At 34.3% G+C, this 144,179-nt stretch overlaps 1 protein-coding gene across 2 annotated transcripts; it reads right to left on the reverse strand.

Moving 5' to 3' along the window:
* Window positions 1–29,550: 29,550 nt before the first annotated feature.
* On the reverse strand, window positions 29,551–110,095 carry RAD23B (RAD23 homolog B, nucleotide excision repair protein). 2 transcript variants are annotated; one of them, XM_031961352.1, is made up of 10 exons: window positions 109,693–110,095; window positions 75,039–75,120; window positions 68,639–68,718; window positions 64,765–65,039; window positions 46,691–46,746; window positions 41,441–41,568; window positions 38,308–38,446; window positions 35,049–35,176; window positions 34,503–34,688; window positions 29,551–31,277 (listed from the first exon to the last, which is right to left on the reverse strand). In XM_031961352.1, the coding sequence occupies exons 1-10, from the start codon at window positions 109,783–109,785 to the stop codon at window positions 31,164–31,166; spliced, it is 1,281 nt and encodes a 426-aa protein (XP_031817212.1). In that variant the 5' UTR covers window positions 109,786–110,095; the 3' UTR covers window positions 29,551–31,163. The 2 variants fall into 2 exon arrangements, with proteins under 2 accessions (XP_031817212.1, XP_031817213.1); XM_031961353.1 differs by having other exon boundaries at window positions 34,503–34,670; window positions 109,693–110,094.
* Window positions 110,096–144,179: the final 34,084 nt, after the last annotated feature.

Here is a 144,179-nt window from a genome sequence, read left to right on the forward strand (position 1 = left end):
TATTAGTGACAAAGGACTTTAATTATATATCTCTTGGAGTTGTCTCCTGGAAAAAAAAAAAGAGGAGCTAATTATTTTTTGAATTGTCTTGGTAATTTCATCCTACAGAAGGTGAAAGAAGCAACTAGGGAAACTTGTATCCTGAATCTGATTTTAATCAACAAGGAGAAGCTAGTTACTACATGGAAATTATGAGAAACATTTTTATCTTCTCTTTGATGGAGCTTAATAAGATGCTTTTAACATAAATCTCTTAGGTTCTCTTGAAGCCCGAGTGAGAAACCCCACCAATTTTCTTTTTTCTTTTCTTTTCTTTCTTTCTTTTTTTTTTTTTTTTTTTTTTTGAGGCAATTGGGGTTATGTGACTTGCCCAGGGTCACACAGCTAGGAAGTGTTAACTGTCTGAGGTCACATTTGAACTCAGGTCCTCCTGACTTCAGGACTGGTGCTCTATTCACTGTTCCACTTAGCTATCCCATCCCACAGATTTATAAACATAATTTCCTGTTCTGTGTAGTTGAGTATATCCTTCCTATCAACTATCTTTGAGCAAATGAAATTTTTTTTGAGTTAACTACAATTTCATCTTAATATTAGTTTTTAGAAACTAAGCAAACTATGTTAAAAATAAATAAAATTTAAAGAAACAGAGATAAGCTTTGGAATGTATATAGTGGGACTCTGTATCTTCCTTTATTAAAGCAAAAGAATAGAGACAGAAAAATCAAGTCTGAAATTTCATATCTGGGTGCTGGAAAGTGTCTTTTAAAGAAAGAGGGAAGTTTGGGAGAGAGTATGGGAGTTTTCTTTTGAATATGATGAGTTGGAGAAATTGATAGGACATTCAGTGGAGATGTTCAGCAATCAAAATTAAGATTGGATATATAGAATTGGGAGTCACTAGCATAAAGATTCAATTATTATTGAACCCAAGAGAGTTTGAGACTATCAGCTATCAACTATATAAAGAGAGTGCAGAGTCCAAGACATAGCCTTAGAGAATACCTATATTTAGTATACAAAGAGAATGATGAGCCAGAAAAGGAGACTAAGTAACCAGTTCTTTAACCAACAGGATCTGGCTACTTTTATTATTGTTCAGTCATTTCAGACATGCCTACATTAACCATATGTGTTTCCTATATATGCTCAGCACTTCTGCTGATTCTGAATAGATTTAGGAGAGCATATATCCTAAATTTTGGGGGAAAACATTTTACTGTTATTACTTTCTAAACTATTTCATTAAATGTCTTTAAACAGATAAAAAACAGCAACCCTGGAGTCAGGAAAATCTGAATTCAAATCTGACCTCAGACAATTATTAGCTATGTGACCCTGGGGTAGTCACTTAACCACAACTGCTTCCTCCAAATCCACCCTCTCCCCCTTGCCAAAAAATATACTTCAATTAGAAGTAGCCAGTCCTTTGGCTAACTGATAAATCACATTAGTTAAGGGATTACATATTATGCTTTTGAATGGATAAAGAACTACAGGTTGTCCAGAATGTAATTATAATTTAGTCTAGGTGAAACACTGTGTGAGTTAAGAGATGCCTCTAGGTGTCACGTATGAACAATACTTTGAAAACTTTACTTTTTAAGTTTTTTTTTTTCCTCAAAGGTATTTTATTTTTCCAAATACATGTAAAGATAGTTTTTAACATTCATTTTTGTAAGATTTTGCATTTCAAATTTTTCTTTCTCCCTTCTTTACCTCCTCCCCTCTCCAAGACAACAAGCAATCTGATATAGGCTATACATGCACACTCCTTTTAAACATATTTCCATATATGTAATGTTGGGTAAGAAAAATCAAACTGAAAGGGAAAAAAAACACAAGGAAAAAAAGCAAACAAAAAGGTGCTTCAGTCCATATTTAGTCTCCATAGTTCTCTCATTGGATGCAGATGGCATTTTCCATTCCAAGTCTACTGGAATAGTCTTGAATCACTGCATTGTTGAGAAAAGCCAAGTCTACCACAGTTGATAATTACACAATCTTGCTGTTACTGTGTACAATGTTCTCCTGGTTCTGCTAACTTCACCCATTATCCGTTCATCTAAGTCTTTTCAGGCTTTTTGGACATTAGTTTGCTCATTGTTTCTTATAGAACAATAACATTCCATTATATTCATATACCATAACTTATTCAGACATTCCCCAATTGATGGATATCCACTCAATTTTCAATCCTTTGCCACTACTAAGAACTACCACAAGCATTTTTTGCACATGTGAATCATTTTCTCTTTATGATCTCTTTTATGATCTACAGACCAAGTAGTGATATTGCTGAATCAATGGGCATGCACAGTTTGATAGCCCCTTAGACATTGTTGCAAATTGCTCTTCAGAATAGCTGAGTTATTAGACAACTCCATCAACAATGCATTAATGTCCCAGTTTTCCCACATCCCCTCCAACATTCATCATTCTTTTCCTGTGTGATCTTAAAAAGTCTTATAAGTGTGAAGTGATCCCTTAGAGTTGTCTTAAATTTTCATTTTTCTAATCAATAGTGATTTAGAGCATTTTTTCATATGACTATAAATAATTTCTTCATCTGGAAATTGTCTCTCCATATTCTTTGACATTTGTCAATTGGGGGATGACTTGTATTCTTATAAATTTGATTCAGTTTTCTCCATATATTTTAGAAATGAAATCTTTGTCAGAAATACTGGCTGTAAAAGTTGTTTTCCAGATTTCTGTTTCCTTTCTAATATTGGCTGCATTGATTTTGTTTGTGCAAAACATTCATTTTACATTTCACAATGTTCTCTAGTTCTTCTTTAGCCACAATTTTCTTCCTTCTTCAAAAACCTATCCCTTGTTCTTCTAATTTGCTTATAGCATCACCCTTTTGTCTATATCATGAACCCATCTTAACCTTATCTTGGTATGGGATGTAAGAGGGGATGTCTATTCCTAGTTTCTGCCATATAACTTTCTAATGTTCTCAACATTTTTTGTTAAATAATGAGTTCTTATTCCTGAAGCTAGAGTCTTTGAATGTATCAAATATTAATCACTTTTCTTATATACCTTCTTTCTTATGTACCTAACTTATTCCACTCATCCACTACTCTATTTCTTAGCCAGTATCAAATAGTTTTGATGATAGTTGGTACCAAATAGTTTTGATTATAAAGCAGCTTTATAATATAATTTTAGGTCTAGGATGGATAGGTCACCTTCTTTTGCATTTTTTTCATTAATTCCCTTGATATTCTCGACCTTTCCTTCTTCCAAGTAAATTTTGGTTTTTTTTTCAGCTCTATAAAGCAAAATTTTAATAGTTTGGTATGATATTGAATAAGTACATTAATTTAGGCAGAATTATCTTTTTTATTATATTAGTTTGACCTACCCATGAGCAATTTCTTATTTAGATCTGACTTTATTTTATATGAAAAGTGTTTTGTAATTGTGTTCATATAATTCCTGGCTTTGTTTTGGCAGGTTGATTCCCAAATATTTTATATATCCTACAATTATTTTAAATGAGATTTCTCTTTCTATCTCTTGCTGGGAGCTTTGTTGATAACCTATAGAAATGCTGATTAATTATGTGGGTTTATTTTATATTTTGCAACTTTGGCAAAGTTGTTGTTTCAAGTAGTTTTTTAGTTGATTCTTTAGGATTCTCTATATATACCATATATACTCTTCTGCAAAGAGTGATAGTTTTGTTTCCTCATTGCCTACTCTTATTCTTTCAATTTCTTTTTCTTCTCTTATTGCTAAAGCTAACATTTCTAGTACAATATTGAATAATAGTGTGATAATAGTATGAAACATCTTTGTTTCACCTCTGATTTTATTGGGAATGCTTCTAGCTTATTCCCATTACATGTAATGTTTGCTGATAGCTTTAGATAGATTCTCCTTTTTTTAAGGAAAACTCCATTTATTACTATATTTTCTAATGTTTTTATTAGGAATGGTTGTATTTTGTCAAATGATTTTTCTGTATCTATTAAAATAATCATATGATTTCTGTTAGTTTTATTACTGATATGGTCAATTAGGCTGATAGTTTTCCTTATATTGAACTAGCCCTGCATTCCTTGGTCACAGTGTATTGTCCTGGTGATAAATTTCTGTACTCTCTTTGCTAATATTTTATTAAAGATTTTTGCATCATGAGGAAACCAAATTATCACTCTTTGCCGATGACATGATGGTATACTTAGAGAACCCCAGAGATTCTGCTAAAAAGTTATTAGAAATAATCCACAACTTTAGCAAAGTTGCTGGTTATAAAATAAACCCACATAAGTCATCAGCATTCTTATATATCACTAACAAAATCCAACAGTCAGAGTTACAAAGAGAAATTTCATTTAAAGTAACTACTGATAATATAAAATATTTAGGAATCTATCTGCCAAGGGAAAATCAGAAACTTTATAAGCAAAATTACAGACCACTTTTCACACAAATTAAGTCTGATCTAACCAATTGGAAAAATATTAAATGCTCTTAGATAGGGCGAACAAATATAATAAAGATGACAATATTACCTAAACTAATCTATTTATTTAGCGCTATACCAATCAGAGTCCCAAAAAACTATTTTAATGACCTAGAAAAAATAACAACAAAGTTCATATGGAAAAACAAAAGGTCAAGAATTTCAAGGGAATTAATGAAAAAAAAATCAAATGATGGTGGCTTAGCTGTACCAGATCTAAAATTATATTATAGAGCAGCAGTTACCAAAACTATTTGGTATTGGCTAAGGAATAGATTAGTTGATCAGTGGAATAGATTAGGTTCAAGGGATAAAACAGTCAACAAATATAGCAACCTAGTCTTTGACAAACCCAAAGATCCCAGCTTTTGGGATAAGAACTTACTGTTTGATAAAAATTGCTGGGAAAATTGGAAACTAATATGGCAGAAACTAGGCATTGATCCATACTTAACGCCGTACACCAAGATAAGGTCAAAATGGGTTCATGACCTAGGCATAAAGAATGAAATTATTAATAAATTAGAGGAACATAGGATAGTTTACCTCTCAGACCTGTGGAAGGGGAAGGTCTTTATGACCAAAGCAGAACTAGAGATCATTACTGATCACAAAATAGAAAATTTCGATTATACCAAACTGAAAAGTTTTTGTACAAACAAAACTAATGCAGACAAGATTAGAAGGGAAGCAATAAACTGGGAAAATATTTTTACAGTCAAAGGTTCTGATAAAGGCCTCATTTCCAAAATATATAGAGAATTAACTCTAATTTATAAAAAATCAAGCCATTCTCCAATTGAAAAATGGTCAAAGGATATGAACAGACAATTCTCAGATGAAGAAATTGAAACTATTTCTAGTCATATGAAAAGATGCTCCAAGTCATTATTAATCAGAGAAATGCAAATTAAGACAACTCTAAGATACCACTACACACCTGTCAGATTGGCTAAGATGACAGGAAAAAATAATGATGATTGTTGGAGGGGATGTGGGAAAACTGGGACATTGATTCATTGTTGGTGGAGTTGTGAACGAATCCAACCATTTTGGAGAGTAGTTTGGAACTATGCTCAAAAAGTTATCAAACTGTGCATACCCTTTGATCCAGCAGTGTTACTACTGGGATTATATCCCAAAGAGATTATAAAGAAGGGAAAGGGACCTGTATGTGCACGAATGTTTGTGGCAGCCCTTTTTGTAGTGGCTAGAAACTGGAAACTGAATGGATGTCCATCAGTTGGAGAATGGCTGAATAAATTGTGGTATATGAATATTATGGAATATTACTGTTCTGTAAGAAATGACCAACAGGATGATTTCAGAAAGGCCTGGAGAGACTTACACGAACTGATGCTGAGTGAAATGAGCAGGACTAGGAGATCATTATATACTTCAACAACAATACTATATGATGACCAGTTCTGATGGACCAGGCCATCCTCAGCAACGAGATCAACCAAATCATTTCTAATGGAGCAGTAATGAACTGAACCAGATATGCCCAGAAAAAGAACTCTGGGAGATGACTAAAAACCATTACATTGAATTCCCAATCCCTATATTTATGCCCACCTGCATTTTTGATTTCCTTCACAAGCTAATTGTACAATATTTCAGAGTCTGATTCTTTTTGTACAGCAAAATAACGTTTTGGTCATGTATACTTATTGTGTATCTAATTTATATTTTAATATATTTAACATCTACTGGTCATCCTGCCATCTAGGGGGGGGGGGGGGGGGGGAAGAGGTGAAAAATTGGAACAAGAGGTTTGGCAATTGTTAATGCTGTAAAGTTACCCATGTATATATCCTGTAAATAAAAGGCTATTAAATAAAAATATATATATATATATATATATATATATATATATATATATATAAAATCAAGCCATTCTCCAATTGAAAAATGGTCAAAGGATATGAACAGACAATTCTCAGATGAAGAAATTGAAACTATTTCTAGTCATATGAAAAGATGCTCCAAGTCATTATTAATCAGAGAAATGCAAATTAAGACAACTCTAAGATACCACTACACACCTGTCAGATTGGCTAAGATGACAGGAAAAAATAATGATGATTGTTGGAGGGGATGTGGGAAAACTGGGACATTGATTCATTGTTGGTGGAGTTGTGAACGAATCCAACCATTTTGGAGAGTAGTTTGGAACTATGCTCAAAAAGTTATCAAACTGTGCATACCCTTTGATCCAGCAGTGTTACTACTGGGATTATATCCCAAAGAGATTATAAAGAAGGGAAAGGGACCTGTATGTGCACGAATGTTTGTGGCAGCCCTTTTTGTAGTGGCTAGAAACTGGAAACTGAATGGATGTCCATCAGTTGGAGAATGGCTGAATAAATTGTGGTATATGAATATTATGGAATATTACTGTTCTGTAAGAAATGACCAACAGGATGATTTCAGAAAGGCCTGGAGAGACTTACACGAACTGATGCTGAGTGAAATGAGCAGGACCAGGAGATCATTATATACTTCAACAACAATACTATATGATGACCAGTTCTGATGGACCAGGCCATCCTCAGCAACGAGATCAACCAAATCATTTCTAATGGAGCAGTAATGAACTGAACTAGATATGCCCAGAAAAAGAACTCTGGGAGATGACTAAAAACCATTACATTGAATTCCCAATCCCTATATTTATGCCCACCTGCATTTTTGATTTCCTTCACAAGCTAATTGTACAATATTTCAGAGTCTGATTCTTTTTGTACAGCAAAATAACGTTTTGGTCATGTATACTTATTGTGTATCTAATTTATATTTTAATATATTTAACATCTACTGGTCATCCTGCCATCTAGGGGAGGGGGTGGGGGGGTAAGAGGTGAAAAATTGGAACAAGAGGTTTGGCAATTGTTAATGCTGTAAAGTTACCCATGCATATATCCTATAAATAAAAGGCTATTAAATAAAAAAAAATTAAAAAAAAAAAAGATTTTTGCATCAATATTCATTACGGAAATTGGCCCATAATTTTCTTTCTCTGTTTAGGTCCTTTCTGGTTTAGGTATCAGCCCCATATCTGGGTCATAAAAGGAATTTGTTAGAATTCCTTCTTCACCTATTTTCCCAAATAATTTATATAGCATTGGAATTAATTGTTCTTTAAATGTTTTAAATCCATCTGATCCTGGAGATCTTTTTCTTTTAAAGTTCATTGATGGCTTGTTAAATTTAAAGTATTTTATTTCCTCTTCTCTTAATCTGTGACTTTGAAAACTTTAAGATATTATGTAATTATAAGAAATTATTGTTGTAATCATTATTGTTGCTTGTGAGATCTAAAATATGACTATCCCTTTCTGTGACTGAAGTGGAATTACCTATAATAGGACATGAGGATGGCATGACATGGAAAGTGGATAACATGGCAAGTCAGGGTGTTTTTTATCAGTGTATATTATTGAAGTGGCTGAGTATGAGAGCAGGGGTTGTAGTGGACAAGAAAACCCCACACACATACTCCTTTAGAAATGAGATAGAACGATTAGAGACCAGTAGGTAACTACTACACAAGATCTCAACAAGGTGATATAGACAAACTGAAGAAGTTGCGAGGTGATGGTGACAGAAAATATGGAAATGGTAATGAGGAATAAGTGCTTCTTCATAGTCCTCACAGCCATTTTCTTACCTTCTTTCTAGCGTGAGAGCATGGGAGATACATTCAATACTGGACAGAGTGATTAGGGATAAAGTATCTTCTAATTAGAAGGTTTTAGAAGGTGAAAAGATTCTAAGAATAAGAAATATAGATTGAAGGAAGCTTGGGAGCAAGATGGAAGGGAAAGGAAGAGTTTGGTAGGATAAAGTTGAGGTGGATAGCAAAAGAGAATGAATAGTCAAAGCAAAGGAAGAGAATTTCCCCCTCAACAAATGATAAGTAAATCACATAAGGGGAGAAAGTTGGGAGAATTGACTGGGATGCTTATTCTCTAGAGCCATGTGATGACAGAGGATGGAATCAGTCTGAAAAATCAATAAAGAAAGAATTGAGCAAAAGGTCAGTTATCAAATTGATAGTCATCAAATGCCTAGGTACCTGACTGATCTCACACTCAGTGCTAGTTGTTCTGCTTCACTCCCAAGTGAGCAACATTTTCAGTTCAATTAAACAAAAATGTATTAAGTTTCCAAATGTAAGGCACTGGGCTAGGACACAAACAAAAAGTTGGATTTTCTTTGTTTAGGTTTCCCCCCTTTTTTATTAAAGCTTTTTATTTACAAAACCTATCCATGGGTAATTTTTCAACATTAACTCTTGCAAAACCTTTTGTTCCAAATTTTCCTCTCCTTCTCTTTACACTCTCTCCTAGCTGCAGATAGTCCATACATGTTAAATATATTAGAATATATGTTAAATCCAATATATGTATACATATTTATATAGTTATCTTGTTGCACAAGAAAAATCAGATCAAGAAGGAAGAAAAAAAAACTAAGAAAGAAAACAAAATGTAAGCAAACAACAGAAAGAGTGAGAATACTATGTTGTGTTCCACCCTCTGTTTCCATGGTTCTCTCTCTGAGTGTAGATGGTTCTCTTCACTGAACAAGTGGAACTGGTTTGAATCCTCTCATTATTGAAGAAAGCCATGTCCATCAGAATTGATCAGGTATAGTATTGTTGTTGATGCATATAATGATCTCCTGGTTCTGCTTATTTCACTTAGCATCAGTTCCTGTAAGTCTCTCCAGGCCTTTCTGAAATCATCCTGCTGGTCGTTTCTTACAGAACAATAATATTCCATAACATTCATATACTATAACTTATTTAGCCATTCTCCAACTAATGGGCATCCATTCTGTTTCCAGTTTCTTGCCACTACAAAAAGTTGGATTTTTAAAAGACTGTTGAGCATAAGCAGTGATAACTGAGGATGAGGACAAAAACATAACATTACCATGAATGAAGAGTATCAGAAGTGTTCAAGTTTAGAATGACCTCAATTATACATTCGCAGACATTAGGCACCCACTATGTGCCAGACAGATGCTAAGCACTGGGGATACAAAGAAATTCAAAAAAAATAGTCCCTTCTTCAAAGAGCTTACAATCTAACTGCACTGAAGCTCTTGAGGAAGGCTAAGAAAAGCAAAAGGATAGTTTATAGCTATATTGAAGAAAGAGGAGGTCACAGAAGGGACCTACTTAGGAGGGAAAGGCAGAAATACTGCTCTCTAATTTAGCTTCTGTTTTCTCTGTCAAATATAATAACCTTTAGAGTGGGGAGGGAGGATTTACAATAGGGGAGAGGAACAGGACAAAAATGGATAATAGAGATATGAAATCCGAGATGGTAGGAGAACATGTAACTGGCTGCCTTGATGAGTTCAATCTACCTGGTCCAGACAAACCACATTCCAGAGTATTTAAAGAAGTGATGGATGTTGTTGCTGAGCCACTGTTAATGATCAAGGAGAACAGGAGAAATATTGCAAGATATAAGAAGAGTACAACTGGAGAAATGCAAACTAAGCAATTCTCTCTGGCCCTAACCCTTAATTATAAGTCTGGAAAATTGAAAAGGTGCACAAGGAAAGTTAAGAGTTGACTGCCTAGTAACATCAAATGAAAAATTCTTTTTTGGGGATTCTTACACCTTAGGATAGCATTATAAATCCAGAGGATTAAATAGACCCCTAAGAGAAATTAGTGCTCACTGGAAGAGGCCTCTTATCCTCAAATCCAGATGACTTCCAGAGACCCCCTCAGTTATAGAAGGATGCTATCAATACTGTATTAAGGATTGGACATATTTTTCAGGAGAGATGGAATCTCCTAAAGAAAAAAAACCTCCTAGAGTGTTGTCTTGACTTTATAGGCTCTTATGAGTCCTGTAATATATAAACACATACATATTTATATACATACATATGATTATATATTATGGCATAAAACAAGAGTCCTCAAACTTTTTAAATAGGGGGCCAGTTCACTGTCCCTCAGACTGCTGGAGGGCCGGACTATAGTAAAAACAAAACCTTTGTTTTGTGGGCCTTTAAATAAATACGCTTCATAGTCCTGGGTGAGGGGGTAAAATGTCCTCAGCTGCCACATCTGGCCTGAGGGCCGTAGTTTGAGGACCCCTGGTAAATATATATAATATTACATATATAAACATATAACTATACACACACAAAGTTACATATATAAAATGTGTTGTGTACATATTATATGTATGTATACACATATATGTAGTTCGCTTGAATACCTACACAGCACATAAGGCCCTCACATAATTAGAAAGTGAAACACAAGTTATTTTTTGAAGTTATGAAGGAAAACCCTCTATAGGGGCATAAGCCAAAGAATGATTTGTGAATGTCAAACATTATTTGTGTACATCCAGACCTGTCTTGGAGATAAATGAATAAATGAATCAACAGTAGGGTATTTTGATGATCTGGGATCTTATCAATAGAGACATTTCTTTCAATAATGCCAATTATCAACAATCCATGCCTTCTCATCACATCTATTTTCTCCTGAAAATTTTCTAGAGAATCCAACCAACAAGATGACCACTACCCACTAGATCTTTCAAGGAATCTTTCTTTGATTTTAGCATATGCTTAGGAGGCTATTTATTGTTGGAGAACAGCCTTTAGAGAGACATATTGCTCTGCTAAGTCAATTCTTTAGTCAATAACATTAAGTCATTAAGTTCTTGCATTTGGGGCACACCAGTTAATTGTATGATTGTTAAGATATGGCCTACTATAGGATGTCATATGTGGGAGACATTCTGGTAAGATTTCAAAGTATACCAGAAACCTCCAGATAATTGCCATAAAATGAATGGTAAAGCAGCAAAAAATTAGGGCTAAAACAACTATCCTCCAAAAATAACTTGAAAAGGCCTCAGAAAAAAACAGGACCTCCAGAGACTGACTCCACCAAATCAACAAAGAGTAGGCCCTCTGTCTGGAGGCAATCAACGTCTCAACTTTCACCTTAATTTTCCCCTCATAGTTTCAGGAATTTTCACTTCATAAAATTTTACTTCCCCAAGAACTGGAGGACCCTTACTTTTTCTGGAAACTAGGACTCACAGTGATGACCAGACATGATTCCAGGTTGTGGTTTTGGGTGAAGAGAAGTGAGCACATGCCTGATAAGTGTGGTACTGCAGGGAGAAAAACATTTTTGGGATAATGTGTCTGGGGGCCCAAACACTGGCTTTGGGGAGAAAGGAAGTCCCTGAAGTTGAGCTGTTGGACAGAATTCAGAAAATAGCAGTAAGTAGTACTTGGGATTAAAACCTGATTACAACAAGAAGCTGCTAAAAAAATAAAACAAAAGAAAAAAAATTTAAATGAGTAAGTAAAGGAAAAAGACCCAACCAAAGATTTTGGTGTAAAAGATCTGGGTTCATATTTAGAGGAAAACTGTGAGATAAAAAAACCATTTCTTTGCCAGAGTAATGTTGAATGGTCACAAGCTCCACAAGAATTCTTAGAAGAACTTCAAAAGGAATTAAAAAAATCAAGTTAGAGAAATTGAAGGAAAATTAGGGGAAAAAGCCAAAAACAAGTCAAGAAAACTATGAAAGGAAAGTTAACCAATTAGAAAGAGGTCCAGAATCTTAAGGAAAAAACTAACTCCTTGAAAACTAGAATTGAATAAGATGAATTGAATGATATAAGAAACCCAGAAATAAAACTAGAAAAAATAGAAGAGAATCTGACACATCTGATTAGAAAAACAACTGATAGGGATAACAATAGAGAATAGACAACATAAGAATTATCAGACTATCTGAAAATTATGATAAAAAAGAATCTGGATATAATAATACAAGAAATTAGGGAAGTAGTCAGTAAGCTCTAGAACAAGAAGATAGAGTAAAACAGAAAAAAAAAAAAAAAATCTACCATTCACCACCTGAGAGCCTAGGAGGAAAACATACAGAAATGGGATAACTAAGTTTCAAAACTTCCAGGTTAAAGAGAAAATATTGCAAGCAACAAGAAATATAAATTTAAACTGCAGAAATACAGTCAGAATTTCATAAGACCTAGTAATTTCTATTCTAAAAGACTTTGGAACATTATATTTCAAAGAGCAATAATATTGGAGTTGTATCCAAGAATAATTTACTCAGCAAAGTTGAATATAATCCTGAATGGAAAAAAATGGTCATTTGATAAAATTTTGCATTTGTAACTAAAAGACCAGAACTCCTTGGAATTATAGGCAGGTTAAAAAAGAGAGGCTGAGAAAGAAAATAGTGAGTAAAAATAAGACAAAGGGAAATTCACAAATAAAAATTAATTATAAATTTGAATGTGAATAAAATATATTCTTTGTGGTGGCAAAGAACTAGAAATTACAGGGATTTCCAACAACTGGTGGTTGTGATGTATGGTTTTGATGAAATACAATTGTGGTATAGGAAATGATGAGCTCAATGATCTTATAAAAGTATGGAAAGACTTGCATCAAATGATAAAGAGCAAATTGAGGAAAACCAAGAAAACATTGTATACGGTAACCATAATATTTTTTTAAAAGAACAACTGACTAATTTTTAACTATTATAAATGCATAAATTAAAAGTAAATGACATATATAGGAAGATGCTATTTGTATCCAGAGAATAATTTTATACATATTTGTGTGTGTGCATTTTTTTTTTGAAGGAGTTGGGTCAAGGTTTGAGTAAGCAACTTAATGATGAGATTAGAAGTGATGAATTTAATACTAGGAGGGGCATTTTGTTCAAACCAAGAAGATACTAAAAGAAGCATAAATAAAAGACTATTTTTTTTCAGTTAATTTTGTGTTCGGTGGATAAGGTTTATAGTTTTTTTTATTGTTGTCAAGTTATCCATGCATATGTTTTGAAAATAAAGAGCTTTATAATTTATTTCTTTTAAGCTGATATTGATTTTTATTTTTATCATAAGTTCATAGTCTAACTTTAATGTTGCCAGCTTATCTTCTACTCCATTAGAAACTTGTCTTGACATCTTGGGTGCAATAATGGATAGCATCATTCTATCAATGAAGGGTTCATTTTGAGGCTTCCTCATCTCAGCCTTCCCTGGTAGTATCCCAATTAATAACTTACATCTTCTAGGTCACAGGTAAGACTGAAGCACACTAAATGATGAACAGGTGGCTTTCTCTAATAAATAAGACAGAAGCCCCTCAATCAAAAACTGATTCTTGAAGAGTCATCCGAATGGTATTGAGAATTCAGGTTTATCAATGGAGCCAGAGCTCCTTTACTTCAAAAATTCTTGAAAAAGGGTCATATCCTCCATTGATCTAATAGAGTTCAGAACACAGGAAATAAAATATTGTTTTTTTTTTTATTTTTTATTTAATAGCCTTTTATTTACAGGTTATATGCATGGGTAACTTTACAGCATTAAAAATTGCCAAACCTCTTGTTCCAATTTTTCACCTCTTAGCCCCCACCCCCTCCCCCAGATGGCAGGATGACCAGTAGATGTTAAATATATTAAAATATAAATTAGATACACAATAAGTATACATGACCAAACCATTATTTTGCTGTACAAAAGGAATCAGACTAAGATATTGTTTTAAGCTTCAGATGTAATGAATGGACATTCTAGCTGGTAGAACATGATTAAGGGGATGTGACCTCACTATTTATCACAGTGTATGTATGGGTTAGGGATGAGGGAGAGGGTGGATTTCAAGTCCAAGGTCTTCCTCTTGATCTTGTTTTTTCTTTTGAGCTGGCTGGTGAGATCTGTCTCTGTCTCTCTCAGTAGGTACAGGATCTTAGAATCTTAATCATCTTAAGCTCTCTCTGTCTCTGCCTGTTTTTCTCTATCCTATTCCCTTCTCCTTTTGTCTGTCTCTGTCTGTTCATCTCTCTCTTTCTCTCCTAGCAGATATAGTATCTTAGTATTTTATAATAGTCTGAAAAGAGCAGTAGTTTGATAATCAGAAAATTTGGGTTTGAATCCTGGATCTGGTATTTATTACCAAACAACCCTATAAAGTATTGCAGAATTACCGAAATTTAGAGTTGGAAGGAAGCTTGGTCTAGTCCAAACTTTACTGAAAAAATCTCAATACAAAATATATAAGTAGTCATTTAGCTTTTGCTTGAAACCCTCTAATGGGAAGCTCACTACCTCCTGAAATGACCTGTTCTATTTTTTGGATTTCTCAAATTATCAGGGAGTTGGTTGTGTTTTTTATTTTGCATCAAAGTAGATGAAAGCATTGCTATCCTTATTTAATACATGAGAACAGAAAGGCTCAGAAATTTTAAGTAAATTGCCTTTGATCATATGATAAATGTGTCAAAATTGTGACTTAAATGGATATCTTTGGACTCCAGTTCCAACATTCTTCATTATATTACACTGTCTCTCTGTTCATTTCATATAGTCTCCACAATATCTAACAGAGTTCTGAAGATACAGGAAACATTAATAATTGTTTACTTGACTTCATAGGATTGTTCTTAAAGTCAAATGACTCGTACATCTTACACTGGAAGAAGTATAATTTCCCCCCTTTCAAATTGTCTTTAAATTTAATTTAATTTCCAATAACAAATTCTCTCCCTCCTCCATCATTTTCTCCATCCACTAAGAAAGTAGAAAAACAAAGCCCTTTATAAATATGTGTAGTTGTGTCTTAAAAAAAAAAAAAAAAAAAAAAAAAGGAAAAAAAAAGTATACTTCCATCTGTGCTTCAAGTCTATCACTTCTCTATCTGGAGCTGGATAGCATGTCTCATCAGGAGTCCTTTGGAATTGTGGCTAGTCAGTATATTGATCAGAATTCCTAAAATTTTCAGTTGTTTGTCTTTACAATGCTGATGTTATTTTGTAAATTGCTCTCCTGATCCTGATGACTTTGCTCTGCATCAGTTTTTACATGTTTTTCCAGGGTTTTCTGAAATTATCCCCTTCATCATTTCTTACAGCACTCATTCATTTTCTCAATGGGAGTTCTCATTTCCAATTCTTTGTTGCCACAAAAAGAGATGCCATAAATGTTTTTTATACATACAGTATTTTCTTCTTTCTTTCATCTCTTTAAGGGTACAGACCTAGTAGCAACATTGCTAAGTCAAAGAGAATGCCTAGTTTAATAGCTTGGGAGTAGTTACAAGTTGGTTTTTTGTTTTGTTTTGTTTTTAAAGAATTGTTGGACTGGGGCAGCTAGATGACACAGTGGATAGAGCACCAGCCCTGAAGTCAGGAGGATATGAATTCAAATCTGATCTCAGACACTTATCATTTTCTGGCTGTATGACCTTGGGCAAATCACTTAACCCCAATTGCTTCAACAAAAAAGAAGAAAGAAAAGAAAAACTCCTATTCCTATCCTATGAAAATTTTGTTCTTATAAATTTGGTTCAGTGTTCTAAATATCCTAGAAATGTGACTACTATCAGAAAAAAAATTTGTTGTAAAGATTTTTTTCCCATCTTTTAATTTTAAATGTATTGGGGGTTTTTTTTGCACAAAAAATTCTTAATTTTATGTAATCATAATTGTCCATTTTCCCTCCTGTGACTATCTCTTGTTTGGACATGAACTTTTCCCCTATCTATAGGTAATTTCTTCCATGCTTATGATGTCGCTGTTTATATCTTAAATCACATTGACTCATTTGGAATCTATCTCAGTATAAGGCATGAAATGTTGATCTACACCTGCCAAACTGTTTTCTAGTTTTCCCAATTGTTTTTGTCAAAGAGAAAGTTCTTGTCTGGATTTATCAAACATTAGGTTTTTGTGCTGATTTATTTCTGTATTTTTGTTCATTTGTTTTTAAGCCATATCCAACTCTTCATGACCCCCTTTCCTGGGAAAGATGCTGGAAGGTTGCCATTTCCTTCTTTTATAGCTGAGAAAATGGAGGGAAACAGGATTAAGTGACTTGATCAGTCACACAGCTAATAAGTATCTAAGGCCAGATTTGAACTCAGGAAGATGACTACAGGTCTAGTGCTCTATTCACTAGACACTTAACTATCTATTCCACTAATCAATCTCTTTATTTTTTAATCTAATCTCAAATTGCTTTGACAATTATGGCTTTGTAGTATCGTTTGAGATCAGGTACCACTAAGCATGGAAGGGATCTTAAGAAGTTATCCAGGTTTTCTTCAGATATGTGATGTATTAATATCCTCATTTCACAGATGATACTTTGAAAGAGAAAGAAGTGGCTCACAACATATTATTGCCACTAACTATTAGGAAGAAAGGAAAGTGCCTTGAGAGACCTCTGATTTAAATGTGGCTACAAGGTCCTCCCTTTCCCTCTTGGCTTGTTGAAAGCCAACATCCAACAAGCCTCATCCAACAGTCACAGAATCTTTGATTTGGGAAGGGCTGTCAAAGGACATCAAGTTCAGTCCATATCTGGCTAATCAACTCCTGCGTCGTTGTTCAGTCCTGTCCAATTTTTTGTGACCCCATTTGGGGTTTTCTTGGCAAAGATACTGGAGTGATTCAACCTTTCCTTCTCCAGGTCAGTTTACAGATAATAAGTCCAAAGGAAATAGGGTTAAGTGACTTGCCTAAGTCACATAGCTAGTAAGTGTCTGAGGCCAGATTGCTACTCAGACCTTCCCCACTCCAGCCCAATGCTCTATTCCCAGGGCCGTCTAGCTGCCCCATTACCTCATGTAGACACCTGATTAAGACCTCCAGAGAAGAAAAAAATGTACTAGATACCAAGGCAATTCATTCAATTTTCACACAATTCTAATTGATAGAAATTTTATCTTTATTATCAAACTGAATGCTGCTTTCATTCAACTTCCACTCACGGATCCTACTTCTGCCTTCTGGGACAAGCAGACTGACTCCTCTCTTCTACATAAGGAAGCCACAGAACTTTATCACTCATTATTTCTACTTCAAGTAATGCCTAAATCATTTCTTCTCAATGTAATTAAACATTTTTCATCCTTCATCCAGACCTTGCAAAGCATGTCCTTCAATCCTTCTATTCTCTTAGTTACCATCTTGTAGGTGTCTTTTAGCTGATCAATGCCCAACCTAAAATGTGGATCTTAAACCACACCAAATGAAGTCTGACCAGGGAGGAGGACAAAGAGATGATTGGTTTCTGTATTCTGGGCTCTCTTAATGGGATCTAGGATAATATCAGCTTTTTTGACTTTTATGTTACATTGTTGACTGGACTTGAGCTTGGATTAAAATTAAACTACATTAAATTAATGTACATTTACATTAAAATTTCCTGATTTTCTTACCCAAGGAGAAAAAATATTGTCCAGCCGTCTCTCCCTAATGTTATATTTATGAAGTCATTGTTTTGAATCAAAGTATAAAATATTTTGTTATTGTTTTTATTGCTATTGAGTAGTTTGGGTCATATCCAAACCCACCTGGTGTTTTCTTGGAAAAATATTGGAATGTAATATTTTATATGTGGATATTTTATATCCATTTCATTTTATATGTGAGGAACTAAGGCAAACAGAGTTGAGTGACTTACCTTGGGTCACACAGCTAGTAAGTATCTGAGGTCAGCTGGTATAGGTCTTCTTGACTCCAGTCCCAGTGCTATATCCACTGTATCACCTGGCTGCTCTTTCGTTTCCGTGTTTCATATATAATATTACATTTGTATGTCTATATTCCTCCTATTATATTTTACTTTTTACCTTCTAACCTGCAGAAATATTTTTGAATGTTTACTTTGCCATCCAATATGGTAGCTCTTCTCCCAGCTTAGAATCATGTTCAAATTTGACAAGTACACGATCATATAGACCACTGATAAAAATATTAATGCATGGGTCTATGACAGATTCTAGGGAAGCCCTTCTCTAAGTTCATATATCTTAATCAAATGTTACTTCATGAATCCAGTTATTTAGTCAGTTTTCAATCTACTTAATTGTATTATCACCTAACCCACAATTGCCAACATTTTGGTATGAGGATACCATATGAGACATTGTTTATCAAGATTGTAGATTTACAATGGGAAGAGACAAAAATGAACAGAGTCCAACCCTCTCACAGATGAGATTAAGGATAAGTTATTTGTCAAGATCAAATAGTCTGTAATTGTTAAGTCCAACGAAATGTCTACTGCACCATGCTGCTAATGGTTTGCTGAAATCTATCAATACCCGGGTGGGGGGAAATGGTCAAAATAACTAATAACTAATAACCAGAGAAAATGCAAAATAAAGCCACCCTGAGGCGTTTTTACCACACACCCATTAAACTAGAAAAGATGGCAAAAATCAATATTGTAGAACTCATGGGGTGCCCAGCATGATAATTCACTGTTGGTGGAACTGTGAATTAGTCTATCTAGTCTGAATAGCAACTTGGAATTATGCGCGAAAAATTACTAAATTCTGTATTCTTCGATCCAGAGAACCTACTGCTGATTTTATAGGAGATGAATGTCAGCAAGACAAGACTTGCATATACAAAACTATTTATAGAAGTGCTATTTGTGATAATACAAAGCTAGAAATAAAACAGAAGTACCATGGCTAGGGAATGGCTGAACAAAATATGGCACATGAATTCAATGGAATGCTAGGCTATAAGGAATAACAGATATAAAGAGTTTGCAAAAACACAGGAGTTGTTTAAAGTGATGAGGAGTGAAAAAGGCTAAGCTAGAAAAGAACTAATACATACATCAGTATTTATAAACACAATAAACCCAAGCCAAATAAGATGGGCAGTTTTGGTGTCATACTACCACAGTTGAAGCATATACCTGTGCTTTCTATGAACAATCAATAAATTCAGTATCATTCAATACAACAAACATTTACCAAGAGCCAACTCTGGGCAAGGGTCTGGTCTGTTAGATAGATGCTAGAAATAAAATGGACAAAAGTAAAGTAACTTCTATACTCAATAAATTTATATTCTGATTGTGGGACATAACATGCTAAAATTACGTATTAAAATTATTTATTCAGATGGTAGACTACCCAGATGATTGAATATTATTAGTTTGTGGAAAACAATGGAGTCATGCGTACAAACAACAATGGCTAATTCCTCTCATTCCTTCACAATTTAAAACCCTTCAGCAAAGCACTAGAGTAGAAATGGAATATTTTAGCTTCCTAACTGCTTTGACTTACAGGGTAGGTGTAATTCAACAAACTTGTCTGTGATTGTGTGAGCATAGTAGTGGGATACTCATGTTTCATTTTCAAGTTTTCTTCATATCCACCATACTACTGTGGTCAAATAAATAAATAAACAAAAAACTCTAAAAAATGAATTATAGGTTTTACTCAATAGGATTACCCATCTGGCCTCCCAAAATGAAGATTATAGCTGGGTCTTTTAGTTCCACAATAGCTATAAATGTAACTATTCTGTGAAAATGTCAAATATCTCTGGCCTTGGGCTAAGTCACATCAATTTAGTTAAGACAAATAATGGCAGGCACATTAAATTAATGGTTGAAACCATCATCTGACATTTAGAAGTCCAGGAATTCTAGTCTCAAAGTTTACAGTTAACCAGTCAAGAGATTAAAGTTTGCAAGTCACATGTCAATCCGTTTATAAAATTCAATTCCATTTCCACTTGGTACTTCTCATACCATTGTTGAATTAAATGCCTTCCCTATCTCTCCAATAGGATATAGATATTTTTCAAGTCTGCTTCTGTATCAGGAAGATGAAAAGGCTGTCTTAAAAGTACCTTTTGGCTCTATTCTTTGAGTATAAGAAAATATATTTCCTTTGACTTCCTGGCCAGATGCCATTAGGATCATAGGATTGTAGAGGTGAATAGGACTAATTTAGCCCAATACCCTTCATTTCAGATGAAGAAACTGGGGACAAGACAGATATAAATAACTTGCCCTGAGAAGCAGTACAGTACTCTTCTCCCCATTTCATGGATGTAATATCTGAGTCTCACTCAGAAAGCTGAGATGCTTAAGAGTCACATGGATGGCAAATGTCCAAACCAGAACCTGAACACAGTTCCTTCTGCTTCCAAATCTGTTATGTTGTTCATTGTGTAAATCCAGTGGAGAATAGTGAGCCCAAGGAACTTGGGCTCAAATCCTTGAGATTTTTTTAGCTAAATGAGCAAAGAATTGCTTAACCTTTTTTTCCCTTAAAATCTGGCTTCTCACCTCATCATTCCACCAAAAACAGCTCTTTTCAAAATCATTAATGAATTCTGAACTGTCAAATCCAGTGGCTTTCATGACACTATTCTCTCTTGATTTTCCTCCTACCCATCTGACCACTCTTTATCTCCTTTGCTGGGTATCAAAAACCATGACATCAGTAAATGTTTTATTTGTATACATATTTTATATATTTGTATGTTTCTTGGATGAAAAGAATCATGAGTGGAAAAACTTTAAAGCCCTGCTCTAACAATATGTGTCCTCCAGGTTTCTGTGCTGAGCCCTTTGCACTTTTCCCTCTAAGCTAATTGATTTGCTGACCTCATCAGCTCCCATGGATTTAACTGCTATCTCTATTTTAATAGTTCAAATCTACTTTTCTTGCCCCAATCTCTCTGATTTCCAATCTCAAATGAAGCTTCAAGTGCCATCTCAAACTGGAAGACTAGGAGACAGCTTAAACTCAACATGCCCGAATCCAAACTCATTATTTTTCCTACTAAGCCCTTCCCCCATATTTTCTTCTCTGCTGCTTGTAGGGGGCAACACCATCTTCCCCATCTCTCGGGCTCACAACCCAGTAGTCATCTTGCATTTTTCTCTCATATCCAAGCTGCTGCCACAACCTCTAGATTTCACCCATACCTCATCTCCCAAATACACTCCCTCTTCTGATTACTGCCACTCCTCTGGTCTAAGCCCTCATAGCCTCATGCCTGTAGTACTGATATACTCTGCTGTGGGTCTGCCTGCTTCAAGTCTTACTCTATTCCAATCCATTTTCCTTTCACCCATTAAAGTGATTTTTTTTGAAAGCACAGGTCTGACCCTGTTACCCCTCCTCTTAAATCTCTTGATCTCTTTTTCAAATCTCAATTTCAATCTCTTCTTTCAATCACTTCTAGGATCAAATACAAAATCCTCTCTTTGGTGTTCAAAGCCCTTCATAATACAACATTCCCCTTCTCCCCTCCTACCTTTCCATTCTTTTTATAGAACTAAGCAGTCTCAAAGAGATAGGTAGTTTCAGATGTATATCAGCAAATCAATCTAATTTGAGGTACCCAAAACAAGCTGAGTGCACCCTTTACTAAAAATATGTCAAGGCATTTGGCATCTCTATTGGGTATCTAATTGCCAAGAGAAACCATTGACCATCAATTTATCACCAGATTGACCGATTATTATTCATAAACTTGTCTCTGGAGTTCTTCATTTGTCTCACTCCCCTATTACATTCCGAGCTCTGGTCATACAAGTAGGTAGGATTTAAAGTCTTCTTAATTCTACAGTCCAGCATTCTATGCCATTCACCTGCAGTAATGACTGACATCTATACAGAACTTCAAGGTTTGTTAAATGTTTTTACATATTTCACCCAATTCTCACATTATTTACTGTGAAATAGCACATAAGATGTTATTTTCATTTTACAGATTATGCAATTGAGACAGTGACTTAATAGCTCAAGATCCTACAATTGGCCTCTAAAGCTGGTTTCCAAATCAGTTCTTTCTGAGGGGCTGATCCAGTAGAAAAGAATACTGGGTTTGGAATCAAAGTCCTGCCATTGCTCCTTATGACTTGTGTCTTTGGTCTCAGCTCCTTAATTATAAAATAAGGAAATGGAGTCGCTTGACTTTTGAAAATTATTTCATCACCTTTCCAAAACTTGAAGATGACTACCATGTTCTACCCTCACAAGTCTGTCAAGACTAAAAATTCCCTGTTCCTTCAACCACTCTTCATGTGCATCATCTCAAAGTCCTGTAACATCCTGATTGTCATCCTTTGGCTATGTGATTATTTGTCATTTGTTAACATTGTTTGAACCTAACCTTATGTGGTTAGAAAACTCTAATCCAAAAAGTTTATGGCAAGAGTCAGACTGATCTCAGGATCACAGGGAAGATAGATGATTAAATTTTTTGGTTTAGATCTACTTAAAGCTTGTTTGGGATTCCCCAAATTAGACCTATTTACCTGCTGATACACATATAAAACTGCCCTCTTTTCTTTGAGACTATCTACTGCCTTGTTGTTCAGTTGTTTCAGTCATGTCCGATACTTCTGACTCCATTGTTGGGAGTACTTTACCATTTTCTTCTCCAACTCATTTTACAGATGAAGAACCTGAGGGAAACGGGGTTAAATGACTTAGATTGCACTTTGGTCTTCCTCACTTGAGGTCCATTATTCCATTCACTGTGCCACCTTGCTGACCCCTCAACTACTGCCTATGTGATGTCAATCAGGCAAATATTACATCCTTGTTGGAACTCTATATAAGGTAACTTTACAAATATGAAGGGAACCACACCTTTTTTTTTTCCATTTCTCTCCCTACTGAATGACCTAATAAACTTTTATAAATTATTTCCAATTTGAGGGTTCATTTTCATGCATAGATGGTCTCCAGCTTAATAATGCTTTTCCTACAATGCATCCAGAATTAGACATAATATAGATCAGACCAAGAGAAAGTGATCCTTGATCTCTCTTGGCAGGCTCTACAGTGTTTTGGGCCTTAAGGAAATCAACACAATGACAAATAAAATCAGGCGCATCTGAAAAACCTTACCATTTACAGGGAAGACTTTCTCACATCTGGACTGTACATTGGTTCTTCTCTATCAGACTTGAATGCTTTTGTTACGTATAACTTGCTGTTTTATGCCTATGTTGATATTTATTATCAAAAGGTTGTTGAAATAGCATTTTTTTTTTTTACTGTTTTTACTTTATTTTTACTGATTTGCCATGTCCCAATATGAGGATATAACTATATAAACAATGAAGAACTTCAAAGTTCTTCGCATAATGCCACAGAAATAAATGACATCATCAAAGAATTGTATAATAGAATACCAGCTCATTCCATGGCATGATCAACAAGATGACAAATGCCAATGGACAGGGTTCCATTGGTCTCTTGGGAGGTTGGGGGAAAAAAAAATCCTGTAGTATGTTGGTTAGATGCCCATGCTGAACTTAGAAGGGAGGACATAGACAGAAGTTGCCTTGGATGGGCAGGCAGTGCCTGGAGTTTGATTGAAATCATTAGAGGAAATTCTCACAATAATGAGATCTTTAAGAGTAAAAATAAATTACATATTTTAATGCAGATTCCTATTATATACTGAATATTTCTTTACTTTCTGATCTTCGGGGAAAGACCTTAATTCTACCTAAGTCACAAGTACATTTATCACTGGATCCCAAAGTGAGTCTGCTGAACCAGAGTGTGAGAAAAAGGAGCTCACATTCCCCTACCCTATTCCTTAAGAAGCAAAAAGCCCCAGTACTAAATCTAACCAGACTACATGCCTGGGAAATAGGGATTAGACTTGGTACCCTATGCACTGTGAGCCCAGCAGTATTCTGAGTGTTAGAATAATATTACATGATGACTGCATTAGAGAAGAAGTTTATCTAGCATGAATAGCTAAGGAATCTAAACACTCAAGTCTAAGCTTAAGACAGCCTGATATTGTTCTAGGCCATTAGGGCTATACATGCATGTAGGGCAGAATAAAGAAAAACTTATTTTATCTCTTACAGTCCACGTCACAACTAAACCATCAAGAGACTAAAAAATTGAGTCTTTTTGTGTCAGTCATGTTAGGAAATAAATGAAAAATATATTTCAGAAGATATATGTAGTAATCCAAGTGGCAAACTGGGAGCTAATAACTGTGTGTGTGTGTGTGTGTGTGTCTACATATAACCCATTAATTCTGTTGGGTTTTTTTTTTTTAAAGACAGTGGCAGCAGTCAAGTTCTAAGCCTAAATTCCAAGCTCAAGCCAGAGGCTTCTTAATATTTACCAGAAGTATTAGATGTTTTTGAAATAAAATGCACTGATTTGAAATGATCCTCAAATGATTCTATGGAGTTGGCTTAGAGAAGCATGTATAAACAATAACTTCACCTTTCCCTAAAATGGCATCAAAAAGCTTCTGACAACCCCATCTATTAAAACATTAAAGATAAGTAAAAGCTTAAAACCAGAAAACCTAGATTCAAAACCCAGGAACTTTTATCTGCTGAGAAAGGTAGTCTCTGGGAATAGGCTAGAATTAACCCTAAAGTCAAATACTGTTACTAATATTTACTTGGTATTACATTGGACAATTCATTTAAATCTCTGGAGGTATAAATTTCTTAATTTGTAAAATGGAGAGGAAGGGGTTGTTCTAGGTAACCTTGAAGGACTTTTCCTTTCTAAATCTATGATGCTGTATGATAACAATAGCTCATCCCTTTTACGGTGTTTTCAGATGAACAAAGTACTTTTTTTTTTTCCCCCACAATAACCCTGAGAGATAGGTAATGCAAATACTATTTCCACCAAGAGGGAAAGAAATGAAATTTAACTTGAGAAGTTGGTAGCACTCAGATATCACTATTTCCTCCTATATTTCACAAGAGGTGCTTGCCTTGCCAATGCCAGCCTTTCTACATGGCACAAGCAATCCTATTGTCTTTTCTAGCAACTTGTTCCTTTTACCATTCCTACTTTTTCTATTTTTCAATAGCTCACTTATCTACTTGCCATTTCCCAACTACTTACAAAAATGATCTATTCCCACTAGCTATCTTCCTTTATCTTGCCTCTCTTTTTTGATTAAATACCTTGAGGTTGTCTACAATAGGTGACTTACTCTATTAATACCCTTTGGCACCATCAATCACCCTCTTTTTAATAATAATCTCTTCATTACTGTGACCTTATTTAATTTTCCTTCATCTCATCAGTGTTCTAGATTTCCTTTTTCACCCAGCACATACCTGCTAATTGTGAGGTCTCTCCCCAAGGAGAAAGAGCCCTCTTCTCTAATAGTAAACTCATCTCCATGGATCGATGATGATCCAATGATCATTCTTAGATCATCTACCTGCCCAGCCCCTAAACTCATCCCTAATCTTAGATTAACATATTTCCAATTGTCCCATTATTTTAAACAACATAAAAATTCACTCTCCCTTCAAGCCGTCCTCTAATTTCATTAGCTAGTATCACTTTCCCTTTCACTCAGACTTAAAACAATGCTTGAATTGCTTTCATCCCCACTCCCTATATCCAATTAGCTTCTTTTTTTGCTGAGGTAATTGGGGTAAGTGATTTGCCCAGGGCCACACGGCCAGTTAGTGTTAAGTGCGAGACTGGAGACTGGATTTGAACTCTGGTCCTCGACTTCAGAGCTGGCACTCTATCCACTGTACCACCTAGCTATCCCACCCCCCACCCCAATCAGTTTTTTTAAGAAGTTCCATCATTTCTCCATTCCTAATTACCTCTCAAATACATCTTTCTTCTGACACTACTAATAACCTGGTACAGGTTCTGACTCATACCTAGACTATTCAGATGTCAAAGTGATGTTCCTAATGCAAAGGCCTGACCTTGCAAACCTACCCTTCTTCTCCCCCTCCTCCCCAATTCAATAAATTAGTGGCTTCCTGTTGCCTCCAGGATCATATAAAATCCTCTGGCTTTTAAAGCTTTATTTGGCCCCTTTCTTCATTTTAAATGGGACCTTTTCCACCCCCCACCCCCAATACCTTTGCATTTCTAGAACTTAGCTAGACTTAGCACTTAGTAAGTGAAACTTGCATAACATTGTATGAATGAGTTCTGTCTACTCTCTTTATAGTTAGTTGTGAGAACATACAGCACAAATATTATGTTTGGATGCATCTGTAAAGATAGTTGGTCCTTTAAAGAGGAACCGTAGAAACCTTTTCTTCAAAAATCCATTGCCAATTATGTAATAGACAGGTTATCGTTAATGGAGACTCATGTAAAATTGAGCTATGGCCAATAAAATTTGCCACTCTGGGATGGTTTCACAGCATACATTAATTTATACATTGGTATAAAAGGTGCATGTCTTGTCATGTCTTATCCCAGATAATTATACTACTCGCTTAATGGCCTTTAATAAAATTCTAGCCACAAACACTAGGTGGGGAATAAGGCTTTGTTCTGGTTGTGCGGGGAGGTTCACACACTTTATTATACTGTCTCCTTGATGAAGGACTGCTGCAGGTGCCTCCTTTGTAGCAAGAACATCTAGAAAAAAAAGTTCCATAGGCATCTCAAACTGTTTATGTACAAATCAGAATTGATTTATCTTTCTTAAATGCATCCCTATTTAGAATGTTTAAGTACCACTCAGTATCATAGTTAACAATCTTGATTTTTCACTATTCTACATAATGTTATCAAATCTTTTCATAATTTTACACCTTAATTTTCTCATTCTTAAAAATGCTTGCCCTTTTCCATATGGGTACAATTCAATATAATAGGAACACTTATTGTTCCCCACACATACATGACTTTTCAACTCCTATCTTAGGGCATTTGTATCAGCTGTTCCCAAACCTACAAAATTCTCTTTAGTCACCTTCCCCATTTCCCCTAACTTTCTACAATTCTCATTATTTACTTTCAGCAAGATGCTTTGCCTTCTGAGATAACCTTATTTACTCTGTATATATTAAATAACTAGTTACATCTCTGCCTTACAAAATGAACTCTTTGAAGCTAGGCAGGTTTTCCTTTTCCCCACAGTGCTTAACAAAATGACCAAGGCACAGCAACCATTAAAATGCTTTTTAACTCCTCCCCATAGAATGCAAGCTCCTGGAAGGCAGCAAATAGATTGCCCTTTAATTTATCCTCAACATTTAGTTCCTGATATCATCTCAGCAGTAATTCACATACTTTAGATATTCCAGAGATGAAAACAGTTTAAAATCCCCAAAAGCTGGAATCAGATCAGGAAGGCAAGGAAGCGAGTGAGAAAATGGCTAGGGAACTGGGAAGGATACTATTAAAATGATTGCTGAATTAGCCTAATTCTTCCAAAAGGTAGTCACAGCTAATAAAGACCAGAAAAAAGTTTCTTTCACTAAGATTCTTGGCAACGTCAAATGGTTCAAACATTTAGTTTTTATCAATTTAAAAATATACATGTTCAATTTGACTTGTAGTTGAAACATCCTAAATGGGCTGAATCCTCCTTTATAGTGAACTTAAAATAAGAGGTAATTTTTTTTTCCTACTAGCAGAGATCATAAATATCTTTTTCATTCATTGGAATTTGGCATTAAACTACATTAGGTGAGCATATGTATGACCAAAAGGTTAAATTTTAAAAATTAGAGAAGCCAAAACAATTTCTACTTCTGGGGGACACTCATTCCACAATTTCAGCCATCCAATTTCATTTTACTAATCTCAGGGCCAGTCTTGTTGCATATAGCTATTTCACAGACTATAGGGTCTACATTGACTCACTTTCTATACTCATACACATTCCATTTTCAATCTCACTGCCTTTGTCCCAAATACCCAGAATGCACTTGCATCTTTATTTAGCCATCCCCACCTTTACCTTCAAAGCTCAAGTTAAGTAATTTTTGGAAATATTTCTGCAAAAGTGTAAATGTCTTTGCAGTCTGGCCCTCTATTATAAAACAGAAAAGAACACACATTTAGGTTAACAAGGAAGCCAAAATGTATTAACTATTTAGAACTGTGCTTTTGATTTGATACCATTTGCAATTTTTGCAGGCAAATGATTAAATTTTCTTTGTCAAATATTTCAACCTTTGAGCCCAAGGGATTTTTGAGAATTGACAAAAGTCGTATGATTTGTTCTATCGGGAATTATAAACTTCCCTTTTTTTTTGAGAAATTATGCAAAACCACTATGGAAATTTTAATACAGGGAAGGCAGAAGGATAGTTTGGTTTATTTTTAAAAAGTAATTTTTTGGTTTGTTTTTAAAATCACAGAATCTCAAAATTATTAAAAGATTTAAATTTATTTAAATTATTTTAAATTTATTAAAGATATTTAGTCAACCTACACTGAATAATACTTGCTAAAAACATCAATAATCTCAAAACGCTTTGCTTGAAATTTTCTACCATGAGAAAATCTTTTATTATAGGAAGCAGCCTATTCTTTCACTTTGGGATAACCTTGTTCTCAAAGGCACTTCACTAGAGACATTTTTTCCCCTGAGGCATTTGGTGTTAAGTGATTTGCCCAGGGTCACACAGCTAGGAAGTGTTAAGTGTCTGAGGTCAAATTTGAACTCGGTGCTCCCGACTTCAGAGCTGGTGCTCTATCCACTGTACCACCTAGCTGCCCCACTAGAGATATTAATTCATTAACACTCTTTGGATACAGTCATTCAATCAGTTCTTAATTCACATAATTGTACTATAAAACTCACACATTTCCCACAAAAATATCATGAGATAAGTCTCCTTGGATGTGCATAGTTGCCAAAGCTCCTTTATCATTAACAACTAATTTGCTTGGAGAGAATTGTTAATCATGACAATATATCCACTGGAGCTCCCAAACATATATCAGCAGTGATAATGAAATTAAATACTATCTTAATTCTTCAGTTCTTAAATAACTGTAAATAAAAAGACTCAAGGATTTTTTCCATTTTCTGTTTCAGATGCCTCGTTTCCATTATATACCTCAAATTCATTTTCTATTGGCACAATATCTACAACAACTTAACATTTACTATTTACTGTGTTGACATATATTTGATTATTGATCATTATGATATCATTGATACTTGAAATAAATAGAACAATAAAGATTAGTTCCTATTCTACCTTTCAGCATCATCAGCATCAAGTATCCTATTCCAAACAATGATTTTATTCACTTGTAGTATGCGGCAAAATACATATAATCTTAATAACAATGGACCTGAATTTTAGGTTTCTTCATTCTTTTAAACATATTAAGATGAGTATAGCTAGGATGGGATTAGGCCAACACTCTCCAATCTGCTATACTAAGAAACTTAAAATAAAATGTTCACATTTTCAGATAGACATTTAAAAATTAAACTACGTAATAGCGTTGTGGGAAAAAAATCATAGTTTCGTTTATTTTCATAGGAGACAGAAGGTAACGAGTGCATGACATAGAAGCTCAAAAAAGCATCATCATCAAGCTGTGCTAAGGATATTGCAAGAGATTACTTCAGGGAAAAATCTGTGCAAACTTCATTTTCCTACTCAGCATCACAGAGTCAAAATAAATTCAAAATTAGTTCTTTAAATAGTTAAGTTTATGTTAGGCCAAAATATCTTTGAGAAACTAAAGTGTAGATGCCTGCCCCTTCTTAGGATCAATTACCAAGATTTACAAAGAGAAATAAAAAGAGTAAAACAAAACAAAAGAAAGCCAACACTGCTATTAAGATTTTCCTTTTAATATGCCATGAGTTACCTTGATTGTTTGTCTATTTTCCAAAGTTTTTTTTATCTTACCAGCTTCCATTTCCCAACCCTCCCAATAGGTTTTATCCTTTTTTGTTCTAATGGAAGAAAAGTTGCTGGAGACAGTTCTATGCACTTAAAAAAAAAAAAAAGAAAAAAAAAAAAAAAAAGAAAGCAATACATTGTCAGTGGCTTGAGTTGGCCATATACTCCTGTTTGAGAAAGGGGGAAAAGTGTACAAGCATCAGAAAACTAGTTTTGAAATATTTCCTTCAATTTTATATTGGATCAGCTTTTTAATCAATTAAAAAAAAAATAAAATAAAAAAAAGGTAGCAGTTGGAACTCAAAACATATCTGCTGAGGGGAGGGGAGAGAGAAGGGAGAGTGAATGCTACATTTCTCCATTGGCCCCAAAAGTGCTCAGATCACAATGGGATACATCAAAAGCAAACATGCAATGGTTATTTTAAAACTTTTACTGCAATATAACATTGAAGTAAACAGTAATTAGGTTTCTACCATTTTTTCACCAAAAGAAAAAAAAAATCGTCAACAGGAAAATAACTTTGCCTGTATGTGTACAGCTTCTTAAATCATGTTAGAAGGGGTCTCACATTCAATGATCAAGGAATTTTAAAATAGCAGTAATGATTTTCATCAGAAAGGATTTCTCCCTGCCCCCCAGCAAATAACATGAAAGAATGGGCTTTCTTACACTAATTTCATACATATTTGAAGCAGCAAAAATAACCACCTATAATTTGGCATTTATGTTTACAATTGCTCCAAAAATCTTTTGAATTTCACCAAGCCATTATCCAGTGTTGCCATGAAATAGAGATTGTAGATTCTAGGTAGCAAAGGTTCTCTCCAAACCAATGTTAAGTCAAAAGAAACAAGAAGCAGGGCATTACACTAAATTTCTGGATCTAGTACACTAAAAAGAGTGAAAACCTAGGAAAAGTTACCTATAGTTTTATAGAAGGAACTAAATACCTGCAAAAGCTGATTTTTGGTTGTATAATATTTTACACTGTGTGGATTTTCTGCATCTGCTAATTTAAAGCAGACATGCACTGTATTTATTCCTGCCCTATTTCCTATATCCCCTCCCACCCCACCCCCAACCACCTACTACCTTATACCAAGTATTATGGATATGAGCCCAAATCATCCCAGACAATCCAGTGAACAAAGTTAGTGTAATGCACTGGTGTGAAGTATGAGATTAAAAAAAAAAGTCCCTTTCAATCTTCATCAAAGTTCTGTTGTAGAAGAAAATTGGCAGCCAAATTTTCATTCTTCTCACAAGCAAAATAAGCCTGTATCACAAGTCCTTCAGGGAATCCTAATGCCTTTAACTGGAAAGAGAAAAAATATATTTAGAAATGAAATCCAACATAATTGTTATAGCACATGAATGACAGTATAAATTGGTACTGCACAAATTCAACTGTCATTGATCGTATGATTATTAAATCATTACACAGCAATAATGTGCTGAAGAACACCAAACATTTGACTACTGTAAGCCTTATCAACTCAGTACATGGAATAGTCACTTAAACTAGACTACCTTTCAGAGCACTACTCTGAAGTGTGTGGGGATACTCTGAAATAGTGTGGGGATACTGGATGAACCAGATAAGTGTATGGATTAGACACCCACATTCTTACATGAGCCAGGTCTGTAGCAGGCAAAAAGTTGAGGAATAGACCTATAGCAATGTGGTTTAACTTTTGCCCCAGTTGGGACTTATCTGAGACCCAGCTGTTGGCTCTACGATATGGAGTTTCATGAGTCCCAAGGAATCTTTTTGATGATGACTTCTGAACCTTCTTGCCACTTATTGGCTTTCATTTGTGTTTATCTCCAGGCCAACTTCTTTTATAATGCTCAGAGAATTGCTTCTACCTGGAATGATTTTTGTTAAATCATTGTTTGATGAAAACACATGGGTAACGGCTCTAATTCTGCCTAATTTAGAAGATTTTGGATTAATACTGTACATTAATTTTTCTTCTGTACTTTTAGAAAATGTTATTAAATGCTAACACATCTAGCAAAAATCATCACTGATTATATAACTTATGAATCTTTAAAAACTGAAATTCAAAGAAATAATAATGTTTAGTTCATTATTAGGTTATTATTGCAGCGCGCATTTCACATAAACATATCTATTACAGACCAATCCTAACATCTAAAAAATCTACGTACATGTCTACACATAGTCAGATGTTATCCTTAACAGAAATAGAAAAAAGAAATGGATCAATCCCACTATCAAGTAATAAAATTGATATTCATTCAAATTGAAGAGAATTGCTAAAATTTAACAGAATCAACAGCTCACACACCTGGGAGATCTCTCACATAAAGAGCAGTGAAAGAATCAGATTGTAGAAAACCAAATTAAAAATTTTTTTGTTGAACTATCATAACAATTTATAATAAAGAATATTTTCTTCAAAAGAGTAAGTTAGCAATATGAATTAATCATTTCTAATGGAAACAAATTCCTTCATGTTCCCTGCTGATGATATAAGCTTACACAATTCATTGAAAAAAGATACCATTAATACTAAAAATAGTTGCAAAGTAGAAAAATTGTACTACTAAAAAGACTCATCACTCACAATACAGAGCTACAAACAAGGGCTAATAACATGGTTATGTCAATATGAACATTTATTTGGAATCAGGAGATAAGGGTTCAAGCTGTAGTAGTAGTATGTAGTAGATAATGTAGTATATATCACTACTACATTACTATTACTACTACTAACAACTACTGCCTATGTGGAGCTGGAAGCACTCTCTTAGTTGTTAAGCATTTATTAAATGTTTATTATGTGTCATGCACTATACTAAGCACTGGCGATACAAAAGAAACTAAGAAATATAATTCTTCCTCTCAAAACTTTAATTCTAACGAGGGAGATCATATAAAAAGAACTATGTACACACAGCATATATATAATGGTATGTAGAATGGAAGAAGTAAGAAAATGTACCTCTTACTTGCAGAGGTGTGGAATCATGGGTATGGAATATTCAATGTTCTGCCAGACTAGACTCCATAGATGGAAGGGAGCTCAAAGAGTATGTAGTCCAACTTCTCATTTAACATATGAAGAAGTAAATTCTTTTGTTGCTGTTACAACAGTATGTAGGGGGCAGGGGTGGAGGGATACACCCAAAAATGAAGGTGATGTAAACATAAAATGTATCAATAAAAACAAGTGCAGTATGTTAAACATTCCCCTTTGAATGTTTATAATATTGATGTTTAGCAAATCCCCATTTAAAATTATGCAAAGTTCTGCCTTGTCCAAACAAAATTTTCAAATTGGTGGGGAGTATTTTCATATTAGGTAGCTAAGTGGCACAGTGGACAGAGTATCAAGAGACAAGTCTGAGTTCAAATCTGTCCTTAAGACACTAGCTAGCTTGGAATTCTAGACAAGTCATCCAATACTGTTTTGTCTCAGTGTCCTCATCTATAAAATAAACTGGGGAAAGATATGGCAAACCACTTCAGTGTCTTTGCCAAAAAACCTCAAATGAGGTCACAAAGAGTCAAACATTACCAGAACTATATATATAACATGTTCATATTATTTTCAACAATCAAAATAAAGATGGTTTTAATGTAAATAAATATCTATAAAGGATTCTTAAAGCAGGTAAATTGATTAACCTTAAGTATAAAGGACAAATTTACTTATGTAGCACATTTTGGATTATTTTATGTACATGTTATTCTACACTGTAATAAAACAAAATAAAAAATATTGACCCTGTCAATAAAAAGTTATAATAAAATAAAATATATATTGACCAAAGTAGGATAATTTGGAGTATTGGCATAGTAGGTATTTTGGCTCTGGGTCTCATTATTTACTATGATTTTCAGTTTTTCTAATAATGGTAATTACATACTCTCATTGACTTAATGACTATAATCCTGATTAACTATTGTCACCATTTGGCTTCTTAACAAGGAAAAGAAGCCTTTACTACAGTAATCACCTCCCCTCTATTGGACATCTCTCACCAAACATCAAACAACCACCCAATTTTCATCTAATGCTAGAAACTGTTTTCCCTGCACATGTGAACAAGAAATTTTACTACTAGAATATTTATTTTTGATATATAATAATTATTTAAAATGTTATTATATAATACTATATTATGATGTAATATATAAAATAAAATTATTTTAGTATGGAATGTTAGGTGTGATATTAGTTTGGTATTCAGGAAATCTGAATTTGGTTCTGGCTCTGCAGCTATAGGTAAGCACGAGTTTTTTCATCTGTAACATGTGGAAGTTAGATCTATTAATTCTTAACAGCCCTTATTGTTGATATTGATGATTCGTAAGCAGAAACTATAAATTCATCAAAATCTAGACCTATACTGCTGTACAACTTTCTACCAAAAGATAATTATATTTGATTGCACTGTTTAATTAGACAAAGCAAAAAACCTCAAGATAGTTGTTAGTTTCATTTATACAGAAAGTCTGAAATAGTAGAGAGACTGTATGGGGGGGAAAGAACTAAAAATAACTTACCCTTTCTATAGCTTCTTTTTCCTGAGGTGTTACTTGAATGTAGTTCATGTGACCACTTCCAGCTTCAGCTATTCCTCCACTGCCACCCCCACCTCCTCCTTGACCACCAGATTCTTGAACTGGTTCATTTAGCATTTGAATAAAATGCTCTTGATGTTGGCTGATTTGCTGTGGTGCATTGGAGGACAGAAGGAAACAATACACTGAAATAAAGCATTGTTGGTCTTTCTGATTCATAGATAAGAACTATGAGACATATAGAATTTTACTAGACCTATTTTATATGCATTGGCAAATTTCTAGGTTAATTACTGTTTCTTTTCCACTGTTTAAAAACACAGTGTTTAATTTTATGTTTTACTTGTATATAACTGCCCTAAAAGCCTTCTATTATTTAATAATGAATGCTCATTAACTCATTAATGAGAGGGCAAGAGTTTTAGCTTACTAGGGAATAGATTGGGTTTCCAGCGAAAAGAGTCTTCTGCAAAGCTGAACAAACACCCTAAAGCTAAAGATGACTGAAAATACTGCTTAAAAAGTCACCTGCAGTAATTGCGGGTTTTCTCGTCCTATTTGCTGTAACAAGGCTGGCAGAAGGGAAGGATTCTGTTGAATAATTTGTCTCATCTGCTGGAACTGAGGCTGGTTCCGTAAAAATTCAAGTGGATGTCCTGAAATTCACATAAAATTTTCCCATAAATGAAAGTCATAAATGAAAAAGACTGATACCATAAGGTTTACATAGATATCCAACAATGAAAACTCAAATTTAAGTTCTTAAAAGTTAAATTTTTAAATCTAGAAGTATAATAGCTAAAAAGTAAAAGCTACAAATTTAGCGTCAAATGGTTGTTATCCAAACAGCACATGTATCCCATTTAATTAAAATAATAGAATATAAAGAATTTTCACTTGTCCAAGATTCATGAGAACATGTTATTTACTGAATGGCATACAAAGCTAAAAGCAATATAAATAATCTTTTGTACCCTCCAGTAGTAAAGTACTGTGATATTTCCTAATAGTTAAGATATTAAGTCTTAGGAAATTTTAATTAGTGAAAAGTGGAACAGGGATGCTTACAATATCCAAAATGTCACAGAGTTTTCCTCCTAATTTCTTGCTTTTCATTTTACCTGCATTGTTTTATTTTTAATTTCTTCTTAATCTTAGGTAATCAAAACTGTTTCTTACCTCCTTTTCTATGAGACTATTTTGTTTAGTTACGAAATCTTTTCATCGTCAATCTGATTGACAATTTCTTCTATGTTCCAACAATCTGTTTATAATGTCACTTTTTATGATTAATTCAGGTAGCAATCTGAAGGAAATCTTGATTTACAGCATGAGATGTTGCTCCATGCCTCATTTCTGACAGAGCATTTCCCAGTTTTCCCAATACTTTTCATTGAATGAGTTCTTCACTCAAGAGCAGGGATTTATCAAACACTCAGTTACTGTGCTTATTTGTTTCTACATATTGTGATTCGAATCTGTTCCCTCATGTCAACCAACAGTTTTTTTTTTTTTTAAACCAATTAAGTACCAAAGTGTTACAATAGCAGCTTAAAGAGTCTGAGATGTGATATTACTAGGCCCTTTTCCTTTCCATCAAAAAAATTTTCTTGGTAATTCTTAAATCTTTTATGCCATCACATGCATTTTGTTATTTTTTCTAGTTCTTTTGAGTAATTCTTTGGTATCTTGGTTGGTAAAATACTGATAAGTGCATTAAGTTAAGCAGTAATTTTTATTATTTTGGCTTGGTCTATCTATGAGTAATATTCCTATGATTATTTAAGTCTATTTTTTTTGTTTTGTAATTGTGTTAATATAATTCCTCTATGTGTCTTTGCAAATAGACTCCCAAGTACTTTATGCTGGCTATACTTATTTGTGTGTATGTTTTATATCCTGGAACTCTGTTGTTAAAGTTAATTGTTTTCATTAATTTTTTAGTTGACATGATAAGAAGAGTCATACCCTAATTAATAATGCTTAAAAGATATGAATATTGGAGCTTATTCTTCCTTTTCAAAGAAGGCCTGTAAACTAGATTTAAGTGAGGCGAAGTAGAGGTATGAGTAGTCAGTATTTAGGAAGAAATAAATCTAAGGTATTAAAGTCAATAGTAAAAGGACTCCAAGTCACTAATAATTAGATAAATGAAAATTAAAAGAATTCTGAAGTACCATCTCACAGTCAGATTGACTAAGATGTCAAAAAAAAAAAAAAAAAAGGAAAACAACAAATGCTAGAAGGAACTGTGGAAAATGTTCTGTTAAAGAGGTAGAACTGTAAATCAGCCCAACCAAAAAACTACTTTGTAGTTATGTCTCTAAAGGTATAAAACTGTGCATACCCTTTGATTATGTAATATTGTTACTAGGTTTATGTCCCCAAAAAGGGGAAAGAGAGGAAAAGGAGTAAATTATATATATATATATATATATATATAAGATAGTAACTCTTTTTGTAGAGATAAAGAATTGCCATAGAGAAGACACCCATTAATTGGAGAATGGTTAAAGAAATTATAGTATATAAATGAGATGGAATACTATTGCATTTTAAGAAATGATGAAAAGACTTAAACGGATTAAAACAAAGTGAAAAGAGCAGAGCAGAACAATTTATAACAATATTGCAAAAAAAAAAAATTTTTAACTTCAATTTAGCAACTCTGATTGATATAATATTGCACCAAATTCTAAAAAGGTTGATGATGAAACATGTTATCCTTTTCTATAGGGAGATGTGAAAAACAGCAGACTGAGACATATAGTGTTTTTTCTTTCCTTCCCCCTCCCTTCTTTTTTTTGGTTATGGTTGAAGGAATTTCTATTGCATAACTATATATACAGTTTTGTATCTCTCCCCGTCCGTCTCAAAGGGTGAGAAAAGATGACGAGAGAGAATTCAGAACAGAAAATAAAAATGAATTTTAAAAAGAATCTACCTAAATTTTAGCTCTAAACATGAATACAGGAAAGCAACTTTATAAAGAGCCAGTTGGTTAAAAATAAATTAGATTATAAGGCAGATTTTTAATCACTCTAGCAAAATTTCTATTTATGTGTATTTGTATCTATAAATTCAAAAAGAAATGAACTTTAAAGAAATCCTGTACTAAAGACAGCCACTGAGATTAAAATTAATCCAGCAAAACAAGTCTGAACAATTTTCAAAAATTAGAAGATGGGGAGTTAAATAATTGGTTAATTCTAGTAGAAAATTTAAAAGAAAACATTTTAGTTAAATTTGACAAAATAGAATGACAAGATTAGATTAATTGAAGTAGACTGTCTTCATTCTAACCAAAAATCTTCCAAAAATATATTAACTGATATTCACATTTTTTAAACATTTATCCAAAAAAAAAAAGCTACTAAAATATAAATTATAGATTTTCTGAATTAATGGTTTAATTCTTCAAGCACGATAAAATCTTATAATTGAAATGAAAAGTTAATGAAGTTTTGGGTTGAAGTTTTACTCAATAAGTGCAATTACTAGTACTTTGTTGTACTGGGAGACAGAAAACAGAAGCAAGAAAAGTACTGGAATGCAGATCAAGTTATTCTAACATGTAAAATATATTATAAAATAAAAGACAATCGTTATGAATTACAATGAAATATTATACAGACATTATTTATATTCATCTGATAGAACTTCTTTAATATTTTTGAGTGCAAATCATGAGGACTCTAAAATACTTCTGAAATAACTCATTTCTCTAAAGTGTTTTCACTGAAATAAAAAATATATTCAGGAGTATTCCTCAATTCAATCACTTTACCTCCAGAAGTAGTAGTAGTAGTAGTTGTTGCTGTTGTTGTGGCTGCAGCTGCTGCCACTGCTGAAGACTGAGCAGCCCCTGTACTGGCAGCTTGAGGGGGATCCACCACAGCCTGACTTTCTCTATCTCCTGGGATACCCTAAAACACACAATTCCTAAAATTTAAAATGCCTTAACATTAAATTAAGCAAAAAATTAATTTTCTACAAATTTTCTACAACACTCATCAAATTGTTACTTCTATTAATGAGCAAATTAAGTCAAATATATCTTGAAGTCTGTCTCTATTGTCACTCTGACAAAGTCTACTTATCACTTCAATTAACTAGATCAAAAAGGGTGTATATTTCTAGAAGACAATATTTAGACATTAAGATTTACAGATGCAAAAAAACAAAAACATCTTATTAAACATCCAATGTTATCTTAAATGTATCTTAAATATGGACATCTGCTTATTTTCTTCGTTTTTCTTTTTTCCCTGAGGCAATTGGGGTTAAGTGACTTGCCCAGGGTCACACAGCTAGGGAGTGTTAAATGTCAGGTCCTCCTGAGCTCAGGGCTGGTGCTCTAACCACTGCACCATCTAGCTGTCCCATCTACTCATTTTCAATGGTAAAAATACTGGGCCTCATTCCAAACTTAGAATATGGTATAAAAATGGGACAAACTTCAACTTAACTATTAAATACAATCCTGAAGTCAATGGAGATAATTTAAACAGCTCACAGCATACAATGGTTTTTTTGGGTGGGTATAAGGAAGTGTTGTAACTCACAAATCTGTAACAAAATTTAAGTCAAATTAAGGTTTGTTTTTGTTTTTTTTTAAGAGGGTTGATGGAAGGATAGAACTTCTCTACTTTGGGGACTCCTAGTATGGAAATCACCTCCATTTTTGCAGCCATAGATAATTTATTTATAAACCATATCTTTTGTGGGGATATGAGGAGAGAAGTTATATTCATGACACATCTTTAAGATTAAACTGAATTAAATAATAATTGAAGTAAAACAAATCAAGACCTGATTTATAGTGTTTGCATTTCTAGCTAGTTTGCAATCATAAGCTTCAACACATTCCTGGAGGAAAGCCACCCCATATAAAAAAATATATATATATTTTCTTAAAGGGGGGGGGGGGGGGGGGGGGGGGGGGGGGGGGGGGGGGGGGGGGGGGAGGGGGGGGGGGGGGAGAGAAAGAGAGAAGATAATGAGAATAATTAACAAACATTGGTAATCAGAGAATATCTGCAATGTTCACCCTACTTTTTCCTACCATAGCCTCTTCCTATGTCTACAAAGCAGTAGGGGGATGGGCTCTTCTATCTCTTCTTTAGGGCCTTTGCAATTTTTTTAACACTCACTTTTGATTATTTTGTGGTGCAAATCATCGTGTGCACTTAAATCTGCATCAGCTCTTGTATATCTTCCAATTTTCACTGTAATGATGTTTCTTAGCACAGTCATATTTATTACATTCATGACCACAATCTGTTTAGTCCCTTCCCCCATTTTGCACTACCACAAAAATTAATACTATATTTTGATACTTTTTTTAAATCAATGACTTTCCTTGGGGTACATGCCTGGTAGTAGACTGGGATAAAAGGCATGGACATCTTAGGTACCTTATTTGCGCAATTCAAAATTGCTTTTTAAATAGTATTAATTCATAACTCTACCATACATTACAGGTACCTAATTTTCCTCTCATCCCTTAAACACTGACTACTATGATCTTCTGACATCACTGCTGTTTTGAACAACAATTCTTTCAACTAGAATATGGACCCTTTACTTTAAAAAAAATAAATAAATGAACGAATGAATGAATGAATAAATAAATGAATAAATGAGAGCACAGCTAGCATTTATATAAGAACAAAGAGAGGGAAGGAAGACATTGAAGGCCCCAGAAGGAACTCACTAATGGGAGAAAGGGATAGGCCTTAAAGGGAGATGTTCCATGTTGAGAAAGGCTACCAGAGATTCTTATATGTTCCAAAGCAAGGAGGTTTTAGGTGTTATAAGTTCTAGGACGGCTATATCTGTGGTATCTATATCCCTGAACCATCTAGATCCTCCTGGTTAGCTATTATTTACAGAGAATAGTTGATGCTAAATCATAAAGTTATTTGAACTAGCCGGCCTAGTTCTTTCAAACAAGTGACGTGAGAATGTTAAAAGTAAATCTCTAAATAATGATTTCCAAAATATTTTCCCTTGGTCTTTAAGTAAAGGCTTGATAACGAATTACTTACCAGGGATGTTTTAAAGAGCATTCTTTAACTCAAGTTGGACTAAATGGGACTAAACATCCAGCCAGAGTGTGATCTAAGCAAAATTATTTGGTCTGGCACTGCCAAGGCATCCACAAGCAACAACCACCACCCACTGCTTGAATTCTTGAAATTGATAAATTTTGTATGGCCCTTGGCAGAAAAAAGGTTCACTATCCCTAGAGTAAATAACGAAACTTTTAAAACTCAAGAGAAAGCAAGCGACTTTCTCAAAGTCAACTAAGTTGTAACTAGCAATACCAAAGCCAGGGTTTCCATGTTATATAATGGTTTCCTCTAAATCTGATAGTCTATGATTCTGTACTACTTCTGGGTTCTTCTAGGAAAATGGCAAAGCAGGAAACCAAAGTTCAATTTCTGTTCGCCTCACAGAAGGTAAATGATACTTCAAACATTCATTATATCCTTTTCATATTAACATCAGATTACAAAGCATCATTTATGTCATGTGGATTAGGGGTCTATTCCTGATAACATAAGGGATAAACACATAAGGTTCCTTCAATTTATCACTAGATCTGGGAAGATACATTTATTTATAAATGGAGAGACTGAGGCAAAGTGAAACATTTGGAGAGGGATTCAAGAGAGACATAGATGTTGAATGTAATCAAATTACAGGTGGATAATTTGACACTACACTATTTCACAGATTGTAGCCTCTACACGTTTTGGAAACCTTAGGAATTGTTATAATATTCATTATTTACACATATTTTTGGAAAGATAATGATTCTTTATAGTCGGAAATTGAGGAGGGAAAGAAAGGGGGGGAAAAGGAAGAAAGAAATTTAAAAAAAGGAAAGTAGTAAGATGAAACAAACTACTCACCATTAAAAGATATTCCACTGCTCTATCAGGGTTGTTGAAACTGGCTCTCAGTGCTGCAATTACTTGCTCTCGCTCATAGCCCATTGACATGATCTCAGTCACCATATTTTCATAGGATTGGCCTGTCACTAAAAATGGGGGGAAAAAAAGAGCTATATGAACATCACAATGAAAACACATTAATAAGTCCTGATGCATTCAATGACTTGATAAAAAACCTCCACTGAAATGACAGAATTGGTAATTCTTTAAGTTTTGCTTTTTAGATTTTAAGAATTTTCAAGCTACTAAACTACACAGTAACAAAACTAGTGTTTCCCCCACAAGATAAGGGGGGGGCTCAAACATTATTACAATTATCATGCATATGCTGCATAAAATTAATATTCTGTTTCACACATGTCAACCAATAAGTTCATTTATAAATATTCAGCTAGGTTTCTAAGGAGTGAAATTTAATCTAAGAGTTACAAAATAAGTGCAGCTAGATATCTACTAACAAAGGGAGCTGGAAGACCCTAAGGTAGTTTAAAGTAAGAAGATTTGGCTCAGAAGTTCAGAAAAAACATCTAAAGGAACCCTAAGATTTTGATAAGAAAGAAACTACCTTTGCTTTAACTCACTAGCAGCTGAATTTTAAAAATGAAAACCCTGTGCTTCTTTTCTACTAATCTGGCAGATGGGAAAAAACAAGTAATGATTTTATATATGTGAGACAGAAAAAGGGCAACAGGAATTAGTCATTTCATATAGAAGCAATAAAAGTAAATGCTAGTTGATTGTTATTCAAGTATCTAATCAATTTACTCAAACTATTCAGAGGGAAAAGACATTCATAAGATAATGTTCTGCCCAGGTATCTCTAAATTATGGTGGTGTAGAATGGAATAGAAATATGTTTGGTGTTACTGGCATAACCTTCAGTTGCTGGAGAAAGATCCCAGGAGCATGAACTCAGGGTCTAAGTTTGGATACTATTTCTTTGTTGTTCAAGGAAGCTAGATGGTGGAGGTCCATGGGGAGGGAAGGGAACAGGTGGTAAGATTAGTTGGTTAAGACAGCAAAAGAAAAGTTCAGTAAAATGTAGTTAGCTGAAACATGCTCTGATTCTGCATGTGAAATTCGTTCACAAATAAATTCTGGTTTCATTAGTAAAAATCAAAGCAACAAGAATTTATTAAGTGTCTACTATTGCCAAGTTCTGTACTACCAAAAAAAAAAAAAAAAAAAAAAAAAAGGGGGGGGGGGAGGAGAGAGAGTCTCTGCCTTTTCAAGTAATTTAAAATCTCCAAATCTGAATATCAATAAAATTCAAATCTTCAAGTCAACAGAATATAATCTCTTGAGGAAAGAGACTCCTTTATGGTCTTTGTTTTCCTAGAGGCAAGGTATTATCCTTATAAAGAAGGCGTTTAGGAGGAAGGAAACACAGATTTACAAATAAGGAGCTAATTGGAACAGTTTTAGTTAACACAGAAAATAAATAAATTTAAAATGTTAAGCGAACCCTCAGTAAGGTACCTCCTTCTACCAATGCAGATTGTTTGTTATTAATGATAATGTTGAGTATTTTACAAAAAGTTTTAAGATTTTCAAAGCACCTTACACATAAATTATTTCACTTGCAGTATTAGATGCTATTTTCCTTATCCGACAGATCAGACAGAGGTTAATTGACTTGCTCAAGGTCTCTCTCACACAAACACAAAACTCAAACATCTAAGGCAGAACTTAAAGTTTCTAATTCCAAATCCAATGAGCAATCCATTAAAGTAGATGACCTCAATGGATCTAAACTAATCTACAACTGCTTAGGAAAGAAATTAAATGGCATGTCTAGGATCACAGAATACATATTACAAGTAGACTTGATCATTAAGGTCTTCCTGACTCAGAGGGCTAGCTTTCTCTCCCTAAGCCATGCTACCTCTCAAGCAATATTTAATTTCTTATTCATTTATGTACATATTCATTTATGGAGATTGAGAAGTAAGATGAATCAGAAAGTTGTATTATTAGGAAATGTTCCTTTATCCCCCTCCTCCAGGATCAAATATAAAATCCTCTGGCATTAAAAGCTCTTTAGAATCTGCCTCACTCACCAAATATTTCCAGTTGTCTCACACCTTATACAAGCTGTTTCCATCTACTCTCACATATTCTTTCAACCAGTGACACTGACATACTTGTTGTTCCTCAAATAAGACACTCTATTTCCTGATTCTTGGCATTTCCCTTCACTGCCCTCCATGCAAGAAATTGTCTCTTTCTCTCTGTTTCCTTGCTTTTCTTCAAATTCTAGATTTTCAGGATCCCCCTTTATTCCAAAGTCTTATCTCTGCCGATCATTTCCTATTTATCTTGTATACAGCATGTCTGCACATAGCTGTTTACATTGTGTTTTCTCCCTTTATATTGTAAGCATCTTAAAGGCAGGGACTGTCTTTTGCATTTCTTTCCCCTGCACTTGATACAGTATTTGGCACATAGTAGATACATTTAATGACTGTTCTACTTATGTCCTAAGCAATTTTAATGGAACTAGACTAAACTTCAGAGACTTCACAGAAAGTACAAATGAGATTTAGGGTAAACTTCTTTCTGCTTAGAAAAGGACAGATTTGCTTAACATTTTATTAGTTTGTAGTGCAGCATAAAACAGAAGTGGGGGCAAAGAACATGTAACCATCACCATTTTTATCCATCTCAAGAAAAGTTGAAAATAGATCTAAGGAAAAATAAGGATAAAAAACCAGAAAGCTCAAACATATTTTTTTAATTTCTACAGTAGAAAAATGAAGGTAGTGTGCTATGAGAATAATAGGGACTTTTTTTCTCAGGGAAAAGGATGCTAAGGAAGTGATATTAAGAGTTTATTTATGCCTCCTGGGCAAAATATCAAGAGAGGAGCATGGAGAGAAATAAGTACTGACTAAGCAACATTCAATTTCCAACTATTATTTTCTGACTAGAAGATAACTTTTTTCAAAAGATTGTAAAGAATCTGCTCCATAAACTTGAAAGTGTTATGTAAATATGAACTGCTATCATTATTACTATCACCATTACCAATATATGAATACTTATATGACACTATGATAGATGCAATAACAAATTTAGTCAAAGACAGTGTTTATCATGAAGGAAATGACAATTTAATCATAATGGTAATGACAAAAATGAATACTTAAAAGGTGGTTCAAGAAATTACAGAACTTTTCATTCAATAAATTCATTTAAGTTCATTTCATTCAATGAGTTCATTTGCACTCAAGAGTAAGGTACTACAAATATCACTATCTTCATTTTACAAATTGCAGAAATAGGCAACTGGGAAAAGAAAGTCCAAGGGCTCAAAAACAGGTCTCTTCATGTCAGACCTTTAACAAAGATAATAAAATACAACAGTAGCTACCAGTATATATATATATATATATATATATATATATATATATATATATATATATATATATATATATATATAGTGTCTAAAGATTTGTAAAGTACTTTAAAAAAGTTACTTTATTCAGTCCCCTCAGAATTCTATAGAATTTGTGCAATTATTGCCCTCTCCCCATTTTACTGATGAGAAAACTGAAGCTTAAAGGTAGCATGCTTAGCAACCTACATATAAAAAGTCCAAAGCCAAATATGAACCCAGATCTTCCTCATTCTTAAGTTCTCTTCTATTGCAATACTAATACTAATATTAATGTAAAGATTAAGACTGTTTTTTTGGGGAGGAGAATAGAGAAGGAAGTGTTAGTCCAGTGGCTCTGATGAAGCTGGTAAATGTGGAATGAGAAAGTAGAAGAATGCTAGTCAGCAAACACTGAGGTACAGATGTACCCAGTATGAGCCAAATTGTGTTAAACACGAAGGATAAAAAACAGGGTTCAAAAACATAGCCCCTGCTCATATTCTATAAAAGAAACAATATGCAAATAACTACGTTATCAACAACAGCAGCAGGCAACATTTATGTAGTACACACTATGTGCCATGTACCATCTTCAGAGATATATAATCATTACCCCATTTGTTCCCTACAACCTTTGAGAGTAGTGCTATTATTTTCCTTATTTTACATTTCAGGAAATTGAGATAAAAGCAGGCTATATAAATTGCGTAGGGTTACAATGCTAGAAGAATATGAGGCTGTTTGAACTCTAGTCTTCCTGATTAGGCTAGTACTTTAACCATTATGTAATCTCCCAGCCCATATGCATACAGTAAATGGAAGTAGTCACAGAAGCAACTGCAGAAAATGGGATTTGAATAGAGGCTGGAAGAAAAGCATGGCATGGCAGAAAAGTCATGAGGAAAAGCTTTTGGGAAAAAAAGTTTAGGGAACAACTAATCAAACAGCATTTATTCAAAAAACAGAAATTTCATGTTTGAGAAATAGCAAATAGGTCTGTACATCTGAAGCATATGATTGGAAACATCAGAAGTTCAATAGTCTAAATATGAGAGGATAAGAATCTGAACTAGAGTGGCAGATATCTGAGCAAAGGAAATGTATTGTAAAGATATCAACAAATAAACTTCGGGTAATGAGGAGTGTCTATTTTATTACCATGACTACCTTAGATAACTGTTCACTGTATAAATTTACTATTACATATGGCATGGCAAAAGACTTCTTTTTTGTACAAATTTTACCCCTTACAAAATAAATATTAAGCTCAAAAGTTCCAATAAGTTACCAAAATAGAATGACTTCTAGGCTGGTTTTCAGTTAAAGAAGCAGCATTTTTTTGGAACAATCTTGTGTACTTGGCAAAGAAGTTCAAAGATTCCCCTTTATTCACTTTATAATCTCTTATTCCCTCCAAGAACTATTCCTTGAATGTAAAAATAGGACTTTTCCCAGGCATTAGATTTTATGAAAAACCAGCATCTGATTTTTATTAACACCTTTTATTTTTATGTAATGCATTAGATTTTAGAAAGCAATCTAAACCACTCTTTTAAGCAACTCTTCTTGTCAAGAAAATGTGATACATAAACATCCTCATTTACAAACTGCATAATTTGGCATAAGATATGTTTTAAATAATGCATTCACAAAAAGTTTCCTTTACATGCTAAGGTTCTTTAGGAGGACAAGATTTAATTACAAAACTTTTATATTATTAAGGAAATAGGAACAATACTGTATTAATACTGACATATAAAAGACCTAAAAGAAGTTATCTATATTTTCCCATAATTAATAAAAACAGAGGAAAGCAAGCAAAAACTCACCAAGAGCACTTGTTGCATCTTCAAAAAGGTTTGACCGAGAAGAGTCACCAAGGGTGCTGTAACAAGAAATTTTATGCTTAAAAATGTATAAAACCGAAAGTAAATTTACAAAAGCTACATTTAAACACCGGTAAGAGAAAGTTCCAACTTAATTAAATGACAAATACTCTCTTTAGAAATAAAATTAATGAAGTATAAATTCTCCTACAAAGTAAAAATTTCTTTATGAACTTATAGAAAAGTTTCATTTGTCTCATCCCCTTTCTGGGAGTTTTTTTTTGAAGTCCTTCTAAGAAAGGCATGTTCAATCTAAAAAGCTATCATTCTTTCATATGATCTAAGAAATTATCAAATACTGTCTATGTATATAACAGGTATTTTTTAAATATTTGCTGAATTACTGAATTAGGTAAGGGCAAATGGATATGAGTCAAGTTTCCAAAAGGGATTTACAATATAGTTGGAAAAAGACAAAAAAAAAAACAAAAAAAACAACAAAAAAAAACTTTTTAAAAAGTTTACAAGATGAATTCTCCTCCCTCAACAAAATATAAATAGATGAGTATGCTTCCATTTGTCCATATGTATATAGGAGAACAACTTATAATAATTAAGGAAGCTATTCCATGGGATATGACCTATGAGATGAGCCTTGGATGAGAACAAGGAATCCTAACAGAGGTGGACATTTCAGGAGTGGGACACTGAGATGGAAAAGGCCAATTTGATTGGAACACTGTGTGTGAAAGGAAACAATATAAAAATAAAATTGGAAAGGTAGAGTGGAGTTGTAATGAGAAGGATGTTAAATGACTTGCATTTTTGTTCTAGAGGCAATAGGAAACCACTGAGGGTTCTTCTGCAAGAAAAGAAGGGGTAAGACTTCAGACTGAGTAAGATTACCTGGGCAGCTTTGTAGAGAATGAATTACAAAAGCTTCAGGCTAGAAGATGGAAGGCCAAATTTAGAGGCTAGTCCAACAATCCAGGTAAGAGGTGACAAAGGTCTGAAATAAGTTGGTGGATGTAGAAATGGAGAGGAGATTGAACAAGAGAGGTGTGGAGACAGAACTAGCAATTGATTGGATATGAGGGTGTCTCCAATCAAGATGGTGAAGTCAGACATATGAAGGGATGAATAGTGATACCCCTTAACAGAAATGGAGAATTACCAAAAAAAAGAAAAATTTAGGGAGAAAAGACAATGAATTGTTTTAGATGTGTTGGGTCTGAGATACCTGCAGAACCTATAGTTGGAAATGTACCAAAAGACAGCTGGTGATAAAGGATTAGAATTTCAAAAAGATATGGCTACTTATATTCTGAATTTTATGTCTTTTAGGGTTGTTTTCCTGCATCTTTTAATTAACTCATATTATTTAAGCAAGTTTTCCAAAGGTGTTCCAAATTCCTTATGTTTGTCATTTGTTATGACACGACAAAGCTCTAAGACATTCATGTTACAATTTGTTTAGTCACCCTTGCCATCAATGCTACACACCAGTCAATGCTACAATGGTACTTTGCATAACTGCTATATTTACTTTTTAAACAATCTCTTCTTACCCAGGCTGCACATTATATAAAACTAAGTGGTTCCCTCAAGTCAAAGTTTTTAAAACCTTTTCCCCATACAATGAAATCCATCTTTCTTTGTGTAAACTGCTTAACTAAGGTCATCTCCAGAAAAACCTTCTTCAGCACAGTGGCCCAATATATAGTATTCTATTTGATGCACTTATTTCCTTATTAGCAGTCAAATTTACTTATCGCACCTATTTAATACACATTTATGTTAAAGCATTGTGATGTTTCCTTGAATGTCAAGAAGATCTGTGGACAAATGCTTCTGCCACACACTAGCACAATGAATACAAACAAATCACTCAACTTTTCAATCCCCTAAGTAACCCTGGAAGACTAAGTTACAGATGAAATGACAATCTGCACAGGTGGAATTTCCATAGTAAGAGTTCTTTGTACACAATGAAATCCTAAGTTTGAAATAAATAAAATAAAATAAATTCTACATTATTAGAATAAAGTATAAGCCCCTTATAATTAGGACATAAATCAGAGCATAGTGTCTCTTCACGTCGCTGATTTTGACTTCATATATTGAGGAATCAAAGACAACTGTATAGGAATGGAATTCTCTTACAAACCAGTTATGTGTTTTTGTCCATTCACACTTCCTCTCCCCCAATTTATTTTCTCTGCTGACAGGTATGTATGTTTTTGAGGCCTATCATTCTTAAGGAGATCGAGTCCTATTTTCAACACGATGCTTTTTAAGTACCTTCAGTACCTCAGAATTCCAGCTTCTTTAGAATCTGAAATCAAGCCAGTGAATATAAAATCAAAATATTCTTTATCAAATTATGTTAAAATATTAGATTTACTAATATTAATGTTCAAGTCATTATAACAGATAAAAACACAATTCACTTAAGATGTTCATGCCAAATTTTTGAATATGTTTAACCAGAATTCAAAAAAGGGCCATATCAAAAATCTCATCGTCAATAAGAACTAGATAATTAAGCATCTGTTAAATCCTTGCACTAGGAAAATGATGATCGCAAAACACTCATATTCTGGACACAATGCCCTTATTAATGAATCAACTTTTTTGTCAAATTACTTAGTCACAATGAATTTACAGTTTGTTATATCCTCCAGATCTCTTATACGAGAACAATAGTATAGCCATGTCTTCTAACAGTACCTATGACTACAAAGTATACCTGAAGATTCTTCTTTAAATCCTGAATCTGGTATCCATGTGTATGATCACCTCATTAAATGTTTTACATGTTAACTTGTTAAGTATAATAATCTTTGTTTTCATCTAGGACACAGACAAAAATGTCCAACTACAGAGGGTCAAGGAAAAACCCATGGGAGCCTCCACTCAAAACACTCATCCAATCCAACATTTATTATTACTCTATTGATTCAACCAGGCTGAAATGCATCTAGATTAGAACTGCAGTTCTATAATTGTTCTATTATGTAATTCATGTCTCACTGCTTTGTTGAAAAGACTTATCACAGACTCAAATATCTTGTTAAAAATACTGATACATAGTTGTTATAAAAATATTTTACTGAGGCAATTGGGGTTAAGTGACTTGTCCAGGATCCCACAGCTAGGAAATGCTAAGTGTCTAAATCTAAAGCCACATTTGAATTCAGGTCCTTCTGACTTCAGGGCTGGTGCATTGTGCCACCTAGCTGCCCCAATACAAATTGTTTATAATGTTTCTCTGATCTCTAAGTCTTTCAATCATGTCAAAAAAAAAAAAGGAAAACAAATGTGTTACTCTTGATGAATCCACATTTGCCTTTTTGTAATGATTATTTTCATTTAATAAGGTTTTATAGAAATTGTCAAAAATGGAATGCCAAAGTCACTAGTACATAGTTTGAAATAAGAAAGGGAATGCAATAAACATTTCTTAAGCCCCTACCACATGCCAGGTATTGTGCTAAGGCCTTTACAAACATTATTTCAACAACTCTAAAAGATAACTTCCATTTCACACTAGAGAAAGGCAGACAAAGGTTAAGTGATTTAAGGGAGGATCTCATAGTTTAGTGAATATCCAAGGCTGGATTACCTTTCTCACAATTTTTAGTTAACTTACTGTTTTTCCCCTTGACTCCAATTCCATGAGCATCATGCCTCCCCCTGGATAAATTCATTATCTAAAACTTCATTTACCTAAAGACTAATCCAACTTTGATACTCAATTATCACCTTCTGCCCAAGGCTCACTTCACAGAACTTTCCAGCTCTCCCTTTACTTCCCTTAAGCTACTTTGCTTGGTTGAGGACTCTAGGATCATGAAGTCCTTAGCTGGACCCTGTCTTCTTGCTCCCTTTTCAGTTTATGTGTGTGCATACATACTGTCTTTCACGATCTTAACTCTCTTAACCTGAATATCAGGTGCTAATACTTCTGTTGCTGCTTTTGCCCAGGACAAACAGTTTAAGTAGCCCTGCCTACTAAGGAGGGTTTGGATAAAGGCCATAGCAGTACAGCTATGGTTTGTCCCTTTTCCCATTACTTATTCTTTCAATATTTGTTGAAGGGTCACTTTTCATTTGGGAAAGCCATTTCAGGTTTATGCATTTTAGGTCATATTCTGTACCACAATATATGTAACTGGAAATATTAAATAAAAACCAATGCTGTTACCACCAAGCTTTTTAAATTTTAATACTTTTATTAATATTACGATTACTGTGAATAAATGAAACTTCAACTTTTTAACCTGAAATTCAACAACAACTGGGCATGGCTATTTTTCCAGCAGTTCTCCCCTTAATGGTCCTTAGGCTACAGTCTTCTGTACTTCTAACTATGCACCTGACATACTACTCTGTGTGCCCTCTTCTAGGACTTTTCCTCCAGATGGAACACTTCTCCCTCTTCTGGGGTGTGCTCAAATGTCTCTTCTTCAGTATACTTAGATGATCCTAGATGGACTTAATGATACCTTATGTAAACACGTTCTGGAGAGCATTATTTTATATTGATATGTGTACCTTCTTTCCTCCCCTTCACCCCCCCTCTTTCTACACACTATTTACATGCATCTATATGTTTTTTTCCTTGATAATACATGCTTAAGGGCTTGAATATGGACAGAGCATACATATTTATAAATGAAATGAGGGGAAACAGGAGCAATTTTAACAGTGTAAATGACAATGATGTTTTGTTGCTGCCAACCTCAAGGACCACCGGAACTTTCCTTCTAACCTTTTATATGCATTGCTTCTTCCATTAGAAGTGTTAAAGAGAAAGGATGGCTTACTTATCTAAGTTGTATTCACACTGCTTAGCAAATTGTAAACAGTTGATACTTTTTTCATTCATTTGTAATACACTGGACATCTGACTCAAGAAACAAAAAGTCCTTTAAAAAGGTAGAAGTCCTTCTACCAGCATGCTATTATAACAGTCTAGATGTAAAGTAACAAGAACCTGTATTAGAATGGTGGCAGTGTCAGAAGGGGACACGTGAGAGATATTGTAAAAGTGAAATCAACAAGAGATTGGATATGAAGGAACTGGAGATATGAGGAATTCAAAATGACTCCTAATATAAGCCTGACAGCCTGGTGTCATACTCAATAGTAAAAGGGAAGGTGGCAATAGTTTAGGGAAAAAGATAATGAATTCTGTTTCAAACATACTGATTTTAAGTTGTCCACTAGACATCCAGTTTGAGATCTCTGAAAAATATTTGGAGATATAATACTGGAGGGTCAGCAAAGAGTTTAAGACAGTAAAGTTAGACGAGAATCAACAAAAAAGTTGGGAAATGACAAAATCACCAAGTAAAATTTTTTAAAAAGTAAAAAATAAAAAACAAAAAGAAAAGAAGGCCCAAGATAAAAAAAAAAAAAATCCCTGAGGAACATCTATGATAAGATGTGATATGGTGGAGGAACCAGTAAAAGAGAAAGAGAAGGAAGTAAGATAGGAGAACCACAAGAAAGTGGCTAAAGAAGAACATCAAAGTAGAGTGTGATCAATAGGATCAAAGTATGCAGAGAGATTAAAATAAATGAAGACCTGAGAAAAAGCCACTGGATTTGGCAACTAAATGATCATTAAGAGTAGTTTCAGTGGAAAAATAAGGTTAGAAGCCAGACTGTTATAAAAAGTTAAAGAGAGTGAAAAGAGAAAATGAAGGTACCTATTATAGAGTCTTGAGACACAGAATGGGGGGGAGGATAGGTTTTCTTTTTTGGGGGGAGGGGGGCGAGACAGGGGGAGAAGAGTTGGCAGAGGAAAATCAGTCATAACAGAGAGAATAAAAATAAATTTAAGAGTGGGGATGAGAAATTCTGGGAGATGACTATGAACCACTACATAGAATTCCCAATTCTTCTATATTTTTATCCGCCTGCATTTTTTATTTCCTTCACAGGCTAATTGTACACTATTTCAAAGTCCTACTCTTTTCATACAGCAAAATAACTGTTGGGACATGTATACATGTGAAGACCGCATATTTTAAAATCAGCTGGAGTCAGGAATTCAGGTTAGGAAAAAATCGTCAATCTTTATTCTCAGTGAAGAAAGATCGGAGGTGGAAGAGAATGGGCAATAGCAATGTGTGCAGCCGAGTCAAGAAGCTAACTAGACCAGCAGCCACAAGAGCATAGAACCCAGGCTCAATCTCTCCCAGCCTCTCTTCCCGTCTCTCTGCCTCCACCCACCAAAATCGTCATTTCCTATACAACACATCAGGACTTGCACAGAGAATGGGCGGGGCCATTCTTTATCCAAGCATGTATATTAATACAGTATAGTCCAATTACTATTTAGACTCAAGTGCTTGGACCTCAGTGCATCAACTCAAGCCTCAGCCCATTACATATACATATATTGTATTTAATTACCCTATACTTTAACATATTTATCATGTATTGGTGAATCTGCCCTCTGGGGGAAGGAGTGGGAGGAAGGAGGGAAAAAATTGGAACAAAAGGATTTGCAACTGTCAGTACTGAAAAATTACCTACACATATGTCTTGTAAATAAAAAGCTATTTAAAAAAAAAGTGATGAGAGAGCAAATATTGGAAGAGATTGGATGAAATGAACTGATTTCATCATGTAAAGCTGGATAAGAGGAGAGAGTAGCAAAAAGGTGATTGACAGAAGATGAGGAAGAGGGAGTTCAAAATAAATGAGGCAAAGTTCTTAGGTGACTGGGTTGAGGGGCAGTCATGGGAAGTATGAGAAAGGATATATTACCCAAAGATTCATGTAGCAAATAAATGCTACTTGTTGAGCAGTAAATTGTAGGGCTTAACACTTCTCTCTCAGGTTTTGGTCTTATGTACCCGAGTGCTTTATGTGCCTCTGTTAAAAGACAGCTATAAAAAACTTAAAGGCTAATGCTGAGTATTCTAAATCTCTTCTATAAAGTTTGAATCTTACATGAATGAAAACCTATACTATTTGGATAGAGAAAAGAAGGCAGTGACAGTGAGGAGTAAAAAAGGAGATTTTGATAAAGTTGTCTCACACTAGTCAATTACTCTTACTTCTTATTAAAAAAAAAAAAAAAAAAAAAAAAGCTTTTACTAACACCTGCTTCTGGTTCAAAGTAAATATACAGGGTGCAGTAAACAGTTTTCTTGTCTCAAAATATATTTAAGTATAAGATATTACTCAGCTACAAATTTGATTCCAAAATTAAATCATCAAGAACCATTTGCAATAAAGTATTCATTCTAGAAATGATTAGGAAATTCTAGAAATAATTAGGAGACTAAGATTTTGTTTCTTATTAAAGCTTTTATTACTGTCTTTCAGCTAGATCTATACCTGAGAAAATAAATACACATATCTACCTCCCCCTCTCCCATACCCATCAATCAGGCAACAGGGAATTTACAATTTATATACCTAAACATAAAATGTATGTAAAAACTCAAAAACAAGGGAAAATAAAGTATTTAGACACCAGCCACAATACAACATATCCCTATTTATTTAAGAGCTAACACCAAAATTACTATTTTATATGCAAAACTTGTTGAAATGGAATTATGTTGCTATAGTAAATAATAATAAAAAGTTAACTCTTAAAAAGCCAAGTCAAGAAAACTTTTTTTTTTTTTTTGCTAAGGCTAATTTAAATAATGTTAATACTTTTGGTCTTTTTAAATTAAAAAGAAATATAAAATGTTTAATTTAGAAAAGAGTAGGCAACATAAAATGTTATTAAATAAATACCCAAATTTATATCATCAGATAAATCAGAATAATGAAGATGAAAAGCAGATTTTTGAAGCCCTAATATAAATCAAGCATTGGACATGAAGCATTAGTTAATAGGAAATTAGAGAATGCTGTAGAAAGAGTTTGCTCTTCAAAGCAAAAATTACTGAGATAATAAATATTTTGCCTGTGTGCTGTAAGTGTATGTAAACACAACAAATATATTTAATAATATATTCCCAATCTGGCTGTAGTAACCATAAAATAATAAAGTTGTTAAGTTTGCTCAAAGTAGAAAGAAAATCTGATTTTCAATGTATAAATCAGATATCTTCTAAATTACCATATGTAAACTAAGTTAAACTTGAGATGAACGAGCTTTGTTAATTTTCTAGGAAGAAAATCTTGAGAAAATTCTCAAAGTACTTAATTTACTCTGTCTCCACCCAAGAATAAAAGGCTTCCTATCATTTTACCAGTTGTTTGGTAATATACAAGAAACATTTATCATAAAATAATCATCAACTTTAGCAAAATACCAATTCACAAAATCATAAACTATCAACACATTTTGGAGAAATAAATTTTATTGGTATTCAATTTAACAACTATTCAAAGACAAATGTTGAAATGCCTCATCAAAAGAACTAGCCTTGTTAACTTGACAAATGCAGCATCGGATTTCAAATTTAAAAAAATTAGGCTATATAGCTTCATTTATTCAGTGTCAGAGCAATAAAATGTTACACAAATTAATTTTCTAGATAATTAAAGCTCATTATATAAAGTATCAATTTAAAGAATTTAATCATTAAGATACAGTTTTAGACTTGTATCTTGTATTTCCCTAATTTAATTCTTAAATGGAGTATACCTAATCCTTTTTTTTTTTTTTTTTGACCTAGGATAATAATGATGCACACCAATTATTATACTGTACTGGGACTAGAGGAAGAATATCAACACAAAAATAAGGTCTGCAGGATAATTTATCTTTAAATTAAAAGGTAAATTTTTTTCCTTTATGTTCTTCTGCCTGCTTTTTATATTATGCTATACCTTGTTGTTACCTCTTGCTGTTAGCAATGTTCCTACCAAAAGGAGCTGATTTATAAGTAGGGTGATTAAAACTGTGTCCCAATTGAGCAAATAGGTTTTGAGTAAGAATATGAGGGATTTTCCAATAAATAAAAGGCATGAGCCTTACAACACCTATTTTGGCTGCTCAAAGGCCTCTTTTTTTCCTTTCTTTCTTTTTTTTTTTTGCTTACTGCCAGGTTCTTGGTGGTGTTCCGGATAGCTGAGGTTGCCGCATAGGCGGCCTCCGAATAAGTGAGTTATTACTGTATCCACATCAGCAAAGCAAAGTTAGTATGAACTGTTGGCCAGGATGTGGAAATATCCTCATTACATAGAAGTGGACATCATAATGGTATTCATTAAACTGAGATTCTGTGTGCCCATAAAGTCTGAAAGATAGCAAAGACAAATAAATAAATAAATAAAGACCATTCAGAGAAAACAGAAGAAGTGACCTATAATGAAAGCTCCCCCAAATGAAAATAATTCTATTACAATGGAAGATGCCAATTCTGAAAACACTTTAAAAGCATTTATATTTTAAATAAAAAAGGAAAATTAAAGAACAAACTAAAGTTAGAAATGTGAGACTCATTCCAGTATTGCCTAACAGGAAATGCAGCCATTTCAAAATAGAAAGGTAGTAAGTAAAAATAAATAAATAAAATGTCATCATGAAAAAAGTGATTCATTTAATTAGATTTAATTTAACTGAACAAATATTCATAGCATTGTTAAGAAACAAAGATAGAAATTTGGATAAGATAGGGTCTCTGCCCTACTGAAGTTCATTATTTCAATTAGGAAATAGTACCTAAACAAAAGTAACTATGATATAAACTAACAAGATTAAAGTTATAAAATAAAGTGTTGTATGATACATGTCAATGGAGCTTGGAAATATCATTAACCAGTGATGGGGGTGGGAGACTAGGGTAGGGATATCATTTAAAGTGGACTTAAAAATTTAAAGTGGAGAATCAAAAGACTGAGGAAACTAGGAAGGTAAACTAAAGAATGTGAATGAAGGCAGGAAAATTATGAGTACAAAGAGAAGATTGTAATATTAAATAGTTTTGCTGTAGTACACTACATATGGTGGGAAGCAAGATGAGTTAAGTCTGGAAAGGAGTATCACCAGACTGAGGGATGGAGTAAGAGAATAAGCATTTATATAAGTATTAAGTACTGATAATATGTATCAGTACCGTGCTTCTAAATAAACGCTTTACAAATACAGTCTCATTTGATTTCCCAAAACCCTGATTATGTGCTTAAATTGTCAAGGACTGTCAATGTTAAGCTAACGAAACAGAACTTTAAAAAGTTATGGATAGATTTTAACATAAGTAAATGACATAAGGAAGAATTGTCTCACAATGTTAAAGAATGGATTGGAGTATTTGTGGAAGCAGAAAAACTTTTTATGGAGCAAATACAATATTCCAGTTAGATGATAATTAAGGCCTGAACTAGGGTGGCTAAAGTGGGAATAAAAGAAATATGTGAGAGTGTGGAAACTGAATAAACTGACCTTTTGGAAATTGTGACTATGTGAGCTGTGTGAAAGTTAAATAACAAAAGTTTCTAAGGTGGGAGAAGACTAGTATCATACAAATTATGGGAGTCAGGAAGGAAAAAGCAAAACAAAACAAAACAAAAAATGATTTTGGGGAAAAATGAAGTAACAAGAGGTAAAGGAAAAGATGGTGTCTATTCGAGTCGAGTCAAGGGGCCTGTGATTGTTTTCAACTAGGGTGAATGGAGAATTCATGCACTTCCCTGCTCCTCAGTTTCAGCTTTAAAATGAGAGTTGGTCTAGATAAATTTTGAGGCCCTTTCAAATGACCTCATAGTATACTCAGTTTTAGATATGGAGAACTTGAGATGATTGTACATTATATAAGTACAGATGTTCTATAAGCAGGTGACTGGTTCTGGAGCTAAGAAGAAAGATTAAGGCAGGAAATATAATAGATTTGGGAATAATATAAATAGAAATCATAACTGAAACTGTTAATTTGTACATGCACTCAAAAAAAACATAATTTGTTGATGGTGTTTAAGTTTTGGTCTTTCCAAAAGACAGAAACTTAGTTCTCATAAAGATGACAACCACTGATCTTTTTTTAAAGACATTGTTAAATATATTATGTTCATACTTTACTAAAGTTGGGAACCTCTAATAATATCATTTAATGTATTTTTCCCCCCATATGACTGCCTTCTGTAAATCATATATAGAACAAATATGCTTACCCAGGTAGGGGGCAGGGGAGAAAATACTTCAAAATAAGGAAAAATCTTTGGACTGTGGATTCAAATATTAAATAGCCATATTTACATATGGCTATATTTGGCATAGCTATGAACTGACCCACACCATATTTTTAAAAATTCGAAAATATATGAAAAAAGTTATACAGCTGTTTTCATCCTCTGACCTACCCCCAAAAGTAAATAAAAAATTGAAAAGTCTTGTACATACCAAAATATATGAAACAGTAGTTTCTGTAGTAGCAAAAAAAGGACAAAAAAGTGGGTGTGCAAAAGTTAGTAAATAGATTAAAGAAAAATTGTGGTCTGTGAATGCTAGATTATTAGGGTAAACTAAGAGATGGCAAATGAGAAATTCAAAGAAAACAGATGCAGGAATGAAAAATTAAGCAAAACCAGAAATTATATATATATATACACACACACACACACACACACACACACACACACACACTACAACTTTGTAAATGAAAATATCACTAAAATAGTTGAACTTGGGTTCCTAGAGAAGTGTATATGAAGACAGAACTTTTAGGCTCTCTTTTGGGTAGGTGTTTTTCTCTGTCACAAAGGACGGTGGGGGACACATAAGGAAATGACTATTATGTGAAATAAAAGATATATTTTTGTGGCTGTTAAACAGGAAAAATAGTGAAGATGTCCCCCTTCCTTGAGTTTAAAAATCCACTGTAAAACTTTAATGAAGGGATGAAACGTCATAAATTTAGAGCTGGGAAAGAGTCTAGAGTTCATACAAGAGTCTACCTCCCTTATTTTACAGTTAAGGTAATCTGAGCTAGAAAGAGAGATGAAGTGGTTTGCTCAATGTAACACAGACACTAAGTGACAGAGATTAGATCTGATTCCAAGTTCTAACCCAGAGCCAGTACTCTTTCCAGGATAACATGCTATTAGAAGCATACAGTGTGGCAGAAGACAGCATGGCAAAACAGAGAAAACCCAAATGCTAAAATTTGATAAAACTTACTCTCCTTAGAACCACTAATTCTCCTCTTATCATGTTAATTAACCTTCAGGTTCAAGAACATAGACCCTATTTAACTGATGTGAAAGTTCAGCACTGTAAAAACAACTTAAAACATTAATATAAAACCATAACAACACAAAAAGTTCTTGAAACATATGATCTGGATACATAGTGATGATCACAAAAATACACAAGAAATTTAAGTCAGTATAACAAAAGCCAAGCTCTTAGTCTACTACATATTAGAAAAAAAAATTAACATTTAAAACCATAATATTTGGATTCCTCAAGGGAAAAAAAAAAAAAAACATATATATATATATATATATATATATATTTTAATTCAACCCACACATGAAAAAAATCACAACTAAAAGAAACCCAACAAATGATACTCCAAAACGAAGTTTCATTAGCACTGTGGAACCTTATTTTTATGAAGTTCATGAAATGTGAAATCTTAGCTACATTTAAAACAAAACAGAACATTAAATGTGCCATGTTGTTCTAAGCCTTATTGATACCCTGTGACATTTACTTCCTTAAATCAAAGCTCTTTATAGAGGAACCCGTATAGAAAAATCAAATTCTTTATGTTATGACCAAAAAGTGATAGCTTGAGAACTGGAAGTTACTTTACAGACCATCTAGTACAACCCTACTCCCAACACTATACCTGTCATTACACATATAAGAAAAGTAATATAAGGAGGTAAAATGACTTCTCTCAGGGCCCATGGATAGTAAAAAATGGAATCCAAAAATGTGGACTCAGTATACTTTTTATTACATCAAGCCTCCTCCCATAATTAAAATAAAAAATAATTAAATTAATGTTTGCTGATTTAATTTTTACTAATTACATTTGCCCCCCAATTAGAGCATGTTTTCAAATTGTTTTAAGTGCCATGCTCCTGTTTTGTGGTTCAAATGAATACAATATGGGATAATAGTGGTTAGTTGACCTCATATTTTGAAGATCTCCAATAAGGAAAAACTCATTCAATTCACCAGTAGAAAATTCTTGCTATTATTAAGAATTTTTCCCTGATGATGTCTAACCTTCTTTGCTTCAAATTCCAACCTTTGTTCTTAGCTCTAATTCCTCTTCAAATATTATCTTTTCTGGTTACTTAAATGAATCTACACACAGACCAGCTTCTAGTCTTCAAATAGCATATTTTAATATATATAATATATAATATATATTCAAATAGCATAGTCTCCACATCATTTCAGCTGCTCTTACAGATAGGCTCCTATTTACCTAAGAATATACTATGTCCACTACTGAACACCGCAATCTAGATGGAACCTGAACATAGATGAAATTCTCTTTCCATTTGGACACAACTCTCTTAATGCATTCCAATATTCTTTTCTGCTATCACACTGCTTATTCTTATTTAGTTTGAACTTATATTTTTGTATAACTGCTGTCTAGCCATGGTTTTTCCATTCTTCATTGGTTAATTTGAGAAATCAACATATGTATGTTTTTCCCAATTAAATTTCACTTATTTATAACTACTGTTGTAGATTGCTAAAATGTTTCTTTGTCATTTGAAAATTCAACAACTTGCCATCTACTCATTCAAGTCACTGATTAAAAATGTTCAAGCATAAAATCAAGGGAATTTCTAGAATTCTCAGGACTAAAAGCCTGCCTTCTAGTAGAAATCTGACCATTAACAACAACTGAGTCTAGTCATTCACTCTGTACTTCCTACAACTTATTCATAAACATAGCATGAAAAGACATTATAAAATTTAAAAGTTAGACATTTGTATATGTTGTGAGATATGATGCTAACACATTACCATTAAGAAATAAACTGTTAATTTTTATTTCTACAAGTGTGATGAATTTACATGAAAGTTCTTGCTTGGTGACCCTTGTAATTAATAGCATTCACTTTTAATATAGGCTGGAATGAAAAGAACAATCTGTGGTCATGGAAAATAATTTTCTGCACATAAAAACTTTTAAAAAATGAAATCATTTCCATGCCCACCTTTGCATTTCAACTTAATAATCCATCTGTTACTGCATCTCTTTTTTTCCTCAAGTAGTCATGATCTAGCTATCTATGACACCGTAGGTTCACTGCTGTGGAAATAAGTGAAAAACAGAGGATCATGAGAATTTTGTGGTGCAAACAGGTGCTAATGGACTTGTACCTAATTCTATTATCACTGTTAATAAAGAACAAAAGAATAGAATAGGTTAAAAAAAGTAATCAACTGGGCTGTTTTAAAATTCCTTTTTGGATTTCAGTTAAATTCCTAAATTATTCAATTTGGAATCATATAAAACTTGTTCAAGAGTACAAATAACAAAATTTTGATAATAAGGAAGAGAATATGATTTTCTTAATGTACTGCCACATCCTTCAATCAGTTACAGCCACCAGGAAATAAAGTGAGAACCCAGGAACCCAGTCAGAGAGATTTGATTGCAGATGGGTATATGCAATGAAAATCCAAACTAATTATCTCAGGTTTCAACACTTAAGGCCATCATTAGAATGATTAAAGTGTTCCATTAATTTGTCAAGAGTCATTTACTTATTTTTCCATTCAACAAATCAATAAGAAATTTATTGATATTAAATAATGAAATCAGGAAAAAAAACACAACAAAATTTTCTGAAGATATTTAAAATCTTGGCCTAAGAAGTGTATGTATTTTTAATAGTACTCTTACTTTCCACCTAAATAATTGTCTTTCTACTACATTCAGATTTCCACTTCTTTTATTCTTTCCTTCCTTATTTCCTGGCTTCTTATGCTTGAAATCAAAACCATCCAACATTTTTCTGTACCAAAAACAAATTTAAAGTTAAAGAGGTTGCTGGTCATTATCTTTACAATAACCTGTCTCCATTCTCTAAAAGGGTAATTTTCTCCCTCCAATATTCCCAATATTCACAAAGATAATTAACTAACTTGTCCCGTTTTTGCGACTCCTCTCTGCAAACAGCTCTCATAAACATTTACAAGTATCTCATGGACACTTCAAGAATCTTAATTTATGCTAAGGGGACTACAAAATGTGAAGAGATCAGTAAAACGCAGAGTAGTCCATGATGATGAGCAAAGAAGAAAAAGTAGAAAAACCTGACAAAATAATATAAGTCATAGATGGATGATCACCTTAGCTGTACTTCAAGGGCAGATAATAATTAATACAAAGGAGAGAACAGATTTCAGGAATGGGGTGGGTGGGGAAGGGGAAGGAGAATTATCTATGAAAACACATGGAAGTGAAGTTAATTCAGAGAATAATGCTTTCAGTTCTGTTTGATGGGGAAAATCTATGGAAAATAATGTCTTAAAGAGGTAGACGTGGAAACCAAAAAGAGAGAAAGCAAAGGAGCTGGTATTTTATCCTAGAAGCAATTAAGTGTTACTGAAGTTAAAGTTATTTTTGAGTGGCTCCCTACAGTTTCAAGGATAAAATTCTTAGCTTAACATTTACTATTTTCTAAAATCAGGTTTTACTTATATAAACTTTACATAAGCATGAAAAGTTGGACAATCTATGGACCACAATTCATACACCTAATGCAGGTCTTTAAATACTGTATCTTCTATGGTCTTTCCTTGCCACCAAGTGTTCAAAGAACTTAAGAAATCTGAAATTTTACTGGTGTGCATCATAAGCTTCTATCCATCATGATTATGAAATCACGTTCTCTGAGTTACCATGATTGAGGATTTCATCACAAGATAACCAATATTCCACTTACATAGCCTTAGAGAACTCATGACATCCTAAATGAATTAATATTAATAAGGTGAAAAAATCAAAAGCGTAACTTTAGTGGAGAATAACTATAATAAAATAATGTAAAATATAATTTTTGTTAAAAAGACTATTGGTGAGTGGGTAAAAATTTATGTTGTTCTTTCCCTTCTCCACTTAACCCAAGCCTCCTAAACATCTGTAGGCTTAATGAATTCAGTACTCTGAATTTTCTCTATATTGATACTTCCAAATTAATCATTTCATCTTAACTCTAGATCTATACATTCAGCTGTCTACTGCCTGGTCCCATTGGAAGTATGAAATATTTCATATTTAAAACTTCATATTGAACATCTCTTTCTAAATAGTATTACTCAAATTAATTAGATCTCAGTTTAAAAAATCCTTAAATCAGTCTCTTAGACCTTATATCAATTCATTCTTTATATTGTTGCCAGATTAAAACTAAACTTTAAGATTTTTTACTTCACTCCTCACCTCAAAAAGGTCTTGTTTGTCTATTATGTAACATCATCCCAAGTCCAAATTCTAAAATCATCCATCTCTAGTCAAATCAAATCAATCTTCTAAGAGTTTTATAATCTCGAATGAAACATTCTAGCCTTAGTTTTCTCACAAAGAATGAAAATAACACTTCAAATCACATTTATTTTAAAAAAGCAATGTGGAAGACACAGTAGTACACACCACAAAGTGATGCTAATGATCAAAGGAGGCAATAGATATCAAAATGTATTTATATAAGTAAAGTTTCTACATAAACAGAAGCATTAATAATTCATTACAGCATGTGAAAGTTTTCTAAGTTTCAAATTTTCTACATCTTTTGAAATCTTAGTCAAAAAACAATAATGACACTAATATCTCATAAATTTCTATTTTTAATCCTGTGTAAGTGATGTTAGCAATGACATGAAATGAACAGCAAACAAAAGTCTTCTTAATAGTCCTTCATTTAATATTCTCTATTTTAAAGTGGAAATACATCAAATAACACATTTTATGTAAACCATTGGGTAAAACAAATGTATGATCAAAGGGTACTAATACTACTTGATTTAGATGTAATGACAACTATAGATCATTTTAAATGTGATGTCTCCATAATATTTTTAGAAATCATTTTAGGGGAGTGAAGAACCAACTACCAATATATGAATTTTTTTTTTTGATTTGTTATACAAAAAACAAAATAAACTCAATATTCCTCAATCTTCTGGTGGTTGTAAGAGGGATTTGAACACAAATGTTTCTTCTGAAAATGTCCTCAACAATTTTTACAAGTCTTCACATCCTTCCACCTTGCAGAATGCCAAACCCAATAGTTAACTGTACGTGCATAAATTCACAGAAACCTGCTGGTTTTCAATTATAATGACTCATGAAAAAGGAATATAGAAGATCAAATTTAAAAGGGACAGACCAGGCCAAAGGATGAATGGTTCTAAATTTTTATATTCTTTGCAGTTTACAAAATTCTTTAATTCATACATCTTGTTTGATCTGTCAAAAAATACTGTGATAGGCTGTATCAATTATGAGAAATTTAGAATATATCTACGATTTTTAGATAAGTTTAAAGGCACTTCTTGCAAGAGTTTACTCACATGACTTTTTGAGGTTAAATGACTTATAGAATAACATAACTATGAAGGCTTGGAGATGAGGTTTTAATACAAATATTTCTGGTGCCAATTGTAGTGCTTTATTATGCCATGATACCTAAAAGTTTTAGTTTACTATTATTTCTATTTTATAATTTAGAAAGGAGGTCCCGGCTTCAAGGTCACACAGTCCAAAACTTGATGATGGCATTTAAAATAATATAATTTGCACAGTATATACTGAGGTATTTGGGCCTCATATCCAAGTGCAAATTCGCAATGACGTGTTTGGCTCTAAAATCCAAAAATTGTATCTTGAATCTTTTCTACTCTATCATTAATAGATATCCTGAGATTCTGCTATAAAATTAAATGCTCTTAGTTCTGATGAAGATTTAATAAAAACAGAGGATATATTACTGATACAGATCCTGTCTTGCTATTATATTTCTATTTAAATTCTACTTAGTGAATCTTCAAAAGCTCTTGTAAAGTAATTAATGTTATCAAATTAATGTTATCAAAACTGAAATTAGATGTCAAAACAAGCTTCCTCGTTTGGAAGAGTTCTGATATATAATTTCCCAGAGGATGATCATACCTGTCAGATGACGTTGGACTAATACCAACAGGAGCTTCTACTGGTTTCTCTGCAGGTTTCTCTTCCTTAGGAGTACTAGTAGGTATAGGTTCACAAGCTGCTGCAGCTGGTGTTGGAGTGACAGATGTAGGTGTAGGTGTGGGAGCCAAGGCAGGGGAAGGAGTTGGGGCTTGAGCCACAGATGCTGCTGAAGATGAACTAACTGTAGTAGTGGTAGCAGGATTTGATTGTTGAGTTGTAGCTGGTGATGGTGTTGACGTAGCTGCTGCTTTGGGCTAAATGGATAAAAACAAAAATCAAATCTTAAGGGAAAAATCCTATGCTATTTTCTCCACTACTTATATGTTTATATTAAAGTTTTGTCCATTGCTATAAGAATCACCGCTTTACTTAGAAAGCATCACACAATAAAACAGTTTTAAACTTAACATTTGTTTTAGTCCTCCAACAAACATTACTGAGAAATAATCTAATGTATTATTGGACAAAAATGCAATTTAACTTCTACCCTTCTAGAATCCCACTAAAAGACCACTCAATTTTGAACAATGAAAACACGCAAACTTATTGTTTAGATGAACTCTCAAATATTCTGCTTATTTCACTCAAGATCGATTATTATACAAAAAGAATACTTATGTGAATTGTATATACCTTTACTAATACTGATCTGCATTAAATTCTCCATGTCTATATAGTCTTCTGCTTCAGTGAGATTTTCTTTTTTAAAAACCATTTAATTCTGATAGGTTACCAAATTAAAACAAAATAAAGTTAAACCACTGCTGTAAATTGTTTAGTATATGCTTCTAAAAACGAAACCTACATTTGCCAAAATTTGAAATTTTTAAGATGATATCAAACAAGAGTTTCTAGAAGAAAAAAATTAATCTGACCTGCCGTGACCTATGATTTAAATAAAATCATATGTACCCAACCCATGGACAAGGATTAAGCTTTCATATCGAGCATTTCATTAGAATAGGTATAAGAAATAGGAATGAGGTAATAGGCTTAACCTACCAGATGTCATTAAATATAAATTTATAGTTGGTTTGTAAAAATTAAAGTCTCAAATAATCATTATAAAGCAGAATTGTTCCTCAATTAATTAACATTTTTCTGAAGTGGAAATCAGAAGGTATCAGGAAACAGGACAAAAATACAAAACAATCACAAAGTTCTGCCTTTCAATAAGGACCAAGAATATACATGGCTCTCAAGAACCGAAGGTAACTAAGGTCAAAGAATCACAAACATCTTTTGTTTCAAGTAAGGTATCAATTGAAGAAAAAAGTAGCTTTAAGTCTTTTCTATTCCAGTTCATAGACAATGGGTTAACTAATTTGTACTCTCAGATTCAACTATTGGAAATTTATGGGAAAAATATTTGTATGAAAATCCATTTCCTACCTCTATGCCTTTGCATGGATTGTCTTCCATGCTTGGAAGGCTTTCTCTCTTCAACCCCCTCTCATCAAACAATCAGTTAAGCATTCTCCAAAGCATAACTTAGGTATTTGTTCCCTTAGAAAGACTTTATCAATCAGTATATGCCGTCTGTCTCCTCATCTCCCGGTTTCCCCAAAAATCCTTTGGATTTATTCTGCATGTATTTTGTACAGATTTAATTACATACATATTATGGCCCACTCTTAAGCAAAACAGGACTAAGTTTAGAATAGGCACTATTGTCTTTATATAGCTAGCACAGACTGATTTCAGGTGCCCAAATGCTTATTACTAAAGTGACCTTCTTCACCAAAATAGATAACTGTCCAATTATCCAACACAGTTAACTATGCACAAAGTAAAATCTTGACTACATCTAGAGTTCTTCTACAAAGTTAATTATTTTGAATAGTTGTGCTTTCTTTGAAGCACCACAGACATGCTGCATAGACATCTTCCTAAAATTCAATTCATAATAAATGTGTTCCTGAACAGAATAAAAATAAATTAATAATTTTCTGATACTCAAATTAATGTTGTGCATATTAATTATACTTTATAATACAAAATAGTTTGCTTCTACATTAAATTTACATCTAGACATTGAACTGATTTTCTATGAAAAACCATAGGATCATAGACTTCTAGAAGGAAGGTTGTCTCAGACCACAGATAGATCTAAAACTAAATAACCTTAGTGGCATCCAGTATAATCCCCTCATTTTATAGATGTGAAACTTACATGTACCAAAGACTTCTATGTCACCCAAAGTCACAGTGGTAGAATAGGATACTCACCTGTACTCACTCTAAATCTAAAAGCACAGCTTTTTTTTCTAAGTATTTTGCTCAGTCCAGCCCTGGAATGAGAAACACCTGGAGGATTTTCAAGTGCTGCCTATGACATATGCTGGATGTGTGACCACAGGCAAGTTACTTTATTTTTTAATGTTTTAAGCCTATGAATTAGAGATGAGCTAGCAACCTGCATGAGTGAAGGTAGAATTCCTCTTTAAAATACAAGTCCCATACCTTCCAGAGCTGAATCTCTTTTCTGAGGCTGGAGCTTCAACTCTAAAGTTCTCTGCTGCTATCAACTCCTTTCTTTTCCAATTATTTGTTTTGAAAACCATATGACTAACTTTTATATACATGCATATTAACTAAAAATAAAAAAGTATCTTCTCTCTTAATTGCAAACCAAGTTTTAATGAATAGTTTTGGTTGAAGGCATCATGAATATGAAGTCGTAGATACTTGAATTCCAGACAAATGAGGTATTATTGTAATACAATACAAAGCGAGAGGGAAAAACCCAACATCAAATCCTATCAAATTATAATGCTATGACAGAGACTGTCTTATTTAAATTTTATACCTCAAAGTGTTCTAAGCACAGCACTATGCATTTAGTTGGCCTTTAAATTTTTTTGGCAATGAATAGGTCCATTTCTATTTTTACACATTATGAAGTTAGGACATGTCTACCTATTATTCCCACCTAAGGAGTCTGTCATGCAATATACTCTCTTTTCTTAAAACTTAACAGTAATTATTGGGCACGTATACGAAACACAAGATCAATTTGTTAATATAGTACCGACTGACTGGATCTATAATTGGAAATGTTACACTGCACTCAAAATTCATGTTGCTTTCTAGAACAAGTATTCAATGACAAATTTTACAGCTTAAGTTTTACGATATATTCTGCAAAACAATTTTACATTTAAGCTCATTTCCTTTCCCTTATACCATCACATTTCTTTTGCCCCAGGACCTCCATCAACCTTTTTTTAAAATTTTCTTAAAGTGTTTATCAGTACTTTGGAGAACCATTTTCTAAGAATAAAGTGTATAAAAAGTACTTCCACTCAAACCCCATCTTTATGTCATTCCTGAAAAAGGAGAGATGTTGGAGACCCTGTTTTGTGTAAAGTTTTTTTTTAAAAAGACTAATTTCTCCTTAAAATTCATTCTACTGAATCATAAATAACTTTCTTGTTTAAAGCTTAAAACATTCTACTTATTAATTTTTTTGTCTATTATCTATTCTTAGTTCCCACATCTAATGTAATTTGTTTTGTCTTCAAATTAGTGAGACAAATAATATTTAAGCCGGATTTTTTAATTGGTCTGCTAATTTCAAAAATAAAGAACATCTGCCCCCATTTTATTAAGCTTACCCTTTTTTCATGGCTATACAGCAAATTCCTCTACTTCAGCAAAATCCATGACCTCAGAAGACTTGCCAAGGCAGTACACTAACTGTAAATATGTAAAATCATTAACTGTATTATTACTCTGTTGTTAACTGTTATAGTCTGTGACATATTTATGTCTTTATTGTCTTCACTTATACTGAATAATTTAATACACATGCGTGGCATACTCACACACAAAATAAGAGGTCAAAACTTACTTTTGTCACCATAACCACCACAAAGTTCTTCTCATCAATTTTGTATTCTTTGAGAGCAGTATCATCGTTGAGGATTTTGCCTAGTGGATTAAAAGAAATTCGCTGAAGTAAATTTTTTACCTTAGAGACTTATCTTAAATGCTGATTAAGCAGATTAGCCCAAACGATTAAAGAGGCATATATAATGAAAGCACAACTACTAAAAAAGTCTTTAAAAATTCCCCTATGTGAATGAAAACCCAACAGCCTCAAACATTTAAATTTAGGGCTAGATTGGGGTGGAAAACTCAGAAGGAATTCAAACAGTACCCAACACCATATTTAAGATAGTTTATCCTGAAGGGATGGGCCTTACTTCCACTGCCTCTGAGTCAGCAAGTTATTTATTCTCCAAATAAGCAAAACGGAACTGCACTTCATTACATGCCATAATCTAGTCTGGTCAGCTATTATATCATAACAAAACAAAACTAGAATATGTTATTTAGTTAAAACATCTCATTTTTAATTTTATGAAATCCAAATAAGGTAAATGACTAAGTGGAAGAATTGGGATCAAAGTTCAAAGAGAAACTAGCTGCCATATTCCATCCACAAAGTAAAGTTTTTACAAATATCTCATCTGATCTGAGGTTGGTGCCAAGATGATTTCCATTTTACAGTAGGGGAAATGGAAAAAAACAACATTCAAGTGATTTGCCCAGGGTCATAAAGCATCTAAGATTTTGAGGCTGGAGTTTGAATTCTGATCTTCCAGACTCAAGGCTCAAACAACTGTATCCCCTGCTGCCCCCAAAATTGTCCCTTAATCAAAGCTTCATGTTTCTATACTAGAGTTCAATTTCTTCAATCCTAGACTAACAAAACAGACACAGAAGCAACTACTTAATAATTTCTCACTTCTTATGTGAATTGTAGCATACAAAGGGGGAAAACTGTCCCACAAACTCTTCTTTCAGATAGACAGATGAAAGTATAAGAATGAATAGAGGATGCATACATTAACAAAGACCCACAACCTCCAGAGAATTTATGCAGAATTTACAAGAATGCCATGTAGATCAGTGACAAACATTGGCATGATCAAGCTGCCCTTTTTTGCTTCTGCACTACCTCTAAGCTGCAATCCCAAATTCAAATGGCTCATCAAACACTGCTAAACAAAAAATATTCTTGGCTAAATCAAAACTAAAGATTATTTTTACCCTGAATACACTGAAGATGATTGGAAACAAAGTGGCCAGGCTTATTAGAGTCAATCTTCCCCACTTCCTACGAAACCCATTCTGACTTTAATTTTAAAATAAACCAGATTCTTTGTTTTTCATCGATATTCTAATGCAATTTCTCTAAGCAATACAAAGACTAAAATAATTACTATGTTAGGACAAATTAGTTTGGCTTTCTTCACATAACTGTATCTTTAAAATTTGTTGCCCACATCCTAAATGTAGGTTCTTGACTTATACGCTGAATACCTTAAAAAAACAATGAATGATCAATGCTCCTAAGAAGTCCAGTTCTGAACTAACCCAAATGCTTTTTTCACATGGACAACTATTATTTTAAACAAATTTTAACAGGGAGGAGAAAATTTGAATGAAAAATGCTAACTGCAAAGTTGTACACAGCTACAGCAAGACTGTATGGTGATCACCTATGACAGACTTATCTCTTCTGCAATTCAGTCATCCAAGCGATTCCAGTAACTTTGGATGGAAAATGCCATCCGAATCCAGAGAACTAAGAAGATCAAAGCATATACTACTGCCATCTTTTTTTCCCCTTTCTCATGGTTTCTTTTCATTTGTTCTGACTTTTCTTTCCCAACATGATTCATACAGAAATTCATACAAAAATGAATGTACAGCTGCCATCAGATTGCTTATTAGCATGAGGAAAGGGGAGACAAAAGAGAAAAAAAGAGATTTGGAACTCAAAATATTATAAAAATTAAAGTTGAAAACAATCTTTACATGCATTGGAAAAATACACTATTAAAATAAGAATATTTCTTTTTTTTCGCTGAGGCAACTGGGAGTTGAGTGACTTGTTCCGGGTTACACAGCTAAGAAGTATTAAGTGTCTGAGGTCAGATTTAAACTCAGATCCTACTGACTTAAGGGCTTGTCCTCTACCCACTGCACTGCCAAGCTGTCCCCATATAAAAATCTTTTAAAATAAAAAATTGAAAATGGAAAAAAAAAATGTGCCCAATGCAATACCCAAAAGTAATTTGGATAAAGATTCCTTTTCTTCTCATCTACTCAAAAGTTAATCTTCCTGATATAAAAAGGTAAGCTAAAAACAAACCATGTCACACTTGCTAAGGAAAAATGGCAGATGAATCTTTTCAAGTAAAAGATTTCTCCCCAAGCCTTTAATGGCATATAGTAAAAGAATTAAATGGAATCGCTTTTCTTATTCTTCTATTGCCCCAATTATTGACTATTTCTCTAGTCTAGTAGTATGACCCTGTATTTCTAAGGTACAACAAATGACATTAGGAAGAAGAGAAACTTCATTTTGCATATAATCACAAAAAAGGAAGGAAAGGTTTTCAGAAATCATTTAGTCCAACCTATATCTAAATAAGAATCTCTTATTATAAAATAACAATGAAGTGAGATATAAAAAAGGGGTATTTTACATAAAGAAGAAAGGACTAAAAGATGGGGAAGAGAATGTAATCATTGACCTTTGAAGGGATCTTATATAGAAATAAGATTAAATTTATTTAGCTTGAGATCATTGGAGAATGAGGAACAATGGACAAAATCACAAAAAGGCACATTTGGGTTTAACTTTCTGTTAATATTTTCTTAAAATGGAGTGAGCTGTCCTATCCCATTGGAGGTTTTCAAAATGAAGCCTGGACAATCAAATTCTAGGTGCCCTTCTTGTTTAGAAATTTGAAGCAAATGGCCTTTGGGGTACCTAACAAATTTTCAAAGTTATTCAGCATACATATCCCCTTAAGTTATAAAAGGGGGAGGGAGGCTTATGTAATTCATGCTATGAGAGATCTATAACAAAGTATTCTTTGAAGTACAATTTTCAAATGGAAGCAGTTGAAAAGTTGATGTGTTTCAGAAAGACAAAAGTTCAGAACACAAGAGTGACAACTATTAACAAAAACTATCAAAGGCACTGATTAATTGAATGACTTGTACTGAAAATGTTGGGAAACCCAAACTTGAAAGAGTACCTACAGAATATTATTTTTTAATGACTATTATATTATTTTGAAAAGATACAGGCCAGAGCTATGACAGATTTATAGAAGATAAGATTATACCAATTTATTAGGAAAAACCAGACAAGTCTGGAGCATATTCTTAACCTTTAGAGCTGTATCTGGGAGGGAAACATGATTAAAAAACAAAAAAAAAACTAACATTTATATAATTCTTTATACATATAAAACACCAATTTACTTTATTTTTATGGTCATGAAATTTTATAATAATACATGAAAAAATTTCCATTTTTATTCTTAAAATATTCTTCAGATCTTCTTTTGCTTCTACTCTATTTTTTGGCCTTTCTGGAAGTTTTGCTTTCAATACTAGAAAAATACACATCTGTCAATAAATCCACAACTATTTGTTTCAAACATATTCAAAAGCAATCAACAAATTTTAGTGTTTCATTGAAAAGGGTAAAGATCCACCCTTTTTAAAGAAATACCCTAAATATTGAAACTTGCAATAATAGAAGATCCAACAAACTAAAAATTCAAATTCTTGGAACTAGAAAAAAGACTGAGGTAGTAAAAAAATAGCTGTTTGCACAGAAAAGGAAACCTGTCTTCAGAATGAAAGACTGGATCTGAACTTATCACTGCAACTTTGAAAATTAAGTAAGTACTTTGAAATTTCTGTCATATTTCAAGTATATGATTTTTAATTACAATAACCTCAGAACTCAGCAAAAGTGATCAAAAGCATAGGAAGATTGATACAACTTAAAAATTATTTAAAATGGATTATTTAAAACCAATCATTACAAAACTTAAAGCACTCTTACCTCAAAGTTACATGCAATACAATGTACTCATTACATGATACAGATAACTTTATGTATACTCTGCCTATTAAGTACAAAGGATATGAAAAAACAAAATTAGAAGTATAATAAAAATGATTTATACAGTGCTTTCAGGGTTTAAACACTGATTTCTTCATCATACTTTGTGAGGCAGATACACTAATTATAAAATGTAACTAATGTGATTCCCCCCCCCCCCATATTCACATAATTATTTATTTTCTAAGGGAAGAATCATATCAAATTCTGCTGATTCCAAAATTCTATTATATTAGGGCACTGTCTCTTGGAACTGGTTGTTAGTTCTGTTAGGAACTGTTGCTAGCCAGGCATGTGAGGATGAACAAGTTACTTAACTTGCTATGTGTCTCAGTTTTCTCTTCCAAAACAGTAACTTTCTACTTGTTTCCCATAGTTGTTTTAGGGATAAAATAAGTTAATGTTTTGGAAAATTAAAGTAATTTTATGGAAATAAAAAGAAATGCAAAATGAATGATACTACTGAATCTAAGCAGCACAGTGCTATAGTAGGGAGAACAAGCCTCACAGTCAGGAAGAACTAGGTTTAATTACCACTTCAGACATTTTGTGTGGTGTGGGACTATCCAAATACCCTGGGTAACTCTCTAAGAGAAAGCAGGACAACAGTTGCCAAATACTGAATGGTAGAAGGGATTTCATCATGGAGAGAAATTTCTTACTCTAATAAAAGCATGACTTTAGATAAACTAACAAGACCCTCTGAATAGAGGCTAAGGGAAATTATATCTTATTGAAAATTATATTATATATGATATATCTTAATATGAAAGTTGGTTGGTTGAAATGAGTAGGGTCTGTAGGTACTTATGAGATGCCTTGACAAAGGCAAGCAGGAAGAGAACTAGGCATAATAACATCCCATTTCCCACTGAAGGCCAGAGACAGAGTACACAAAATACATTATAAAATCTTTCAATGTTCTTAATTATAATTGAGTGCACTAAAAAATAAGAGCTTCAGCTAAATGAATTAAGGTAATCTGAATTTAGGTGTGATATAAAAAAAAAATCTTCTGTTAAAAAAAATAATGTTACTGATTTCTCTCTTTTATAAATGTTTTAAAAAAAGAAATACATCAAATTTTTCCTCCTAAATGTTAGTCAATGCTGAGATTTCCTCCAAAAGCTAAACTAGATGTATGAAGTGTTTGGGCAATTCACTCATATTTTTGTAACTAATCTGCAAAATTTTTATCTGGCTGCAATAATGCTATATATATTCAGAATAAATATGTTAGATATATTATATCTATTAACATATCTATTCACTACAGAAGGATAGGACATATTCAAGGAAAAATAAAAGGCTAATAAGATATATAAATATATATTTTATTCTAACAGTTGTATTATGTTATACCAAAGGATTCATTTATTGATTTTGTTTCTTTCATTGGTTCTCACTCTGCATGTCCCAGAAAGAAAATACCACTTCAAATGCCAAGGAACCATAGACCTAAGTAAGACAGAAGGGATAGGGGGGAAAAAAAAAAAAACCTCATAGTCTTGTTCTTCTCTATTCTCAACACCATTTCTTTATCAGGGCTCATGTTACATGACCTTCCCAGATTCTGAGAAAAAGTCTGTGTGTTTCAACTGAAGAACAGCAAAAGAAAATTCAAAGTGATAGTTACCCTGAGGGAGTCAAGAAATTTGGAAGGGTAGCTTACCAACCATGAAGCACATTCAATCCTTTTGATAAAACCAAGTTCCAAAATTCTAAAGAGTAGGCCGTCATAATGATTCAGTGATATAAATGGTGTCCCAAAAAGACTTGGTACAGTTTTAAGTTTTGACAGCTTAAAAGTTTAATAATTTAAAACTTAAGACTTTAGAGACATGCTATATGCCTTGCCATCCTTAAAATATTAAATCAATATTTTCCATAGTTATCAATGAGGTGAAAGGGCAGAAGATAGAAGAAGAAAAAGTATTGAGTCAAGAAATGCTGAGACAAAAAGTAAAGTCAAAATAAAATTAAGGGTTTAACATGCCAATAGCAAATAACAGAAAAAGACCTTCTTAAAGAAGAGTTAATAAATCTTAAAAGATGTGTGCACACACATACACACTTCCCAAAGCTGTACAAAAGCAAGGTTCAGATATAAATGGTATTTCATATTTTCTAAATTGCACCATAAACCCTACCTCGTAATAAGTATAATCCATTTGTAAAAGCATTGCTTGTGATGTTAAAACTATAATTTCTAAGTGCCAATTCTTTTGGAGAGGAATATCTTAAGGATAAACATTCTCAATGTAAACAATTTATAGATTGTTTTAATCATTTGTAGGATATAATTAATTACCTGCATAAATTAATTTTTGGCCTGCTACTGGAAAGGCATCCTTTCCCTTTTCAGATTCAATCTTCTCTTTCAGTGCCTTAACCTAGAGGAAAAAAAAAAACAGTTAATTTCCTTGCTTCTATCCAAAGTAAGAATAGAATCATGGCATTAGAAGTGATATAAACATTTATTTAATTATATGAAAAAGTTACATTATTTTCAAATTACACAGAATACTTAAAAGTAGAATCTCTCCTTGTCAACCAATTTGCTGATTCTTATAACTTCCCAAATCAGGTCTAAAAACAATGCATCTGGGGTGCAATATACAAGATTATTCATTTTTAGTGAAGCCTAAACCCAGGTTATTATTAATTTTTGTTTTTCCTTGAAGATATCCTATCCTTCTGTAGTCAAAGAATAGTGTTATATACTTGAGAAAAAGAAAGGACAGAACAGGGTCTTGTATTTTCCAAATGTTTTTAAAAACCTCATTCACAAGGAGAACAATCAACACATTAACAACAATATCACAGAACCGGTCAACTTTGATCAATACAACATTTAACCCAATTCCAGAATACTTATGTGCCAATGTGATTTTTTTTTAGCATGACTATACCTTATAAACATGGGGAAACACTATTGTAGCTATATTATAGAAAGGGAAAGTGGAAGAAATTGTGAATCTTTATTTAAAAACTAACAAAAAAAAAACTGTTTACTTCTAAAAACTAACTTCTGAGATATGATCATTGTCATTTTAAAGGAAAAGAAATTAGCTGGAGTTACATTAAACACTTTTAGTAAAATCTAGTAATAGGTTCTGTAATCTGAGGCCATCACTTGATTTTAGGGTAATAGTGTCAAGGTGAAATACAAATAGGATCCCATAAATAAGGATTCCTTAAGATAGAATACTGACTTAACAGTATTTTATCCGTTTTAATGTATTGTTTATTACTTTCCAATTTCATTTTAACCTGGATGTGGAAGTACTCAGGAGTGTTATGGGCCTGATAGAGCAGAAGTGACGAAAAATGTAGACCCTAAGTCATTCATGCAACATAAAACTAAGATGTGTCAAATATCTAATGAACTAAAACAAAAATTACTCTTTGCATAAAATATTTTCTGATAATCACATCAAAAGGATAAACAACTCTGCAATACTTTATTCCAGCAAAGTAATGTAATATCTTTTAAACACTCAGAAACACTTAGCACTAATATGGTATGAATGTCCAATTTGCCCAGAACATAAATAGTTCAATTAAACTGAAGAAATTTAGCAGTTGAGGATCAGTTAAAAGAGACTTCAGAGATATCTAACCCCCTTATTTTACAGGTAAGGAGATTGAGGCCCAGGGAAGTTCAGTGACACTTGGGGTTATATATGTAGCAAAACATCAGAAGGCAGACCAGGCCTTTGACTACACTGTTTTTTGTTTTGTTTTTAAATGCAGTTCCCCCCCACAATGCCTCTCAATTTGGACCTGAAAATTTTAACATTCTTAAAAATCATGTTATGTGTGTGCTTATTATTTTAATATTAGATTGCAAGATCACTGAACGGTTTTTCATGGGGGGGAAGGGAAGAGGGAAAAGGGATGAAAGAATAAATACTGGCAAAATGACCCAAAACAGACCAGAAGGCACCGACTATGGTTGGATTCATCTAGTATTTATTCCAATGATGAACTGTGCATGTACAGCTTGCTTTTTGTTTCTTATTTTTTGAAAAGGAGTGCTCTAAAACACTAGAGAATATAATACTATGAAACTTTACTAAGTAGAGGGCACTATGACAACTAGGAATTACCAAGATGAAAACTCCTAAAATATCTTTCTGACACTGGGGTAACACATATACAAATAATTGCAAGTTCAAATCTGTCCTTAGACACTTAACACTTCCTAGCTGTTAGCTGTGTGACCCTGGGGAAGAATCAATTGCCTCAAGGAGTTGGGGGGGGGGGGGGGGGGGGAGGGAGGAAGAAAGGAAGGGAAAGTACGAAAGACCCAAAAGTTACTGAAGATTACATGTTATATAAAAGAATGTGTTATATTCTCTAGTGTGTCTGAACACTCCTATTTAGAAATAAGAAACCAAAATCAAGATGTACTTGTATAGTTCAACTATGGAATTCAGCTAGACTGAATTCAACCACGGTACCTTCAAGTTTGTTTTGGGTTCTTTCCACAATATTTATTCTCACTACCTACTACAAGATGAAAAACTTCTGGTGTATACTGGGTCTTCTCCCTAAGACTCACTCCCCATTACTTTTTACAGCAAGAAAATTCTTGTTTCTAAAGGAAGGGAAGGATTTCAACAGGTGGAAGAAACACAAATTATTAGATTTAAAAGTCAACTAGAGGGCCATCTAGTCCAATTCTCTCATTTACAGACAAGGAAACAGAGGAATAGAAGGGTTAACGACTTACTCAAAAATCATACCATTACTAAGTTGCAGAGATGGGCTTTAAATTCAGGTTTTCAAACACTAAATCTAACACATTTTTTTTTCCGAACCAAACTACCTCTATAGACAAAAAATTGCTTGAGTGAATGCACAAAGGCAGAATGATATCAGGGAACAGTTAACTAACAGTTCCGTTTGGATAAAAACAATATATAAAAAGTAGTAACAAGAAATTATGCTAGAAGCAGGCCTTGTATATTGAAACATTTTATTTTATCAAGTATGCAATTCAAGAATAAGAGTGTTAACAAGAGCAACATGTCATACTTTTGCAATGGTGTAATGATAGAGAAATGATGGCAAAAAAAACCACAACTAGTTAAAGAAGTTTTATAATAACCCAGGTCATGATACGATGAGACATAAGGCAGTATCAGTGGGAGTAGAGATGAGATAGATAAGAGATATTATTGAGAATGGAGAGGACTCATCAGTAGTTAGATATTAGAGTAAAGACAAATAGACTTAACCGATTTTGATGAGATTAGATTTAAGGAATCAAATGATAAGATTATATTCAGGGAAGCAAAATAATGAGATTAGGGTTACTGGTGGTCAGGGAGTTAGATGATGAAGTTAGTGGCATGTTCTGAGGAACCAGATTTGGCTCCCCTAAATCCCCTTAGGATTCAATGCAGGGTAGGAAGTTGTGAGAACCTTCTTTCATGCATTGCACGGGTCTTTCATAAAGGAATTTATGAACCTGAAAAGCTAGACTGATAAAAAAGTTTATTATTGGCATTGGGAAGTCATCCTTTACTATGCAGGAATAGAAAGACTGAATTCCTTAATAGCAAGGCCTTGGGGGAGAAGTTTCTGATACAGAGATCCCAACAGAGATATAAAGTCTTGTTAGGGAAATAGGTGAGGGAGATAAAGAGAGGGTACCGCAGAAATAGAATTTCAGTGGGCACAGGTTTCATTGGCATAGCATGTGGCATGCATGGCATTGTGTGTTAGGTCCTCTGCAAGGACTGAGCTTAATATTGGCTCTTTTCCTATAAAGTGGGGTTGCTCTTGATGGGGGCTGGTGGGTGGAGTTTTGATCTGGAATTTGAGACTTGAATGGGGTTGGAATCTCCAACTTTGGACTCAATTAGCCCCACCTAGATAACAGAATGAAGCTGTTTGTCTCGTTTCCCTTTACAGAGGTCAGGATTTCAAAGAGACTCTTTCCTTCAAGGAGCTTCTCAAATGCTTTTACCTCATGGCTCATCCCTTAAGTCAGAGAGAGAAAGAAAAAGAGTTTCAGGGCTCCCCTCATCAATTTGAATCTAGAGTATTAGAAGAATGGTTGATGATAACCAATAGAAAAAAAGTTGTTTTGAAGAGGAACAAATAAGGCACATTAATTAGGTTAGGGCCACCTTTCCAGGGCTTTCAAATACCATGCTAAAGTGTTTGGACTTGATGAGAAACTATCAGTTTTGACCAAGGAAGCAATAGAATTGTTGTTTCTACAGATTACTCTGGCAGCAGTATATAGAATGCATTCCAGTGGGGAGAAAATTGATGCAAACAAGCCAATTAAGAGACTACAGTCCAAATAATGATAATGAAGACGTGCACTAGATTAGTGGCAATGTTAACACAAAAATGCAGTTTTCATTTACTGTGAAAGGGAGAATTGATGGGAATGACTTGGCCATTCATTGGTTATATAAGATAATAGAGTGACATGATTTTGGCAAAGTTGGAGACTAACTGGTTTCAAATCGGAATTAACAACAGGAAATTCACATAAAAAACAATCAAGAAGTAACTAACATTAATGCAAATATTTAGAAAATGCTTTTTCACACAACACTAGCCAGAAAAAATTACTATCAGTCATTTAACAGATGAATAAAGTGGCAGCCCTCTTTGTAGTGGCCAGAAACTGTAAACTGAGTAGATGCCCATCAATTGGAGAATGACTGAATAAATTGTGGTATATGAATAATATGGAAGATTATTGTTCAGTAAGAAACGACCAACAGGATGATTTCACAAAGACCTGGAGAGATTTACACGAACTGATGCTGAGTGAAATGAGCAGGACCAGGAAATCATGATATATTTCAACAACACTATATGATGATCAATTCTGATGGACCTGGCTATATTCAGCAATGAGATCAACCAAATCAGTTCTAATGGAGCAGTAATGAACTGAACCAGCTACACCCAGAACTCTGGGAGATGACTATGAACCATTACATCGAATTCCCAATCCCTATATTTTTGCCCACCAGCATTTTTGATTTCCTTCACAGGCTAATAGTACACTATTTCAGAGTCTAATTCTTTTTGTATAGCAAAATAATGGTTTGGATATGTATATTTCTTTTGTATTTAATTTATACTATTTATACTCTTATATACTTAACATGTATTGGTTATCCTGCCATGTAAGGGAGGAGGTGGGGGGAATGAGGGGAAAAATTGGAACAAAAGGTTTGGCAATTGTCAATGCTGTAAAATTATCCATGCATATAACTTATAAATAAAAAGCTATTAAAATTTTAAAATAAATAAATAAATAAAAAGAAAGTGAGATTCAATGATACTAAGTGACTTGTTTCTGAAGCTATAATGCTAGCTCAGGTCTCTGCTGATTTCAAAATCAGGCAATTCCACAAAACTATACTCTCTCCAAATATCAACCATAACTTGCATAGACATAATATGTGCTAAATCATGAAGAAACATAGGCAAAAACAGGGTTCCCTGAACTCACAGTTCACATTCCAATGAAGGAGGCAATATGCAAACAACTATGTAGATACAGGACATATAGAGTATAAATGGAAAAGTCACATGACAAGTTACTAAAAATTTAAGTATGAGAGAAAGTTGAGACTGCTATATATGTTTTGGAAATTAAGATGGTAACTACTAGGTTCTAGCAAAATTACAAGCTAATATGTAAAGTTAATTATTACAACTGCTTAAATAAAGACTTCTAGATGAATCAAGCAATGTTAAGTTTAAAAAGAAAACTGTTACATGTTAAATTGTATAAAAATCCAAGAACTGGAGTTATATGAAAATTCTCCAGACTATTAAAAAAAAATGCACACAGAAAAATTCTTTACATTTCCTTGAGCTATTAAACATTTATGTGGGGGGAGAGGGGGAGAGTTTGTACTATTTGGGTTGACTGTTTACTGTTTACTGTTCGCACTATTTGGGTTGACTGTTTACTGTTTACTGTTCGTACTATTTGGGTTGACCAACTGTTTACTCAATTATATATAATAAGCTAACACTCTTCTTCCTACTTCCTTCTGTCTACAGAAGTGAAATTTCCTTTCTTTTCTTACTATCTTGATCTGGTAATCTATGAGGTGGAGAAATTATGAGTAGAAACTGGAAGAGTAGAATGTAGAATTGCAATTGGTTAAGAACCCAAAGGAAATAACAATGAGATATGAGAAAGGAAGGAATTCTATAGCAAAGAGCTCAAAGGCAAAGGATAGAAAGGAAAATTGGCGGAACAGAGGACTGGTGCCCAATAGCTCAAACTAAGGGGGGGGGGGGGGGGGGGGGGGAAGAAGGAGAGAATCAAAAGAAGATGATGGCATTTAGGGCTGGAAAGAACTTTTTAATCTAGGCTTACCCTCTTATTTATAGATGAGAAAATTAAGGCTCAAACTGTTAAATGAGGCAACACATGAGTGCTCTAAGTGATCTCAGAAACCATTTAGTTCAATCCATACTATTTCTACAGTATCCCCAATAAGTTTTAGTGAATGGGAACCCAAGACATTTCCTAAGATACTAAGCTAAGTTTTTCCTCACACTAATCCTAACTTCCACCCATTTCTCTTAGCTCTGCTCTTTATTGGCAAGTGGCAAAGGGCTATTTTCTATTCTGACATGCTAATCTTTCAAATGCTTACTTGAAGACTGATAATCTCTCTCTCCCCCATCTGTTTCTCTTTTTTAGACTAAATTGTTCAGTGGATCCTCATTTGATATAGCGTCTGTTTCCTCTACTGTCCAGGTTACCCCCTTCAGGATGAGTCTGAAATTGTCTCTTTCCTAAGAGATACCACCAAAACCTGGACATAATACTTCTGACCAGTATAAGACTCATTTTTCCCCGCCTCAAATCCATGACTCCCTCTATGTAGCCCACAGTAGCACTAGAATTTTCTGCCTGTCATGTTAACAATAGTGGTTTATAGAGATTTTCAGTTAAGACCAATATTCTATTCTTCTTTATAGTCCAAAGGACAAAGTCACTCAGTCTGATCTAATATTTATAAATAATATTTATAATCTAATATTTATATATCTAATATTTATAAATATAAGTGTAGAACTGGACATTTTTCCCTAGTAGGTATTCCATCAAAGATTTTTATCCATCCTGATATATGTTCCCTTTAATGACTCCTATTTAAGTTTAGTCATTCTACATTCTACTTCATCTGTTCAAATCCACCTAACTACAAATTACCTACTCCATCTCTCTTCCATCTTATCCTGAAGCATAAGTATGAAAAAATTCTATCAAATGAGTTGAAGTATTTTCAGCAATCTCCAATCTACTACCCTGGCTATCTTGTTAAAAAAAGAAAATGACATTAGCATGTTCTTGATAAAGTTACATTGGCTTTTAGTGATCATTACTTCCTTCTTTACATGCTCACAAAACCCTCAATTTAATATGTCCTAGAATTTTTCTAAAACTAGAAATCAAATTCATTGGCCACTACCATATTTAAAAAAAAAAAATTTTTTTTTTCAACTGGGTAATACCTGCCTTTCTCCAATCTTATGGAACATCATAATCCAAACTCTTTATAGGATTACCAAGGCTCAACAATCTCCTGTCAGTTTTTTTCTTCCCCCCTTGGAAGACCAGCCTGAAGTTCATCTAGGCCTAAAGACTGGAACTCATTAAAGGTGCTCTCTTACCATCTCCTCACTTATGTGGAGTTTCAACGACCTTATATTAAGCATTTTTTGTTTTATCCTTCCCAAAGATCATCCTTTGAAGAGAAACAAAAGGAAAATAAGAGTTGACTAATTTAGTCTTCTATCATTTCATCCATTTTGAGCAGCAGGGATACCAAATTTTTTTATCCTCTTTTCATCCCAACATTAAGTATAGAACTATCACTAATTAATCTAAGATCTTTTTTTTTTTTTTGGGGGGGGGGTGTCTAACAATCCTGAAAGCACTTATCTTCATTATCAAGTTACCTTTACTTTACGTTTATATATTTTAAGAGGATGAATCAGTTTTTAGTATAGCCACTCTGGTTTCTTTAGAAAATTCTCCACCACCTTTCTACTACACTCTCATCCCTCCAATTCCCACATAAATACCATTTCTTATGTTTTCATTATTGAGGGACTACCATCCCCTCTACAGAACATCCTTACCCATAATCCTACTTATCCTTTCTTTGGAAACAGCTCTCTGGAAAAAAAAAAAGTATATTATTTCAGAGAATTTTTTTTTTATTCTGTCACAAATTCTGTAATCATATACTCATTTGGTCCCTTAGGTTTCCATAATTTCTTGAAAAAATCAGTTCTCCTTTTAAAATCAGATCCAAAATAGTTCCTCTTTATGGTCTGCTCCACTTTTTGGACAATAATTTTAGCGAGGGAGATGAAACTTCTACTGTACATTGTCTCTACTGTTTATATTTTTTGAAAACCCTTGACAAGATGTACTGCCACCAGAAGAGCAGTTGGGATAGTGAAATGTCTTAGGAATCATTATATGCTAACATTCATTGAAAGAAATACAAAGATATAGCTTATTGAAGAAGCCTTTAAGGGAACTCCATAATTAGCATCAAGCCTTTTAAGTTCTTTCTGGTGGAAGAGGAGTCAGACTTTTCAGGTTTGTCCCTGAACTTCTTTTTAAAGCCCCATGAAAGGAAAAACTTCTTTAAAAAAAACTACAGTTTCAAAAAATAGAACACAGGCTATTAAATGAGATATAAAATCGGTTTCTTAGTGGAGCTTGGATGATCACTTGTCAGGTACATGACAGAATTAATTCCAATCAAATGGAGACAACTTTAAGTCTGTATATTTTTGTATTTTGTATTCTGTTCAAAGTAGATTTCTCTAGGAGATTCAATTTGTCCACTTGTAAAACAGTAATAATCCTATATACCAGAGATTCTGTGAAAAATTAACAAATTTACTCTGAACAATCTGATGATAATATGAATTAGGATTCCTAAGAATTAGAAAACCCGTGTTCTGTTGTAGCTAACTACTTTACTTCTCTAGAACTGATATCCCAGCATTAATTTAAAGGATACCTCTAAAAGTTTATAGTTCTGAACAAAACCCTTTATCTTTCCCAAGCCTTCAGGCCTTCAAATGGTTCAAGTTACCTGACCCAGAACTGATATCATTAAAATGACAGAAATACTATTTTTCCTCCCAACATTGGACCTCATGAATTTAACTGTATGAGTAATTAAATTCTAATTTGAATTAGAATAATTATATAATGGTGTGGGTCATAGTACTACAAAGATCATTCAACAATAGCAATAGTGGACAGGCTATTAAACCTGTCTTTATATTAGTGAATATTGGCTAGCAAATTAGGCATAAATTAAATTAAACGCCTTTAAATGACGAGAGCTTAATGTCAACAACGGCAAACATTTGACTTTAAAAAAAAAAAAAAAACTATTTTCAAAACATGCACATGCTAGAGAATACAACAGAAATAGCACATTTGGCCAACAGCACCCAAGAATTTAAAAAATGAATAATAGAAAACATAAATTAGGCAAAAGACAAGCTAGATGGTTTTTAAAGTATGATGTAGTTAATATATGTTTACTGGAAGTATTATAAAACTGTGGTTTCACATAATATAAGCTTTTTATATTCTTTTACATATGAAAAAAATTACAAGATGGGTTTTTGACAGGCAATTTAGAATCAAGGGAAGTAATTACAGTGTGAAAAGAATTAAGACCTACTTAATTCTAGGTCTACTAATTCCTGTATTTAAAAAATTTGTTGGTTTGATAATTACACAGCACAGTATAGGTGATAGGTAATTCATCTGTAGAAAGAACAGAACCCACAATTTCAATACAAAATTAATTTTTTCTAATAGAACTTATATGTGTACAACTCACAAAAATATAAATTTCTGTTATTTCTTGAGTTTCATTTCGAGACCTGGATATTTCCTGAGTCCCTCAAAGGTTTGAACTGAAAGCTACTAGTAAACTGGGTTTATATCCCAAAGAGATATTAAAGAAGGAAAAGAGACCCATATGTGCAAAAATATTTGTGGCAGCCCTTTTTTGTAATGGCAAGAAACTGGAATCAGTTGGAGAATGGCTGAATAAGTCGTGATATATGTTATGGAATATTATTGTTCTATAAGAAATGACCAGCAGGATGAATACAGAGAGGCTTGGAGAGACATACATTAATTAATCCTAAGTGAAATGAGCAGAACCAGGAGATCATTATACACTTAAACAACAATACTACATGATGATCAATTATCATGGACATGGCTCTCTTCAACAATGGGAGGATCCAAATCAGTTCCAACTGATCTGTAATGAACAAAACCAGAGAGAGAAAGAACACTAGGAAATGAATATGGACCACAACATAACATTTCCACTCTTTTTGTTAGTTTGCTTGCATTTTTGTTTTTTTCTTCTCAGGTTATTTTTACCTTCTTTCTAAAATCTGATCCTTCCTGTGCAACAAGATAACTGTGTAAATATGTATACATATATAGTATTTAACATATACTTTAACATATTTAACATGTATGGGACTACCTGCCATCTAGGGGAGAGGATGGGGGGAAGGAGGGGAAAACTTGGAACAGAAATTTTTGCAGGGGTCAATGTTGAAAAATTACCCCATACATATGTTTTGTATACAAAAAGCTATAATAAAATTTTTTTAAAAAGCTAATAGTAAACAATATAGCGTATCAAATCTAAAAAGGAGGTGAGGGAAAAACAATAAAACTTTGCTAAATTAACAATTAGGAAAGACAAATAATACTGCAAGTAAGTGGGCTTCTAAAGTATATTCCATGAAACATTTCCTCCAATGGTTATCCTAATTTCTTGTTCCTAAATACCATTTAAGGTAATGAATGGTAGCCATGGATAGATATTCTCTGGGCATGAAGAGCAGCAACTGCAAAACAGATTATTATTTTTCTATATCAAACTTTAAAATTGCAGACAAGTTTTTTTAGCTGAAAGTAGATTTGTGGGGTTTTTTTCCCTTTTTTAGGGAAAAATGTTTAAGGAGTAATGAGGCATCCTTTCACTCACTCAAGCTATTTATATACTCCCATGTCATGGTAAGATGAGATGCACCAACTAGTATATCACAAAAGGAAACTGACTATGAATGTATTCCTACATTTCTATTTCTGACTTAGGCTTTTAATTTTTTTTTTAATTAAATGACTAAGTTAATTTAACAAGTCACTTTTTATTGACAAAAAACCCCACATATTTTAAGAATAGCTAGGTGGCGCAGTGGATAGAGAACCAGCCCTGAAGTCAGGAGGACCCGAATTCAAATCTGTCCCTCAGACCCTTAACAACTGTGTGATCCCAGGTGAGTCATTTAACCCCAACTGCCTCAGCAAAAAAACAAATAAACAAAAAACAACAACAACAACAACAACAAAACACATTTTTAAAAAGTTTACTTAACCAGGGTTAGAAAAACCCAAGTCAAAAGGACAATGATTTTTTTTTTGATAAGAGGATGGAAAGTAATACAAGAAAGCCGTAACTTATTTATCAGTTGTCTTCCAAACTTATTTGTACATCTATTATGACAGGACAAAACACCCCTTCCCATTGCTCCCACTCCTACCTTTAGATATATAGTGGAGATCTTGATATAGACATATATGTAAGATAAACAAAAGTCATTCTTCAATAGAGAAGTGTTCAAAAGTGACAAACACTTCTCTTAAGAAATGCCTATTGGATAATAATCATATGAAAGAATGTTCCAAGTCAAAATATTATACTAATTACAAAGAGAACACTATGAAGCTTTTTTCAGTGAAATTCATAACAATGTAAAAAGATTTGTTGCAAATATAGAAAATGTATACCATTCTAGATGATTACATGCAGCCAGACAAAAGCTTATCAAGTTTGTCCATCTGACAAATATCTTGGGCACTACAAATTAAGTCCAGAAATTAGTGGTTCATTACAAATCAAAAAAAGGAAAAATACTCGAAGATAAAAATTTATTTCTAACAGATATTCTCCTATCTGTTATAAATATTTAAAACAAAGTGTGAAACATCATGATCTTAGCACTGAAATTACTGAGTTAGGTGGTGTTTTGTTTTGTTTTAAGATTCACTTCAATATTCATAGTTTGCAAGGGATCTATAAATTTGAACTTGGAGGGGAAAAATTAAATCACATCTTTATTCCAATACAGTTAACTTCCTTTGTATTTTGTTATATGTATATAAAAATGCAATTCTGAGAAGGAGTCCATTATCTCCACCAGACTTCCAAAGGAGTTATAGAAGTGGTTAAAAGTACTTACTCTAATGTTAAAGAAGGGAAAGGGACTCACATGTGCAAAAATGTTTGTGGTAGCCCTTCTTGTAGTGGTTAGAAACTGGAATCCTGGTTCCAGTGTCCTTTTATCTCTACCACCTTCATTATGTCCTTAACTATATTTTAACCTTACTTCCAAACCCCATAATAAACCTCTTTTATTAAGCTAGCTTTTCCAGCCAGTAAATTCCTTTACTGGGAACTCCACAGCCACTAGACCTCCGACTCCATATCTTTGCGCCAACCTGCCATTAGACCTCAATTAAACCCTAATTTCATTTAGGTAACCCACATCTAGACCTCATCAACATCATTGTAGAATGTTCCCCAAATGAAGGTCATACCGTCTCATAATTTAAATAAGAAATTTAAATATGTATATTTAAATAAAAAATAACTTCCCGGTGACCTCATTTATTTTTGTCTTCTCATAACAAATACTTAAGACCCGTAGTTATATTTTCCCATTAATGCAAAAAAAGATTTTTCCTTAAAATAAAGGAAAAGGAAGCATTACATAATAATGAACACAAATTTTCTTACATGGAGTTGATAAAACATCATTTCTATAAATGTTAGTGACTACAATAAGACTGAAAAAAAAAAAAAAACAAAGCATAAGCACAGGTAAAAATAAGATTAAATACTTCCTATTTTCTGATGAGTCATAATATAGTTAGAAATAAGAAAACACCAGAAATTTAAATCAAAACAAGTTTCAGTACAGAACAGTACAAAAACTCAGAAATGTAAACATTTCAATATACATAAAAAAAGAAAAAATTACTTTCTGCAATAGTAATAGGATATTCAACAAATATATAAGATATCACATTTCATAAAAATTAAGATTGTACATAGCAAAATGCAATTATATAAAGAATAAAAATAAATTGAGTTTACAGAGTAATGAATTACTTTTATGTCCACATATTTAAGTGTTTACATTTATTCAGCAGATATGAGTAACTTTTTAAAAATTTGAACACTGATTTACTTTAATATTGTATTACTTTATTCATTAATTTTTTAAAGTAAATATCTGATTGAGTCTAAGATTTTTAATGAACTACATCAAAGCCATGATAAAACAGTTGAGAAGCCTAAAGATCTGATTTCTGCCCTAATATCCCAGAACCAGAGGGTAGAATAGAAATTCAATGATCATCACCTGAAAGAATACTTCCAGTAACATTATAGCCAAATTCAAAGACAAAAAGAAATCATTTCAGTACTGTGAAGGATACAAAATAAACCCACAAAAGTCATCAGCATTCTTATATATCACTAACAAAATCCAACAGAGTTACAAAAAGAAATTCCACTTAAAGTAACTACTGATAGTATAAAATACTTAGGAATCTATCTGCCAAGGGAAAATCAGAAACTTTATGAGGAAAACCACAAAACACTTTCCGCACAAATTAAAGTTGATCTAACCAATTGGAAAAATATTAAATGCTCTTCGATTGGGTGAGCAAATATAATAAAGATGACAATACTACCTAATTAATCTATTTGTTTAGCACTATACCAATCAGATTCCCAAAAAACTATTTTAATGACCTAGAAAAAAATAACAATAAAGTTCATATGGAAAAACAAAAAGGTCAAAAATTTCAAGGGAAATAATGGGAAAAAAAAAAAATGAAGGTGGCCTAGTTGTACCAAAATTATATTATAAAGCAGTAGTTACCAAAACCATTTGTTCTGGCTAAGAAATAGATTAGTTGATCAGTGGAATAGGTTAGGTTCAAAGGACAAAACAGTCAATAACTTTAATACTCTATAGTGTTTGACAAACCCAAAGACCCCAGCTTTTCGGATAAGAACTCACTGTTTGACAAAAATTGCTGGGAAAATTGGAAACTAATATGGCAGAAACTAGGCATTGACCCACACTTAACACAGTACACAACGTCAAATGGGTTCATGACCTAGGCATAAAGAATGAGATTATCAATAAATTAGAAGAACATAGGATAGTTTACCTCTCAGACCTGTGGAGGAGGAAGGGATTTATAACCAAAAAAAAAAAAAAAAAAACTAGAGATCATTATTGATCACAAAATAGAAAATTTTGATTATATCAAATTGAAAAGGTTTTGTACAAACAAAACTAATGCAGACAAAATTAGAAGGGAAGCAATAAACCAGGAAAACATTTTTACAAAGGTTCTGATAAAGGCCTCATTTCCAAAATATATAGAGAATTGACCAATTTATAAGAAATCAAGCCATTCTCAATTGATAAATGGTCAAAGGATATGAACAGACAATTCTCAAACGAAGAAATGGAAACTCTTTCTAGCCATATGAAAAGATGCTCCAAGTCATTATTAATCAGAGAAATGCAAATTAAAACAACTCTGAGATACCACTACACACCTGTCAGACTGGCTAGAATGACAGGGACAGATAATGTGGAATGTTGGAGAGGATGTGGGAAAACAGGGACACTTAATACATTGTTGGTGGAATTGTGAATACATCCAACCATTCTGGAGAGCAATTTGGAAACTACGCTCAAAAAGTTATCAAACTATGAATAATACCCTTTGATCCAGCAGTGTTTCTACTGGGCCCCAAAGAGATACTAAAGAAGGGAAAGGGTTCAAGAATGTTTGTGGGCAGCCTTCTTTGTAGTGGCCAGAAACTGGAAACTGAGTGGATGCCCATCAATTGGAGAATGGCTGAATAAATTGTGGTATATGAATATTATGGAACATTATTGTTTGGTAAGAAATGACCAATAGGATGATTTCAAAAAGGCCTGAAGAGACTTACACGAACTGATGCTGAGTGAAATAGAGCAGAACCAGGAGATTATATACTTCAACAACATGATGATCAATTCTGATGGATCTGGCCATCTTCAGCAATGAGATGAATCAAATCAGTTCTAATGGAGCAGTAATGAACTGAACCAGCTACACTTAGTGAAAGAACTCTGGGAGATGACTATGAACCATTACATTGAATTCCCAATCCCTATATTTTTGCCCAATTTGATTTTGTTCACAGACTAACTGTACAATATTTCAGACTCCAATTCTTTTCGTACAACAAAATAACGGCTCGGATATGTATACTTATTTTGCATTTAATTTATACTTTAATATATTTAACATGTATTGGTCATCTTGCCATCTAGGGGAGGGGATAAATTGGAACAAAAGGTTGGCAATTGTCAATGCTGTAAAATTACCCATGCATATAACTTGTAAATAAAGTTATTAAAAATTAAAAAAAAGAAAGGGGGAGACAAGAGTGGTGGTGATAAAATGGAGGGTGGATTAAGGGAGTGGTCAGAAGTAAAAAACATTTGAGGAAAGAGTTTAAAAAGGGGGATAAAGAAAACTGGATGGAAAGAAATTCATAATTATAACTGTAAAAGTAAATGGGATGAACTCACCATAAAAAGGAAATGGATGGCAAAATGGATTAGAAAGCAAAATCCAACAATATGCGCATTTATAAAAAAAACACTTAAACAGAGTTGTAAAATAAGGGGCTGGAATAGGATCTACTATCCTTCATGGAAATAAAAATTGTAGGAACAGCAATCACGATCTTGGATTAAGTAAAAACAAAAACAGATTTAATTAAAAGAGATAATCGGGAAACCACAGACAACAATGAAATATTTATAACAAACGTGTGTGTGTGCCAAATAGCATAGCACCCAAATTTCTAAAGGAAAAGTTAAAATGAACTGCAAGAGGAAATAGTTGAAAGTATTCTAATGGTGGAAGGGACCTTCAACTTTCTCTCAGAATAAATATAACCAATAAAGTAAATTATAACGATAAATAGAATCTTTTAAAAATTAGCTAGCTATGGAAAAATATACCTTTTTTCTTGCCTGCACATAGCACCTTCATAAAAATTGGCCTTGCATTTAGGGTATAAAAACCTCACCAACAAATGAAGAAAAGCAGAAATATCAAACACATCCTTTTGAGATACTAATGCAATGAAAATTGCAGTCAATAAGAGGCAACTGAAACAGATTAAAAATTAATCAGAATCTAAATAATCTAATCCTAAAAAACAAGTCGATCAAAGAATAAGATCAATAAATTCATTAGTGATAACAACAACATAATCAAAATTCGTGGAATGCAACCAAAGCAGTACTTGATGAAAAATTTTTATCAGTTTACAAGAAAGAGCCGATTGAGGAATTGAGCACACAAATAAAATTATCAAGATATTTAGCTGCCATATTTTCATCATCACTTGCAACTCTTTGGTAATTTTAAAATGATGCAACTAAACTTGGTAATCAATGCATATAGCAAAAATTTCTTCTTTTTTCATTGTCTATTTAAATAAGCTGAAGTTTTTGTGCGAATGAATATCCGCTCTAAGAGAAATATGTTTTAGACTACAATATTTAATCTTTATGGCTAAAAGATGCTTCAGTCCTATTCCTTAGTTGTTTGCAAATCACAAGAAACTGCTCCAACTTTGCCTTTTTCTTCGATTTCACCTATATGTTTTATAGTATTTCATACTGTAAAATCAGACTTAATGATATCTTGTTTTAATTTAGAGTTATTATATTACTATTGAAAGCAACAGACATTCACCTGCACCTTTCTGACTTTAAATGGTTCATCCCTCGTTAAGCACAATAGGTGTCTGCCTATTCCCAAAGATTCAACATATTGAACCTGAACTTAGTGTAGACATTCAACCTGTATCAGCCACTGTGGATTAAAACACTCAAATTAAAGTGATAAACTTTAGGCCCGCCCCCCAATAGGATTACAGGTGTGTGCCTCTAATCCAATTATTTTGCAGATATTCAAGATCAGGTAGTTCAGCCTAAAAATCAGTAGCTTAACCCCTTTATCTACTATCTTAATTCATTAACATTTCTTAAATTTCACATTCCCCTGCCCTACTAGACATAGGAAGTGAATTAATAAAATGTATTTAAAGTACATTAAATTAGAAATCAGGAGATTCAGTCACTAACTAGTAGTACAGCGCAAAGCCTAGTCAATGACATGAAACAATTTTTCATCTGTAAAATGAGAGGGGGGCATGATTAAACTATCTCCCAAGTCACTTCCAAATGTTAAATTATCTGAAATTAGTTGCCAATATATAATGAAGTTCAATGAAAGTACAAGAATAAGCTTATAAAAAAATTAAATAATATTTTGCTGATGAGTAAGGTATTTAAATGCCAGTATCTGGCTATTACTCATCACAAATAATGCAAAAGGATAATTTCAATGTAAAACTAGCAACAGAATTCACTGTCTCCGATTTAACTTTGGACCGATATTCCTTAATAGTCCAGAAAAAAAAAAAAATTACTTCCATACTTTATATATGCTACAAATACAGTAAAATTAAGACTTTGTTTAAAGAAAAAAAGAATAACAAAAAACCATTATGTTTTGTGCTGCTGAAAATAAATGAATCTCTTACACTAATATCTCTTAGCCCCCCAAAAAAAACAAAAACAAAAAGGCAAAAAAGAAATAACCTAACCATAGAAACTCATGGGAACAGGGAAGACACAAGTTCATCTTCAGTACGATACTTAAGTAAAAAAAGCTTATACCCCAAAGAGTAATGTGAAATGGCTCCTTGGCCAGAATTTATAGAACTCAAAAATGGAATTTAAAAATCAAATGAGAGACATTGAAGAAAACCTTTTTCGAAAATCCGATAAAAATCAAGAAAATTATGAAAAAAAAAAAAAAAGTTAACCAAGTTTGTGAAGACCGCGTATTTTAAAATCAGCCGGAGTCAGGAATTCAGGTTAGGAGAAAATCGTCAGTCTTTATTCTCAGTGAAGAAAGATCGGAGGTAGAAGGGAATCGGCAATAGCAATGTGTGCAGCTGAATCAAGAAGCTAGCTAAACCAGAAGCCACAAGACTAGCAGCTGGGAGTATGGAACCCAGGCTCAATCTCTCCCAGCTTCTCTTCTTGTCTCTCTCTGCCTCCACCCACCCAAATTGTCATTTCCTATAAATACATCAGAACTTGCACAGAGAGTGGGCGGGGGCCATTCTTTATGCAATCATGTATATTAATAGAGTATAGTCCAATTACTATTTAGCCTCAAGTACTTGGGACCTCAGTGCAAGAACTCAAACCTCAGCCCATTACACAAGTTGATAAGGAAATAGTCTCAAAGATGAAATTAACTCTGAAAATTGCAATCAGGAAAGGGAAGACATTGAAGCTATAAGACCAAGAAATAACAAAACATACTATAAAAGAATGAAAAAATAGAACAGAATATGAAACATCTTATTTAAAAAAAGATCTGGATAACAGATCAAGAGAAAATATAATAATTGGACTACCTGAAAATTGTGACCAAAAAAAGAACCTTGACACAATAATGCGAAATAATTAAAGAAAAGTTATCCTGGATTAATAGAACATGAGGGGAAAGTAGAAATAGAAAAAATTCACTAATCACCACCTCAATGAAATCTTTGTGGAAAACATAAGAATATTATTGCCCAATTTTGAAACCCACAGATCAAAGAAAAAATTTTGCAAGAAACAAGAAAAAAAAATTCAAATAAACTACAGATACAATTAGAATTGCACAGGACTTAGCAGCTACAATAAAGGATTGCATAAAGATACAGGAATCACATCTACGAACAATCAAAAAAACTAGGCCAAAAATTATCTAAAACATCAAATAAAAAAAAAATGGACATTTAATGAACTTGCATATTTTCAGATCTTTCTACCAACCAAACCCAAACTCAATAGAGAATTTAACATATAAGAGCTAATACCAAAGATAAAATTTAAGGAACTTCACATAAACAAACTGGAATCCTACAATATGTTGCTTTCAAGAAAACACATTTAAAGCAGAATGATTGATACAGAATAAAGGCAAAAGGCTAGAGAATTAAAAAAAAGCAGGGGTAGCCATCCTTATCTCAAATCAAGCAAAAGCAAAAACTAATCTAATTAAAAGAGATAAGGAAGGAAACTATTATCTTGCTAAAGGATAGCATGGATAAGAAGCAATATAAATATTAAATATATATGCAGCAAGTGATATAGCATAGAAATTCCTAAAGGAGAAGTTAAGAGAGCTGCAAGAAGAAATAGACAGCAAAACTATAACAGTGTTAAACTATAACAGTTAAAGAGATAAATAGAATACTAGAAAAGTTAGGTAGGACAGACTTTTGGAGAAAACTGAATGGAGATAGAAAGGAGTACACTTTCTTCTCCGCAGTTCATGGAACCTATACAAAAAGTGACCATATATCAGGACATAAAGACCTCAAAATCAAATGCAGAAAGGAAGAAATAGTAAATGCACTCTTTTCAGATCATGATGCAATAAAAACTACATTCAATAAAAAGCCAGGGGAAAATAGACCAAAAAGTAATTGCAAACTAATGTCATCCTAAAGAATGAATGGGTGAAACAGCAAATCATAGACACAAATAATAATTTCAATCAAGAGAATGACAACAATGAGGCAACATACCAAAATTTGTGGGATGCAGCCAAAGGGGTAACAAGGGGAAATTTTATATCTCTAGAGACTTACTTGCATAAAATAGAAAAAGAGAAGATCAATGAATTGGGCTTGCAAGTAAAAAAGCTAGAAAAGGAGCAAATTAAAAACCCCCAATGAAATACTAAACTCAACATGCTAAAAATAAAAGGAGATAAGGAAAAATTTAAAGTAAAAAAACTAATCAACTAATAAAACTAAGAGTTGGTTTTATGAAAAAAACCAACAAAATAGATAAACCTTTGGTAAATTTGATTAGAAAAAGTAAAAAGGAAAATCAAATTGTTAGTCTTAAAAATGAAAAGGGAGAACCTTCCACTAATGAAGAGGAAATTAGAGCAATAATTTGGAGTTATTTTGCCCAACTTTATGCCAATAAATGTGATAACCTACGTGAAATGGAGGGATACCTACAAAAATATAGGTTGCCCAGATTAACATAAGAGGAAGTAAGTAAATCGCTTAAACATGAACTGTTTACAATTTTTTTACAAGGGAGATGTATACCATATGTCTAAGATTGACATCAGCAATAGGGTAGCTCAAAAGAAAAATCAGGTCAGAGTTAGGGTAAAAATAGTAAATTTGTTATACAAATGAAGTTCAAAGGAAGTTCAGTAGACAGAGGCATTAGAGGGAGAGGAGGGCTTACAGTTCTACTCACATTAGGAAACTAATGGTACACTACATATGTACCATGAAAGGTATAGCACCCTCCAAAATCTATTAAAAAATAAGGGGAAGGAAGAGGTGAGAGGGGAGAGAAAGCAAAGGGTGAGGGAAGACAAGTGAGGGATCTATGGGTGGGGCTAAGTTAAATAATAGCAAAGCAAGTTAAGGAATAGAAATAAAGCAAAGAGTCAAAAGGGATGAGGTATGTGTGTTTGTGTGTGTGTATTTGCGTGGAGGGCAGGGTGTATGTACATATCTACATATGTATACATATATACTTTAAAAATACACACACACACACACATATATATATATAGCTTGCTTGGGGAAGGTGGGTAGATGAAAGAAAATAAAGGAAGAAAATATAGGAAAGGTTTCCCATTCTCTCACAACATCTTGTGAATGAGATCTCTCATACCATCCAATATCCCAATGCTGATTTAGCCCAGTGCTTTGCACGTAGTAAATACTTAATAATTCTTTTCTTCTATTCATTATTATTACAATCATAAGGTTCACAAGGGCAAGATCATAGCTATGTTCCTATACTAACTTATAACAAGCACTTAAAAGTTTAGTTGAACTGAATCAAAATCTTAGGAGCTTGTGAAATAATTGGGTTCATTTTCAAATCTTGGGAAAGGAGAGGTAAAGAAAGGAAAGGGTCAAGTTTTAAGAAGGTGTCAAAAGCCAAAAGGAAGATTTTATATTTGATCCTGGAAATAAGAAGGAATTACTGGATTAGATTAAATTGGGAGGTGGGCCTGTCACACAGATGCTTTTAGAAAAGAGCTTCTTCAAACAATAAAATTAGAAGTCATTTCTAGTCATAAGAAAAAAATGCTTTAAATCACCATTGATTTAATGCAAATTAACACAACTCTGGGTACCATTTCACACTTCTCAGATTGGCTAAAATGACAGGAAAAGATAACGATAAATGTTGGAGGGATATGGGAATACTGTAACATCAATATACTGTTGGAGTTCTGAATTGATTCAACCATTCTGGAGAGCAATTTATAACTATGTCCAAAGAGCTAACAAACTGCATTGCCTTTGATCCAGCAATGTGTCTACTGGTCTGTATCCCAAAGAGATCATAAAAAAGGGAAAAGGACCCACATGTGCAAAAAATATGTGGCAGTCCTTTTTGTAGTGGCAAGGAACTGAAATCTTGAGGATATCGATCACTTGGAGAATGACTGAATAAGTTACCATATGTGAATATAATGGAAATTATTTCAGAAAAGCCTGAAAAGACTTGCATAAGCTGATGCTAAGTGAAATGAGTAGAATCAAGAGAACACTGCACACGGCAACAAGATAATGTGAAGATCAACTGTCTTGGACTTTGCTCTTTTCAACAATGAGGTGAATCATACCAATTCCAATTTACTTGTGATGGAAAGAGCCATTTGCATTCAGAGAACTATGGAGGCTGAAAGTGGATCAAAGCACAGTATTTTAAATTTTTTGTTGTTTGCTTGTTTTTTTCCCTTGCAGTTTTTTTTTCATCTTCTGATGTGTTTTTTAATACAGAATGATGAATACAGAAATACATTTAGAAGAATTGCACATGTTTAACCTATATTGGATTGCTTATTTTCTATGGAAGGGGAAGGAGGGAGGGAAAAAAGTTTGGAACATAAGGTTTTGCAAAGGTGAATGTTGAAAACTATCTTAGCATACATTTAGAAAAATATAAAGCTAATTATGTTTTTTAAAAAGTGTCAATTTTTTTTTCTTACTTGCCACCCCTTCGAATCTGAGAAAATGTTATGTGACCATAGGATATATAGGTATATAAAATAGGTATAAATCAAACATTTACCAATAACAAATCATAATTTGATAACCCCCTTCCCCCAACATTCAGTTACAAGACCCCTTATGGGGTCAAGAACCACAGCTTAAGAAACTGGGTTTTAGAAAATCATTTTGTCAGCTGAAAGGAACATAATACTAATAAGAGAGCCTTAAGGCAAGAAGACCACCCAGGCAGGCTATTACAACAGTCACACCCGAGGTATTAAGGACTGGCACTATGGCAGAATCAAAAGAAAGAATACCATACACACTCTTAAGATCAAGATTATAAGATTTGAGTGCCCAATGGACATAGGTGAATGAGACCACACACACCCACACCTTAGCCTTCCTCCACCCTAAACACCCCTCCCCCCCTCAGAACTGGGCAGATAGTAGTAACCTCCATAGTAATAGAGAAGTTAGGAAGAAAGGAGGGTTGGGAGAAATGATGAATTCAGTTTTGTACATGCTGAATGTGAAATAGCTATGGAATCTATAGTTTAAGATTTCTAGTAGGCCTTTTGGAAATAGGGAGAAAGTTGGGAAGAGACTGGCTACTGGTCATTTATACAGTACAGATATGGCTATCATCTGTATAGAGATAAGTGAAAACATGAATCACTGAGATAGTACAGAAAAGGAAGAGAACACCTTGCTGTCACCTTCAGTTAGTGTGACCTGAATGACAATATTAGAAAGGAAAATGTCAGAAAGGTAGGAGGAAAAAGTGTCTCAAAAATCTTGAGAAAAAAGAATATCAAGATGAGGGAGATGGAAGTGTTAAAGGCTGCAGAAATGAAAAATAAGGATTTAGAAAAGATGATTATATTTCGCAATTGAGAGACTACTGGTAACTTGGAGAAAATAGTTTAGTTGAATGATAAGGCTAGAATTAGATTGTAGAGAACTAAGAAAAGTTAGAGGAAAAGAAATAGAAGTTTAATTACACATTGCTTTCTCAAGGAGTTTAGCCACAAAAGGGAAGAGAAGAATAGTTTATGGGGGTGGGAGAAACAAAGTGCACAGATCGTAGATGGAAAACAGAGATATTTATAGGTGGTAGGAATGAAGCAAGTAAGAGTGAGAGATTGAAGATAACAAAGAATGGGGATATCACAAGGGGCAATCTATTTAAGACAAAGTGAGGTATGTGTGTTGGGAGTAGGGGGAGGATAACCTCAAGTAATTTGTGAAGAAAAGTGGTAAGTCATCTGAGTCACGGTGAGATGAGAAAGTGGGATGAAGATCTTTATCTTGGACAATGGCTTAGAATTTTTTTAATTATAAGTTTTTATTGACAAAACATATGCATGGGTAATTTTTCAACATTGACCTTGCAAACACTTCTATTCCACATTTTCCCCTCCTTCCCTCTACCCCCTCCCCTAGGTGGCAGGCAGTGCCATACATGTTAAACATGTTAAAGTATATGTACTTTATACATACTTATATAGTTATCTTGTTGCACAAGAAAAAGTGGATTTAAAAAGAAAGTAAAAATAACCTGGGAAGAAAAACAAAGATGCAAACAAGCAGAAAGAGTGCAAATGCTATGTTGTGGTCCACACTAATTTCCCAGTGTTCTTTCGATGGATTTAGCTGGTCTGTTCATCACTGATCAATTTGAACTGATCTGGATCCTCTCATTGCCAAAGATAGCCACTTCCATCAGAATTGATCCTCATATAGCATTGTTATTCAATTGTATAATGATCTCCTGGATCAGAGCAGGATTTCATTTAACATTATTTCATGTAGGTCTCTCCAAGCCTCTCTGTATTCATCCTGCTGGTTATTTCTCACAGAACAATAACAGAATTTTTTTTTTTTAAGCAAAATATGAAGCCAAGTTTTTAGCTGAGAGGTTGGGGGAACCATGAAAAGTTTTAGAGAAAAACTAAACTAGAAAAGTTTAGAAAAAAAGATGTAGAAATTAATTAGGGAGATATAAAAAGATCGACTTTTCTTAGTGGGATTAGTTGAGGTTATTGAATTTCATTTTCTTTAAAGTATGTTTTCCTACTTTCTCCCCTATTCCAACTGCTCAGCTTTAAACTTTACTGGAATTTTATATTTTTTGTACTTCAGATGGCAAATAAAATGTGATTATGACAATGTTGTTCATTTTCTTTCACCCGAATTAGCTAATTCTGCTCTCTGGGGATCAACAGAACAAATCTATTCCCTTTTCTAATACTGAAGAAGTACTTGGAAACATTTATTGTCTTCCTTTAAATCTTCTCTATTCCAGGTTAAGCAAACTTGTTTCCAAAAAAGATCCTAAGAAAGTATAATTTCTCCACATTTTAATGAACTTATTTTGAATGCTGAACAAATTGCTATGTATATAATATTCCTCATGTAATCCAAGGAGGGTACACTATATAGCGGAACTATCACGTCCCTAGTTGTGGATGCCACATCTCTTTTTATTGCACTCTAAGGTACCAATAATCTTTTTGGATGACTTATAATGCCGATTCATACTGAAACTTCAGACCATTAAAATCACCAGATCTTTTACAAACTGTTTTATTTACTTCTCTGACCCACTGTACTTAGAAAACTGATTTTTTTAAATTTAAATTTCAAGTCTAATGAAGTCTAGTAGCCCAAGTATTTTCATTTATAGAGATCTTTCTAGATCATGAATCAGTAATCTAGTTTGTTAGCTATCCTAATTTTGTTTCAATTAACATGACACACATAAAGCTCTTAAAATCTTTTGATTTCCATCTTAGTTTCCATATTCTTTTTCAACCTAGAGTTGCTCCCACCACCCAGCAACTGCTCTCTTATTTCATCATTCTTCTAGGTTCAGAATCTTCATTTGATGAAGACCCTAGGACTAAGGATATTTTACTTCTTTCCCATTCCCCCTTTCAGACTCTGGAACAATAAATAAATGAATAGCAGGAGCAATAAAAATACATCCTAGGTAACTTCACTAATCAAATAAATCACTATTCAGTATATTACTAATAAAACCAGCAAGAAGAGACATAAATTCCATTGAAGTAACTTCAGAATGTATTAAGACATTGGGAAATCCATCTATCACTATCAGGACATACCTAAGAATTATATGAACACAACAAAAGTTTTTTTTGTTTTTTGTTTTTTTTTTACAGAAATGAAGTCAAATAACTGGAGATTAGTTATGGTTAGATTCTGCAAACATAATAAATGCCAATATAATAAAAATGATACCATCACCTAATTGAAAGATTCTGCCCCATACTAAATTACTAAAGGGTTATGACTTTATAGAAACAAGATAAAAATATTAAAATTAATGCAAAAGAGGAAAAGGTCATGAATCGAAAAAGAAATAATAAAACAAAGTAATTAAAAATGAGGGGGGAAAAGAAATGGCACCAAATTTCAAGCTATACCATTCAAGCAATAATCAAAACTACTTGACATCAGTTAAAAAATATAAAGGTTGATTAGTGACAAATCAGCTACCCAAGATAAGGAAGCAAATGACCAGGACCCCAATTACTGGGGAAAGGACTCACTATTTGTACAAAATTGGGAAAGATACACAAAATAGTTTGACATATACCATACACACAAAAAAACTCCAAATGGATACATGACCTAGACATGAAAGGTATAAATAATAAATGTAAAATGTATATATATATATATAGATAGATAGATATTATATATTTTATATATATATGTATATATATAAAATGTATATAGATATAGATATATATAATAAATATATATAGGTATATGTATATAGAGGGAAGGAGATAACCTTTAACAATTAAGGTCAAGTAAAGTGTTCTTTGTTGAAAAAGGGAAAAGATTACAGTATGTAAAATGGACAATTTTGATGACAGTATATATTTAAAAATCCTCTACAAATAAAAATCAATGTGGGGGGCAGCTAGGCGGTGCAGTGGCTAGAGCTCCAGCCTTGAAGTCAGGAGTACCTGAATTCAAATCTGGCCTCTGACCCTTAACACTTCCTAGCTGTATGACTCTGGGCAAGTAACTTAACCCCAATTGCCTCCGGGGAGGGAGGGAGGGAAGGAGGGGAGGGGAGGGGAGGAGGGAAGGAGGGGAGGAGGGAAGGAGGGAAGGAGGGAGGGAGGGAGGGAGGGAGGAAGGAAGGAAGGAAGGAGGGAAGGAAGGAAGGAGAGAGGGAAGGAAGGAGGGAAGAAGGGAGGAAAGGAAGGAAGAAGGGAAGGAGGGAGGAAAGGAAGGAAAGCAAAGTGGGAGTAATAACTGAATCAAACATCTCTAAAAATTAAGGCATGAGGCAAAGCTATCTAAGAAGAGAAAATAGGGCAATGTGTTGAAAAGGCATGGAAGTGGGTAAATGAGTATTGCATCCAAGGAACAGCAATCAGGATAGGATAGCTAGATTGAAGAATTCATGGAAGGAAATAACATGCAAAACTTGAGAGGTAAAAAATGGCCAAGTTAAGAAGATGCTTTAAAAAAAAAAATTACCTTGACAATGAAAATGGACAATGGACTGGAATGAGGAGACTTGACATAAGACAGGGAGACCAGTAATGATCTACTGTGGTGATTCAGATGTGAGATGATGGGGACATAAATGTGAATAGTAGCTATGTAGATAGATTTAGAGAACTAACTGTGAGAGTGAGATGATGTGAAAGTTGAAAATGACAAGATTTGGCAACAAATTGGAGAAATGGTGTGAGAAGAATGATACTGAAATTTCAAGTCCCATCTAAGGAGAATTACTACCCAAAAAAAAAAAAAAAAGACGCAATTAATTGGATACTGGGGTGAGAAAGTAAGTGAGAAATAGAGAATGATGTCTAGGTTCCAAGTCTGTCATATGATTGGGAGGATGGTGTTGTCACTAATAAGTAATAGGGAAATTCAGAAGGAGGGAAATTATTTGGGGGAAAAGATGAGATTTGTTTTGAACTTGATGAATGAGATGTACTCAACTGATCTAGTTTTTTTTTTGGAAAGTAAAAAAGTGAAAAAGGTAAGAAAGCAATAGATTAGAGAGACTAACATTTTATATGAACTTGTAGTTACTGTTCATAGTAGTATGTCGTATTATTGTTGCTTCTAGCTGGTTAGTCTTGTATCTGATTTCTGTTCACATATGAATGCAGCTGGGTGTTTGGAACTGTAGCTCAAGATAAAGACTAGAACTGAATATTTAGATTTTACAATTGAAAGACCAAAAAAAAAAAAAAAAAAAAAAAAAAGGAAAAAAGAAGAAACCCATCAATTTGGAGACTAGCTAAATATTATATGAATATAATGAAGTATTTCATGAAAGGAACAAATTCATAGAAATCTGAGGTTACTTAATGAACATCATGATATAACTACAATATTATAAAGCAAAGTGGTTTTGAAAAACTTAAAAGCTATGATTATTTGCAATCACCAATCATAATTTCAGAAGACCAATGTGTATAATACTTCCCACCTCTTTGACAGGGACAAGGATTAAATACAAAATGAGACATTTCATACTCAGGCAAATGTGTGGATATTTTGCTAAGAAAAAAAAAAAGAGAAAGAGTGCTTTTCTTTACCAAGTGATGTTGGGCAGAAAGGTAGGATGAGTAAATTTCCAGACCAAAAAAGAAAAAGCAACATTTTTCAAAGTATTATGTTAAATTATATATTTAAAAAGACAAACTGTTTGTAATAGTTTTGTAGTTTTATTTACAATCCTTATGCCATTTTTGGAATTGTGTTTTTTGATGACTGTCAAGTTAAGAAAAATATTAAAGCTATACCCTAAAATTTGTGTCAGGAATTAAAGGTTAAATGTTGCAGGTGTTGCAGTCAAGGCATATTACATTATTCTAGATGGGAAAAGACAACACATAAAAGTAAGCTGAAGGGTAAGGTGGAAGAACAGGCTTGTGGGCATCTAGATACAAAAATACATATGAAACATATAATGTAGCTTCTGAAAGGGGGAGGGAATGAGAGTGTAAGGATAGGTACCAGTACCTGGGATTATCACAAAAGAGCCTACTCAACTGAGCTTTGAAAGAAATTGGGGGGAAAGAGGGGGAAAGACCACCAGGAAGAGGATAGACCAGGGCAGAGGGAGAAATGTGACAAGGACAGTTTGGTTGGCATGAAGAATCTGTAGCAAAGTAATGTGTGACAAATCCAACAAAAGATAGGATGTGGGTTTTAAATGAAAAGCAGAGGACTTCACCTGCATTTTTTATTTCCTTCACAAGCTAACTGTACACTATTTCAAAGTCCAATTCTTTTTATACAGCAAAATAACTGTTTGGACATGTATACATATATTGTTTTTAACTTATACTTTAACATATTTAACATGCATTGGTCAACCTGCCATCTGGGGGAAGGAATGGGGGGGGAAGGAGGGGAAAAGTTGAAACAAAAGATTTTGCAATTGTCAATGCTGAAAAATTATCCATGCATATATCTTGTAAATAAAAAGCCATAATAAAAATAAAAAAAAGCAGAGGACTTTGTATTTGATTCTAGATTTTAGCTAGAAGGTTACTGAACAGGGGAGTGATACATGGATCAGGACAATTATTTTGGCAGCTGTTTAGAAGGTGCTTTGGGAAGTGAATAAATATATTTAGGGAGGTACCCACTAGATAGCAAAGTGGATAGAGGACTGTCTCCCCAAATTCAAATCTGATGTTAGACATTTACTAGCTGTGTGACCTTGAGAGCAAGGTTAACTTAACTGTTTGCCTTAGCCCTCATCTGTAAAATAAACTGGAAAAGAAAATGGCAAACCATTCTAGTATCTTTACAAAAAAAAAAAAAAAAATCTCAAATGGGATCATGAAGAACTGAAAAGAAAGACCAAGAAGATAGATAACAAAACAGAGACAATTAGGAAGCTATAATAACAGATGAGACAAAACGATGATGGCTTGAATTAGAGCTGTGTCAATATAAGTGGAGGAAAAGAAACAGATGAGATATTAAGGCAGAATCAAAAAACTTAGCAACAGATGGTTTCTGTGAAGGCAAGAGAATGAATACGCGTGAGGTTGAAGACCTGAAGGATTAGAAGAATGGCGATACTCTTGATAGAAATTTTGGAAAAGGGATGGATTTAGAGAATAAGTTGAGATACCTATGGGACATCCTTTCTGCTAGTCATTTATGTAATATGAGAGAGTTCAGCTGAAAAATAAGCTTGACATATAAATTTGCTGAACTGTCTAGATGACAATTTTATCCATACAAGTGAAGAAATCACCCAAGACGGAAAGAAACAAAGAGACAGCCTAGTATAATGTCTTAGGGCAGTCCCAGAGTTAGAAGGAAGGACATGGATACAGACTCAATAAAAATGGTGGAATGTCACAAAATCTATATTTTTAAAAACAAACAAAAACCAGATTATAAGAGAATAGTAGCCAGTTAAAAGAATTTTGATTTGAGAAGTCTGCTCTTTCTAAAAACTAAAACATTTAAAGCTATTGCTTTTGTTGACATAGCTGGACAAAATAGCTTCTAATGATTTCCTTTACTTCTTTTAAGTTTTAAAATTTTTCCTTTCATTTTGGCAACTTAGTTTTTTACTTTCTTTTTCATCAATTAGTGAAAGGTTTCTCTTTTTAACCAGTTTTTTTTTTTAATTGCTGAGGCAATTGGGGTTAAGTGACTTGCCCAGGTTCACACAGCTAGGAAATGTTAAGTAAATGTTAAGTAAGATTTGAACTCCGGTCCTCCTGACTTCAGGGCTGGGGCTCTATCCACTTGTCACTTAGCTACCCCACCAGTTTGTTTGTTTGTTTGTTTGTTTTTAAGCTCCTTTTTTTTAGTTTTCAATTTCATTAATTTCTTCTTTAATTTTCAGGATTTCTATTTTGGTAGTTGAGCTTTTTTCTCCCTGTGCAAGAAGGTGGTACAGTAGATAAGAGTGACAGAAAGACTATTCTCTAAAATTCAAATCTGATCTCAGACCCTATGCAAGTCATTTACAGTATGCCTCAATTATCTCACCTGTAAAATGACCTGGAGAAGGAAATAGCAAACCACTCCAGTATCTTTGCCAAGAAATCCCAAATAGTCACATGATTGGAGAAAAAACCCAAAAAGAACCTTTTGAAGTATTTTTAGTGGCATTTGCAATTCGTTAACCTGTCCTTTTCTTTTTTATTAATAAAAACAAGTAGAGGCATACATTTTTCTTAAGGACTATGAATATAACACAAATACAAAATGCATCAATACACTTAAAATGGGGGGGGGGGGGGGGGAGAGAAAGAGAGGCAGCTAGGTGGTTCAGTGGATAGAGCCTCAGCCCTGAAGTCAGGAGAACCTTAGTTCAAATCTGGCCTCAGACACTTAACACTTCTTATCTGTGTGACTCCGGGGCAAGTCGCTTAACCCCAATTGTCTCAGCAAAAAAAAAAAAAAAAAAAAATCTAAAAACTAAAAACTAAAAAAACTAAACAATAGCAGCATATTGATTTGATTTTTGTGTCTAGTTGGAAGTAACTTCTTCTGGTGTAAAAGTTAATTCTATCACCTTACACCTGAAGTCAAAATCTTTATAAGACATAACATACACAAACTATATCACTTTTGTTCAAAAAGTCCATTTGTCACTTTTCTATACCAAAAACTTTTGTCTGTTAATTGAGAATATACATTATTAACAGAGTGAAAAATCACTACTAACAAGTATATTGATTGTGATTATAGATTCAGAGTCCTTATTAAGAAACTGGTGCTACAGCCTCAATTTTAAAGATGAGATGAAGACCAAAACAACTAAGTAGTTTGCTCAAGGTCAGTCTCAATAAATGGTGGATCTGCAATTAGAAATTACACTTCTAAAATGTTAGGTTTAATAGTTAGAAGTCAACAACCTTCATTTCTCATCTTAAATCAAGAAGTTAAATGTTTGCAAAGGGCTACAGGCATCCCTTTGCAATATTCAGATGAACTAGCTGAAAAAATACATAAACATTTCATTTATCCTCTTTTTAGTTTTTAGGAAATCAAAATTCCTTATATAACAACTTTATGCCGTCCAACTTTCAAAGCACATTCCTTACAGAAACAGTTACTGAAAAGTATTTTCCCCCTTTTACAGTTGAAGAAACTGGGGTTCAGAGTCAACTAGTAAACTTCTAGCCAGTATTTTTTTTTAAATCAATCTCTCCTTAATTCCTATCCCCATTACCCATTTCTCCAAGCCAGAGAGGATTCTAAGGCCTTAAAATAATAGGTAATGGGAAAAATAAGTCAGGCAAAAGGAGCACTATATGGCACAGTTTGAATAAAAGTGAAGAGCTGAAGATATAGATATGGGACACATAAAGCTATTTCCAATTCTTGTAATGCCCTCCCCCTCCAGCCATTTTTAACATACTGAATGACTACATATCTTTTATAACAGCATCAAACTTAACAGAAACTATTACAAGATCTACAGCCTTATTGGCTGTGTACTGATTTTAAAAACCATATATTAACATCAGTTATGTTCTACTATGTTTTAAATTATTTTGTTAAATATTTCCCAATATATTTTAATACAATTCAGGTCCACTCCGAGTGTTGCAAGCCTGCATGGGGTAGGAAATAATTGTAAAGGAAATATATAGAATTTGGGGGTAAATAAGTAAACTATTCAAATTAACTTACCCATTTTTTACAGAAATGCATTGTAAACTCTAGAACCGATTTACTTTCATAAAGAATAAAGTCAGAAATACAACAAAACAGTGTGTTTATTTGTGGTTTTCTAAATCAATATGTAGTTGCAGGGGATCCCTTTCTATTTGAGTTTTATGGCATTGCTTTAGAGAACCTATCAAATACATTGCCCATAAAACATTACCACCCTCCCATATTTCAAAAAAGCATCTTGCACCTCTTTACTCATAACTTTTATAATAATCTTTCTACTGAACTACAAGCTCTACGAGTTCAGAGATCTTATTTAAATAGTCTCACTGCAAGTTCTTAACCTAGTACTCTACATACAGAAGGGACTTAATAAAATATTTGTTGAATTGATTTTGTTCATACCAACACACACAAGCTGTTTTTCGACCTGTTAGAAAAGTAAGTAAAGAAACAATTCAAGGAAAATTTTCTTAAGTGATTTCCAAATCTATTATTAACAGGGAATCAATTATTTCAAGAGAGAACAAGGGAACTGAACAAGCATTTAACAAGTAGCTAGGTGCTCCCCCACTTTCCCATTTTACAGCTGAAGAAACTAAAAGAGGTTAAATGACTTGCCTAGGCTTCTACCACTAAGTGTTTGAGGTCTGATTTAAAGTCAGCTCTAGGCCCAGTGCTCTATCTACTGTATGCCAACTACAAAAAACTTTTTAAAACACAAAAATGGTATTAATTTTTAAAAAATTTGCTACACAAAAATCAGTCACAATTCCAGGTTAGGAATTCTTATATTACACATTTTTATATTAAGCAGCTGGGCAGCAAATTAAATAGAGTGCCAGGTCTGGAGTCAGGAAGATGAGACTTCCCGAGTTCAAATCTGGCCTCAGGCGAGTTCAAATCTGGTATACAAATACATACTCTATATGACCTTGGACAAGTCACTTAATCCTATGTTAATAGAGTTAGAACCTGTTTCCCATATGAAAAATGAGCTGGAGGGGGAAATGGCAAACCACTTCAGTATCTTTGCCAAGAAAATCCCAAATGAGGTAACAGCTGAAGAATAACACTTCCATACACTCGCTGAAGGTTGGCCAGGATTTTAAAAACTATTTAAAGCAGTATTATTATAGGTCCTTAATCATGGACCAAAAAGGGTGACTGTTTAATAAAAAGTACAAGTTAAATAACCAATTTTTTTTTTCATTAAGGAAAAACAAACTTATTTTAACATTAGGGCTACCAGAATTCATTCAGTCATTTATCAAGCTTATGGTCTGCCAGCCATTAAGGGAATTCAAAGATATTAAGATGAATAAGAGACAACCTATGAAATTAAGGATTTACAATCAAAAGGAATAAAGATATGAATAAATACAAGTTAGAATGGTATGTACAAAAGTAAAAATTGCCATGAGATCAAATAGGAAGAAATCACTCCCAAATGGGTGAATAAGGAAAGGCTTCATTCCCATTTGGTATACACGGTTCCAAAGCATACTTGGTAAATCTATATTCTCAAGACTTCCAGACCAGAATAAACTTGTGGTGACTTCAGTTAGGTGGACTGCACCCTCTTAATTGTCACAAAGACTAAAACTGCAATAAAAACTTATTACAGTAGATGTTGATGTACTAAACTACGCAAATATTAGGCAGATTAGTTTACTCCTGATGACTGCTATTTCAGTAGATATTTCAAATATATCTACAAGCTCAAAACTGATAAACGGTGGAGAATGAGAAAGAAGTATCATAACGTAATGCAGTTGTTCTTAATTCCATGTCCCAGTTCCTTCATCTGTACAAATAAAGCGTAAATGATCTCTAAAATCCCTTCAAGTTCTAACATTCTGATTTTATTGAGGCCTAAAAGTTGTGTAGAAATTACCTGGGTGCATGAGGCTCTGCTGAAGAGGAAGAACACTTGTATAATTTGTATCTATTTCAGAAAGGATACATTTTTACAGTCACATATTCTACAAGGAACTGGACTAAGGTTTTCAGCCCTGGGGTTTGAGTCCTAAGGAGGGTTTTATTTCTCTATGCACACCTGGAAGGATCTAGCCAACACAGCAGCTGCACGGCCTGGGACTGGAAAGCTACCTTCATCACTTCTCTCCCAACTTCTGATTACCACCGCAACTTGATCCCAGTTAAACAGGTTTCGTAGTCTCCATTACCAACCTCTGATATCCCAGCTCCCAAACAGGTCCTCAGGCTGCAGCAGCAGTAACAGCTAACTTCCCAATCCCACCCATAGGACTCCCACGGCCTCCGGGCTCCACCCCGAAGCACTCCACTTCCCCGGGCTCCCCTCCCCCCAGCAGACCCGGGGCTCAGCACTCTCCACGCCCTCCCCCAGTCGCGTATTCAGCGCAACCATCTGCCCCCAGGTTGCACCTCGCGGTCATTTCCTCCCCCCCCCTCCAAACTTCTCCGGTCTGAGGCCTGAGTCATAGGAACCACTCGAGCACGGATTCCTCCCCCCACGCAAAGGCAATTCTGAGTCTTCCGTTCCCCTTCCCACCCCCCTCGCCCAGGCTGGGGCCGCATTGCCCACCGCCTGCTGCTCCTCGGGAGTCTCCAGTTCCGCGCAGCCGCGGTTTTCCTTCCCGTCTGCCCCTCCTAAGTCTCTCGTGGGGCTCTTTCCGAGCGTCCGATACGACCCAAAGGGCTGAGACGAGCCCCGCGCAGCCAACTTTCCCCTCCCTCCCGCACTTCCTTCCCTTCTCAAGGACGACCCCCAGTTTCCCGCGAACACAACAGCTGGGGCCCCCTCGCTATCCCCGGGGACAGGGGTTGGGGGTGGGGCGAATAGCCCTGCGTCCGCGCCCGCCTGACGAGTCTCTCCCGCCTAGAAGCTGGCGCTTCCCCTAGCAGGAGGCGGCGGCGCGCGCCCCTCACCCCACCACCCCGCGCCCCAGCCCCCGCCCGAGCCCGCGCGCTCCCCGCCCCTCCCCCCATTCGCGCGGGCGGCCCTCTACTTCGTACCGTCTCCTCAGGGTCGATGTCGATCTTGAAGGTCTGTTGCTGGAGGGTCTTCAAAGTGATCTGCATGGTGTCGCCGCCGCCCCCGGACGCCATGGTTGCTGTGGGCTCGGTCGGCCTCTCGGGCCCGCTGGGAGGGAGGTCGAGGTGGCTGGTGGGGTTGGTCACATTCACCCTGCGGGGCGGCCTCTCCCCCGGGCCTGGGCCGCCGCCGCTCCCGCTGTCGCTTTCCCCCGGCGTGATCGGCCGCGATCGCCTTCTCCCCAAGGCACGGGGCCAACGGGGAGTCCGTCCTCAGAAGCTGCGGGCAGGTCTGGGAGGCAGTGAGTGAATCCGCTAGTTCATCAGGGCCTGGTCGCCACCATCATGACTCGCTTCGACATCCCCCCTCCCCCTCCCGAAGAAGTTGGGGGAGGGGTTAAGAGGAGGGTGTCGGGAAAGGCGCAGGCGCAGGGGAGGCGGGCGGATTGTGCGCACGCGCAGCACGTAGTCCCCGTTCACGCAGGTTCCGAGACTGGGGGTGGGGGGCGGGGTGGAGTAGCGGCTTCTGGAATTCCGGCTGCCGGGCTGGCACCTCGTGCTTGGGATCCCCTGCGTCCGGAGCGGCTTGTACTTTTCGCCGCTCCGCCGCCTTTCTCTAAGAAATGGTGGCATCGAGTGGGAGAGCGATCCCATAGCAAGCGAGGTCTCTGAAGTTAGGCAATTAAAGGAGTGTCAGACTTCTCGTCACTTGCTTTGCCTGTTTCGCCTCCCCCGCTCTCTTTTCCAGACGATGTTGCAATTTACCTCCTAATGAAGTGCATTCACCTCCCCAGTGTGCGTGATATACTAGGCAGTCGTGAGACTGGGTGCAGGAGAGAGGAGGAAACTGGGCCACGGCTTGTGTTGGGAGCTAAGATTAATGTCAGACTGGAATAGCCTCGGTTCTTTACACACTCCTTCATTTTGCTGAAATTGACAGAAGCTTTTCTAAATTAATCAGCTAGCAGTAATTAAATGCCTGCTGTGGGCCAGATACTGTATTAAGCGCTGTAGGTTCAAAGGAAAGCCCATCGTCTAATGGGGGAGACTATGCAAACATCTTTGTGCAAAAACGTTAAACAGCTAGGTGTAAACGAAATCGCTATAAACTAAATTGGTAACATACCTACGTAAGATTTCAAGCATTTATCAGATATTCTCATTGAATCTCAAAGTAACAATATTAAGTAGGTAGCATAAGTACAACTTCCAAAATCCCATAACTATTCAAGGCAAAGCCAGATTGAGCAGTTAGTTTGTTTCTATTTTGCTCATAATCTGACTTCACAGGAATTCCCCTCACCCTTTCAGCCTCTATTTTTTCATCTCCAAAGTGAGGGGTTAGTTTTTAGTCAATCAACTCTCATTTAAGAACCTATTATGTGCCAGTCACTGTACCTAGGTGCTGGAGATACAAAGAACTAACAATCTTTTTTCAAACCAGTATATTTGGCTGTGTGCCAGACATTATCCTCGGCACTTGGGGTTATAAGTTTTTAAAAAAAAAAAAAAGGAACAAAATAATCCCTTTTCTCAAGGAGCTTAATAGGGGAGACAAATGGATAATATATATGCCATAAATACAAAATATATACTATATATATATATATACCAATATATACATATGTTAAATATGATACAACATACCTAAGCATACATAATTAAGCTAACAAAATAAATCTACAGAATATAAATACAAGTTATTTAGAGAGGGAGAATATCAGTAAAGGAAAGGCTTGGTTTTGAAAGTGGTGCTTGATTTCAATCTTTAAGGAAGATATGTTTTTTGAGGCAGAGTTGAGGGAGCATACATTAGGAATGAGGGGCAGCCAATACAGAAGGGTGGAGAAGAGAAATAGAATACCCTATGTAAAGAATAGAGAAGGCCAGTTTGGCTAAACTATACCGTGCAAGATGAGAGTAATATAATAATAATAATTATAATGTAATAAATAAAATCATCTAGAAATCTAGATTGGGGTCAAGTTGTGAGGGACTTTAAAAGCCAAACACAGATGTTTCTATTTGGTCCTACAGGTTATAGGGAACCACTGTTTAAGTTTAAATTGGTGTTTAAGGAAAATCACTTTGATAACTGGAAGACAGATTAGAGTAGCAGAGTGAGGGAGAACAATTAGGATGCTATTGCAATAGACTAGGCAAGAGATTCTGGCCTCAACTATAGCTATGGCTGTCTGAGTAGAGAGAAGAAATTGGGAAACATGTTGTGGAAATATAAATTTAATCTTGGCAACTAAATGAATATGTGGGGTGAAGAAGAATGAGTAAATCAGTGTTAATACTGAGGTTAGGAATCTAGAAGATTAGAAGGATGATACCTTTAATAGAAATTTGGGAGGGATATATTTCTTTTTTTAGAGAAAAGATCATGAATTGCATTTTAGAACACTTGAGTTTGAGGTGTCACTTGGACATCCAGTTTGTAATATCTGATAGCAGTTGGTGATTTGGAATGGAAACTCAGGGAAGAGATTGGGACTGGACATATAGATCTATGAGTCATCTGCATAAAGATAATTAAACCCATGGGAACTGATAGAGGTCAACCAGAGAGAATAGAAAAAGAGAAGAGAAATGAGCCCAGAACAGTTAGTGAGAGAATGTAATATGAATGAAGAGTTGACAAAGGAGACTAAAGGAGTGGTCAGATAGGAGGAGGAGGAGAACCAGAAGAGAACAATTACTTAAAATCCAGAAAGGAAAGAGTTTTCAGAAGAAGAGTCAACAATGTCAAATGCTGTGTGTGTGTGTGTGTGTGTAGACTGAGGAGAAGAAATCAAACTTGATAATTAGGAAATTGTTGACATTTTATGACAGAACAATCTCAATTGGGTGAAGTAAAAAAAAAAAACAGCCTACAGAAACTTCAGAAGTAGGTAAAACAAGAGGAAATAGAAAAAATAAGTACTAACTTTGTCTAAAAATTTGATTGCACAGAGGAGAGAGATAGGACAATATCTTGAGAGAATCTTAAATGTCTAATGAAGGGTTTTTGTTTTTTTAGATGGTGGAAATGGGTATGTTTGAAGACAAGGAAGCACTGGATAGGGAGAGGAAGGATATATTAATGAGAGAAAGAGTGGATTGGGTAGGAGAGCAGTCTGCTCTGAAGGTAGTAGAGGAGTTAACCTTGACAAGAAAACTATTTCATTACCAAGTTGGAGGAAGAGAGGAGAAAGTGAAAGAAAAAGTCAAGACTTAAGAGATGAGAAAAAAGGAATTAATTGGGATTATTTCTCTGCCCCCCCCCCCCCCCCCAATCAGTAAGAGAGAGCTAAGATGGTGGGGATAGTGGAAAGTATAAGATATGAGAAGCTAGAGGAGGGAAGAAAGTTTGAAATAGTGGGGAATAAAATCAGGGATTAATTAGGGGGAATAAAAAGTTCATCAAAGTTCTTTCTAACTTTCGAATTATTTTCTAAAGTTGGAACAGAAGTGAGTGCAAGGGATAATGTAAAAAAATTACCCAGGCATGGGCTCTCTCAATAAAAAGTTATAATTAAAAAAAATAAGAAAAATCAAATTCTCTTCTACAGTTTCTTTCCAGAAATGGAAAATACTTTTATGGGGTTATGTTGTTAAAAACTACAAAGATGAATGGCAGTTTTGAGCAATGTTAATGCTTGGCTTTAATCTTTTCTTGTGGTTTGATTAGACCAAGGGGCAGAAATTAAAGTGTTCTGCTATTTAAAAATATTTGGTAACAAGCCAAGTATTTCTATAGACTAAAGTCCAGAGGGCAATGAATTGTTTGCAAGAGACAAACTCCTGTAAAATGAATGGTTCAGACTAGAGGAGCTTTGAAGTCCCATACAATTGTAAATCATATGAAACCAATAAAAATAGGGAGGTAATTTTCTATTGCTGCCAAATTTACGTCCCCCCAAGAAGATAGATGAATGAATATACAAAGGTTATATATGCATTAACTAGCTAATACCAGAACATCTGGTTCCGTGATAATAGTAGCTGTCACTGGAGCCTTACAATAGCCCTATAAAGTAGGTACTAAAGGTTGTATTATTTCCATGAAGTATGAAAGTTTAGAGAAGTTAAGTGATTTATTCATGGTCAGTCACTAAGTTTCTGAGTTAGGATTCAATATCGATTGGTTGGTTTTTATCTTTTAATTCTCAGCGAGGACCAAAATAATATCACTATGTTAGAGTAGAGTTACATTGTGTCCTACTATGGCTCATCTGACTAATACAAGCTCAGAATGCTCTGCCACCGGTCAGACACAAATTAATGTATATGAACATTTGGGGTAGCTTCTCTAATTTTGCACATCTCACATTTCTTTTAGGCTAATTCAGTTCTGCTTTACTCATAGAGTACAGCACCTTCTCTGAGGGCACACCATGCAGCACAGGAGGTCCAGTGTCTTCCCATGTCATACAATCAATAGTAATATCAGGTCTTCTTGACTGTCCCTTCTCTAAGCTACCCTGTCAAGTTTACTCACAACAACTTTTCAGAATTCTGAGATGGCAACGATTTAACCTGTTAGTTTATTCATGTAAAGTTTATGCTTTTCCCTTGAATCATACTTTCCCCCTAAAATTTTGAAGTTTATAATTGTATCCAACATTTATGTGATTCTGAATTCTTATGGAATTTTGATTTTTTTAGATTGGTGCCAAGTCTGTAAATAATTTTTTCTATCAAAATGAACACTAGATCTTTTTATTCAAATGAATAGCTTGAGATATATATATATATATATATAATGATTGGTTGCCTCTTGTGTCTCAAGTACCTCTTAGTTAAGATGGAGTTGGTAGCATGACCCAATGAAAAGGTCATTGGGTTTGTAGATAGAATTCCTGGAATTGATCCCAAGACTATTACTTATTTTATGTGACTCTGAGCATGTCACTTAACCTCTCTGGGTTTCACTTTCCTCACCTATAACATGCGAGAATTAATTCTAAATTTGATGGTTAAAAAATGCTTTTGTCAAGAGTTAGCCATCTTCTTTGTGGCAGCCCTGTTTGTAGTGGGTAGAAACTGGAAAATGAATGGATGCCCATCAATTGGAGAATGGTTGGGTAAATTGTGGCATATGAATATTATGGAATATTATTGTTCTGTAAGAAATGACCAGCAGGATGAATACAGAGAGGCTTAGAGAGACTTACATGAACTGATACTAAGTGAAATGAGCAGAACCAGGAGATCATTATATACCTCAACAACGATACTTTTGCATTTTTGTTTTTCTTCCTGGGTTATTTTTACCTTCTGAATCCAATTTTTCCTGTGCAACAAGAGAACTGTTTGGTTCTGCACACATAGATTGTATCTAGGATAGACTGCGACATATTCAACATATATAGGACTGCTTGCCACCTAGGGGAGGGGGTGGAGGGAGAGAGGGGAAAAATCGGAACAGAAGTGAGTGCAAGGGATAATGTTGTAAAAAAAATTATCCTGGCATGGGTTCTGTTAATAAAAAGTTATTATAAAAAAACAAAAAACAAAAAAAGTTAAATAAAATAAATAAATTAACTCATCAGCCAAAAAAAAAAAAAAGAAAAGAAAAGAAACAATATTGTCCTGGAGTGATAGAACATGAGGGGAAAATAAAAATAGAAAAAGTCCACTGATCACTACCTAAAGGAAATCTTTTGTGGAAAACACACAGAAATATTGTCAAATTTTGAAACTTCCAGATCAAAGGGAAAATTTTGCAAAAAACAAGAAAAAAATTCAGATATACTGGACCTATAATTAGAGCTGTGTAGGACTTAGCAGCAGCCAAAATAAAAGACTAAAGAGTTCTGCAGTCATAGCAATCAAAAGAACTATATATTATCAGAAATCTTAAAAGTCCTCTCTATATAAATGTCACTTATTTTAAGTAATAAGTTTTGTGTATTTTTTTTTTTTACTGATTTAGTAATTGAGGTTTTCTCCATTAATAAAGTATACTGATTCTTTTTCATTTGAATTTTTATAGTAGACATGCCATCAACAATTCTAGTTCTTTAATATCACAGCTTATCTATAATATTGATCAAAGTTTTATATAATTCAGTTTAGATTTTGTGTGTGTTTACACTATATGTTAGTATGATTGCCATCAAATTGAAGAGATAGCTTTTTAGAAGAATTCTTTGAGCCTATGTGTTACAAGTAAACCACTGAAGGACAATTATACAATATACTAATAGTGGCTCTTATTAATGAATTAATAAATAGCTTTTGGTAGTTCATAGTTAGCAAATGACTGTTATACATTACACAAAGTACATGAAAAAACTAAGACTTGGATGGTGAGATGATATATCCAAAGCCACACTCTGTTCTAGTACATCTTTATTGCCTAAGGCTAAATTCAGTTTTCTTCTCCCCCCATACCATCCTCTCTTTAATAAAAAGAGTATATAAAAAGATTCTAAAATACAGACAGCCTATAGTTGTTAAATAGTGGAGCATTAACAATTCCTGAAAACTTGGGTTGGTTGGTTGCTTTGGGTTTTTTTTTTTTTTTGATGAGGTAGGAAAGTAGGAACATATGTTTTTATTGTTATAGGGAATATATTTTCTTTCCTTTTAGTTGTTTTTCTCAAAACTGTTAAAATCAACTACAGAAAAACAAAGAGATAGTGGAATTTATATGGGATACCTTTTTCTGGCACTGTTAACATTGAATGTAGTCCCTTTCTGGGTTACTGCAATTAATTAGAAAAGAGATAATCACTATGAAAATTTCTGATTACTAGAAAACATCATCAATGTAATAAAACATTTTCTTTTCAAATAAATATACAAATATATTGAAAAGATAATATAACTTTGTCTTCATATGCCTTATGCTAATGGTTCCTCTACTTTTTTCAAATAAGCTCAGACTACCGAAGTGGTGTGCCAGTACTAAAGATCTGGTACCACCAGGCTAAAAACAAGGAGATTTTGAGGAAAAAAAAAAGTGGGAGTAGTAATCAGTGAGAAAAACAACCCATTTATTACTAAAGGATCAAGGAGGGAAGGTGAAGCACATGACTGCTTCTGAAATTTTAATGAGACTCAGGTCTAGCAACCCATCACATCATTGCTTCCCATCTCTGATATGTTGCCAACTATTCATAATATGACAAGCATTCATTCCCATATCTGCCAGTGTAGAACAATTGTTCAATAGTGGAATTGAGGGAGAAAATTGCTAGGTGTAAATTTTGACCTATAGGATTTTTTTTTTTAATTCAGCAACTTCTGTTATACAAATGAATATTCTCATGTTCTGTTTTTCATTTCAGGCTGTTTTATTTGTATTCAAACACTATTAATTTAGTTGTGTTTTATGCCTTTCTGTTTTTTGTTGAGCAATAAAAATTATGAGACATTTGTTATGCAGGAATGAATGGCTATCTCCTTTTTAGTTAATTTGGAAGAATTGTGTTGCATTGACATCTATAAAGCACTTCAAATATTAGTAAAGTATTCTGAAACTTTAACATTATTTTCAGGTGAAGCAAGCTGAAAAAGTAATGAATAGGTTTCATATGAAAATAATGCTAAAATATATTTCCTTAATATAATATTCTAGCAAATAAACTCCTTGGAAGAAAGGAATTTCATTTTTTTTCTTCAATGCCTTTTTTCAGTTTTTCAGCTTTTTTTTTTTTCAGTTTTCCTCAATGCCTAAAACTGTATTTAGCACATAATAAGTATTATTAATTTTTTGTTCAGTTGTTGAATCCAATTGACAACTTTTAACTAGCCAATTAATCTCCATTTAACTTAATTTATAACTTATAGTTTAGCTTTAAAAGTAGGAATGTACATTTTTAACATTACATCTTTACTTTTAGTTAATTTTTTTCATTATTGCTATTTACCATTTATAAGTAATGGTAAATATATCAGTGACAATGCTGATTCATCACATACTTAAAGTGCTTTACACATAGTAAATGCTTAATATGCTTGTGAGATAGCATCATGTAGCTCATTACATCAAATATCACACGTTATACCAAATATGTTAGACACAGTAGTTAGTCAGACATGTATTAAATATTAATAAGACTTAAAAAAAAAAAAAAGCTTTGGAGTTTATATGACATCTATCATTCTAGCACAACCTGCAGGGTAGGGTTCATTACTTAGAATTACTGTGAGATTGTGATTGTCTTTCTAGTTTCCAAATTTGAGGTGCCCGTGTGGTTTTTCAATTTTCTGGAATCCTGAGAGTCTTCACTGCAAGTTCCATGTAACTGAATAACTAGTAGATTTAGATTTCACATTGTCTGTTAGTGAAGAATTATCTGGAAAGGATTCCCAATCTCAGTGTTTGGTGTAGCTGTCAGCAGCACCTGTGGTTGTCACAGCTACACTAGAAAGCCAGGAACTCTGTTAAGGAAAAAACCAAAGAACCCCAAAAAACTGTTGGTTTTTGTATGAGAATCCAATGTTCTTGGCCGAAGGTTGCATTTCATTGAAAGAACTAGTGATATTCAATCACTGGTCATTTTATACACATCAGTATTTAAACGCTTCTTTAAAACATCTCTAGTCGCTATGCTGTTTGGTTGAGCAGCTAATTTAAACATTCAGAAATATTCAAGTTAAATTATCTAAATGGACTTTTCTTAATAGCATAGATTTCAAACATTCACTTTTTTTTTATCACCCAGAAATTTTTTTTTTTTTTTAATTTAATAGCCTTTTATTTACAGGATATATGCATGGGTAACTTTACAGCATTAACAATTGCCAAACCTCTTGTTCCAATTTCTCACCTCTTACCCCCCCACCCTCTCCCCCAGATGGCAGGATAACCAGTAAATGTTAAATATATTAAAATATAAATTAGATACACAATAAGTATACATGACCAAAACGTTATTTTGCTGTACAAAAAGAATCAGACTCTGAAATATTGTACAATTAGCTTGTGAAGGAAATCAAAAATGCAGGTGTGCATAAATATAGGGATTGGGAATCCAATGTTATGGTTTTTAGTCATCTCCCAGAGTTCTTTTTCTGGGCATAGCTGGTTCAGTTCATTACTGCTTCATTGGAAATGATTTGGTTGATCTCGTTGCTGAGGATGGCCTGGTCTATCAGAACTGGTCATCATATAGTATTGTTGTTGAAGTATATAATGATCTCCTGGTCCTGCTCATTTCACTCAGCATCAGTTCGTGTAAGTCTCTCCAGGCCTTTCTGAAATTATCCTGTTGGTCATTTCTTACAGAACAGTAATATTCCATAATATTCATATACCACAATTTATTCAGCCATTCTCCAACTGATGGACATCCATTCAGTTTCCAGTTTTTAGCCACTACAAAAAGGGCTGCCACAAACATTCGTGCACATACAGGTCCCTTTCCCTTCTTTATAATCTCTTTGGGATATAATCCCAGTATACAGTTCCTACCTATCTTGGCTAACTCCACCCTGTTTAAACTGGTTGAATTAGAAGAATCCAGTGCCAGAATTGGAATATTGTCAATCTAATAATTTGGGAGCAATGCATTGTTACAATGCAGCCTTTCACTTTTGAGAATAATGGTTTAGCTTTCCAATTTAAGGATTTGAATGGAATACATAACTACTTATTATAAAACACAAGCTACTATTAATATAAGCATAAAATATCAGCAGAAAGAGCCAAATGGCTCAGTATGTAGAGAATTGGGCCTGAAGTCAGGATTATCTGAGTTCAAATCCAGCTTCAGACATTTATTAGTTGTGTGACCTTTGCCAAATCAAATGTCTGTTTGCCTAGGAGGCATCTAGGAGGCTCTATAAATAGAGTGCTGACCCTGGAGTCAAGAAGACCTGAGTTATAATATCGCCTAAAACACTAGCTATATGACCTTGGGCAGTTTCTTACCTAATTTACTAGAGAAAGAAAGGACAAATCATTCCAGTCTCTTTGCCAAAAAAACTCCAGGGACAATATGTCCACAGGGTCACCAGGAATTAGACACTCCTGAATGACTGAATAACAACAAAATAATTGCAAAAATGAGGAGCCTTGAAGGCAGGCCCTTGTCTGAGCTCTCCCTGAACCTCCTCCAAGTACCTTTAAATAATGACGCTAAACAAATCAGAACCCACAAAAAGACAGACTGAAACAATTTTCCAGCTAAAGACAATTTAGAAGATTGCACCAGGATGGAAGATCAGCACAGTTCAGTATAGTTGTTCTAGCACATCCTCTGCCCCTGCAAACCAGGAGTAGGCCTTGGAGCCTCTGAATCAGTGACAGTGTAATGTTAAAAGTCACTTTTAATGGGGTGATCAGTTCCTCCATTTGTCCTATTTTGTATTCTTCCTTAAGGTTATGACCGTCCCCTCTTAATGGTTGAGATAAAGGTGTTATAGACATTCCTTAATGTCATTAGAATATCAGTAACCTCCATCTATGAGGCTATCCCCACCTAGGTATCTGCATTATGTCATTGTTAATGTTATTCCATAAAAGGCTTACTGTCCCCATACTAGACCCTTTGAGATGATAGTCTTGTCTAGCCCTGGGATCCATTGGTCCCAGTATTTCTCTCCATTTAATAAACTATTGAATTGGTCTCTAATCTCTGTCTTGCTCAGTTTCTTTTAACATTACAACAGCAGCAGAGGTTTCCAGACTCTCAGCACAGAGGAACCAAGAACAACTTGGAAAGTCGGTAGGAAAAATTTGTCTCTATGGTAAAAGGGACTTGGGGAACCAGCAAAGCAGGAGTGTTCCTTGGGAGCCACTGAATTGGCAGTGTCAGCAGCAGTAGCAGCAGCAGCAGGGGCTTCTGGAGGTCTAAGCCCACAGATGGTAGGGGGAAAGAGGTGTTGAGCAGGTAAGGAGTCTCTTTACTAGCATGGAGGAAGTACTCTGTTGCTTTACCCACACTCAAATCTGGGGTGTAGTCCTGGCTCACAGTCCCAGGGCAAGGGGGAGCCCACTGGACAGCCTGAGTGGATTGGGGACTCTTCTCACAGTTCCAGGACAGAAAGGAGTAGTCACTTGTGGTCACTTAACTGATCAGAGCATAGGCCAGGAGAGTGATAAACACACTTCTTGGGTCTTACTACTTTGAAAGAACTGAAAACTTATAAACCTCTAGAAAAAAAACAATTCAAGTATAGGTAAAGGTCAGTAAATTGTTTTTTATTCTCAAAGAGGAACAACATGACATCACTATGTTAACGTCAAGTTATGGTGTATCCAACTGTAGCTGATCAAACCAATACAAGATCTGAATGCTCTGCCATAGGTCAGACAGAGTCCATTTGGAATGGCTTCTCTAATTTTGCACATTTTGCATTTCTTCTGAGCTAATTCAAACCTCCTCTGATGAGTGCACATCATGCTGGGCAGTCCTGTACCAGTGTCTCCCATGTCCTACAATCATTTCTAAAGTTCTTGAGATACCTGGAGAGTGTCCTTGTGTCTCTTTCTGATGACCTTGTGAGTGCTTGCTCTGTATGAGTTCTCCATAAAGTAGTCTTATTGGCAAGTGTTCATTTGGCATTCGAACAATGTGACCAGCCCAACATAATTGTGCTCTTTGTAGCAGTCTGAATGCTTGCAGATTTTGTTTGCAGATGATTGTGCACTCAATCTGAAGCTGAGATGCTACAAAGTATAGATCAATTCTTTGCTGCTTGTACTAATATTAGCCTAACAATTGAACACCAAGAAAACATAGGTACTCCAAAAGCTAGCATTACACCATCCATACAAGGAATTATCAGTTACAGCAAATAATGAAGTTTTGAATGCTGTGGATAAGTTCTCTTACCTTGGCAGTATACTTTCCAGGGATGTCTACTTTGATAATGAGATTTACACATGCATTGCCAGACCTAATTCTGTGTCTGGGAAGCTCCAAAGGAAAGGGTGGGAGAGGAGACATATTAGTTCAAGAAAGGATCTCATGAACCAATTCAGTTCCAATGGGCAGTAATTAACTGAACCAGCTAGGCCCAGCGAAAGAACTCTGGAGATGACTAAGAACCATTACATTGAATTCCCAATCCCTATATTTTTGCCCACCTGCATTTTGGATTTCCTTCACAGGCTAATTGTTCAATATTTCAGAGTCCGATTCTTTTTGTACAGCAAAATAACGGTTTGGTCATGTATACTTATTGTGTATCTAATTTATACTTTAATGTATTTAACATCTACTGGTCATCCTGCCATCTAGGGGAGGGGGAGGGGGGAAGGAGGGGAAAAATTGGAACAAAAGGTTTGGCAATTGTCAGTGCTGTAAAATTACTCATACATATAACTTGTAAATAAAAAGCTATTAAAAAAAAAAAACAGAAAAGAAAAGAAAGGATCTCAGTGTCTGGCATCTTTTCCTGCCAAGTGATCTTCAGAATCGTCTTAAGACAATTCAAATGGAACCAATTCAGTTTGGCATGGCACTGCATGTTTCACAGGTTTCACAGGCATACAACAACAAGAACAGCACAACACTCTGTAGACCTTCAGTTTGGTAGTCAGTCTAATATGTCTCCTCTCCCACACTTTCCTTTGGAGCTTCCCAGACACAGAGTTAGGTCTGGCAATGCATGTGTAAATCTCATTATCAAAGTAGACATCCCTGGAAAGTATACTGCCAAGGTAAGAGAACTTATCCACAGCATTCAAAACTTCACTATTTGCTGTAACTGATAGTTCCTCGTATGGATGGTGTAATGCTAGCTTTTGGAGTACCTATGTTTTCTTGGTGTTCAATTGTTAGGCTAAAATTAGCACAAGCAGCAAAGAACTGATTTTCACTTTGTAGCATCTCAGCTTCAGATTGAGTGCACAATCATCTGCAAACAAAAAATCAGGCACCAACATTTCCTCCATTTACTCTGTGTGGTAGCTGAATTTGATTCCCTGTTTGTCCTTATTGAAGTCTGAAAATATCAAACTAAAAAAAGTACAGGAGTAAGCATGCAGGGTTGTTTCACTCCATTGATGAGTGGGAAAGCTTAAGACCATTGCCCATTGTCCAGAAGCAGAGCAAGCATGTCATCATACAATTGACCTATTATGCTGATGAACTACTCTGGGAAATCAAATTTTTTCAGCTTTTTGCTGATAGTAACAATCCAAAACATTTTTATGAGTCCTTGAAGGCGATTTATGTGTCAAAGACTTATGGTACCTCTTAACTACTCAGTGCTGCTGTTGTCACATTAATTAGTGATAAGGACATGATGCTAGAGAGAAGGGATAAAAACTTCCATAGTATTTTCAAAATACTGTTAATGCTTAAGCTATTGACCATTTACCTCAAGTTGAAATCAATCACTCCCTCATTGAAGTTCCAACTGAAGAAGAGGCTACTTTCTGTGGCAAAGCACCTAATGCTGATTCTATTCCAGATGAGATTTGCAAAGTCCATTGTTTATATAAAAGCTGACTGAAAATTTCCAGGTTACATGGCAAGAGGAGTTTATGCCCTATGAGTTCAAGGGTGTTTGTATTGTCTATCTTCTAAAGGTAAAGATTGTCCTCTGACAATCACAGGGAAGTCTCCCTCTTGGTCTTTGCTAGCAGAATTATTGCTAGAATCTTCAATCGGCTAATCCTACACCTGGGAAAAGGTTATCTATCTGAGAGACAATGTGGCATCAGGAGGGGCTGAGGAACAGTTAAAATGGTATTTTCTGCCTACTACTCCAGGAAAAATTCCAGGATCACAACAGGGGTCTGTATACAACATTTGTAGATCTGACCAAGGACTTTGATATTCTCAGTCATGAGGACTTATGGAAAATTATGTCAAGTTTAGTGGAGCCATGATTAGAATAATAGAACATTTAGCAGCTTCTACATTAGAGGGTCAGAGGGCTTGGAATATGGTATTTTAGAGAGCAAAGGAGCTGGGATTACAAACAAAATCACCTACCCAGCAAAATTGAGTATACATCTTGAAGGAAAAGGCAGATATTCAATGAAACAGAGAACTTTCAAGCATTCATGATGAAAAGAGCAATGCTGAATAGAGAATCTGACTTTCAAATACAGGTCTCAGAAGAAGAATAAGTGGGTAATCAATCAAGAGAGGGAAATCATAAGAGACTGAGACTAATATGCTTATATTCCTATATGGAAGGATGATACTTGCAACTCATAAAATGCATTCTCATTATTAGAACAGTTGGAAGGATTATATATAGACAGATTATATATAGACAGGTGTGAGTTGAAGAAATATCTAAAAAAAATACAGTTAAGGAATGATAGAGGAATGTAGTGGTCGAGAGAGAAAGGGAGAAGTAGAAGAGCATAAATTATCTTCCAAAAAAGAAAAAAAAAAAGCTTTTACAGTGGAAGGGAAGAGGGAAAGAGCTGGGCAAGCGAGTGAACCTTACTCTCATCAGAATGGCCAACACATGATAACACAATCATGTACCTTTCTTTATATTGCTTTTTTTTTTTTTAAACTTGAAGGGTATAGATAAAAGTGCATATAAGGGTTATGATTGTATTATTGGAGTTAGAACAGACTTTGATAAGGTCACAAATCTATTTTCATATTTTAATTATTCCTTTAATTTAGTAGTTGAAAGTGATTTTCCTAAACACACATCTGACCACATAACCCTCTTACTTAGTAAACTCCAGTGTTTCCCTATTGCCTCTAAGATTAAATACAAAATCTCTGGTGCTCAGAGAACTTCATAACCTAACCCTCTCCTTGATTTCCAGTCTTTTTGTATCTTCCTCTCTCTTACAAATTCTATACTCTAGTGACATTGGTCTACTGACTTCTGACACAAAACACTATCTCCAGGCTCTAGGTGTTTTTGTTGGCTGTTCCTAAAACCTGGAATGAGCTCCTTCCATTTCTCCTTATCTCTTTCCCTGGTTTCCATTGTTTCAACTTAAATCCTAACTTCCACAGATAGCATTTCTAACCCCTCTTAATTCTAGTACCTTTCCTCTCAATGATTTCCTGTTTATCCATTTTACAGTGTGTTTTTAGTGTTTCACTGATTTTGTGGGGGATTTGGCATTTGGTGTATTGGTTTATTTGATGTATTCCCTCATTATATTCTTAGCTCCTTAAGGACAGGGAATGTCTTTAGCCTCTTTTTGTGTCCTCAGTACAGAATAGACTCTTAATATTTAAAAAATTGATTAATAGGCTGATTAAAGGCAGAACTTAGGTCTTTCTAACCAATTCATTATATTCACATCAGAATTTCAGCCACTATAGGGTCTTGGTCTCTCAGCTACATAGAATATTATTATTCTAATAGCAAGAAAAATAGCTCATTAATATTGCTTTTTATAGATTATAATTATTCTAATAGTAAGAAAAATAGCTCATTAATATTGCTTTTTGTGGATTACAATACTCTTTCCCCCACAACCACCCAATGATCTAAGGTATGACAAATATTATCCACATTTTAGAAATGAAGAAATTGAAGCCCAAAGAGGTAGCCAAATTCATGTATCCAATAAGTACTAGTCCTACTCCTGTGGGCCAGATCTTTTATCCCCATTTCCTATTCTTGTTTTCCGTATACTTTATGACTTCTCTCTAGACTTTAATTTCTAATAGTTGTTTTTGACTCAATCCATCCACAGCTGCAGTGATTCACATCAATGAGAGGACTAACTTTGGATATTAGTTTTCCTTCCATGACTTTCTCTGACTACATCCTCAGCTGGTCTTAAAAAATCTCCCAATTTCATTACTGATTCAGTCAAAGAGATATGTGAACCAGAAATAGAATAGAACAAGCTTACCAATGTTTTCAGTAAAATACAATTCCATAAGTATTTACTGAATGCCCATTACTAGATACTAAAGTGATTCAAAGAGGAATAAGGCATATTCTGATTGGACCCAGATAGCTCTGGAGGAGAAAATGAAGCAATTGACCTTGTACAGCCCTATCTTACTTAAATCCAATTCATTTGCATATTATGGTATCATCTCCCTGATGTCATGATTCTCTTTGATAACAAAGGACAAACAATTTCATGAAACTAAAGCTTTATTTGGAGAGCTTATATAAGGTAGGTTAGATAAGGTAGAGATAAATATTGAAAGTAAGGTGTAAGGCATAGTGCAGTAGAACTAAGAAAAAATTCACTGAGAAGAATCTAGAAAGTCTTAAGGAGACAGTATTAGAACAAGGTCTTTTTTTTTTTTTTTTTTTTAATAGCCTTTTATTTACAGGATATATGCATGGGTAACTTTACAGCATTAACAATTGCCAAACCTCTTGTTCCAATTTTTCACCTCTTACCCCCCCCCCCCTCCCTAGATGGCAGGATGACCAGTAGATGTTAAATATATTAAAATATAAATTAGATACACAATAAGTATACATGACCAAAACATTATTTTGCTGTACTAAAAGAATCAGACTCTGAAATATTGTACAATTAGCTTGTGAAGGAAATCAAAAATGCAGGTGTGCATAAATATAGGGATTGGGAATTCAATGTAATGGTTTTTAGTCATCTCCCAGAGTTCTTTTTCTGGGCATAGCTGGTTCAGTTCATTACTGCTTCTTTGGAAATGATTTGGTTGATCTCGTTGCTGAGGATGGCCTAGTCCATCAGAGCTGGTCATCATATAGTATTGTTGTTGAAGTATATAATGATCTCCTGGTCCTGCTCATTTCACTCAGCATCAGTTCGTGTAAGTCTCTCCAGGCCTTTCTGAAATCATCCTGTTGGTCATTTCTTACAGAACAGTAATATTCCATAATATTCATATACCATAATTTATTCAGCCATTCTCCAACTGATGGACATCCATTCAGTTTCCAGTTTTTAGCCACTACAAAAAGGGCTGCCACAAACATTTGTGCACATACAGGTCCCTTTCCCTTCTTTATAATCTCTTTGGGATATAATCCCAGTAGTAACACTGCTGGATCAAAGGGTATGCACAGTTTGATAACTTTTTGAGCATAGTTCCAAACTACTCTCCAAAATGGTTGGATTCATAGAACAAGGTCTTAAAAGATGAACAGAAGGAAAGGCAAATTAAAGTTGTATTGCTTTGAATAGTATATACTACTGGCTGAGGGATCTGGGTTCTGGCTCTGCTTCTGCCTTAGCTATTTGACTTTTTAGATTTCTTCCAGATCTTAAAAGACTACCTTGTAGCTAATGGGGTGACATTAGTTCCCTAGTAAAAGTATTTTGAGCAGAAGTTGCCTCTTCTCTTTCTTCATTTATCTCTTTCATATGTTTGAAACCGTGTTAAAAACTTTCTGGCTCATTCTCTTGAGACAACAGTGGTACCTGTGGACCTTCACCCTGTGAAGAAGCCCACCAATTGTATTTAGATTGATATATTATTGCCAATATGTTATCCGAGGATAAGGGAGAAACCCTAGCCAGAGACCATAGAAAGATAGAATTTTAGGATCATGGAATCATAGATTTATTTAGAGCAGGACTTCATTGAGTCATGAGGAACCTCAGGCCCAGAGAAGTTAATGGACTATCCCAACTAAAATCCTATCTTCTGCAGGAAACCTTCCTTAATCCCTCAATTCCAGTGTTTTCTCCATTTTAATTATTTCCTATTTATTCTGTATATAGCTTGCTTTGTCTACATATTTTATATGTAGACAAAGCAAACTATATTAGATATTTAGATATACATATACATAAATATCTACATACACACAAAGCAAGCTGTATAAGGATTGGGGATACAAAAAGTTTTTTATGAAAGTAAACATGCATGCTGTCTGTCTCTCCCCATTAGAGTATAAATTTCTTGAGGGCAGGGACTGTCTTTTATCAATTTTTATATCCCTAATCCTTCGTAAAGTGCCTAGTGCATGGTAAGCGCTTAATGTTATATTGCTTGACTTGTAATGCCCATTACATCCCATTAAAAGTGACCTTTGGTCAAGAATTTCAAGGGAATTAATGAAAAAAAAATCAAATGAAGGTGGCTTAGCTGTACCAGATCTAAAATTATATTATAGAGCAGCAGTTACCAAAACTATTTGGTATTGGCTAAGGAATAGATTAGTTGATCAGTGGAATAGATTAGGTTCAAGGGATAAAACAGTCAACAAATATAGCAACCTAGTCTTTGACAAACCCAAAGATCCCAGCTTTTGGGATAAGAACTTACTGTTTGATAAAAATTGCTGGGAAAATTGGAAACTAATATGGCAGAAACTAGGCATTGATCCATACTTTTTTTTTTTTTTTTTTTTAAATTTAATAGCCTTTTATTTACAGGATATATACATGGGTAACTTTATAGCATTAACAATTGCCAAACCTCTTGTTCCAATTTTTCACCTCTTACCCCCACCCCTCCCTAGATGGCAGGATGACCAGTAGATGTTAAATATATTAAAATATAACTTAGATACACAATAAGTATACATGACCAAAACATTATTTTGCTGTACAAAAAGAACATTGATCCATACTTAACGCTGTACACCAAGATAAGGTCAAAATGGGTTCATGACCTAGGCATAAAGAATGAAATTATTAATAAATTAGAGGAACACAGGATAGTTTACCTTTCAGACCTGTGGAAGGGGAAGGTCTTTATGACCAAAGCAGAACTAGAGATCATTACTGATCACAAAATAGAAAATTTCGATTATACCAAACTGAAAAGTTTTTGTACAAACAAAACTAATGTAGACAAGATTAGAAGGGAAGCAATAAACTGGGAAAATATTTTTACAGTCAAAGGTTCTGATAAAGGCCTCATTTCCAAAATATATAGAGAATTAACTCTAATTTATAAAAAATCAAGCCATTCTCCAATTGAAAAATGGTCAAAGGATATGAACAGACAATTCTCAGATGAAGAAATTGAAACTATTTCTAGTCATATGAAAAGATGCTCCAAGTCATTATTAATCAGAGAAATGCAAATTAAGACAACTCTAAGATACCACTACACACTTGTCAGATTGGCTAAGATGACAGGAAAAAATAATGATGATTGTTGGAGGGGATGTGGGAAAACTGGGACATTGCTTCATTGTTGGTGGAGTTGTGAATGAATCCAACCATTTTGGAGAGTAGTTTGGAACTATGCTCAAAAAGTTATCAAACTGCATACCCTTTGATCCAGCAGTGTTACTACTGGGATTATATCCCAAAGAGATTATAAAGAAGGGAAAGGGACCTGTATGTGCACGAATGTTTGTGGCAGCCCTTTTTGTAGTGGCTAGAAACTGGAAACTGAATGGATGTCCATCAGTTGGAGAATGGCTGAATAAATTGTGGTATATGAAAATTATGGAATATTACTGTTCTGTAAGAAATGACCAACAGGATGATTTCAGAAAGGCCTGGAGAAACTTACACGAACTGATGCTGAGTGAAATGAGCAGGACCAGGAGATCATTATATACTTCAACAACAATACTAGATGATGACCAGTTCTGATGGATCAGGCCATTCCCAGCAACGAGATCAACCAAATCATTTCTAATGGAGCAGTAATGAACTGAACTAGCTATACCCAGAAAAAGAACTCTGGGAGATGACTAAAAACCATTACATTGAATTCCCAATCCCTATATTTATGCACACCTGCATTTTTGACTTCCTTCACAAGCTAATTGTACAATAATTCAGAGTCTGATTCTTTCTGTACAGCAAAATAATGTTTTGGTCATGTATACTTATTGTGTATCTAAGTTATATTTTAATATATTTAACATCTACTGGTCATCCTGCCATTTAGGGGAGGGGGGGGGGGGGGTAAGAGGTGAAAAATTGGAACAAGAGGTTTGGCAATTGTTAATGCTGTAAAGTTACCCATGTATATATCCTGTAAATAAAAGGCTATTAAATTAAAAAAAAAAAAAAAAAAAAAAAGAAGAAAAAAAAAATAATAAAATTATATTATAGAGCAGCAGTTACCAAAACTATTTGGTATTGGCTAAGGAATAGATTAGTTGATCAGTGGAATAGATTAGGTTCAAGGGATAAAACAGTCAACAAATATAGCAACCTAGTCTTTGACAAACCCAAAGATCCCAGCTTTTGGGATAAGAACTTACTGTTTGATAAAAATTGCTGGGAAAATTGGAAACTAATATGGCAGAAACTAGGCATTGATCCATACTTTTTTTTTTTTTTTTAATTTAATAGCCTTTTATTTACAGGATATATACATGGGTAACTTTACAGCATTAACAATTGCCAAACCTCTTGTTCCAATTTTTCACCTCTTACCCCCCCCCCCTCCCCTAGATGGCAGGATGACCAGTAGATGTTAAATATATTAAAATATAACTTAGATACACAATAAGTATACATGACCAAAACATTATTTTGCTGTACAAAAAGAACATTGATCCATACTTAATGCCGTACACCAAGATAAGGTCAAAATGGGTTCATGACCTAGGCATAAAGAATGAAATTATTAATAAATTAGAGGAACACAGGATAGTTTACCTCTCAGACCTGTGGAAGGGGAAGGTCTTTATGACCAAAGCAGAACTAGAGATCATTACTGATCACAAAATAGAAAATTTCGATTATACCAAACTGAAAAGTTTTTGTACAAACAAAACTAATGCAGACAAGATTAGAAGGGAAGCAATAAACTGGGAAAATATTTTTACAGTCAAAGGTTCTGATAAAGGCCTCATTTCCAAAATATATAGAGAATTAACTCTAATTTAAAAAAAATCAAGCCATTCTCCAATTGAAAAATGGTCAAAGGATATGAACAGACAATTCTCAGATGAAGAAATTGAAACTATTTCTAGTCATATGAAAAGATGCTCCAAGTCATTATTAATCAGAGAAATGCAAATTAAGACAACTCTAAGATACCACTACACACCTGTCAGATTGGCTAAGATGACAGGAAAAAATAATGATGATTGTTGGAGGGGATGTGGGAAAACTGGGACATTGATTCATTGTTGGTGGAGTTGTGAACGAATCCAACCATTTTGGAGAGTAGTTTGGAACTATGCTCAAAAAGTTATCAAACTGTGCATACCCTTTGATCCAGCAGTGTTACTACTGGGATTATATCCCAAAGAGATTATAAAGAAGGGAAAGGGACCTGTATGTGCACGAATGTTTGTGGCAGCCCTTTTTGTAGTGGCTAGAAACTGGAAACTGAATGGATGTCCATCAGTTGGAGAATGGCTGAATAAATTGTGGTATATGAATATTATGGAATATTACTGTTCTGTAAGAAATGACCAACAGGATAATTTCAGAAAGGCCTGGAGAGACTTACACGAACTGATGCTGAGTGAAATGAGCAGGACCAGGAGATCATTATATACTTCAACAACAATACTATATGATGACCAGTTCTGATGGACCAGGCCATCCTCAGCAACGAGATCAACCAAATCATTTCCAAAGGAGCAGTAATGAACTGAACCAGCTATGCCCAGAAAAAGAACTCTGGGAGATGACTAAAAACCATTACATTGAATTCCCAATCCCTATATTTATGCACACCTGCATTTTTTATTTCCTTCACAAGCTAATTATACAATAATTCAGAGTCTGATTCTTTTTGTACAGCAAAATAATGTTTTGGTCATGTATACTTATTGTGTATCTAAGTTATATTTTAATATATTTAACATCTACTGGTCATCCTGCCATTTAGGGAGGGTGGGGGTAAGAGGTGAAAAATTGGAACAAGAGTTTTGGCAATTGTTAATGCTGTAAAGTTACCCATGTATATATCCTGTAAATAAAAGGCTATTAAATAAAAAAAAATAAATAAAAAAAATAAAGTATAGCTGATCAAATCAGGCTAATGTAGCCATGAAGAAAACTGAAAAAAAAAAAATAAATAAATAAATAAAAGGCTATTAAAAAATAAGTAAATAAATTTAAAAAAACAAAAAAGTGACCTTTGGCATTACAGACTAACTAAAATCACACAGCTGGAAAGTTCCAGGCAAAATTTGAGCAGAGGTCTTCCTCACCTCCAAATTTTAAGGTCCAAGGAGGAGAGGAGAGGAGAAGGCTGCAAGCAAGAAGTCAGCACCCTGTAGGACATGAGAGTTTCCAAAATTATGAAAACAAAAAGAGAGGTAGTGGGAGTAGGGAGGCAGGCAGGAGCTGAGAGACAGAGGGAACAAGGAATCCAGAACTAGGAGGCTCAGGGAGACCTCCTAGAGACAGATGGGGCCAAGAAATAAAGATAGTGACTCCACCAACATTCTCCAACTTTGTTATTGAGATTTTTCTCTTTCTAAAGGATGAGATTATTTATACAGAGATAAGGAGGGAGGAGTGGGTAGAGAATTGAACTCTTTGATGAAGGAAAAGAAGAGCAGCCCTATTCCCCAAGGAATAATGTTTAAGTTTTTGTATGCTTGAAATAAAGTATTCACAATGCTTATATGTGTTCATTGGTGAGCTAACTTAAATATCCATCGTGGAATGCCTGAAACTAGTTAAATTCAGATATTTCATCTGAATTAAAGTAAAATGCAAGACATGTTGATGATTTTAGAAGTTCCTTGTGCTCTATCCAAGGCTAAGTCCAGAACTTTAGTTCTCAAAATTCAGGTTTTTATGAAATGATTAGGGAGTTTTGGGAAGAATTAAACAATGGATCATCTTTAAGGAACTTGTCATAAAATTGTAACAGTCTGCCCAGGACCAGACAGCAGAAAAAGCCCTGACCCTTCTATGTGTAAAAGATATGAGATATGAGCAGGGAGGGGAACAGAACATTCAGTCAGATGTCTCTGAGCAATGCCTTCTTTCACTAGGAAAGAGGGATTGGGTTTAATGAGTTTAATCTCCTAGATTCTAAAGAGGAGGTGGCTTTTGGCTAGGAATATGCAACTGCAAGCTTGTTGCCCATAGCCTTTATATGCAAATCCAATATTCTATTATTGCAGGTGTATTTTATGAGATACTCGGTGTTCTGGGAAGCCCATTCAGCATTCATGAAGGAAGAGAAGGGTCATGGTGGAACATGCAACATGAAGACCCCATCTTAGAAGAGGCTATCAGGGAAAATCTTAATGTTTATTCCTTAGAACTTGTTACTCAGCTTTCTGGCTTAAATCTGCCCTAATTGCTTTTTCTTTGTACATGCTGGCCATCACTCTGTAGGGCTGGTCCAGATCTACTGCTTCATCTCTACAAGCATAGATTCCCATGTCTCTACTCCTAGATCATTCCCCACCTATCCACCCCTTCTTCCTTCATTCCACCTGTGACCTTACTGCACAACTAACTATAAGGTTGAATAGATTAAAGCTATATTTGCATCAAGAAAAATAAAAGCAGTAAAGTATTGTTGTGGCATAATAAAGAATTCCTAAAATTCTTAAAAGCGCTCAAAAAATCTCCTTCAGAATTCCAACAAAAGTTTCCATCTGCCTTTTTATAAATTTGAAACTAATAAACATCAGCTAAGGCAACCATTTCCTTATGCACCATAGAATAGATAGATATTGTAATGACAAAGGTCACTTTTAATGGGGTGAGCAGTTCCTCCATTTGTCCTATTTTGTATTCTGCCTTAAGGTTATGACCGTCCCCTCTAAATGATTGAGATAAAGGTGTTATAGACATTCCTTAAAGTCATTAGAATATCAGTAACCTCCATCTATGAGGATATCCCCACCTAGGTCTCTGCATTATGTCATTGTTCCATAAAAACAATGGAACTTGCTGTCCGGATACTCGGGGCTAGGCTCTTTGAGATGATACTCTTGTCTATCCCTGGGATCCTTTGGTCTCAGTATTTCTCTCCATTTAATAAACTATTGAATTGGTCTCTAATCTCTGTCTTGCTCAGTTTCTTTTACATTACAATATGCCCAAAATGGCAAATATCTATTCTTGTTCAGTTTGTTTTTCAAATATAAAATAAATTTAAGCATTTTGCTTTCAAAGTTGTCTTGATTATCTGTGATTCCTATAAATTCTCATCTATGCATTTCAAAAAACATTTCAATGACATAATTGTCTTTCTTTTCTCTTCCTTTGGCAACCATAATCTTGCCTCCTCTCTTCTTCCATATATCCCCCTCCCCTCAAAGCAAAAACAACCAACCCTCCCCAAACCTACAACTTTGCAATAAGTATGAATAATCAATTAAGCAATTGTCTACATTTGTTGTTTTTTTTTTTTTTTTTTTAAAAAGGGAAAAAAATCTTATTCTGTAACTTAAGGCCAACTTTTTGTGGGAGAACCCCCGGTCTTTTACTCTAGGAAGAAGAATAGTAAAAAGAATATCTTCTGGGAGTCAGGAAATCTGGACTCACTATTATAGTAACTATGAAACTGGGCACATCTCTTCCCTTTTAAAGGCTCATTTCTAAAATGAAAGGATTGAACTAAATAATTGGTAAAAGTCCTCCTGCCTCTGACATTTCGTGATGTATATGCAATAATATTTTCTCCCAAAGGGGAGAAAAGAGGTTTAATTAAAAGAGGATGACAAGGCAAATGGAAACTTTTGTTGGAATTCTGAAAGAGATTTCTGAGCTCTTTTAAGAATTTTAGGAATTCTTTATTATAATTAATGTCCCAACAATACTTTACTGCTTTTATTTTTCTTGATGCAAGTATAACTCTAATCTGTTCAACCTTATAGTTAGTTGTGCAATAAGGTCACAGGTGGAATGAAGGAAGAGGGAAAAATTAAAAGAAAAAGAGATTGGGGGGGGGGTATTAACTATGAAGAAAGAGAAGACAAAGAAGTTAAAAGTGAATATTAAATTGAAAGGAACCTTAAAGACACCTACTCAAAATTCCTTTATAAAGTAACAAACTAAGTCATAAAATGACTTGCCCAAAGTATTGCAGCTAGTTAGTTGGAACTCAGGTCTCATGACTCCCATTCCTTTACTCCTTCTTCAGGTAAGCACTATGAGGGGAGGGTTTTTCTAATATTGTATTTCTTTCCCATGTCCTACATATTATTCTTTATTCTATAGATGTACGGTGAATATTTGTTAAATTGTTTCTGTGTGATAAAGATTACATAAGATAGATTTAACAGATTTGTGATCTGTTAATAACAAAGGAAAAAAGAAATGGGCATTGTCCTCTTTGAGGAAACAAAGGGGGCAGTGGGAAAGTGATAGTGGATCACATAGTTCTCCATTCTAGCCACCAGATAGCACTGTTGGCCCATGAGAAGATTGGTTACTCTTTCAGAGTGGATGTCCGAGGCAGGTGAAGACCATGAATGCCACCAGGCATCCCTAGTAATGGATTATGGCAAATTAGATTATCTTTGTATTTATTTTGGAAGCTAAAGTCAAAGCAGAAGTTCTTATTTCTTACAGACTCCAAAATGCATAAACAATACCTAACTTTGGGAATAGAAATGTAAACAGAAGCACAATTCATAAATGAGCAATTTGTTAGGTATTACAGATGTCTATAGTTCCAACTTGAACAATAATATGCTATACCATTTTTATATAGTACATGTAATTGAAAAAAATCTTCATTTAGTGTATTCCTTATTGATGCTATGTAGTCATTTGGAAGAGGGCATAATTAAGACTTAAATTTCTCCTTAAGTGATGAAGATAAAACATTTTGTTAATTAGCCCTTTTCCGACTCAAGACATAAAGAATTCAACTGTTAAGTTCTGGCTCTGTCACTTTCGGTCTGTGACATTGGACAACTTATTTGACTTCTTTCCATCTTACTTGCCTCTTGTACTAGTTGTCTCACAGTATCTTATAAGAGGATGCTATAACTGTATAAATGTGGACTGTTTTCATTAAGGCACCACATTTTTGGAATTATTTTTCTCTCTTTATTCATTGTACCTAAGTTTTCAGGCTTCCAGGGAACAGAATTAAAGTCAACTCATGAATAAAATATTTGTATCATACTGTTTGGCAATCTTAATTTTGGATACTTGTCTTTGGTTGTGCTTTGCGTTAATTGGAAGTTCATTGTCATTTCCTTGGTGCTTTTAAGAATAATAGAAAACTGGGCAACTAGGTGGTACACTGGATAGTGCACCAACCAGCCTTGAAGTCAGGAGGATGACCTGAGTTAAAATCTGTCCTCAGACACTTAACATGTCCTAGTTGTGTGACCCTGGGCAAGTCACTTAACCCCAATTGCCTCAGCAAAAAACAAAAACAAAAACAAAAACAAAAGAATAGAAAAGTAGCAAATAATTAGGGGTTAAAAAGTTAAAAATAATTCAAGTGAAATATGATCATGGGATCATGGTTTAGAAATGGAAATTGAGACATAGGAAGTTTGTTTCTTGCCCAAAGTAACAAAAGTAATAAGTCACAGAACCAGAATTGTCCTTTAAATGTTTGACAAAGATATAATTTTAATATAAAAATAATAATATAAAATATAGAACTTAAGTTTCTACTATAATTTAGGCACTATACTAAGCACTTCCAGATATCTTATTACAGATGACTCACAACTCTGAGATAGATGTGATTTTTTTTTTATATTTTACAGTTGAGGAAGATAGTAGTTAAATGACTTACCCAGGATCACACAGCAAGAATCTGAAGCTGCATTTGAATTCAGGACTTCCTGACTCCGATTCTAGTGTTCTAATGTTTAGTCTCTCCCTTACCTATCTGTTTCTAATAGAGTGTTTTATAACAGTAGACACTCAATGATGTTCATTATATTAAAATAAAAGATTTGCTTTGATAAAGAAACAAAATCTATTTTACTCTGAAAGTATTGTTATTTGTAGAAACTATCTTTCTTGGTCATCACCTCCTACACGTAGTTTCATAGTCCTTTTTGTCCTATCTTTACAACATATGTATCATTTTCCACCTATACTACCCTCACTCTGATTAACTTTTATCACCTCTTGCTTGAACTATGGCAATAGCCTCCTAATAAACTGGAAGGCTTCTTCTTCTCTCCAGTTTCTCCTCTTGAGTTCATGTTACTCAACTGCCTCAATAATCTTTTTTTAATGCATTACCTGATATCATCCTCTTGACCAAAATCTCTTAGTGACTTAGTTTTAGAATGACATGCAACCCATTAACCTGGTATTTAAGGCCTTCAACAATATGTCCAATCTATCATACCAGCTTTATTTCACACTATTCTCCTTCCTACATCCTATTTTCCAGTCAAAGCATATGATTGGATGTTTTCCAGTGTAGCCCTATCTTCATGACTTCAAAGAAAGCCATCTCCCATGCATTCCTCCTTTTTCACTACTGCCTATTTAAGTCTTTCTCTTCAAGGTAAAGCTGAGTGATAAGTGCTTTATGATGCCCTCCCTGATTCTCTCATCTGATAGTCATTGATTAATTTTAGAAAAACATAGACCTTCATGACATAACGAAGAGTGAAATAAGCAGAACCAAGACAATATTGTATACAATAACAGCAATATTGCTGGAGGAATAACTGTGAGTGGAAAATATCCTGAATATTATAAGTATTTGAAAAAACTGCAAAGGACCTATGAAGGAAGATGCGGTCTACTTCCAAAAAAAGAACTAATAGAAATATGCATCGTATGGTTTTACATACATCCATGTATGTTACTATGATGACTATATGTGTGAAATAGTAGTCTTCTCTGGTGCAGGACAGGGAAAGAAGAAGACAATTTGGAACTTAAAATGTAACTCCTCCAAAATTGAACTTAAAAAAATAAAATATTTTGTCAGGATCCTTACTTTGCTCTTATGCTGTTATACTTAATATTGTTCTTTTTACCCTTTACTTGACTTTAATCTTCTTGAGGGCAGAGAGTGTTTTTCATCTTTGTGCCTCCAGTATCTAACACTGAATATATATTGAGAATTGACTTGAATTTATATAAGTATTATTACCACTTTTGAAAACAAACTTTGTATAGAAAGTGTATCTATTCAATTTGTGATTAAATATCTCATTTATAAAGAATTATATACCATTTTAAAAAAGAAAAATAATTTTCTGCCCTAATGATCATAACTCATTACAGTGGTGCTTCAACAGTCCTTTGCTTCTATTCAGTATTCGACACATTTTGACAAAAAACCTGTTTCATCATTTAACACTGCTCACACTTGGTTATTGTCTTGGTTGAGAAGTATGGATATAAAGTTGGCTAGTTGTTTTGTCCATCCCCCAGTATTGCTGCTATTGCCTTTGACTGTGGGCAGCTCCATTCTGGGGAAGAAGTAGTGTGTAAGACTGTCTGTTTGAAACTCATGATGCTGATGTTTTTACTATGGTGAACAGGTTGTAGCTGTAGCATATAGTCTCCTAGATCTCAAATTAATAGGAAGGGGGCATGGAACGATTGTCATGCTCAGAAGGACAGGCAGCTGGACAACATGGTGGAGTGCCCAACATTTCTGGCAGCCCTAAGCCATGGGCAATGGAGGGCACAAGACCATAGCTTCTGCCTCCACATCCAGTCCCTGCCCTCTCCCACCCCCTCAAGGAAGATAGGTATGCATAGGGTGGAGGGAGAGTATAAAGGTTATGATTCCTCTTAGAAAGTAACTTGGGTCAAGACAGGAAGAACTTGACTGGGCTGAACTGGGCTGGTTTGTTTCTCTGCTGCTGCAAGCCCCATTTACCTCTTTGGGAAACTGAATGGTGAAGAATAGCTAGGTTATGATTTGGAGATATACTCATTTTGGGAAATATACCTTTAGTACTCATTATTTTTGCCACTGGTCATGCTTTCTAGAACCAATTAACAGCAAGTACCTCAGTATTGTATTCTAAAAAGCTTATCATCATGTGAACCTAGTGAGAGAATATTGATTAAATATTGAAATTGGATTTAATCTCAGCAAATCTGTAAAGACAGAATGATTAATTATTTTGGGACAATAATAATTTTAAGAGACATGAGATAATAGATATTAAGAGCCAGAAGCACCCCTAGTCTCTAGTGCATGCTCCTCATGCTCTAGATGAGGAAAATAAAGCTGAGAGAGGATAAATGATTTCAGCATGGTCCCACAGGTCTTAAGCCACAGAGCTGGAATTGGAAACTAGGTCTCTTACTTCTAGACTAGCAATCTTCTGCATAACACAATGGAATACAGCCATTTTATTACAATTTTATTTTAAAAGAAAATAAAAGTGGGGCAGCTAAGTGACTCAGTGGATAGAGCACTAGTCCTGAAGTTAAGAGGACCAGAATTCAAATCTGATAGCAGACACTTTACACATTGTAGCTGTGTGACCGCGGGCAAAGTTACTTAACCCCAATTGCCTCAGCAAAATAAAATAAAAGTATTTTGCTGTACTAATTGCTTATGGCAAAAATTGTTGGCTTTTTGGATAATATCCACAAGAATAATCCAGTTGGATATTCTGTTTTGTTTTAGTGTGCATGCAAGTGGAAATATTGCTGTGGAGATAAAGAATTGATAACCACATATTCTTTCTTTAGAATTGTTATTTAGTTGTCCATTGGGTCATCTCTGTCTCAAACCTGTAGTTCTTTAGGTAATAAGAACTACTTATTCTTTGTTGGGAGAGCTAGATTTTCCCTCATATATAACAATAATTAAAATATAGAAACAAAATAATACTTATATGGAGAAAGTCCTTGACTTATGTATGCTTTATATTTGCATATACCTTCTAGAACTCACTATTATATGATTTTATGATTGATAGGCATTTTCTTCAATGACACTACATATTAGGAATTGAAATTATCCTCTTTTTATAAATAGGAAAACTAAGGCTCAGAGAAGGAGAACAACTTATTCACAATCACTAATAAATATAAATACTTATAGCTAATAAATATAAACTGCTTACTCCATCTGGGCTACAGAATTCCTCTCTCCTTCTTATTAATGGGGATTTCATGATTTTTGTGCCACTTCCCTTTAGTCACTATAGAACACGTTGCTCTTTGGAAATTCCCATTCCCTTCCCACTCCCTGATGTCATGGTCTTCTTCAAGAACAAGGACAAACAACAACATACATTCTCCCATAATCCTTCTTCCCACCCTACCTCCTAACCCTTAGCCAATCCAAGTTCTGTTTTTCAATTCCTTCTACTGCCAAAGAGACATGAATCAAAGAAAGATCAACTTTTACTTTATTCCTGCAGAACCTCAACCAAATCCTGGTTGTATATACTTTGTATATAATAAGTGCTTAATAAATATTTATCCTGTTGTGCTGGAGCCTCAGTTCTAGGCTGTAGGAACCTCTAACAATAACTTTGGTAAGGAAGAGAATTTATATTCCCAACTGTAACTGTGTAGGGAGGAAGAAGAATGCTTAAAGATTCCTTTTTTCCAGGGCCATGGGAGGAGGAAATGTATTTCTTGTTTTTCCATGTGTAATTCTAAATACATTTTCCACAAAAAACATTTATACATAGTGTTTTTTTTAATAACATTATTAATAAAATATTTCTGGTAAACTTTGGGTTAAATAAACTTTAAGGGTTGGTCTGTTAAGCTCGCCATTATGTACCAACATTCCAAGTTCCAAACAGCCCCTTTAAAGTCAACTTTGGAGCACATACCAGATTTACACCACGGTAAGTTGAGAACTATCTGTCTTTTCCTAAGACAAGAGAAAGCCATGTATGACATCCAGAGTAAATGTTACCTCCATTATTTAAAGGAATGAGCCAAGGAAATGAAGCCATATTTTAATGTTTCTCAAGAAAAAAAAAGTTTATATAGTGTCAGATCCTTGGCCCAACTAGTATTTCATAGAGGCATGTTAAGGGATTTTGTGAAAGAAAGAGCATGGTTGTATACTCAGATGCCAGTTTCAGAGTTAGAAACTCCTAAATAATCTTCCCAAATTTACCATGGTTCTAAATAGTTTCCTAAACTTTGTACCCTAACCCTTGTCTGAGTAAGTGATTATTCTAATATCAAGGTAGAATAGGTTCTATTGGTCTGGACCAGTTCTTGGTCGATCTTTAGCCAACATTGATTTCTTTTGAATGCTAGTAATAAAATGATCTTTTACCTATGGCTTTCTAAATTCGTCTAAAGATCTACCCCTAAAAGGAAGTGAAAATAAAATGCTTGACAGAATATAATTAAAAGTATGTGGAATAGAGATGGAACATGATTTGCTATTAAAAAAAAAAAAGCCTACAAAATTCTGCCTCTTCTCATGTTTTAAACAAAGATATTCTCAATGTTAGAATACCACAAAATTCCAAATCTGCTATCTTGTTGTGGCTTGAAGGTTATGTTCCCTTTTAAAGAGAACATAAGCTCTGGCAAGTTTTGCCAAACTAGAAAGGCTTTGAGTAAGGCCCTGGAGACAGACTGTCTGCTTCCCTTTTCCTGCCCCCAGTATGACCCCTGAGCAGATCTCAGTAGGATTTCTCCTTCCTTGCAAACCTTCCTACCAATGTCTCCTTTCCTTTTCCCTCTCTCAGTCCCACACTCCAACAAAACACTTGCTCCACTTTGATACTTAGGCTCGTTTTCCCCTTCAAGCGCCCCACCTGTTGGGCAGGTTTGACTAGTCACAGATTCAATGACAGGGTGTTACCAACCAATCATTCTGAAGAGGTGGAAGGCCACTGTGCCTGGCTTCTCATCGATACTGTAGAGGCACTTTTCAGAGCCCCTAGCATTGCCATATACCCTATTGGTGCATCATGAGAACCTTTGGGCTTCTCCACCTATGCTGCCACTGAAGTCTAAGGACCACCATGTCTTTCTCCCTGACCTACAGCTACACCTGTGTATAGTTTTCTCCAATTAGAATGTGTGCTTCTTGAGAACAGGGATTGTCTCAATTTTTCCTTTTATTTTGCTCTTGCAGAACCTCTTAACATATGGATTTGAATAAAATAATTACTTAATAAATGTTTTTCATTAATATGTTAATTGCCAAAACCAATCCTAGCTAAATACAGAGAATTTCCTTACCAGAATATTAATAACTAGTCAGATATTAGTCCTCAAACACATTTTTTTTAGTTTAGACCTCTTTTTTCTATTGCCTCCCATGGAAAGTAGAGATTGCAGAGAAATGTAGAGATTGAAACTTTCAGACATGCATCTAAGTCTTTCTGTACCACATGACTAGGATTAGTTTTGGGAATAGGGAATGTCATGCACTCATAATCTTGCTTCACCTTCTAAAATTGATGCAGCATCTCACACATGATGCAGGATGCTTATCCACATCACCCATTCCAGTCCCCAAATTTGATTGCATATTCATGGAAGTACTATATTTAGTCTTTCCAACCATATTATAATAGTCATGTTCTGTTCTTTATCTTCTCTTTATATGATTACCATTGTTCTTTCTCATTCAATCAGGAACAAGCTGTGTCTTCTTCCCTCACCCTTGAGATAACAGGCTTGCTACAGTATATTGTTAAAAACAAAATTAACATGATTATTGCAAAAGCAAAACAAATCAAAAATTTTAAAAAACTTACTTTTCATTGTCCCTGAAAGTCACAGTTCAAGCTAGAAGAGATGAAGTTTTTTGGAGACCGTAACCTATGACATAGATTACCAAATACCAAATAGCCCTTAGTCTCTCCAATTCCCCCATGACTACTGAAGTTATAAAATAGGACAAAAGTAGCTATCACATAATTCTTAGTCTACTAACACTAATATAATTGTTGGTATTATTAAAAAAATTGGGTGACTTTAAAGAATTTGATCTATTCATATTAGTAATCTTGATATAAAGTATACCAGAATATATGTTTTTTGGATGGTCATACATATATACATATGTATATCTATACATACACAGAAAAGACTAATATATCAGAATATGTATCTTTGGATGGTTATACACATGCACATACACTATATTTAATCTCCCCCCCCCCACAAGACCAGGAATGGAGTCAACTGAATTCATACATAAAAATATAATAAATGCAAAACAATTATAAAGACATTTACATCATTTAAGACTAAGATGTGGGAAAGAAAAAAAATAAAATTCTATTAACTTTTTGTTCATGATTTTTGGGTACAAATATTATCAATGATTAGTAAGGAAATAGATTTCTGCAGGTGATTATCTGTGGAAAACTATATATTTACAATTACATAACTGAAAAAGAGTAGTAAAGCACCCAAGATCCCTTATCATTCATTTTTTAAAGTCTTTGACTCAGAACAAAATGCAACCTTAGAGGCTCTTTTTCACAATGTTCTGCCTATGTGTTCATTAACATTGTGCCAAACTATAATAAAGGCAAATAAAGAGATAATTTCTGTGCAATAACAAACTGACTATTCAGTTAAGCAAGTATTAAGTGCCTATTATTTAGCAGGGGCTATGCTAGACACTGGGCCTTCAAGATCATATGAAATGTTTATACAGAGTAAATAAAAAAGTTAATTCATATGATAGGTATTAACACAGACAAAATAATTGAATATATGAGAGGAGACATTAATAATTGAGGGGATGAAAAAACCTTCATGCAGAAAGTGCTGTCTAAGTTGCATATTAAAAGAAGAAAGGGACCTTTTACATCAGAAGTAAAAAAAGTAATACATTCAGGGCATGAGGGACAGCCAGTGCAACAGGTTTAGAATATTGTGAGGGAGGAACAAAGGGAAGTTGAGTTTGGCTGGATTATGGTGTGTGGGAGTGGGGAATAATATGCAGTGAGCTAGGTTGGATTAGACTGTGAGGACTCTAAAATTTAAGCAGAGGCACGAGGAAGTTGCTGAAGTTGGTCAGCATGCTTATCTAAAGTGTTGATCAGTATATGAAAATGTCTTGTGGAAGATGGAAATAAGAGTATTCTGTACTGATGGTGAAGTTTTCCACAAATTAAATGTTACTAATTGTATTTAGACCCTGCAGATGAACACATCTGCAGTGAAATATACGTCATTATAAAAGAGATAATAAGTGTAACAATTCACAATGCAAAGACAAACTGGGTGAAAAAATATTCCTCGACTACGACATACAACTAATATCAAATTCATGTACCATTCAAAATGTATTAGGAACGAAATGCAATGAGGTGGCCCTAGAATCGAGTAGTTGTAGAAGATCATGTCTGGATAGAATTTAGGACTAAGTGCAAGGTACTGTATTTGATAGTTTGGATATAAGTACCAACATAAATGAAACAGAAACTTCAGATTTTTTATACTGTAACTTCTTGTTACCTTTCCTGCCTTATTTCATAGTTTCCCTTCCATCTACTCTATTTCTTTTTCTTTTGCTGAGGCAATTGGGGTTAAGTGACTTGCCCAGGGTCACACAGCTAGGAAGTATTAATGTCTGAGGTCAGATTTGAATTTAGGTTCTCCTGACTTCAGGGCTGATGCTCTATCCACCATCTACTCTATTTCAATAATTATCTTCATCTAACTGATCTCCATTTATGACATCATCTCGTGCTCTCATACCTTCTCTCAATATCTTCACTTTTTAAAACTTCTCTTCCAGGCTTATCTGAGATATTGCTTCCTTTTCACAATCTCCCCTAATTGTACTCTACCCTACCCTGACAGGTTTTAGTGCTCTTAAAAGCATTTTATAATACTTTGCCTTTCTTTATTCAGGAACAAAGTGTCTATC

This window comes from Sarcophilus harrisii, chromosome 1, assembly GCF_902635505.1.
Source record: "Sarcophilus harrisii chromosome 1, mSarHar1.11, whole genome shotgun sequence".
NCBI classification, from domain to species: domain Eukaryota; kingdom Metazoa; phylum Chordata; class Mammalia; order Dasyuromorphia; family Dasyuridae; genus Sarcophilus; species Sarcophilus harrisii.

What these genes read in the sequence shown, in the direction of transcription:
- RAD23B (XM_031961352.1), bottom strand. Translation starts at nt 109,785, where the DNA reads ATGGCGTCCGGGGGCGGCGGCGACACCATGCAGATCACTTTGAAGACC. An exon ending in TGGTGGTTATGGTGACAAAA is followed by an intron (nt 65,040 to 68,638) that starts GTAAGTTTTGAC and finishes TTATCCATTTAG; the next exon opens with CCCAAAGCAGCAGCTACGTC. An exon ending in TACTACTACTACTTCTGGAG is followed by an intron (nt 35,177 to 38,307) that starts GTAAAGTGATTG and finishes TGTGAATTTCAG; the next exon opens with GACATCCACTTGAATTTTTA.